General features: G+C 40.0%; 1 protein-coding gene and 2 long non-coding RNA genes across 3 annotated transcripts in view; 2 read left to right on the top strand and 1 right to left on the bottom strand.

Annotated features, from left to right (window-relative positions):
* Positions 1-6,263: 6,263 nt before the first annotated feature.
* Positions 6,264-20,349, bottom strand: CCDC196 (coiled-coil domain containing 196). Its single transcript, XM_043472957.1, has 11 exons — positions 20,328-20,349; positions 18,227-18,288; positions 17,968-18,120; positions 16,586-16,682; positions 15,871-15,921; positions 14,073-14,150; positions 13,787-13,870; positions 13,205-13,264; positions 12,697-12,838; positions 6,648-6,706; positions 6,264-6,464 (listed from the first exon to the last, which is right to left on the bottom strand). The coding sequence occupies exons 2-11, from the start codon at positions 18,274-18,276 to the stop codon at positions 6,345-6,347; spliced, it is 894 nt and encodes a 297-aa protein (XP_043328892.1). The 5' UTR covers positions 18,277-18,288; positions 20,328-20,349; the 3' UTR covers positions 6,264-6,344.
* Positions 20,350-79,157: 58,808 nt separating this feature from the next.
* Positions 79,158-124,329, top strand: LOC122443979. The gene is made up of 4 exons (XR_006270167.1): positions 79,158-79,368; positions 122,340-122,468; positions 123,779-123,831; positions 124,234-124,329. It is a non-coding gene; the product is annotated as an uncharacterized LOC122443979 (long non-coding RNA).
* A 13,595-nt stretch (positions 124,330-137,924) lies between these two features.
* LOC122444154 overlaps positions 137,925-144,179 on the top strand; it is a 61,586-nt gene continuing 55,331 nt past the window's right edge. The window contains exons 1-3 of the long non-coding RNA XR_006270181.1: positions 137,925-138,027; positions 138,198-138,398; positions 141,682-141,820. This is a non-coding gene — a long non-coding RNA (uncharacterized LOC122444154). The remainder of the gene's footprint in view (positions 138,028-138,197; positions 138,399-141,681; positions 141,821-144,179) is intronic.

Raw genomic sequence — 144,179 nt, 5'->3', positions numbered from 1 at the left:
ACAGTATTTGCTAGAAAAGGAAGGAATTATTAGATAAGGGAGCAGAGAATGGGATTTGTTAAATGGAAATGGAAAAGTAACATTAAGTGTCCAGAAACTACTTGATTTCATAGAAGGGCACTATCTACAAGGCTTTCAGTTTTTAGGATCCAGTATACACAAGTACACATTTTACATGCTAGCAAGGTAATGTTCAAAATCCTTTAAGATAGGCTTCAGTAGTACGTGAACCAAGAAACCCCTGATGTACAAGGTGGATTTAGAAAATGCAGAGGAACCAGAGATCAAATTGCCAACATCCCTTGGATCATAGAGAAAGCAAGGGAATCCCAGAAAAATATCTACTTCAGTTTCATTGACTACACTAAAGGCTTTGACTGTGTGGATCACAACAAACTGTGGAAAATTCTTAAAAAGATAGGAATACCAAACCACCTTATCTGTCTCCTGAGAAACCTGCAGGCAGGTCAAGAAGCAACAGTTAGAACTGGACATGTAGCCACGGACTGGTTCCTCTGGGAAGGGAGTATGTCAAGGCTGTATGTTGTCACCCTGCTTATTTAACTATTATGCAGAGTACATCATGCAAAATGCCAGGCTGGATGAAGCACAAGCTGGAATCAAGATTGCCAGGGAAAATAACAACAACCTCCGATATGCAGATGATACCACTGAAATGGCAGAAAATGAAGAGGAATTAAAGAACCTCTTGATGAAGGTGAAAGAGGAGAGTGAAAAAGCTGGCCTAAAACTCAGCATTCCAAAAAGTGAAGATCATGGCAAATAGGTGGGAAAAAAGTGGAAACACTGACAGATTTTCTTTTCTTGGGCTTCAAAATCACTGTGGATGATGACTGCAGCCATGAAATTAAAAGACACTTGCTCCTTGAAAGAAAAGTTGTAACAAACCTAAACAGCATATTAAAAAGCAGACACAACTTTGCCAACAAAGATCTGTATAGTCAAAGCTATGGTTTTTCCAGCAGTCATGTATGGATGTGAGAGTTGGACCATAAAGAAGGCTGAGTGCCAAAGAATTGATGCTTTCAAACTGTAGTGCTGGAGAAGACTCTTGAGAGTCCCTTGAAAAGCAAGGAGATCAAACCAATCAATCCTAAAAGATAAATCAGTCCTGAATATTCATTCGAAGGACTGGTGCTGAAGCTGAAGCTCCAATTCTTTGGTCACCTGATGTGAAGAGTCAACTCATTGGAAAATACCCTGATGCTGGGAAAGATTGAGGGCAGGAAGAGAAGGAGGTGACAGAGAATAAGATGGTTGGATGGCATCGCTCATTCAATGGACGTGAGTTTGAGCAAACTCGGAGACAGTGAAGGACAGGGAAGACTGGCATGCTACAGTCCATGGGGTAGCAAAGAGTCAGACATTACTTAGTGACTGAACAACAATAATACATAAGTAAAGAAATAGTCCCAAAGCTAACCACCGACATGGATGGAGTTTAAGTGAGCTTTAAAAAAAAAAAAATCAAGTGCATCATGAATTTCTTAAATTATTATTAATTGGTTTCAATGTAATCAGAGCCCAACTGCCCTAGGAAAATAGTTTTGTCTCTATGAAGCAACAAAAAATAATTTTGTTAACCTAAGAAGCCTCATTTTCTCCCAAGCTGCATAATAATTGGAGGAAATATGGTTGATAGGAATGTTTGTACAGTATTTTAGCTTAAAATGAACCTTAAGTAGAATTTGAAATGTTAGCAAGCATAAATGAATTGGTGAAGGAAGCAGAAATGATGGATTTTTCAGTTGTCCTGAAAAATCTCATTTTACCATGTAATAATTACATTTCATATTTATCTGCCTGTGTATCTCCTGCTGTGGGATTGATTGGGTGCAGAGCAAGTATTGCTTTTCAACACAGAATCTTGTTTTCTTCCCATTTCCTAATATTTGATGACTAAATACAGAATACATGAAGCAGTAGGGACTTGGAATTGCTAGCAATGCAGGCTCCTCCCGAGGTACCAGTGGGGCTGTTAGAAATTTGCCTTGGCTTGTAACAGCTTGCAGAAGCCTCTGTCTGTAAAAGGAGACACCACCCACATGGCCAGAGTTCACACAAACAATGCTAAAACTGAATTTTTCTGCCTGGATCTAATAGTATATGGTGAAATGTTGCATACTATCACTTACCCTCTTTGGTGACTGCAATTCTGGACTAAAGATGAAAATTGCAGACTGTTGTTGACCTTATTTCATTTAGGAAAGAAGTGTGACAAACATTACTAATCACTTTGTGGTCATTGCAAAAAGGCAACTTTTGAGGGTGAAATGTTAGCAAATATTCTTTGAATAGCTAGATTGTCAAGGTAAAAGAAATGAGATAAGCCACAAAAGTAGTACTACCCAAGGTTATGGTTATTAAACATTTTGCTGGTGCAGATAGAGTTTTCCTCAGTTGAACTTAAAATGGAAACATATCTCCTAAGTACAGTCAAGAGCATCGGGGGTTTTATTCTCTGAGAAGCATAACTGGAATATTATGAATATAAATAAAAGTATTAATGTTTCAGTGCCATCAATATTTTCTGATTACTAAATCAGTTTCCCTAACAATTTGATTCTGAGATGGGAATGCCCTAAATACAGACATATTTCAACCATATTGGAAGGTATAGCCCTCTTTGTAATTTAAACTAGTGAAAGTCGCTCAGTTTTGTCAGACCCTTTGGGACGCCATGGACTATAGCCTACTATAGTACTCCAGGCTCCTCTGTCCATGGAATTCTCCAGGCAAGAATACTGGAGTGGGTAGCCATTCCCTTCTCCAGGGGATCTTCCCAACTCAGGGATCAAACCTGGGTCTCCTGCATTGCAAGCAGATTCTTTATCATCTGAGCCACCATGGATGTCCAATATTGGATTTATCAATGTTTCTTTTGGGATGTTGGGCATCTTGAATGAGTCTTTGATCTGTTGGGTAAGTTAACCAAATAAATTTGTACCCACAAAGCTGAGATCCATATTTTGAACTTATCAAAATGCAGATACACAGGCATAGCCAGCCAATCTAATTGATAATGCTGCACTGCCATACAGGTGAAAGTCGAAATCCAATGTGAAGTCTTGAAGACAATAGAAAAAAGGCTATAACATTTCAGTTCTGAGTTTTGAAGAAACTGAAAGGTTTGGAGCATTTGAGGTGAAAGTGATAAGCCTAATAATAAGGAACATACAATTTCAATAGTTTAGAGATGGCAAATGGTTCATTTTTTAAGAAGTTATACATCTCTGTTAGCAAGTGAATTGTTTATTTCATGCTTTGGTTAACAGGGAAAAAAGGCAGGGGGAAAGGTCATATACTCATCCAAACTCATTTCATGGTAAAAAAAGACAAAAAACATGATTTTAAAACATTTGAATGGTGTTCTTTTAATTCAACCTTTAAAATGGGAATCTAAGACTTTGAGATTAAATAGACTTATTAAAGGTAGTCAGTGGTTCAATCAGATTTTATATTCCTGATTTTTGTTCTTATTGCTCTGTGTAACCCAGTTGGCTTGGAAAATCTTTCAGGACTGCTAAAGTACAGAGGGTCCAAATGAGGAGAGAGGTGGCTTTCTTGAAACAGAGTGTAGATTATATACTCAGCTTACTCAGTTGATAGAAAAAGTGAAAATGAAAGTCACTCAGTCCTGTCCAACCCTTTGCAACCCCATGGACTGTGTAGACCCCATGGACTGCAAAGGTGATTTCTTTACCAGCTGCGCCACAGGGGAAGCCAAAGAGTACTGGAGTGGGTAGCCTATCCGTTTCTCCAGAGGATCTTTCGGACCCAGGAGTTGAACCGGGGTTTCCTGCATTGCAGGAGGATTTTTACCAATTGAGCTATCTGGGCTTCCTTTGTCACTTAACTGGTAAAGAGTCTGCCTGCAATGCACAAAGAGTTGAATAGAACTGAGCGACTCACTTTCAGTTGATAGAACATGAAATTAATTGTCTCACAACTGAAGAGCTTCTTATTTTGTGGTCAAGAGAGGAAAGATATGAGTTAAGTTGGAATGTGAATTGGCAGTAATAATACCAGGCTCTGGTAATTAGCTTAACTGTTAATAGCCTCAATTAACCGTGGGCCTTTGGACACTCTTTCAACATATCTGAACTTCAGTATCTTCTTCTGAAAAGTGATGGAGATTTATACTTATTTTATTCTTTGTGACCCCATGCAGTCCATGGAATTCTCCAGGCCGGAATACTGGAATGGGTAGCCTTTCTCTTCTCCAGGGAATCTTCCCAACCCAGGTCTCCTGCCTTGCAGGTGGATTCTGTACCAGCTGAGCCACAAGGGAAGCCCAACAATACTGGAGTGGGTAGCCTATCCCTTCTCCAGCAGATCTTCCTGACCCAGGAATGGAACCAGGGTCTCCTGCATTGCAGGTGGATTCTTTACCAACTGAGTGATCAGGTTGATAACTGAGTTATCAGTTGATATCAGTTGAGTTATTACTGAGTTATCAGTAATAAGTTAATAAGCTAACTTATTTTAGGTTCCATCTAATGTCCAAATTCTCTGATTTTGTGAAAAGTTTTCCAGTCTGAAAACACATTTTTAAAAAATCCACCTTTTCAAGTGACCTTTAAAAATTTAAATTGACCTTGGGAGAGGGAAGATTTTTAGTTGGTTGGCCTACTTTACTCATTATACCATATGAGAATTCCTAGAGGTCATGAAGTGTTTTGTAACAAGTCAACTTTCTTTGTACTGACATGAGATAGGAAATTAATGACAATTTAATTAAAGAAAAGATCTGAAGATCTCAGGGACTACAATATGATCCAGTGGTATTATACTGACACACACAGAGTATTAAGAGACCTGGGACTTTACAATTAACTTTCTGTGGTCTTTTGCAATATCTGAGGCTCTATCAAATCCAAGGTACTGTTATGTGATCAAAATGAAAAGATGAAGAAGACAGTCCTGGGCCTCAAAGAGCTCACAATTTAGTTAGGGAAATCAGTGGCTAGGTAAACAAATAAGTGCAACATAGTTTGGTAAGTGCTATGATAGAGGTAAGACAGCCTGAACCATGATTCTCAAACCTGACTGCACCTTAGAATTTCCTAGGGCGCTTTTAAAAAATGCAGATGCTTTTTGCCCTTCCTCTCAGAGATCATAATTTAAATGACCAGGAGAAGGGCTTGGTAAATTGGTGTTTTTAAAAGCTCCCAAGGATCTTCTGAAACACAGTTAGGACTGAGAATTACTAGGATAGAACAAGGGTACCAAACTTGGCCCTTAGGAACAGTAGGCAATGGTCAAGCAGATAAGAAGAGAAGAATCTTTCAGGCAGAGGAAGAACTTTGTGCAGAGGCATAGAGATAATAGAACTCATGGAGCATCAGAGGAACTGCAGCCTGTTCTGCATAGCTCAGTGTCCATCTATCGGGGCAGAGGGCTACAGTAGAAGACAAGGCTGGGGATGTAGGTAGAAGGTAGGTCATTATGTGGTTTGCGAGGGAGTTTTCAACTTTACACTAATGTCAATGGGAAATCAGTAGGAAAGTGACATGATCTTGTTTCTCTTTTAGAAAAGATAGTTTTGGCGGTGCTGTGGAAGATTAATTAGAAGGGTTGGAAACCAAGCAAGGAAACCAATTAAGAGGCTCTGGTAATCCAAGCAGGAAAAGGAACCTGAACAAAAACAGTGGTACCAGGAAGGTAGAAGGTATTCAAGGACTAGGTAACTAGGAAGCAGTGTCAGCCGGGCAGATGGATGTAATGGGTGAGAGAGTGAAAGGAGTCTACGGAATATTATTTCTTTAGTTTGTAACTACTTTTGCTCTTTTGTCAGTGGAGGATCTGCCCAGAATTAAACACTTCAGAGGTGGAGTTGTTCTTGTTTAGTCACTAAATCTTGTCCGATTCTTTTGTGCCCACCAGCTCCTCTGTCCATGGGACTTCTCAGGCAAGAAAACTGGAGTGGACTGTTACTTCCTTCTCCAGAGGATCTTGCCAACCCAGGAATCAAACCTGTGTCTTCAGCATTGGCAAGCAGATTCTTTACCCCTGAGGCACCAGAGGAAGCCCTTAGAGGTGGAGAGCAGCAGCTTTTTTATGGACTTGTTAACAACATACAGTGTGGTTTGAATCTAGTCATTTCAAAAATCCAAAGCTGTCAAAATAATCAGAGACTGTTTATTCTAAATGACTAAATTTCTGACATGCGTAAGGCCAAGCATCTAACTAGCATTTCCACCCATTTCGGAGGAGAAAGAGAGTGGAAACAGCACTAAAACAAAGGTTGGAAAGATTTTAATTAACACAAATGGCTGTGCCTAGTCTTTAAATCTATCCAAAGCAAATGGAGTGAAAGCCTTCTAATCCTTCAGCACTTCATCTGGCCTTGACCTCAGAAAAAAGAGCCTCCCTCTTGTATCATCAAACTGACTTCCTTTAGCTCTTTGTTGTTCTGTGTAGGTCTTTGATCCCAGAATTCTCTAAGACAGGAAAAAACAGAAGAAAAAAAAAAACAGCTAAAACCCCAAGTTTCCTGGTACTCACTTTGCAAATTCCCTGCAAATATGAAATTAAAATGTACATTAACAAATGCATTTCAAAATTCTATACCTACTATCTATTCAAGCCTTTAAAATGACTTCAAAAACCAAAGTAATTCTCACCACATTAGATTCATTTTTGCAGGTAGTCTCTCTTCTCATAGTTGTAGTGTCCACGGTACCTGATGGGGAAAATTAGGAAAATGAGAGCTTTCTTTGAGTAAAAAAAGAAACCCTAGTTTTATTTTTAGTTGCAAGTCTGTTAGCATTCAGCACAGTATCATATCATTGTAGGACTGACTCTGGTATTAGCGTTGATACAGATTTTTTAATTGCTGTTTTAGAAAATAACTTCATCAAGCAATATTTTTAAAGTAGAAATGGCAAATCTTTTTTTTCTCTTGAAAGCTCATGTCCCACAGGGAAATAAAATCGTTTGACGATTACATCAAATAAAAACAATTTTATTTTGAGAACCTAAAAATGGTGCTTCCAATACAACTTTTTTTTAAACTTTTTATTTTGTATTGGTGTATAGTTGATTAACAATGCTGCGGTAATTTCAGGTGAACAGTGAAGGGACTCACTCTTACATACACATGTATCCATCTCCTCCAAACCCCCTTTAAATAAAGAAATGAGACGATAACTCGGGTACATATCTGTGTACCCTCTGATAACCCAGATACATATTCCTCAAAAATGGCCAACTGTGGACAGCAGAGAACAAACAAAAGATAAAGGTGGGGATGGGGATGAGACAGAGGAGGCAGAAAAAAAGACAGGCCCAGACAGAGAGAAAGGGACACAGTAGACAATGAAAAGGGGGAAAGGGGGCCATTGTAGGGTGCTAAACAGGCTCTGTGGTGAGTCTGTCCTAGGTGAGGGTTGCCAGACTAAAATACAGGATACGCAGTTAAATGTGAATTTCAATAAACACCAAATAATTTTTAGTATAAGTATGTCCCATGAAACACTTGGAACATATTTAAACTAAAAGGTATTGTTTATCTGCAGTTTACACTTAACTGGGCATCTTCTTTCTATTAGCTAAATATGACAACCCTATTCTAGACAACCTGTTGTTCTCCTGAGTGTGTGATGCAAAAAAAAGTTTACAATCTATTGTCACTCATTGAAGAAATATAATAAAGGTACAGCTTACAGTTTTTTTCAACCTTCAAAATTTATGTTTAGGAAAGATGACTTCTGTTCTCCCCTGGACTTCTATGGAGTTTTATAAGAAGTGAAAGAATGACCTAGTTTAGAAATTAACTTCATGACCTACTAATACCATGAACCTAACGCTGACATTGAAAAAGGTCAAATTGCAGCAAAGCTTTAAAAAAACCTGTATTTGAGAGCAGTGCTATTTATCAAGGACCCAGGTTTGAGCTAGCTGTGGGTTTCCACCCCTGCCTTTTAGAATTTTAGCTTAACACTACTATTTTCCTTTCAGCAGCACCTGCGGGAGTGTATTTCGGCCATCAGGAAGTGTAATGTTAAAGTGAAGTAAAGGCTAAAGCTGGGGAGAATGACTTGCTTTCAGAACAGAGGGAGTTATAGAATAAATAAAGTCTCAAGAGTATTCATTTCTCACCACACTGGGCTTTCATCTGAATTTATAAGTGGAGCAAAATATTCACATGCAAACTTCAGCTTCTTAAAAGAGCTCAAGGAAATGCAAAGAGTTGGGGAGGGAGCTAGGGGGCGGGGTAGGGGAGGAGAGAAAAGCAAGGGTGTCAGAATCAAGGGTTTTATCGCCAGTTCTATTATGACGGAAGATAAACATCTTTTTTGAACACCAGCAGGTGTGGTGGGAAACTCAGCTGAATTTAAAGATAGCTACATGCCTGAGCTCTCTTAAGATAGGTGACTGCCAAAGGCCAAGAAATGCTCTCTTGGCTCTACAGAAACAGGGCAGGGCTGCCATGTACTCTAGGTCAAATTGTCTTTTTACAACTGGTCTGGAAGTAAATCCCTTCCAATGTGACTCGTCTCTAGTGAGACCAAAAGGTAAAACTTCACCCAGGCTATAAAATGCTTTTCTGTTCTGTAAGACTAGGAGATGCAGTATGCTAAGCAGATGAGACTGACAATGCTAATGCTGCAACCTGGGCCTCAAGGGAATTTGCAAAGAGGGGTTGCTTAAAGTGTAACAAAGTCAATATTAACAGAGGATTGTATTTTGCCAACCAAGTAGATCACACCACTGTGACGCAGCCAACCAGCACACAGGACAATTGATGTGGGAGGAGGAATTCTTGGCCAGGAGCAGTGGGGGAAAATAAAACCCTCCCTCTGCTTGGAAATCCCTGTAACAGAAGGGCCTGTACCCTGATTTGCTGGAAGGTGTGTCCAAAATTACATTCCATCCATTCTTTAACACAGGTTTGTGAAATTCAATTCTTTTGAAACTAGAGGAAAAGGAACATTATCCAGGAACACTTTTAAGTACTTCAACTTCAAGAAAATCACCACCTTGTGCAATTGCCTGATTTTTTAATTCCTTGTCCTAATTGCCTGATTTATCTGTGGTAGAAAAGAAAAACAGAATTAGACAGCGATTGTGGAGGAAGTGGAGAGTGGCCGTTTTTGGAATGGAGGACCCTGTAGTTTATGGAGTGGAATGATAGTTATGGATGTTGCAGCAGAATACTGAATTTAATATGGTATAATCAAGGCTGCCAGTAATACACCCAGTGTCGTGAAGCATGGTGGGAAGCACCAACAGATTTTTAAAAGTTTTCGTTTGATATATAGGGGAAGTACATTTTGTCCTAAGGGCCATAGAAGACCAATGGCTCCCTAAAGTTTCCTGAATTACCACTGTATGCATACCAAGGCTAGGGACCTGGACGTGATTGGTGCCACCTACTGGGGTAAATGTAGAATTACAAATCTGTCAACCTCTTTTGAAACTAGCATTTCTGTTGTTACTGAAAAAAGTCATGTTGTGGGTATGATTCTTTACTGGGAGGATTATACGTCAAACAGGTGATTGGCCTGCTTCCAAATCATAGACTTGAGAGCTGGAAGAGTCATCAGAAATCATAGACTGGAACACTGTCAATTACAGAATATTTTAAGAGGTGAGCTTTGGATATGGAGTCAGAAACCTGGCTTCTCTGAACCGGCTTCTTGTTCTATAATGCCTACCTCAAAGAGTCATTGTGAGGATTACACAAAACTATATGTTTTCAACTTGCTCTATACTGTGTTATGGTTGTTTTAGATAAAAACACTGAAACAAAATGACTGGTTCAGGTCATCTCACTGGTTAGCCTCAGAGTAAGGCCTGTAAGTCACATATCTGAATTCAGATCCAGTGCTTTTACCCATTAAATGACTATTTCCCAAAATCTGATGGTCAGGTGATTTTACGAGGGATCTGCAATAAATTTAGGAGATGCTGGAACACAGCATTAAATATTGTAAATCATAGTGAGATAACTACCCCCTTTTCAGTTCTTTCAAAGTTGATACCCTCATGGCATCAAGGAGAAAAGTTTCAATTTGGTGGTTTTCTTTAAAACTGTTTACATCTTGCTAATCTTACTTCCTAATAAAGATAAAAGAGGCCTTAGACTTCAGCATCTTGTTAGAATACTAAAATTTTATTTTCTGTATACTTAGGATGTTTACTTTTTATCATAGAAAACTGTAGGCTTTTTTCAAGTAAGACAGCAATACAATTTTATTTTCAAGGAAGGTATTTAAGAGGTTGAAGTCAAGGTAAACAGAAAAATACTGAATAAACAATAAAAAATAGTTCAAGTGACACAGAAGTTGGGAAACACTGAGCACCCCCCCCAAACCACCTCCCTATCACGTCACTGCTGGTAATCATGGTGGTGGTGGCTGAGTTCCTAAGTCATGTCTGACCCTTTTGCAACCCCATGGGCTCTAGTCCGCCAGGATCCTCTGACCATGGGCTTTCCCAGGTAAGAATACTGGAGTGGGTTGCCATTTCCTTCTCCAGGTTGGTAATCATCTCTTAATATAAGTACTTTAAAAATCCCTCAATGAAGAAAACTAGTATTTCTTTTGTTTTCTTTTCAATAATTAAACACTAGGCTATAAATAGATCAATATAACCAAAATTTAGGACTTAGATTTCAGATCCACTTGGTCTCAAACAAATTCAAAGCTTTTGTATGTGTGTGTTTTAGAAAATAAAACTGGCCTGCAATCAGTATCCAATGCATGTGCAATCCATAAATCAGTAACACACAAGAAATGGGTAACACATACCTGGGGCTACATGCACTTGTGGTAATTGAACAGTTAGTGCCCTATCACTTAGTACTCCAGAAGCTTAAGAGGAGAGAAGAGAAAAGGAGATGTTGATCTCTGGGCTGTTCTAGTTCAGAGTTCAAAGATTCAGGGTTCTGAAAGCAAGGGGAAAAAAAATCTTCTGAGGTGATCATGTTGAATGAAACCCTTCACTATTTATTGACTATTGACTTGATTTGAATCCAGAATGAAAGGATTTTTGGCTTCTTATTCTATGGATCCCTTGAGATGACTTTCAGCTAATTTTAAATGAAATAAGACATGGCTCTCTCGCCCTCGTCACCCTCCCCTCTATCTTTTTAATTCACATTTTAATGACTTTATACTGCTTCTGGTTGTATTCCAGATTCTTATTGGAGAGAAAAACTTCAAGCTCTCTGCTTTCCAATTCTTATCAAAACAAAAGTTAAAAGAAAAATATGGATGGGACATGGGCTGAAGGACAGGTAGATTCCTCCAGTCTTCTAGATTTTCTAACTTTTAAATATGAATCAGTTCAGCTCAACAGAGTGCTATGGACATGGACCAAATGCTCATGAGCTGATCCATCACTTACAAAAAAGTTCAAATCAATAATCTCTTATCACACAGAGCCAAGGAGTAGATAAGAACCAGTCTTAGAAATTGAGATTCTGAATTTATCTTAGAAATATTATTGAGGACATCAGCTAACATGACACAGAGTGTCCTCTCTCCATGATGAGGATTGGAGGAGAAGTTTCTCTCATTTCAGTAAAAGTAAAAGCTATATTTTTTCTGAGGGGTTGGTTTATTTTTATTTTGTGGACACCATAAATCCATGTTTCCTATTCTGGGAAATTCAGAATCAAGTTTGAGACCTGCCTGTACCAACTGTGCGGTACTTTCATTACACATTTTCATGTGTTTACCTGCTTCAACTTATTTTTACTTTGCCTTGATTTAGCCATTTATTTAATCTTTGTGGTATAAATGATTTTATAACCTATTCAAGTCGTTAGGGAATAAGATTGAGAAGAAATTAGAGACATACACATTAATACTGTTAAAACATTGGCATCCCTTAGCCATGATTTTTTCATTGCATGTCTCTTTTTTTAAAAATTACACAGATTCATAGATCCATGAAAATTTAAGCACTCTTTCTTCCTGCCTCTCAGAGACCACTCCTTCATTTTTTTTGAAAGATTTTTTTTTTTAAATGTGGACCATTTTTAAAGTCTTTATTGAATTTGTTACAATACTGCTTCTGGGATTGTTTTGGGATTTGGGTCACAAGGACCAAAACCCTTGTGGCCAAATCCTTGGCTTCCCCACCAGGGATTGAATCTGCACAGCCTGCATCAGGACAGCGAAGTCTAAACCTGTGGGCTCCCTGGGAAGTCCCATTTCTTCATTTTCTTATGGTAAGCTATATGATTTCCTCTAACAATGTTATAAATCCTTTGGGGTGGGGAAATACTGAAACTCCGAGAGGAATATCTGGAGTGGTGAAACTCACAACCATTGTCTGATGTCTCTTTGGTCTTCCATTCTGAAGTAGCAGAGTCTATTCCAATAAGGTTTGTGAGATTAAACTACTCTAATTCCTAGGAAAGGAGAGGTGGTGAGGAGAAAACTAATATTTTATCAAGTGTCAACTGTGTATCTTCCATATATGCTGAGTACACAATGTATGACTTAGTCTTTACAAAGGAAAATTTTATTTCCTCCAGAAGAATCTTTATGTTGATATAAAAGCTTCAGTGTAATAATAATGATGATGATAGTGATAACTTTATTAAAACACTGCTGACTAACTTACTGTGTGCCAGGCATTGTGCTATCACTTTATAAGCAATGGACTCTCCAGTGGAAAACAAAACCTGTAATTATGTACCTATGATATTGTACTTACCTTGGGATCTGGGAAGATTCAAAAATTCTTGCTTTGGCTCAAAATTCTGCTGTATGTACAGTGATAACTTCAGATCATTGGCCTTCTGGTAGTTCTTCAAGGCTTCGATTCTCAGCTCAATCACTTTGCCATTAAAGTCATTCTACAAGAGAACATTTCTTAAGACTACTCATATAGCATTGTTCTCTAAATCCACTACTACCCAAATCCTTTTTACTCATAAGTCTTAAAATGATCCTATCACGCTCAGTCTGTAAAAGTGGGGAGAAAGTATTTGTGATTCTTTTCTCATTTCAAATAGAACAAAATCAAGATCATAGGGGAAAAGTGCTATACCCAAGGTGGAGCTGGAGGTTGATCTCTCCAACCATCTTCCCACAAAACATTTCTTTTAGCATGACAGTTGGTAATCCAGATGAGGGGATGAGGTTTAACATCAAGTAACTAAAAGCTTCTATATTGCATAGACAGAACTGTACCCTATGTCCAGCCTTGGAAGACTTTGTACCTGAATGATGTTGGCTTGTTCCTGATACCTGACCCATTCCATTTTCCTCTGTTTCTTTTCCTGGTGGGAGAAAGAGCCTCTGGTGACAAAGTAAATTGAGATCAGAAATCCGTTCTCTCAGTATGCTGCAAAGACTTTATAGCAAAATTATGGTGTCATAGATTCACTAATATATTGGTTTTGACTGCATTAGTCCTCTTAATTGGCCCCACCTGTACAACCTACTCTCCAAAAGCTGAAAGCTAAATGAATAGGATCATTTTCTATCAATGAATGGTCGCAAGAAGCATGATATCTCTAAATATACATTCAAAAGCAAATTAATAAGTATTTTGACATGTCATAGCTATTTCAAAGTTGTCATTATTGGCACAGCTTTTCCTACTTTGCCCTAGCTATCATACTTTACAAGAAACTTGCAATGTCACTCTGCCTCAAATGTAGCATCCCAAGGGAACCAATTCTCCCGTAAAATTTTGTATCTGTTCAGGAGCACACCATAGTTTAGACAGACTATTGCTACATTAAAGATTTCTGATCTCTCAGCTCTAAAAGTCACTACTTCCAGAAAGATCATACTACCTTCCTTATTTCCTTCACTTTCTCTGCATACAATGTCTCCAGTTCATTCTTGGTCTTCCTAGATGATGAGGGGGTTTTGGGAGCCTGGGAAGAAAGAAGAGAGCTAAAGGAATAGGAGGTCCCAGGAAAGAAATATACTGTCTCAGCCAACAGTAAATCCAATACACCCTTAAGGCCCAGCTCCTACCTGTCTGTCTACCCAAATTAGCCAGGATTGTCAACAGGCTATTTCCATCTGTGTGGCATCAACAACTCAGAAATTCTAAGTACTATGCTGTCCACTTGCCTTTCCATCCTGTAAGTCTGATTTGTTCTTTATCTGCAGTACTCTTTCTTCATCACTGAATTCTTCTGTGTTGAATGTCTGTAGAGGGGCATTTTGGCAAACATTTAAATTAGTGGGACTTTGTGAGGGAAGTGGAAAGCCAATATGGGTCAATTGGAAAGCCAGCAAAACTGGCTTCTTACTGCCACTTAGCAACCTCTCAGGGTCTGACATGAAAAGTGTACTACCAAAGGAGGTTCAGAATGAAGTGAGCCTTTCTATCTGGTCTCTTGAGTGTACTTTATAATAATGAAAACCATTAACTGAACTTTATCATATGCCAATCATTATAGTAAGCTAATTATTCCTTTACTTATTTATGCTACTGCATTACAAACATTCTCATTTAATCCTAACATGGCTGTTTTTATTTCTACTTTATAGGTAAGAAAACCAAGACTAGGAGAGGTTGAGTCATTTGTTTAGGGTCATTCAAGTTGGGAAGTACAGAGCTGGAACTCGAAACAAATCTCTTGGACTCCTTAAGTCTGTGTTCTTAACCATTAGGCACATGATCTTGTCTCCCCATTTCTCATTGTCTAAACATATCAGTAGGGAAAGTCAGTCAAAGCTTGGGTATATGGACATCCCTTAGACAAAGTCTTTCGGGAGCTCTGGAGAAACTGGATTTTGACAGAGGAAGGGTGCTGGCATATTTCTTGTCACTAGGATTCAAGAACTCAGGAACTAAAATTTCTCATAATTCATAGAACTGACGTGTAGCTCCCACTAAGAACTAAGAGCAGATCTCACTACAAGATACAGGGCTTGATAGTATTCCAGTTATTTGTGGAAAAGTGAGATAGAAAACATTGTCAGAGATCACAGTCACACCTGTGTATAGCACGAGACAATCTGCTATTCCAGTCTCATATGTGAAAAAGCTCTTGAATCCCAAAGGCTAAGTACATGAAGGAATTTCTACCCCTGCTTGGTTTCCCATCAAAAGGCCATAACATTTTTATATTAAACTGTGCCTTGATTGTTGCAAAGTTGTAGTGGAATTAAAACTGGGTATTGACAAGAGACTAACAATAGCCAGCATTCCTGAAAAAGAAAGTTAAAGTAAAGAATCAAAGTAGCAAAAAAAAAACCTGGGTATTTATTCATTCAACTTCCATATATTGATCATCTACTGTGTACCAAGCATTGTGCTACAATGCTAGGGATTCCAAGATGAACAAAGCAATCAAGATAGTGGAGAAGCATGTTTCAGAGCAGGGCAGGGAGAGAAGCAAATAAAATAATAATAACACAAAAAAATAATAATGGACTTATAAAAAAGTGCTATGGAAGACATGAACAAAATTGTATAATAGAAAGTAAGGGGTGGGGTGATGCCCTTTTTTCAGTGGAGTAAGTAAGGAGGGCTTCCCTGAGGAGGTGACATTTAAGCAGAGACCTGGAGGACAAGAATGAACCAGCTCTAAGAAAACAGCATTACAGCCCAGGGATAAAGCAAAGGCAAAAGTTTTGAGCAAGGAAAGGTCTTGACATGTGGAGGCCAGTGTGGGAGGGGGGGACTTCTCTGAGAGGAGACTGGAAAGGTGGCAAGAGGCAGCTTATGCCATAATAAGGAATAACTGTAAAGGGTTTTCACAAGAAGAGTGACATGACGTAATAGTTTTAAAAATAAAGATTAAAGAATGAATTGGAATAAGGCATGTGTGGAAACGGAGACAGAAAAAGTGAGGATGTGGACCAGAAAAAAGGGAAGTTGCTCTTTTTCCAAGAGACCCTTAGAGGCACATACACACACCTTGTTCCACAGCATCTCCATTTCCTTGCGAAGCATCTTATTTTTCCTTTCCTGTGGGAGGGGAAAATCCAAACAAACAGAAATTTGTTTGTCTTATTAAAGTTAGAAGAAATTACTAATAGGGTGAACAGGGGGCAGCGGCATAATAAACCACAGAGGAAGGCAATAAATGAGCCTCGCCTCAAGCCCAGGAACATGAGAGATGAGATTGATGATGATGATAAAAAAATAATAACAATTTGGAATAATAACTTTAATTATGGTAATTGTGGTATAATAATATAGTAATGAGTTCCTCACTCTCTCACTACTTCACATTTCCTGATCATATGACAGCTTCTCTGGGACTCAGACCCCTAATTTCTCATTTTTAAGATCCTTCCTTGTTGATTTTTAAAAATCTAAAAGAATCTCTCACACTCTTCCCTTTTACTTTGGTATGTTCTATTTATTATGAAATGTGAGGAGTTAATGTGCTTCTACTCATTAATCTTTAGATGGAAAGTTTTTCTAAAAGTCAAAGAAATAGAATTTTTACTAACTAGTCCTTATTCTTCCCAATGTTTCATCTGACTCCCTTCAGTTCAACCAGGACTTCCTAGATCAAGGACCTATGAGTGTTGGAACACCAATGCTCTAGATGAGCACTCTGAAGCTGTGGAACTGAGAGCCCTGTTCAGAAGGCCATTCCCTAGAGTGCCCACCAACCTCTTACCAGATTCTGCTTCATCTCTTCTGCTTCCTTAATGAGCTCGATGACTGAGGAGTCATCATTCTCCTTCCCTGCCATGATCTCCCTCATGATCTGTAGACTAGAAAGAAGAAAGAGATAGCATAAACATAATACTTCCTAAAGAGAAATACTAATATTCCATGACCAGCCAGAAACTATTCTACCATGAGAGGGAGGTGGGGGCTGAAATCATAGGAGTTGTGGAAGTCTTTCTGGACATAAAAGGTCTCCAGTTTCATTCCTAATTGACATTTACCTTCGGTATGTGCCCTGGAGTGAATTCTGTGCCCTAAAATGCTCAAAAGTTAGGTCTCCAACAGCTAGTGAAATTCCTCTCCACCCCTTTAGATGAAGGTTTTGCTGTATGATGCTTGGAGTAGAAAGGGGGCATTTTTCACCTCTGTGAAGAAGGAGGTTGAGAAACTTGTTGTCTTAAGGATAAATCTCAGAATCATTCCCTGTCCTCTCCCCTGCTTTGCTTCTCTATATAAAAACATTGGAGTTAACTGGGGAACCCACTTATATCCTTATGGTAGCCTCTAGAGAATCAAGCCATCAAAGAGTTTTTGACAAAATCTGAATAAATATCAAGTCTATGACTGTAAGAGAGGATATTCTTCAAAAGCATTAATTAACTTGTGCTTATATTCTTTGTACTTTTCCCTCTTTGTACTTTCCCCTCTCTAATTATAAGTGGAGAAGCAAGCCTTTGTGTTTCCTTGCCCTGAGACGGCTGAGTTTCTGGGTTGTAAGCAGCTGTTGATTGACCACAATTTTCTGCCTGGCTTTTGTTCTCACAGCTTTCTGCCTGACTTTTGCTCTCCAAAAGTCTAAGCTCCATGAGGTGCTTTTGCTAAGGTAGGCACATTAAGGTGAGATTCTCTAGGACTAGGAAGGAAAAAGAAAGTTGGTAAATTCCAAGAACAGTGAGTGCCTTAGCAAAGAGTTAAGACCTCAATTGCCTAGTACATTTATTAAGAGTAAGGTCAGACCCTAATCCAGAGGAGTTTGATGCTCAGAAATGATTGCCATTCCACAGCTTGGCCTTTGAAGAGCAGTCATGCCTCCTAAGGTGATTCCACAAACATGGATGGGCAGCTGTCTGTGTGACCCTGGTACACGGAGGATACTGAAGGCTCTTATCTTTTCCTTGGGAAGAAACGTAACTGTAGTGCTGTGAGATGAGCTGAGTCATATTTAATTCTACTAAAAGAAAAAAGGATTCCTTGCCACTCTGATTTTGTGGTTACTTTCTTGTTAATCTACTATAGCTACTAAACCTTTTAAAAAATGTAAATAATCATTGCTAAATCCAGTTCTCCTGCCTTTCCCCTTTTAGGAAATCCTGAAAAGGGAACACATACCTTCTTTGTTTTTCCTCCAAGTTAGACATCAACTTCTGGAACAACAGGTTGTTCTTGTCTTCTAGAGGTTTTAGTATCTCTAGCAGTTCCTGCTTCCTCAGTTTTAAGTCCTCATTTAACTCCTTCAAGTAGTTGTCATCTAATTTAGAACTTCTGTGGGAAAAGACACTATATTTTCCTTTATCCTGGACTAATAAAATAGAGACCCTCTTCTCTCTCCTGGATAGTTACCACTCAGCATCTTCCATCATAGACTTACCTTGTTTTGGAAGATAAGTAAGATTCTGGAGAGTTTGAAGCACTTGTCATCTTGAAGGAAAACTTCCACTCTAAGAATAAAAAAGGTCTTCTTGAAAATATGTGCCTTCTTGTTCCGTTCAGTTAAGTCATCGTTTTTGTGCTGCTGTTCTTGAAACTCCTGTTGCACTGGACTGATTTTAGCTACAGGTTGAGGTCACAATGGCGCTAAGACCACAGATTAAACAGGTCTTTTAAGTAACTTCAACATCAGTGACAGCTTGTTGACTGAAAATACAACTAATGATATCTGATCAGTTCTTGCCTTAGCTTTAGCCAATGCCAAAAGTTTTATTCTGAAGTCTTTGATTGAATAGGATAGTATCATAAAACATGTATATTATGGAATTCCTACTGTGTTAGAGAATGATGGCTTGTCAAAAAAAACTCATCAACACCATCTTCCATGGCAATTGACCTCCAGGGAATAGAGTGCCTGCTATCTGTAGGGCACAGTACTGACTGGATTCTGTGAGTGAGGAAAAGATAAAGACAGAGCATCTACCTTCGGGAGTCTTCAGAGGAGGAAAGGATATCTCTAGCATACACCTAAAATAATAGAGGCCAAACTGGCAAATGCAAGGTATGAGTATAATATTGAGCAATGTAATACATGAGCCAATTGTCATTACTTTTTTATCTTTAAAATGTGATATATCACAATGGTAAGGTAGAATTACACTAGACATGTAACAAGAGGATATAGTTTGTAAAAGCTCATGTGAAAGATCACCCCATGGCCAAATTCCTTCCTGAGAGCCTGTAATTCTAGACTTCCCTTCAGATTCTGAATTTGCTTCCACTTTCCTTGCCCTACTGGAATCACATTTTTCTTAGCCCCTAAGATCTTCCATTTTCTTCTGTTCACGTCGTGATCAGAGGATAACTCTTAAGAGTTATACATTTGTTTCTTTATGTTCTTGTGTGTGTGTGTGTGTGTGTGTGTGTGTGTGTGTGTGTGTGGCCTTGCTGTATGGCTTGTGGGATCTTAGTACCCTAACCAGGGATTCAATTTGGGCCCATGTAGTGAAAGCATGGAGTCCTAACCACTGGACCACTCAGGGAACCCCTTTTATGCTCTTTAAACACAGTTTTAGGACCATATTTTCAATGACATTCTCAAGTGTGAACTGTCTTGTTAATTTCAAGTAAGCCTTTTCGGGGATGTCCTAGGAGCATTCTCCAAAGTAACTTAGACTTTCTGTCTTTTGGGAAACCTTAAAGGCAGTGAAAATGCAGTAGCAATGATACAAGATGTAGTTTGTCAGATCTTGGTTTGAACCTCAGCTTCGCTGTGAGCAGTGCTCTGACTGTGAGCGAGTCACTATATTCTCTGTCTCAGTTTCCACTCTCATAAAAATGAGGTTAGTAAACTACAAGGTTTGTTGTGAGAATGAGATGTAGTTATGTGAAGCTTCTGGCTCATGTCAGGTATTTACATGTTAGTGAATGTTTGGATGGTTTGGATTTAGGGATTGTTTTATGTCCTAAGAGGTCAGATACAAAATAGATGATTTATATTATGCTAATGAAACTTAAGCTTCAGAGTCCTTCATTTTCATAGGCCTCTTCCAAAGACGCTGTATCTCATTTTGTATTCTTTTTTGGAAGGAGGGAACTCCCCAAACTATATACACTGTAAGGGTATATAAAGTATTTTCTATACCAAAACCTCTCTTTAGGTAGTCTCTACAGATATTTTTTCTAAAACATGTATGTGTCACTTGTAAGTTTTATATGATAGCTAGTGTAATATGACACCAAATTAGAATAGCCGTATCAGGTGCAGCATAATGTAATTCACATTGGTTGCCCTAGGAGTGCCCATGAAAAGTTTGGGTTGAATGAGTCTGAGCAAAATCCTGTTAGAAGAAGGAACAAAGTGGAGTAATTATTAGTAGTAGCTTTTTAGATTGTAGATGTGGGAGGTATTACAAATAGAGGACAAAGATGGCATTGATCACTAAAGCATGACCTCTTTAAATTACATGTTGTAACATTTGGTTGGCAGAATTATGTTAGAATTTTAAAACATTTAATGTGCAGACAGCATCCCAACTCACCTTCCTTTCTGTCCTTGGTTGGGAATGACTGAGGTAGAACACTTGCTATTCTGATGTGCTCTTTTCTATAGCCAATCAGCACCTTTAATTTCCTAACATTCTGACGCCCTTTCTTCAACTTGGAATATGACTTCCAAGAGGAATTCCTTGTAATAGCATACACAGACTTTAAGAGCTTAAAGCAAACAAACAAACAAATCAACCCAAGCCTCAAAACAACAGTATGGAATGGAAGAAAATCGACATATTAATTATCTCTGGGACAGATGTAGGGAGGGTGAAGCTATAGATGACCATTAGAAGTGGAAAGAAAAGAAGGTGAATTCTAGTTTTTCCTAAAGTAGACATTTAGGTCATCTGTTGATTGAGGAAGCATAGTAGGAAACTTCGAAAGAGTAATGACTTGAGACTGGGAATAGCACCTGAGCAGTGGAAAAGGAAGTCAACCAGGCAAGAGTGAAAGGACTGCCAAGTAGTGCTAAGGGTCAAGGTCAGTTTGGGAACGGCAGATCTGTTATGAATTGGTAGTAATACAATTTCTCCAGCAGGACTTGGCACACTAGAAGCAGTAGGAGAGAGAGCAGATGGTTGTTTGATTCTGAGCTGTGACTTGGCAGAACTGATATGTAGAAGTTCAAGGGTGTAAGGAGGCTGAGAGGGCTGGTGAGCGTAATCAGCAAAAGGTTGATCATCATTCAGGTGATGCAGGGAAAAATCATGGAAAAAGGGGGTAGCTAAGAGGGGGAATCAAGGAGTTGAGTTTAAGGAGTTTGGGGTGGAAGAACAGGAGATTATGGTCAGTGAACACACTTCTTAGGAAATAATTTGTAGAACCTCATCACTTTTTAGATAAATTCTAGTAGAAATTCATATTTTTTTTTCCTGCAGTAAGCTTTCTGTTGCTTCCTGTCACTGCACAATATTCACTGAAATTCATGTGACACCTCAAAATAGGCCTTATAACAAGCTATTCACAATGACCTCATCCAACATTATAGCATTTGATTTTAGTATCTGTTAAGAAAAAGTGTGATTGCTCTATAATTAGAGAACTCAGAGCAGTAGCATTTTCATGTTAGTTTTACCAGTAGAAAATCAGATTAGTTTAATTAAGCCATGTCTCCAAGAGGAGAGGCAATTATTTTCATATTACAGCAAAAAAAAAAAATTTTTTTTCCCCCTGTTCTCCCTCCCTCAGCTTTGGTTGTAGCAGCAAAATTACAGAATGCCTCAGGGAAGAAACATGAGGACCTTCTGGTCCTTTCTGACCCAGAGCCACTTCAACCCCTGAGGAGATGATAAGAATTCCATTAACTAAAGTAAGGACAGAAGTGCTGGCAAAATCATAATAGCAAAAGCTTGTAGGCTCTTAAAGATCACCCACATCTCCCTGTGTTGCTTGTTGCAACCATTTTGTGGTCTGCTTCACTTTAATCTGTGCTAGAGCTGTCCCAGGCTAGGGTACACCTACATTTGGAGTGAATCCAGGTAGCTAAGAAGAGGAAGATTAAATTTTGGAACTCTTAAATTCTCTGTGTTATTGTTGAGGTCTTTATGAAAGCATCATAGTCTCTCAGTGTATCCAGATACTTAGTACATGGTCTTCAAATTGAGGTATGTGAATGTTCACAAAGATTTTTCAAGAAATGCGAAAACAAGGGTTGTTTTCAGGCGATCTTGCTTGATTCTAGTTTCCACAAGTACTTGCTTATTAAAATGGATCTGCCTGAAAATGCCCCTTGATGACTTCTATCACCTTTTTCCTAATTACACTTTTACACTTGTTAAAATGGAATCCTTTCAACCATCTGAAATCTTTCGTGACTTATCCTACTTCAGTGGTATGCTTTGGTGGATGTCTGTCTATAAACATCTGGGACATTAAACTAACCACAGTGTTGGTGTTGGAGTTAGAGTGAATGATTATTAGTGACTAGATTACAAATTCTTTTGCAGGTCATGTGGTTTTCAATTCTTCCAACAAAATTGAAGAATGACATAATCAAATTGTCAGCTTAACTTTATTAAATATAAATTTTGATGATAAATTACTATATGGGTTTTGTCTTATAATTCAGAAAGAGTTCAAAGATCTGAGTGACCCTGCTATAACAAAACATCTGCCATTCTTATTTGCTTATTTGTCTAAACAAGTTCTCTCAGGGAACATTGTATGTAAAGCAAAAAATGTGAATAAAATTGGTGCTGGTCTGTTTTATTCTAGCCATAAATAATATTCACCTATGAATACAAAAGTTAATAAGGGGAAAACAGTCTACCAACCAAATTAATAGAAGCATTTCCAACATAATTCATTGTAATTAAAAATTAACATGAAAATGTCTTTTTTGTCAATGTGTACTACTAATAACTATAATGCTAATGCAATTCTGAAGAAATTTTAACATTTAGCAACATAAGGTGACAGGAAATAAAAAAATAAAATTTCAATGTACATACATATTTTGCAGGGAAGAATGATAGGCTGATAAAAAAGAGACTTCAAGCATAAAATATGTTACATTTGAATAAAATTCTGTGGGGGAAATGGGATGGAAATTTGCGTTCAAGGAGGAAAAGGAGAAAATGTAAAAATTTTGACTGCTAAAGAAGAGCTTGTTCATGTATTTAGATTTTATTGCATATGAGTTTTTAAAATTAATTGGATACATTTTAAAGAAATAAAAAAGATTTATTTGAAATGTCAGTATTACATCAGAAATTGTATTTTTTAACCTCTTAAACTTACAATAAAAAGATGAGATGTCAACCTAAAAACATGTGAAATGATACCTAGTTTCCTAGTGTTTCAAAATTCTTTTAGAATAGACAAGTAAAAAATAACAAGTCTAAAGACCATTGCTCCAGGGCCGTGGTTCTTGGCTCTGATATATTTAAGAATCCCCTGGGAAACCTGTAAAGGCTGCAGATTTCCAGGCTCATCCCCCAGAGATCCTACTCGGCGCATCTGGAGAAAGTACAGTTTTAACAAGCACTCCCTGGTGATTTTGATATGTGATCTGTGGCCTGACCTTTGAGAAATACCACTTCAAGGTTTCTTCTCAGATCACAATGCATCAGCAGAAGGCTGCTTACTTACACGGTTTTTTTCCTGGGTCATCTATAGAACTTCCTGCCTCCTCTGAGTCATATTTTGTGTCACGCCTTCACCATTCACTTGGGATGCCTTGAGGAATTTTTACGAAGCCTTCCTGAATTTGTAAAGAAGATTATCCAATACATCAGTCTCTTACCTACTCTCCTGGCCGCCAGTGCTGCCCACATATCACAAATTTCACTCAGAATTAGGTACTAAAGAAAGTGTTGCTTCTTCAGGAAACTATCGGTATGCAGTTTTCCTTAGGGATAAATCAATAAACTAATTTTGTTTTTCTTTTCGTCTGGTTTACTGAGAATCTTAGAGATAATTTTGTGCCTTTGAACCTTTGGGTCCTAGCTCTTTCTTGCTTATGATCTTCCAATTAATATTTTTCTTGCTCCTGATTTTTTAAATGATCTTCCTCTTTTTTATTGTTAAATCATCTCAGATCCTCTCTAGAGAAGTATAAATATGTAAACAATATCAAAAATTACTCTTTTCTATCTAATTTAAATATATATGGATACAATAGATTGGAGCCAAAATATTTTCTAGTTTTATTCACCTGTGTGTATACATCTGTAAAGGAACCTTGCTTTACTTATGGAAGTACAGAATGGATTGATGAAATTTACTGTTACATTTTGGGTGTTCTCAGTGGTAAGTCATACTGGGATTTCAGGTGCACAACTGGAAAAATGGGGAGTAGGATAAACTAGATGGACTTGGGGGACTAGCTTATTGCATGGTGGGGACTGAGTGGGGATAGAGGGCAGCAGAAGCTTAGTCTGCAGTAAGTATGGGGATGGGAGTCACCACTTGGCTCCAACTGACATGCAGATCCAACTCTGCCAGTTCTTGTGACTTTCAAGAGAAAACGGTTGACTTTATGTCACTTCTTGACTTTTAAGTGTTGTATGAATCAAACAACATATTTATGGGATTCATTTGCCCTATAGACTGCCATTTTGAAACCTAAACTCAGGGCAAATCAATTTTTTCTGTACTTTCCAAGTTTTTCTTTTTCTTGCATTGAAATGATCACCTTCAAATAGCCTTTTAGATCCAGGTAATTTACAAAATGTTTTGCTTAAATTATATGAAATGCCAATTTGATCTCATTTCCTAATTTGAAAGGTTTAGATTGAGTGTATCAGCGAGTGAATGACAGAGGCAACACTCTCCAAAATAAAATGAAAACCAAACCCCCAAAACCACAGGTATTTTTTGACATTTATTGTTAGGCATTATGGGAGACATAAAAAAGTATTATATAAATAAAACGTAATATTAGTAGACAATCTAGTCATACTGTATAGTCAGAATCACAAGTAGTCTCAGTATTCTAGACTGAGCAGAGAATTCTCTGATTCTGGTTTAGCTATTCATACAGGCTTATATGCTACATCAGCTGAAAAAACCAAACAGCATAAAGTATCTCTCTACTGAAGTTTTAAAAATTTAGTAATAATCATGTATAATTTTAGACACTACAAAATAAAAATAAATACAAAATTATGTACCCTTGTAACCTATACTGCTTCAATAATCAAATACTAAAAATAAGATGATTTATCATGTTATTAAGCCTTTCTTCTGCATTGCAGCATTTTTTCTTTTTTTTTATTTGCACTTGCAAACAAATAATTAGAGGATTATAAATGATAATTAGAAAATGTAAAAAAAACAAAGTCTGAGCAGGGATTGTATTTCTAAAAGGCTGTATAGTGCTAGGTGACAAAAATCTTCTGACTTTATAAGCTGCTATTTTCCAAGCACAGAAAAATTTTATTCAGAGACTTGTTTACTATACCAAATCAGACTCCTTTTCCAATTTCAGTTTGGGTGCACTGTAGCAAACTTTCTGAATGTTACAAAATGAGGCATCAAATTAAACATTATTTCTGAACTACAGAATCATTTTAAATAAGGTACTATTACTTGGGTACATGTATTATAAACTTATCTGTAAGCCAAACAGCATTTACTAAAAAGAAAATGAAGTGCATTATGTAGTAATGCATCATGACAGTAAAAGTCCTGAAATTTTCTCATTCATTAAATTTTCTCATTCACTAAAGACTGTTTACGATGGTCACAAAGCTTAATTTAAGAGATTCACATTCATTAAGTAAAAGTTCTTTGGAACTGAAGTTATGATATGGCTTACTGTTTAAAAATAATACTGCCCTAGGAACATAAAAAAGCTTAAAAGGGGTGAGTATATTAATGGCTCTTCTGGGAAGCCTTCTGTCATCTCTATAAAGCCACTCATGAGCATATGATCATGGTAAAAGAGAGACAGATATATTCTTTGGTCTTGCTCATTGAACAGATGCAATAATAATCAAACTGAATTGAAATTGATAGTTGAAATCATCAACATTTTTCAGCTTGAAACCTTTTTGTGTGTAGCAGGCACAGATGTTTTCCTATGTCAAGGCTGCTTCCTCTTCGGCCATGTGTCCAGTTCCCAGGTTGGATCACAGCTGGTCAGAGCCTCTTTGCCAATGACAAGTTTAAGTTTAGACATGTGATTCAGTCCTGGCTGACAAAACTTAAGGGGAAGGCTGCTGGGGTTTCTGGGTAAAATTTGTCCTTTTTAATAAAAGAAGAGAGAGAAAAAAAAGCATATTTACTCTCTACCTCTTTCTTACTTTGGACACTGTCCTCAAGGGAGAGAAAGCTTGAGGGGACTGTAGCCATTTTACAAGGTAGAAGACCAAGAGAATTATAAAGAAACTAAGTCAGCACCCTGACAAGCTGAAAGTGCTAAAGCATCCTTTGACCCACTTACCTCCAGACTTCTCCAGACCTGAAAAAAAAAAATGCCTTTGTTGTTTAAGTCACTGGTAGCTAGATTCCCTGTTGCTTGCTGTTTAATAGAGTCTACTGGAATACTATATAAATGCAGGGTAAGTGGTGTGCCAGAGCCAGCTCACTGGCTGGTGAGACAACTGTGCCCATCTCTTTCCAATTCTGCTGTCAGTGACTTCAAGTTGATAGTTTTAAATTACCTATGATGGGACTATTTACACTATGGGACTAGGCCAATGATACCTATCAGGACTCCCCCAACGCCTCCCAGAAAGCCAGTTAAGCATTTATCAGCAGCATACTACTGGGTTACTTACATTACCCTCACAAATAATAATATCTACTATGCTACCTTTGTAAAGAATCTTCCCACAATGCTGGAGGCCTGGGAAGATCCCCTGCAGGAGGGCATGGCAACCCACTCCAGTATTCTTGCCTGGAGAATCTCAATGGACAGATGAGCCTGGCGGGCTGCGGTGCATGGGGTTGCAAAGAGTCGGACACTACTGAGCAACTCAGCACAGCCTGTAACATGCTATCTATCATCTTAAAAATATATTTTTTCAATTTATTTGTTTGGATTTTTGATTGTGCTTGGTCTTCATTGTTGTGCATGGGCTTTCTCTAATTGGGGCGAGTGGGGGCTACTCTAGTTGCAGTGCACAAGCTTCTCATTGTGGTGGCTTCTTTTGTTGTGGAGCTAGGCTTTAGGTGCACGAACTCAATAGTTGTGGTGCTGGCTTATTTGCCCCATGATGTGGAATTTTCACAGACCAGAGATTGAGCCCATGTTCCCTGCATTAGCAGGCAGGCAGATTCTTAACCACTGGACCACCAGGAAATTCCACTACCTACCATCTTTTAAATTGTATTTCTTAACAGCAAATGTATAAGGAATTATACTGAGACATTTTCAAGCTGTAGAATTTTAGAACTGTAAAGGATTTTTTTTAACTGGAGGATAATTGCTTTACTATGCTGTGTTGGTTTCTGCTGTACAATGTAACTTGGCTATGAGTGCACATATATGCTCTCCCTCTGGAGCCTCCCTCCCGCCCTGCACCCCATATCCCAGCCCTTTAGGTCATATAGAGCCCTGGGCTCAGCTCCCTCTACTGCATAGTTGCTTCTGCTAGCTATCTGTTTTACACAAGATAGTATATATATGTCAATGCTTCTCTCTCAATTCATTCTCCCTCCTCCTTCCCACACTGTGTCCACAAGTCTGTTCTCTAAGTCTATGTCTCTATTGAAAAAAAGTGAAAGTTAGTCGCTCAGTCGTGTCTGGCTGTTGGTGACCCCAAGGACTGTAGCCCTCGAGGCTCCTCTGTCTGTGGGGATTCTCCAGGCAAGAATACTGGAGTGGGTTGCCATGCCCTTCTCCAGGAGATCTTCCCAACCCAGGGATTGAACCCAGGTCTTCCACAGTGCGGGTAGATTCTTCACTATTTGAGCTAGCATCTCTATTACTGGCCTACAAATGGGTTCATCAGTACCATTTTTCTGGAGTCCATATATATTCATTAATAGACAATATTTGTTTTTCTCTGACTTACTTCACTCTGTATGACAGGCTGTAGGTAGAACTGCACAGGATTTTAGTAAGTCAGAGAAAAATTAAATCTTAAGTGATTTTAAAACAAACCTAACATGACATAACTAATTAATAGCAGAGTCAAGTTTACACTTTGCCTCTATTCCCATCTTAGTGATCTTTCTAGTACAACACAGAACCATTATACTATTTGCATAATAATTATAGCAACAATAATAATCCTTTGCCTATGAACATCTAGCTGCAAATAAAAGTATTAAGCCTGTGAGATATTCAATTTCTCTATAAATAGACCAACCTAGTTCTGTTAATGCATATAATGTCACGTTTAATTATATATTCTACATTTTAGTCTATTCAGCAAAGATGCAGAACTTGAAGAAGACTGACACATGGAAACTGTTAGTATGAGATTAAAGGCTGCCAACAACCTTCAATCATCATTACTCACAGTGATTCCTGATGAATAACAGGATGATCAATTGCACTGCCCAAGTACACTGAAGACAGTCTCATTGAGAAGGGGCTGCTGCTCTGCCCATTCTCTCTAGAGGTGGAGGGACTGTCAGATGAAGTCTGAATTCCGCTGCTCAACTGAAGACAGGCAGGCAGTCTTAAAAAATAGAAATTGCATTGTGGGATGAAATGAATTCCCAAAGGATCTGAACTGGACTCTGGGACAATGTAATGTCAGATTCTGACAAGTTAGATTTGAAATAACTGACCAAATTAGCCAGCAGAGATTAGATATTGAAAATACTCAATACTGATTAGAGTATTTGTGGGAACTTCACAGTTCTGGTGAAAGTGACAATTGGCACATTTCTGGAAAGCGATTAGACAATATACTGCATATCCATAACCTTAAAAATAAAGATGTTGCAAAATTTTTGATAAATGTTTGACTGTGTGGTGATATTCTTAATATATGGGGAAGTTTATTATACTGGCTTCTCTACTTTGGGGTACAGTTGAAATTTTCATAAACTTTTAAGAAATGTTTATCATTTTTGGTTCAGGAATTCTAATTTTTAGTGATCTATTTTAAGGAAATATCATAGATTCAAAGATTAATGAACATTCATTATAAGGCCATGAAAAATTGAAAATAATCTAAGTTTCTAACAACAGGGGAATAGGTGAATAAATTATGATATATCCATGCAATAGAATGCATTGAGCCATACAAATCTTACTCTGAAAGATTATTATTAAAAAGAGAAAACACTCAAAACACGATATGAAATAGAAACAAGCACAAAACTGCAGAGTCTATGTGTATGTGTATATATATGTGTGTGTTTGTTTAGAAGACTGAAGAAGATACACTAAAATCAAGGTGCTCTCAGTGATCATATTTTCCTCTATTTTTCTGGACTTTCCAAAACTTTTAAAATTAAAAACGTTTTTCTTATTGTAGAATCAAAATATTCTAATTTAAAAACTAGGAAAATAAGAAGGAAGAAAATATGGAAACATCTGTATTTAGAAATAATGATAGAAGATTTAAAACTGAAACAAAAACCTTTCAAGTCACTTGAAGATAATTCTGACAACAAAGGGTATCTGTTTCAATCAGCACTGAAGAAGGGAAAGCTATATACCCAAAGCTTACACCGTGTGAGAGGCAGGTTTCTGTAAGGAGATGAGGAAGAAGAGAGAGAAACTCATGGGCTAGGTATCAGGTAGAATCTTGGAGATGCTGGGGATTGTCAGTGAATGTTTTGGGCAGCAGCTGCCATCTGTATGAGGTTATAGAAAGGGACAGCCATGGAGAAAGGACTTAAAAGATTCTTGCTCTGCCTTCAGAGTGCACTCTCCATTTTGGGGTGCATGTTTCTCCACTCTACTAGAAGTAAAGAGTGAAGAGAGTACAGTATTATACTAATACTTCCCAGGTGTTTGTGTCTGAACATGAAAACAAGTTGAGAATGAGCCAAGTGAGACTTGACACAATTTATTGAGTTGTAACATTATTCCCAAACTTAAGACTTTGCTTGTCCCAGATATGCAATTACAAGGCTTCTCCATCCATGGGATTTTCCAGGCAAGAATACTGGAATGGGTTGCCATTTTCTTCTCCAGGGGATCTTCCCAACCCAGGGATCAAACCCGGGTCTCCTGCATTGTGGGCAGACTGTTTACCTTCTGAGCCACCAGGGAAGTCCCAGAAATCTGACCAACTTTTTCTCACATGACTTAAAAAGCCCTATTCTAGATCAGTGGTTATCTTTTTTTTTTTTTTTTTTTGGCAACACATGGAACAAGCGTTGTTCCTATAGGAGACATATTCGCATGGTGTACCCAGAGTTGAGACATTTCTCCAAATTAAGAAAGCAATTCTAGTGAGCATAATGTTCATATAAAGAAATCTGTGACTGGACTTTGATCTATATTCGAAAACAGTGATCAATTCACAAATGCTGGCTGTCTTTAACAGGCTGATACCTTGGGTAGGGCAACAAGAGTTGTCACCCTGGGCCTCCTATGTGGAGGCAGGGCCGTGTAGGTGTTGCACCTATTCTTTTTTTCTGAACGTAATTGAAGTCACTTTCAAAATTTCTGCGTATAATGATATCCCAAGAGGCTTATGAAAATTGCTGACGGTGTAACTGGCTTCCAAGTGAGAGATTAGCGTGGGCAGGCAGGATAGTTTAAGTTGCCAGGGTCTTACACTCCTCTGGGAGTGGCCTTGATCTTTAACTTTTCTCAGAATCAAATTACAAATAATCTCACTTGAAAGAAGGCTGTGCTGTTTTTCATCTTAAATAGGCTCTTTTATGGAGAAGGAAATGGCAACTCACTCCAGTATTCTTGCTTGGGAAATCCCATGGACAGAGGAGCCTGGCAGGCTCCATGGGGTTGCAAGAGTCAGACGTGACTTAGTGACTAAACCACCACCACTACAGGCCTTTATATCTTGAAATTAAAACTGAGTCATAGGAAAGTAAGATTGACGGCTAATGATATTCATTAACCAATTTGAACATTTACTATAAACAAGGCACTTATTTTAAGCTGTAAGGATTCAGCAGTGACCAAAGACAAGCAAGGTTGATTTCAACTTTCATAGTTTTTATTCTAGTGGATGGAGACTTGACACTGGACAGGAACAGAACAGGAAGTATTGTCGGTTCATTTGCTCCCTCATTCAATTCATTCATTTAGCTCACACATACCAAAAATGCCTAACATGTGTTAGGCATTCTAGATGCTTTGACATAAATTATCTCATGTAATTTTTACATTAACTCTGCACAGAAGTACATTATTATCTCCTTTTTATAGATGCATAAATAACATAGTTCTCTGTAATGGTAAAAGAGAGGAAGCAATCAATATGTGTAATATAGGAGACATGTTAAGTAAATTACAGTAATCTGTACAATAAAATACTATATTATGCAGCTACTTTTTAATGTAGCTTATAAAAAATCTCTATGTTGCTGTTACAGAAAGCTATCCAAGATACAGAGGATTTTATTAAGAAAGGGCAAAAATGAAGAACAAGGTTTAAAATCAGCTAGTTTAAGTTTTCTTTTAAAAGTATTCATATACCTATTTTTGTACATGAAAAGTATATGAAAGATTACTACATAAATAATTCAATAGTGATGACTTCTGGGGAAGAAAGTCTGGTGATTTAGGTTGAGAGGAATGCTTACTTTTAATTGTATATTGATCCTTTTGAGAGTCTGAAATGTAAACCATATATATTAATCACTTTTTCAGTTAAAACTGCTGTGCTTTAGAAGAAAGTTGATTGGCTTTCTGAGAGCTTCAGGGCTGTGACTGGCTTGCTCAAGGTCATGAGTATTTAGTTCCAGAATCCTCAGTTTAGGAATGAAGATAAGTAAATGTCATAAAAAGGAAAGAAAGTATTAACTTGTATGCTTGTAGGTTGATGTTGCATGTGTGTGTATGTGTGCCTGTTAAAAAACAAGGTCCTGAACAAAACTGAGGGGCCCAAGCTAAGCTGGATGAATTAGAATATGTGCTAATGTTTCAGCCTTTGTACTTGCAGTACCTAATACAGTGTTTGGCACTAGGAGATAATTAATGTTTGTTAAAAGCATGTGAGATTATCTGAGGATATTAGAAGTGAGAATGCAATGCAGGTGATTTGCATGAAGTTAGTTTCTGGGGTTGATAATATGGCTTGATCATCCTGGCTAGAAGAAGATGCAAGAGAAAATGTGCTTCAGCATATAAATTACTCAATTCTTTCTTATCCCCAGTAGAAGGCATATACCCCAAGTTTGCTGATTTGGAAAATCCTTTTTTTTGCAAGGACTGAATTCTGCTGACAAGCCTTGTTCCTTCCCCGTCCTTATCCCCCTTTTTTGTTTTTCTTGTTAAAAGAGCTATTTTTTAAGAAAGCAGTTCAGTAGCCCAACTATTTCAAAATCTCATTTCATCTCATTTGTCATTTATTAATGAATCTATTTTCTCTCCAGTGTTTCTTATCCCCCAGATATATTTGAGGAAACTCTTTTTAAATCCTTGGGGCTATTATCACGTCACTAGTTCTTTTTACTGGTTTTTTTCTTTTTTTTTTAAGTCAGGCTCAGAATTTAATCACTCTGTATATTCCTTGCCTCCCCTCTCCACCTGGCTTTTCTATTTCAGGTACTTTTCTTTTCTCTTCTAAATCTAATACTCTGAAAAATCCCTAGTGAGTCCAAGCTGGATATATTTTTGTTTTGAGAAATTTATCAGATGGTTTATAATCTATTACTCTAAGTTATTTAAGGGTAGTCTTGTCTGTTTTTTAGCTAATAGTTTGGGGTACACAAAGGTACAGCTCATTTTGTTGGTATTTAATATTTTCCCCTAATTTCGACTTGCTATTGACTTCTTAATTCGTAAAAATAGGCTTCTTTGGAACCCATTTTTAATAAACACTGCCTTCTAAACATGTCTATTTTCTGGGTCCAATACTAAGGGCCATTTTAATGTTCTTTGCTTTTCAATATTCACATGGTGCTATTGAATAGCAGACTCAAGAAAAGGAAAAATCCTTTGCTTTTAGAAGGATAGGATAGTGGAGAGAACAAACACTAGGTTCAGAGTCAGGAATATACTGTTAAGCTTTCTGTTTCACACTTTTTTCCCCCAGGCTTTACCTATCCCTCTTTCCCCATCTAAAATCAATCATCTTTGCCTGTCTTCTTATTTAATATTGAAAAAAATGCATAAAAATTTTGCAAAGCCCTATGAATGCCTGTGAAAAAGGGCATTATGTAAATGTCCAATATTATTATGCTGGAATCTTGCCATTATTCTGTTTGCAAAAGAATAAGGTTTAGAATAATATTATGTTCTTTCAATCTCCAGTCCAAGGAGGTTCAGTTACCAAAATACCGGGAGAATGGTTCCTGTATGCTGCGGTGCGGTGAGGTGCTGTGTTCAGGTGCTCAGTAGTGTGGGACTCTTTTCGACCTCATGGACTGTAGCCTGCCAGGCTCCTCTGTCCACGGGGATTCTCCAGGCAAGAATACTGGAGTGGGTTGCCATGCCCTCCTCAAATTCTTTACTGTCTGAGCCACCTGGGGAGCCCAAGAATACTGAAGTGGATAGCCTATCCCTTCTCCAGGGGATCTTCCTGACCCAGGAACTGAACTGGTGTCTTCTGCATTGCAGGCAGATTCTTTACCAGCTCAGCTACCAGGGAAGCCCTTTTATATGGTAGGCCCATAGCAAATCTCTAAGACAGTAGATTTATGCCTTTGAAAAAAATGGTGATTATTATGTTTACTCTCTTGGGAGTCATGGCCGTGGAGGGAACTGAGCACAGGCTGTGCTGTTTTTGCTTATTTTGCTTAGATGAGGGGGAAGGTAACAAAGGAGAGGCTCCTGGCTGTAGCCCAAGTGGTTCAAATAGTTCATCTCACACATGAGAGGGGGAAAATGATGTTACATAATGCAAGTGAAATTTGTATAAATCTTGACACAGTGTATATGGGAATACCAGACCATCTTACCTGTCTCCTGAGAAACCTGTATGCAGGTCAAGAAGCAACAGTTAGAACCCTGTATGGAACAATTGATTGGTTCAAGATCGAGAAAGGAATACCACAGGACTGTCTGCTGTCACCCTGTTTGTTTAACCTGTACACTGAGGACATTATGAGAAATATTGGGCTGGATGAGTTACAAACTGGAATCAAGATAGGTGGGAGAAAAATCAACAACCTCAGATATGGGGATGATACCACTATAATGGCAGAAAACAAAGAGGATCTAAAGAGCCTCTTGATGGGGGTGAAGCAGGAGAGTGAAAGAGCCAGCTAAAACTAAATATTAAAAAAACTAAGATCATGGCATCTGACCCCATTACTGCACGGCAAATAGAAGGGGAAAGGTGGAAGTAGTGACAGATTGCCTCTTCTTGGACTCCAAAATCACTGCGGACGGTGACTGCAGCCATGAAATCAGAAGACGATTGCTTCTTGGCAGGAAAGTGATGACAAACCTAGACAGTGTGTTGAAAAGCAGAGACGTTATTCTGCTGACAAAGGTCCATATAGTCAAGACTATGGTCTTCCCAGCTATCCTGTATGGTTGTGAGTGCTGGACAGTAAAGAAGGCAGAGCGCCAAAGAATTGATGCCTTTGAACTGTGGTGCTGGAGAAGACTCCTGAAAGTCCCTTGGACAGCAAGGAGATCAAACCAGTCAATCTTAAGAGAGATCAACCCTGAATACTCACTGCTGAAGGATTGATGCTGAAGCTGAAGCTCCAGGATTTTGGTCATCTGATGTGAACAGATGACTCATTGGAAAAGTCCCTGATGCTGGGAAAGATTGAGGGCAGAAGGAGAAGAGGGCATCAGAGGATAAGATGGGTTGGACAGCATCACTGATGCAATGAGCATGAATTTGGGCAAATTCCAGGAGATGGTGAGGGACAGGGAGGCCTGGCATGCCGCAGTCCATGCAGTTGTAAAGAGTCAGACATAATTGGGTGACTGAAAAACACCAACAACATATAAGATATAAGGGTAAGTACTGCCTCCAGGGCCACTGGAAGGTACAGGCTTTACTAGACATTCCTAAATGTAAAGTAGCTAACATCATACATTGGGCAATTTAAGGGCACAAAAAAGCTCAGTCAGCCTCAAAATACCTCTTTCTCCCTGGATACCTGAAATCTCCACAATGATACCTATTCCATTGTGTTCAATTTGCAGTGAACTATTCCGTTAGACCCAACTTCCTAGGTCTCCCATATTGGGTTTCCCAGGTGTTGCAGTTGTAAAGAACCTGTCCACCAATGCAGGAGACATACGAGACCCAAGTTCAATCCCTGGGTTGGAGAGATCCCCTGGAGAAGGGAATGGCAACCCACTTCAGTGTCCTTGCCTGCAGAATCCCATGGACAGAGGAGCCTGGCAGGCAAAAGTTCATAGGGTTGCAAAGAGTCAGACATGACTAAAGTGACTGAGTGTGCGTGCATGCATTCCATTAGAGACCCTGTGTAAGGCTAGGTACTTTCAATTAATGAAACTAGCACCTAACTTGCTGTAAATATACAAAAGATTGATTCTTCAATCTTCATGGAATAGATGATTTTCTAATGAGAAATCTTGAAGGTTGAGTAAAGTTTGACAAGCTGAAAGGCCTTGTGCGTAATTAGGTGAAGTAGACTAGATACAATACAATAGGTGCTAAGCTGTTTATGTTGCTGGGTTAGAATAATACGTGATTCATTACCTATTATAGGCCCAATATAATAGTCAAATAAAACATATTCAGGGCCCTCTACAGATCCTAGGTCACCAGTTCAATATCCCTGATTTTATAGTTTCATATAGATGGGGGAAGGATAGTGAGGTATTACAGATTGAAGGGTAATATGAAAAAGGAGTCACTGAGACTTGTATATTCTCTAAGAATTCTATTGGCATTGGTTAATTTATCACAGGGATTTGGTGTTTTGATGCAGGGCCCAGTGGTAAGGCCAGGTAAGAATCACGGGATAGGAGATGGAGGAAACAGCTATTACTCAATTTCTGAATCACTCAGTCTATTGCACAGAATTAGCACACAATACAAGTTAGTCAAACTAGTGAAAACAGAAAAGGAGGTAATGACCCATTCCAAAGAAAAGCTTCTGACAGCCTTCACTTGCATCACTTCTCAGCAGCATAGAGTCAGGTCCTGCAGCAAAGAGTCGCTGGGCTCAGGGGTCTCATTTTTGAGGAGTCTGCCGGTAGGGTGTAGCGGTCGTGCCCCAGGGAGTCTTGTCTCCATCATTTACTCCTTCTGTTCTAGTAACATCTTTCCTTGGATGCTACCAAACAAATTCCTTATCTAAAGTAGCACTCTTCATTTATAAGACTGAGAAACTTGGAGTCCTAAACCAGATGTCTGAAAGTAACAAATACAGAAGTTTGTTTTGATCACTGTGACTCCATCTTGAATTACTTAATATAGCTTAAATCTTATGAGTTTCACATAACACAAAAGAAAGAATTTCAAAATAATTGGAAGTATCTCATAATACTTCCATAATAATGGGAAGTATTTCATGTCCTCTCTTCTTTTGAAGAGATAAAAGTCATAGAGCAACATCTGGTAGCCCAGAATGTACAAAGAGCATATTAATGGTTCAAGGGTTCAGAAACATTTCCCATAAACATTTCACTATTTATACCAACACATTCTTCTTTAAAATGCAGGTGTCAATCAGAAAAGTTTAAATCAGATTACCTTGTATAACCTAGCTGAGATGAACTCCAAAGAGAGAATAAAGATTATAAAGGGGAATAGAGGGGGAATATGTTTAGAGCTTGAGGCGCAGGTAGAAGTCAAACTCGTAGGTGGGTGTGAGTGCTCTGAGGCTGAAGGCAGCTGAGGAATCCTGCAGGAATGGGGGTGGGTACAGCAGCAGAGGGAGGAGGCAAACTGCCTACTGTGCAATTTTGCCTAGGGCAGCTAATTGCTTGTACCCAGAAAATTGCCTCTGGAAGCCTTGGGCAATATGCAGTAGGTTTTCCCTGATGCCTAGTTTATCAGGTTAAGTTGAAATTTGGTAGAGAGGAGAGGAGGAGAATGATGAGCTGAAAGAATTCCTGTGCTGGAAGAAAACTTAAAGGTCATCAATTTTTTCAACAAATCAACTGTACTAACAAAAGAAGGAATTTGAACATACAGGAACTGTACCTTAGCCCAAATCAACCTACCACGAGTAAAAATATCTTTGGGTACTAAACGGGAAAGTGCAAGGGGGCTTCATTTTATAATTTTTTCTAGGATTGATTCTGGTAAGAAGGATATGTTAAGTAAGGGAAAAGACCTTAACATTCACTGAGTCTCTATTGTGTCCAGCTTTTGTACTGGACACATTGTATTTATCTTACTTTTCATAGCAATTGTGGAACAAGTTGTCACCATCATATAATACAGGATTAACAAATCCTCAGATTAATAAATTTGGCTATGGTTACTTAGCTATTAAGAGGCTGAGTTAGAACTTGAATTCAGGGGTGTTTGACTAGGCACCCTGCCTTTTTTCTCACAGACACTTAGTAAGTGTCTACTATATAAAAGGTACAATGCTAGGTGCTTTAAATAAGGAGATGATTAGGGATATAAACCAGGAGCAGATTCTTTCCTTGTCTCTCAGAGTTTATAATCTTAAGAAGAAATCCTTGAATTGGTTAACCAATTGTCTTATAAAGTCCCAACCTGAGAAACAAGTGGGGGAGATCATGTCTAGCCATGTAAGTTGGCAGATACTCTCAGTGTTAATAAAACCTTTTGAAAAAATAAGGTAAGGTTTCACACATGACCAAAACCTTTTTTATTAATCCTTTATAGCATTGTGTGGCATATAGAACAACGTTCCCAATCTGTCCTAAGATATTAATAGGTTCAGCAAAACCAAAAACAAACCCCAAAACCTGGTGCTAGCAATATTTTCTTCAAAAGTACATTTCAAAAATATATGTGAGAAAAATACTAAGCACATTTCTGTTGCTCTTATTATGCAAAAGTCTGTTACCAAGAAATGGTGGGCAATTCTACGAACAAAGGGAGTTGCATATGTAACCTGAAGATTAATTGACTGGTGCTCAACTTGTTAATTAATGCAGAGCCAGATTTGACCATTTACCCGCTTAGTCTAAACAGTAGTGTATGTTGATTTTCTCATGATCTTCAGCCTATACTGTGCATATTTGAGATATGGATAAAATTTTGATTATGTATAACAGTTACATTTTCTTAGAGACCATCTTTTACTGTCTACTTTAGACCAGATGCTTATATTTTATGAGGTCCTGTTGATTCTTCATCACCACATTATATGAGATCAAATATGAATGGGAAACACTGATCTAGAACTTGCTGCCAAGTTCCTACTGTACCCTGATTGCCAGTTTCCCAAAGGGTAGACTCTAGTCTTGATTTAGTTTCCGACTTTTTGAACTTTTGGGACTTTATCAGACAGATCCACAGTGTCCAATGCACATAGATCTATAGTTTTAAATGCACATAGTCTGAACACTTTCCTTACCCACTTGATGACAAAAACTGGAACTGTTGGGTGTTGTTTCAGGGATTCCAAAGATCTGCAGTCACTTATGTCTGAGGGCAGAAAGAATTCAGCAAGAGGCCGAGTGATAGATAAGAAGTGACTTATTAAAATAGTATACTTGTGAGACTTACAAGCGGATGGGTGAGAGGGTGCCGTGCCCTGAGAACTTACTCGTCTACCATTTTATAATCAGAGGTAGAGTGGGGAGGGGGAGAAGACCTTCATTGTCTTTCTTGAGTAGACATCATGCTTTCTGTCATCAGTTCCTCCTCCAGGTTGACTAGGGGAGTTTTCTTGTCCTTATATGGTGAAGCTAGGTCCACAGATTACTGCTTTTTATGTGTGCAGAGAGTGTGCCCTAACTTACTGAACTCACTGGGCAGGATGTGGGTCTCTTTCCACCATTGTTTTATTGTTTTTGGTCTTGTCTCGTGCTTCTGTTCCATGGTTTTATTGTTAAGCAAGCCTGCTTGGTTTGGTAGATCAGCAAACCTTTCTTGAGTAATCATCAATTTACAGGAGTCCCCCATATTTTTTCTACTTACAGTTCCCTAGTGGGGTTAATTACTTAATCACCTACTTTGTTCCTTTATGCTGTCCCTATCAAAATTACTTTACCAGAGTGGTTAAAACAGTAAATTCTATACATATTTTACTACATTTAAAAAAAGGCACCAAGGATGACCGTGGCACATGAAAATGTTCCTTAGGATCTAAATGAGAAATAAACTCATGAGAATATTTTCATAAAATTAAGTAAAAAGTTGGACACAATTTCCATGAAGAAGTTATTCTTTGGTGTGTTCTCAGCATTTGGCTTAGTGCCTGACACATAGCATACATTCAACAAATATTTGTTGAATGGATAAAAAGGTTGTTTTAGCTTTGAGGCTCTTTCCTTGGATACCCATTTAACCTGTTTACTTCCTAGAGCAAGTTACACAATTTATATTTAATGTTTCCCTGTTCCTGTTTCCCTTAGAACATAGTGTGATTATAAAACTTCTGGTAAATCTCAGATTAAAAACAAACAAGTTAAGAAAAAACTCTGTTGTATATAACAAATGTTAAAACAATTGTTTAAGATTTTTTTAGGAGGCTTTTATTTTAGAAGTCATTTATATACCTTTGATTACCATATTAGGATGAACCAAATGCAATTGTCATTTTTTAGAGGTCAAAAAATGGCAATTTCATTTGGTGTGATCTTAGTTTACAAACTACCAGCTAATTTATGCCTATAGTTCCAAGTGATGAAAACATTGAAGCTTGGAGATAATGTACTTTAATGTTCATTAAGAGGGCTCTTTGCTTCCAAATGCCAGGGACTGAAAGTGATCTAAAAAATTAGAACAAATATTATAGCATCTTCATTAAAATATGTGAAACTGACATTTTTACTATGAACTTTTATGGCTAATCATAAATCTGCCACTAGAGACTGTGGAATGACCATCTGAATGTATTGTAAAAAGATTTAATGTCCTTAAATATTGATTACTTTACACATAGCAGTCCCTTCCTTTTCTGAAGTTGAAACAAGCACTCTCAATTATTAAAAAAGATTTCATGTATTTCATAATTAAGAACATAATAACAAATTGAATCTATAGCTTGTTTTTAAGAATATTGCCATTAATGATAAAAGGCAGGGAGATTAATTTTGATCTTTCACTATTTGAACAACTTCAAATTTCTGAATACTCATAAAATCATTTGAAAGGCCTAGGTCTTGGGCTAGGACAACGGCCCTAGGACCACAGAGTGATCATGGACAAAGTCCTATGGAGGAAATATAATAACTTTTGCTTCTGTTGTCATCCCTGACTCCTTTAGCTACTTGTGGGCATTGATTCAAGGAAACCGAAGCAGTGAAACCTTCAAAGCAAAGAGGCATAAAGGGAAGAATTATAAAGGTACAGACTGCAGCTCCTTCTTTCTGGTTGTAACCAGTGTGTCCCCTTTTGTCTCCCACTCTCTGCTTAGCAAGAAAAGGATTAGGCTGTCCACACAAGAATAGCTGGTTTTCTAGGCTAGCTAGTAGACCTTGGTGATGTTAGGGAAATGTGAGTTGTTGATATGCTATATTTTGGTGAAAACCTTTAAGACATCTTCAGTGCTTATATTTACTTATATACTAAAAAAATAGTACCATGGATGCTATGGTGCACTGTAGCTTGCTTTGTAAAAATTAAAACATATTTATATTATTAACATCACTCCCCATCACTCATTATTCTTATACAACATTCTTTTTAGAATTAAGATTCTATTGCGTGAGTGGTGCTCCACAATTTATCCAAACAAGCCTCTGTTGTTATTACTAACTTTGAATTCACTTCTTCACTATTATTGACAACATCACAGCTAAATCTGAGCATAAATTCTTAAGTATTTTTTTCAGGATAAATTTAGCAAATTCTGGGAGTGGAATTTCATAGTTGATGATGGAGACTTTGAATGATTTCCTGAAGAAAACATTTAGCTCCCAAGAGCAGAAATAAGGAGGAGATATGAGATAATCAGGTGGCCCTTTCACACTGGGGAAACTTCTTCTTTTTTAAAATTTATTTTTTTTAATTAAAGGATAATTGCTTTATAATATTATGTTGGTTTCTGCCATACATCAACAGGAATCAGCCATAGGTATACATGTGTCCCTTCCGTCTTGAATCCCTCTTCCACCTCTCACCCCATCCTATCCCTCTATATTGTCACAGAGCAGCAGGTTTGAGCTTATACTGGGGGAACTTCTGATGAGGGTCTCAGTTAGCCAGTTTAGAAACATGGAACATATATTTGGCACCTCATACTTAGGCAATTATTATACATTAAGGCCAGAAAGACAGACAGAGTGAGGAAATCTGAAAATGGTTAAATTTTTTGGTGTATTTATTACATGTCAGGCAGTGCTTTAAGCATTTTCTGTGTATTACGTTACTTTATTCCTATGATAATTCTAAGAGGTAGATCAATAAGGGAGGCAGGAGAAGTTAAATAACTTTCCCATTGCCCGTTTTGAAGACATGGCAGAATACAGAGCCATCTGTGCTTTGAATCACTGTGCATTGTTGCCTCTGGTCCTAGACACTGGGCTGCTTAAGCAGACACGCTAGGACATTTCCCAAAGGAAAGAGTCTAGAGTGCATACTACATCTTTTTAAAATCTCCTACTTTTCTTTTCAGAAGTTTGAATTTTTTTTTTCAATGCCACATTCTCTCTTGACAGTAAGTACAATGCCTTTAAACTTAAGTATTTTACTATTTGTCACTAATCATGGATGCCATTTAAAAATCTGATCTATGTTAATTACAAGGTGATCACACCATCGTGATTATTTCGGTCATAAAGATCTTTTTTGTATAGTTCTTCTGTGTATTCTTGCCACCTCTTCTTAATATCTTCTGCTTCAGTTAGGTTCATACCATTTCTGTCCTTTATTGAGCCCATCTTTGCAAGAAATGTTCCCTTGGTATCTCTAATTTTCTTTAAGAGATCTCTAGTCTTTCCCACTTTATTGTTTTCCTCTATTTCTTTGCACTGATCACTGAGGAAGGCTTTCTTATCTCTCCGTGCTATTCTTTGGAACTCTGCTTTCAAATGGGTATATCTTTCCTTTTCTCCTTTGCCTTTAGCTTCTCTTCTTTTCTCAGCTATTTGTAAGGCCTCCTCAGACAGCCATTTTGCTTTTTTGCATTTCTTTTTCTTGGGGATGGTCTTGAACCCTGTCTCCTGTACAGTGTCACGAACTTCTGTCCATAGTTCACCAGGCATTCTGTCTATCAGATCTAGTCCCTTAAATCTATTTCTCACTTCCACTGTATAGTTGTAAGGGATTTGATTTAGGTCACACCTAAATGGTGTAGTGGTTTTTCCTACTTTCTTCAAGTTAAGTCTGAATTTGGCAATAGGGAGTTCATAATCTGAGCCACAGTCAGCTTTCAGTCTTGTTTTTGGTGATTGTATAGAGCTTCTCCATCTTTGGCTGCAAAGAATATAATCAATCTGATTTTGGTGTTGGCCATCTGGCGAGGTCCATGTGTAGAGTCTTCTCTTGTGTTGTTGGAAGAGGGTGTTTTCTATGATCAGTGCATTCTTTTGGCAAAATCCTATTAGCCTTTGTCCTGCTTCATTCTGTACTCCAATAACCTTGGATAGGCAGATGACACCACCCTTATGGCAGAAAGTGAAGAACTAAAGAGCCTCTTGATGAAAGTGAAAGGGGAGAGTCAAAAAGTTGGCTTAAAGCTCAACATTCAGAAAGCTAAGATCATGGCATCTGGTCCCATCAATTCATGGCAGATAGATGGGTAAACAGTGGAAATGGCAGCAGACTCTATTTTTTTGGGCTCCAAAATCACTGCAGATGGTGACTGAAACCATGAAATTAAAAGACGCTTACTCCTTGGAAGGAAAGTTATGACCTACTTCGACAACATATTAAAAAGCAGAGACATTGTTTTGCCAACAAAGGTCCATCTAGTCAAAGCTATTGTTTTTCTAGTAGTCATGTATGGATGTGAGAGTTGGACTATAATGATATCTGAGCACCGAAGAATTGATGCTTTTGAACTGTGGACTCTTTTGGAGAGGACTCTTGAGAGTCCCTTGGACTGCAAGGAGATCCAACCAGTCCATCCTAAGGGTTATCAGTCCTGAGTGTTCATTGGAAGGACTGATGTTGAAGCTGAAACTCCAATACTTTGGCCACCTGATGTGAAGAGCTCAGTTTGAAAAGAAGACTCATTTAAAAAGACCCTGACACTGGGAAAGATTGAAGGCAGGAGGAGAAGAGGATGACAGAGGATGAGATGGTTGGATGGCATTACCGACTCAATGGGCATGACTTTGGGTAAACTCCAGGAGTTGGTGATGAACAGGGAGGCCTGGCATGCTGCAGTCCATGGGGCTGCAAAAGAGTCAGACATGACTGAGTGACTGAACTGAACTGAACTGAATTACAAGGTATGGCATCACCTGTTGCTATGGCTTAATTACTAAATTCTGATAGTTGGTGTAAATAATTATCTTTGTGTGACCATACTTGATCAAGACATCGTTTAATTCTTATTGGATATATTCTCACTGGATATATTCTTTACGTTCCAGATAGCTCAGTTCCTTTCATGCTTTAATGAGTAGTACAGCAAAGCAGTTAAATGAACGGATGCTGGAACGTTCAGGTTCTAATTCCATCTCTGCCATTTATTTACTAGCTGTGTGAAATAGGGAAACTTTTCTAGCTTCTCTATGCCTTATTTCTTCTTCTAAATCTTCAAATCTGCATTTTTAGATTTGACTACTCAGAGTTATAGATTTGCATTTGAAATTGCCTAGCAGTATCTCAACTTGACTATCTAAAAGGCATCTCAAACTTAACATCATCAATAGAAACTGCCTTAGTCCTTACTCTGCCCTAACCTACAAGTGGCAACATGACTTGATGTTTGCTCAAAGCCCAAATCTTGGAATTTTCTTTGATTCTTCTTTCCCCCTCATTTTCAAACCCAATCCATCAGTGAATCCCAACCTCTTTAACCTCCAAAACATACTTCAAATCTGCCCACTTCTTCCATTTCCACCAACACCGCCTTATCCGTGCCCCCACTGTCATCTCATGTCTGGGCTCCTGTAATAGTTTCCTTTTTAGTTTCCATTCTTCTACTCTTACTTCTCTAACATCCAATCTACCTATGACCAAAATGACTTTTTTAAAAGCATGAATCATATTACTCACTCTCTGAATTTCCCAATAGTTTCTTACCCATTTAAGATAAAGGTTGAATTCCTTCATCTGACTTTCAAAGTCTTACAAAATTGGTGGTGGTGGTGATGCTGCTGCTGCTAAGCTGCTTCTGTCTTGTCCGACCCTGTGCGACCCCATAGACGGCAGCCCACCAGGCTCCTGCGTCCCTGGGATTCTCCAGGCAAGAACACAGGAGTGGGTTGCCATTTCCTCCTCCAATGCATGTATGCAAGCTAAGTCACTTCAGTCATGTCCGACTCTGTGCAACCCCATAGACGGCAGCCCACGAGGCTCCTCCATCCACAGGATTCTCCAGGCAAAAACACTGGAGTGGGTTGCCATTTCCTTCTTCAAAATTGGTGCTATAGGGGGGGATTAAATAGCATCCTACCCCAAATTCATGTCTACTTGGAACTTTAGAATGTGATCTTACTTGGAAATAGGGCTTTGAAGATGTAGTTAAGTTAAAATAAGTCATACTGAAGTAGCATGGGCCCTAAATCCAATGACTGGTGTCCTTACAAGAAGAGGAAAGGGGGCTTCCCTGGTGGTCAGTGGTAAAGAATCTGCCTGCCAATGCAGGAGACATGGGATCGATCCCCCAGGAAGATCCCACATGCTGTGGAGCAACTAAGTCTGTGTGCCACAACTACTGAGCCTGAGCTCTGGAGCCTAAGAACACAACTACTGAAGCCCATGTGCCTCAGAGCCCGTTCCCTGCAACAAGGGAAGCCACCACAATGAGAGACCCGTGCACTGCAACCAGAGAGTAGCCTTTGCTCACCACAACTACAGAAAAGTCTGTGCAGCAATGAAGACCCAGCGCAGCCAAAAATAGATAAAAATAATTTTTAAAAGTTTTTTAATCTTTTTAAAAAATTTATTTATTTTTGAGTTGAAGGGTAATTACTTTGCAGAATTTTGTTGGTGCCTGCCACACATCAACATGAATCAGCCACAGGTATACACATTTCCCCTCCCTCTTGAACCTCCTCCCATCTCCCTCCCCAACCCCCCCAGGTTGTTACAGAGCCCCTGTTTGAGTTCCCTGAATAATACAGCAAATTCCCGGAGGCTATCTATTTTACATATGGTAATATGTTTTCATGTTACTCTCTCTGCACATCTCACCCTCTCCTTCCTACCCCCACCCCACATCCATAAGTCTGTTCTCTATTGCTGCCCTGCAGAAAACTGCATCAGTACCGTCTTTCTAGATTCCATATGTATGTGTTAGTATATGATATTTCTCTTTCTGACTTTTCTTCACTCTATAATGGGCTCTAGGTTATTAAAAAGAAAAGGAAAGGACACAGAGGCTGGAGATAACAGAGAAGAGGGTCGTGCGAAGACAAGGGCAGAGATTGGAATGATCCAGTTACAAGACAAGGAGCACCTATGATTGCTGAGAGCCAGTGGAAGCTGGGAAGAGGCAAGGAAAGATTCTCCCGTAGAGCCTAGATCCTTTAGCGGATGCAGGTTCTGCTGACACCCTGATTTCAGACTTCTGGCCTCCAGAGCTGTGAGAGAATATAATTTATGCTGTTTAGGTCACCAAGTTTGTTATCTTGTTAGAGCAGCCTTAGGAAACAAATATAGGTGTATTTATAACTCACTAGCTTCAACTCTATTGCCCTTCCCTTGCCCTCTACCATCTAGCCACACTGGTCTCCCTGCTGTCCTTGGTGTTGGAACACCAAACTGGTTCCCACCTCAGGGCTTGTCACTAGTTACTTCTTCTCCTTGGGATGCTCTGATATTTGCCAAGTGGTGCTAGTGTTAAAGAACCCACCTGCCAATGCAGGAGACATAGAGGACATGAGTTCGATACCTGGGTCGGGAAGATCCCCTGGAGAGGAAAATGGCAACCCACTCCAGTATTCTTGCCTGGAGAATCCCATGGACAGAGGAGCCTGGCGGTCTACGGTCCATGGGGTCACAAAAGAGTCGGACACAGCTGAAGAAACTTAGCATGCATGCACATTCTTGTCATTAGTTGGCACCTTAAATGTCACTGTTAGATTCCTTCCTCAACCACTCATTCTAAAGTAACCTTCCAAACACTATCACATTACCCTACTCTAACTGTCTGCTTTGGGCTTAGTATAATTTGATGTTTCTTATTCAGTTAAATATTTATAGAGTCTGTTTCTACCTTCTCAATACACACACACTCACACACACACCACACCCATGTGTGCACAAAACCACATTGTCTAATACATAGCCACTAGCCACATATGGCTACTTAAATATACATTTAAAGTTAAATTAAAAAATACTGTTTTCAAATTGCATTAGTCATATTTCAAATTCTCAATAGCTACATGTAGCTAGTGGCTAACATATTGGATAGTAGGAATATAGAATATTTTTACCATTGCAGAAAGTTCTATTATGCTACTCCAGGAAAAGAGGAATCTTGTATCCCTACTCCTTTTTTTTTTAAAAAAGCTGGTTTTCCTTTTTCTTAAGTTACAAAAGTTTTATTTAGGTGTAGTATCAATATATTAGTTTCATATATACAACATAATGATTCTAAATTTTTATAAATTATATTCAATTTTAAGTTATTATAAAATATTGGCTAGTTTCCCTGTATTGTACAATGTATTCTTTTATCTTATTATTTTACACATAGCAGTTTGTGCTTCTTAATCCCCATCCCTATCTTACCTCTTCCTTCTTTCTTCTCCCTCTTGGTAACCACTAGTTTGTTCTCTGAGTCTGTAAGTCTGTTTCTGTCTTGTTCATTTTATTTTTTAGATTCCACACATAAGTGATAACGTACAATATTTGTCTTTTTCTGTGCCATTATTTCACTAAGAATAATACCCTCCAGGTGCATTCATGTTGTTGCAAATGGCAAAATTTCATCCTTTTTATAGTTTGAGTAGTATTCCATTGTGTATATATATTTGTGTGTGTATATATATATCTCACATTCATCTGTTGATGGACACTCAGGTTGCTTTCACATCTTTGACGCTGTAAACAACGCTGCTATAAACATTGGTGTGCATATAGGTTTTTGAAATAGTGTTTTTGTTTTCTTTGGATATATCCAGGAATGGAATTTCTGGATTATATGGTAATTCAATTTTCTTTTTTTTGAGGAAACTTCATACTGTTTTCCGTAGTGGCTGCACCAATTTATATGCCCATCAACAGTGTATGTGAGTTCTTTTTTTGTCACATCCTTGCCAATACTTGTTATTTGTGGCCTTTTTTTTTAAATGATAGCATAGACATTCTGAGGTGTGAGGTGATATCTCATTGTTGTTTGAATTTACATTTCTCTGATAATTAGCAATGTTGAGCATCTTTTTATGTGTCTGTTGGCCATCTGTGTATCTTCTTTGGAAAAATATTGATTAAGGTCTTCTGTCCATTTACTTTTTTCTGCCCATTTTATAATCAAGTTGTTTGGCTTTTTTATATTGAGTTGTATGAGTTGTTTATATATTTTGGATTTTAATCCCTTACCATCATAACATCTGCAAATATTTTCTCCCATTCAGCAGGTTGTCTTTTCATTTTGTTGATGGTTTCCTTTGCTGTGTGAAAGATTTTAAGTTTAATTAAGTCCCATTTGTTTATTTTTTACTTTCGTTTCTTTTTCCTTAGGCTGAGACAGTTCCAAAAAACATCCTGGCGTGGTTTATGTCAAAGAGCGTGCTGCCTGTGTTTTCTTCTAGGAGTTTTGTGGTACTATGTCTTATACTTAGGTATTTAACACATTCTGAGTTTATTTTTACATATGGTATGAGAAAATGTTCTGATTTCATTCTTTTACAAGTAGCTGTCCAGTTTTCCTAGCACCACTTATTGATAAGTCAGTCTTTTCCCACTGTATATTCTTGTCTCCTCTGTTGTAAATTAACTGACTATAGGTGCATAGGTTTATTTCTGGGCTCTTTTCTGTTCCATTGATCTATGTGTCTATTTTTGTGCTAGTACCATATTGTTTGGATTAATGTAGCTTTGTAGTATAGCCTGAAATCAGAATGTGATAGATTCAGCTCTGCTCTTCCTTCTCGAGTTTGCTTTGATGTATCCCCAGTTTGTTGAATTTGTGTGCATAATAAATGCCAAAAATTTTTTGAATGAAGAATGAATTACTTTCAAGAAAAATATTGCTGACCTTTGTCAATGAGTTTTGTAAAAGTAAATGACAGCATCACTGCTGTTGGAGAGCAATATGACTTTCTGGAGAAAAATAACTTGCATTCTCTTAGACTTTTCCAATTGGCATGCAGCATTTCTATAACCACATCTGCCATTGATTATTGTTTTTGTTTGTTTGTTTACTCAATAAACAATAAATAAAGTAAAAAATAGATCTGGTTGTAAAGGTTTCAACAATTTCTCTTATCTTGAGTTGTGGCTTCTTTGACTTGTAAAAAAAAACTTTTAGTAGAGATTCGTTGAGAAGTAGAAGGAGGGCAGATGGAGGTTTGGGTTGAATACTATCTTCTATGCAGTATAGTGTCTGCTGGAGATATCTCAAAAAACAGTGTTGTCAGTCTCACATCTTTAGTAATAACGTCTCTGAGCTTTGATTAATGTGGGTGTGAAATGTGTCTAATGTAGCAGCATGTGTCTGAAACATTCTGAGACAAAAAGAGTCAAAAAGTATTTTTAATTTTAAAAATGAATTTTAAATAGGTTAAGATGGAATTTTATTTAATGTAACCAGTATGATACTAGATTACTGCTTTAGAAGAAAAAGTTTCTCCGGTGTTTCAGTGGTAAATAATCTGCCTGCAATGAGGAGATGCAGGAGAAGCAGGTTCCATCCCTGGGTTGGGAGGATCCCCTGGAAGAGGGCATGGCAACCCATTCCAGGATTCTTGCCTGGAGAATCCCATGGACAGAGGAGCCTGGTGGGCTACAGTCCATAGGGTCACAAAGAGTCAGTTACAATGGAAGCAACTGAGCATGCACGCATGATACTATGCCTAACATTAAAAAAAAAAAAAAAAAAAAGGTTGATTTTTCTACTCCATCTCATTCCTCTATTTTAATACTCAGATATCTATCAAAATTCTTACAAGGAAGCTCATTGATTAGCTAATGGAAATTATTGTTGTTTGTGTATTCAGTTACTTAGTCATATCCAACTCTTTTGTGACCCCATGGACTGTAGCCTGCCAGGCTCCTCTGTCCATGGGATTTCCCAGGCAAGAATAGTAGAGTTGGTTGCCATTTTCTTCTCCAGGCGATATTCCTGACACAGGGATACAACCCACATCTCCTGCATCTAGTGCACTGAAGGCAGATTCTTTACCCACTGAGCCAATGGAGAATTATTACTTTAGGAACATATGTGATTGAAAAGCTAGAGGCTAATAAGAAATCTGAAGGCCAGTTCAAAGCAGGTGAACTTGAATAATATTTATTAAAACAGACGAGATCGGGTGCGTTCAGGGTGGTATGGCCGTAGACTTGAATAATATTTATTAAAACAGACCCATTTCCTATTACAAAGTTGAGCACAGAGTGGGCTTACAGCACTATGGAAATGAAGTAGTCATAACTTGGTCTGAAGCAGTATGCATATGTTCCATGCACAATTACCTGATTAGAATATAGTATTTCCAAAACATAAACTTTATAGTTTTAGAATCATTGCTTATGATTTTACATGCAACTGAAATGAGGGAGAATACAGGGAACTAGATAGGAGTTCTTTGCTGTAAAATAGAATAAAGAAATGTGTATAAAAGAGAGGCAGTGGGGAGAGAGATGGAGGAGAAAAAAATTAAAATTGATGGGAAATTTCAGAAATAAAAAAACTGAATATTAAAAGGGTTCAGAAAGTTCCATCCAGACTCTAGACCAGATGATCTTCTCTTTTAACTCTCCGACACAGAGGGACACTCCAGCTTTTCTGTGTTGTGTTCAGTGGCCAGGAGTCCATGCCCTAGTGATAAAGCTTTTCTGTTAGAAGTGAGAAGAGCTTATTCCCACTGGCATTCTGTGAAAGGCAACAAAGGAGCATGAGGGCTACAGCACAATGATTCCTGAAACCTTGATGAGTAGTGCTGTGGTTAAAGTGACCCGATTTCAGATCCACTGATGTATGAAAGAGGGAAGTCCTATGGCCATTGACAAAAACGATGAAAAAATAAGAGTGTGCTGTTTGTCCCTCTACATGGTCCACCTTTTCCAGAAAACAAGCCTCCTCTATTAGAGTCAATATTTATTATTGGAAATCCCCATATTTTCTTTTTCTTTGTGTGTTTTCTGTCTTGAATGGAGAAGAGGAGAAGACAGTGAGGAGAGAAGAGCCAGGAAGGAAAGGATGGGGAAAATAAGGGACACAATAGGGCAGTAAGGAACATTTTTGAGGATTCCAGATAGGCCTGGAAACTGATTCCTCATGGGCCTTCTTATAAAAGAGTATAGGGTTACTATATATTTAGACAACTGTATTAGATAGATAGGTAGATAGGCACACAGGTTGAAGCATAACTTATAAAAAAGGTACTCTGCATAATAACTGAATGCCAGCCTTGGCTGTGTGCAACCCAAGAACTCTTTTTCTTTCCCCTTTGAACAGTGGGTCTGGGTGAAAAAAAAAAGGCCTGGTTTCTGGCAGAGGAAGAAGTTTGTGGGTTGGAAAGACATAGAGAGGGGAAACAGCAGAAGAAAGACAGAAGGCAAATGCTTCTGCTAGGGGTGTTGCCTGGGAGTTTCCTAAGATGCTCCAGGCAATTGCAGAACTGAGCTTGTGTCTTGAATTGGCCCTACAGCTCCTCTTCTAGACTTGAAAAGAACACCCATTTTATCTCCACTTTTCCTCTTTTTCACTGCTTCTCCCTTCTTCTTTCCAAGCTCTCTTCAATCATCTTGAAGAGAGGGCAGTTGCTGTGGCCACTTTCATTTTGATTCTTAGACTTCCAACTTTTCATCCCATGAAAAGGTTTGAGGACCCCACGGGAGTCATCATCTTGGCCAGGCACTCACCAGTGCCTGGATACTGAAGGAAGAAAAGGATTAATGGCATTATTATGCTAACTTTGTTTTAGCTCAACCCTGGACCAAAAGATAGTTAAAAACAGCATGAAGAAATATAAATTGGACATATAAACAACTGTTCTCTTTTTGAGAAAATTTTTGCATGACAAATCTCAAATTGGACAAAGTAGAATGAACACTTGACATTGCATGGGCCATCTGTCATGGCAGGTTCAGTAAATCAAATAGCAGATCTAAAATCTCTCAGTGATATGTTATTCTACAAATGATAAGAACAAAATCTGTGATTTGGGTGTTGCAGAAATCAGAAATAAGGGATCAGAAAAAGCCAATCTCCTGATGATCTAGTTGCTGAGCCCTAAAATCTAGTCAGTATGCCAGGACCAGACCAATCTCCCTTAAACCTCTTTTATCACATGAGTTCCTTACTCTAGAAATTTCCCTATTTCAAGTATTTTCTTTCTTTCTACACACTTTCTCCTAGATTGACATTCTTGCAAAATTTAACTTAGGCTTTCAAAGTCCACCTCTGGTTTCCCATCATCTGTCTATAATACCTCTGCTTCTGTAAAAGCAGATGCCCGCAAATCCACCATAATCAGCTACTGTTCCTTGCCTCTGTGGGTTTTATCCCTTTCCTCTGAAATGTGCTGCTTTCTATCCAACTTCACCTGCTCCAAACAGTTCAATATCTTGGTGCAGTTCAGTCCTTTAACTTCAATGCTGCCATCCTTGAATGTAGCAAAACTGATTTCTCGCTCCTCAAACTTTCTACAGCTCTTAACAGAGTACAGTCTAGTATTTGATTTTATTCACTTGCTCAGTCTTAAATAACATAACATGTGAAAGAGGCTTACAGTTTAAATAGCATAACAGTGTCTGCATATAGTTGTTGTAATTCAGTGTGCATTCAGTTGTGTCTGACTTTTTGTGACCCCGCAGATTGTAGCCCACCAGGCTCCTCTGTCCATGGAATTTCCCAGGCAAGTATATTGGAGTGTGTTGCCATTTCCTTCTCCGGGGGATCTTCCAGGCCCAGGGACTGAACCTAGGTCTCCTGGGTTTCTTGTTGTTTAGTAGTCACCCAATATATATTCATTTATTTCCTTTTTCATTATTGTTGCATATTAATTATTTTCTTCCTAACAAGGCTGGCAGCTAATTAAGAAAATGATTATTTTATTTCCTCTTCCCTCACAGGGCCTGGCATCTTGAAGAGTGCTCAGTAGATAATCAATAGATACTGACTGACTGAATGATTGATCGACTAATGCACTTTGCATTTGAATTCTCACTACAGAAGCCCTTGAGGATGTGCTGGTTTTCCTCCAAGTGATCTAAAATTGACCTCTACTGCATGGTGGAAAGTTCTCTCTCTCTCTATATATATATATATATTTTTTTTTTTGCAGATGAGAAAGTTGAAATACAGAGAGAATTTAAATATTCCCAAAGTAAAAAAGGACGGCAGTGACAGCTACAAGGTAGAATTAGAGGCCAGGCATTCTGACTGCCAGTCAATTGAATTTGGAGTCATTGAACTATATATTTTTTCTGACCTGAGTAGCTTTTATCCGCCTGTTAATCTCTGATGTATAAGCTTTAGCACATTGCAGTGTGACTCTGCTTTTCTTTTTTTTTTTTTGCTATGTTTATTTTTGAGTGACTCATAGGTAAAAATGTACTTAATTATCTATCATTTTGGTTGCTTACATTTTTTAAATTAAGGTATAATTGACATATAACATTATATTAGTTTCAGGTATACAACAGAATGACTCAATATTTGCATATATTATGAAAAGATCACCACAGTAAGTCTAGTTAACATTTGCCACTATACATAGATCGAATTTTTTTCTTATGATGAGGACTCATAATGTCTACATGGTAGTTGCTTTTTGTTTCTTTTTGGCCTTTTAAGATCAGGTACTGTGCCTCACATGCCCTTACTTACATTTTTGGTGTCTGGCACAGTACCTGATCTTTAATAAATGCTTAATAAAATTTGCCAAATGGATGATATTATCAATAAAATTATCTTCTTAGAGTACTGAACAATTAACCTACCTTGTCCCTGTTTATAGCATTGAGCGGAGTTAAACTTATAGTCTTATTTATAGCAATCTCTTCTTAATACTGAATTATATTTGCTGTTCTTAGTTATTGTCATCTAGAGATTACACAAGAAATTGAACTATCATTTCATTATCCTTAGTTTGATTCCTAAACTATAGGCTAGCCTGGGCTTTAACTTCCAATCCACAAGTAATAATATAACACTTACATATTTAAGAAAAGAATAACTTCTTCCAATTGAAATAAGAGGTAATTAAAGGAGACAGAATTACTGGCCCCAAGTTAGCATAAAACATTTTATCACTGACTCATCTGAGTCGTATGGATTTCATAACTGATGATTAGCTTCTCTTAATCAGTTGAACATCCATTTAAGGGACAAATTGATTAGCTCCTTGCATAATTAACAGAACATTAAGTACCATCCCTTTGAGTTGAGAAAATTGTTTTGATTAACAGCAAATATGAACAATTTAACATTAAGATATTAAACGCTATCTCAAATTATCATTAATCTGTTTTTTCAAAATGCTGAGGAGGTGTTTGCAGCTAGCTCAGTGACCAATGTTTGCAGTTTCTAAAGCGCTTTCATTTCTCCAGCTGGGATTGAATTTAATATACCTTTTCCATAAAATGCATAGATTGCCAGTACTTTCCTTGGTCTTCCCTTCGTCCCCCTTGACGTGGCTGTCCCTAGCCCCTCCTGTCCATTTCACTATTGTGGACAAGGAGCGGAGGGCCCCATCCAGTCCTGAGGCAATCCTCTGTGACTCTGTAGTCAGGCTTTTGTTTCCTGTTTTCCTAACTGTCCTTCCAAACCAGTGAGAGTTTGGAAATTAGGGAAAAAATTATATTCTCACCAAAGGTTGCTGCTACAGTTCAATCAAAAGGACCTTTAGTATAAATATATATATACCTTTTCCACAGAGGATAAGAGTATAATATACTAGTATATAAATAATAACCAACATTACTATGTGATCAACTCTTAGCTTGTACTTTCTACTTAGTGGAATGGTGAAAACACAGTTCTGGGGCATAGACCTAGGAAAATAGTTAATATTAAATTTATACAAATCATTTAGAAAATAATTGGTGAGGAGCTGGAGAAAGATTGGCGTGAATATTAAAATGCGGGGCTGCTGTGCCCTTTTCAGTATGTCCAGCTCTTTGCGACCCCAGAGACTGTAGCTCACGTGGGATTTTCCCAGCAAGAATACTGGCGTGGGTTGCCACTTCCTCCTCCAGGGGATCTTCCTGACTCAAAGGTTGAACCTGCATCTCCTGCATTGGCAGGCAGATTCCTTACCACTGAGCCACTTAGAAAGCCCTAAAATGGGGAAAGTGGTTATTAAAGATGTCAGAATCTATAAAGGAAATAATTGATGAGCCAGGAGAAATCACAGAATTGAGCAATGTGGAAATATGCAAGAGTAGACGTGACAAGACGTTAGACAATTAAAGGTGTGAAAGGCTCTGCCTGCTAAAGCCATGTTGAAGAGAATATTCCAGTAGGGAAGAACAACTGGGAAACAGATCTTACAATCCACAGGAGGTCAGCAAAGTTGTTTAAAGATGTGCTATGTCAGTAGTCATAAAAATTGCACTAAATTACACAACCTATAATTAAAGCTAAACATTCAGAATATTAAGGCTCTGTCACCCTTAGACAGATGGTAGTTGATTCTGATTATACCTGGGGCACTGAGGACCTAATTAGTTTTTTCAAGAAGGTGTGCAGGTGTCAGTCAATTCTGGAGTCAGTGCTGAGCAGGACAGGTTAATGGAGACACTCTAATACTTGAAACTGATGAGGCCTGAGGCAAGTTTCAAACACAATTTGCAGAAGTTTAGAAACTTAGTGAACATGCAGGAAATTCAGTTTAGGCCTGTTGAAAGTCTACAAGTGCTACATGCTTGCCTTTTTAACACAACTCAGATTGCAGTCCCAGTAAAGATTAGTTTTACAGAGGACCATTTTGTAGGCTCCAATGAATAGGGTTGTTGTTTAGTTGCTCAGTCATGTCTGACTCTTTCGCAACCCCATGGCCTGTAGCCCACCAGGCTCCTCTGCCCGTAGGATTTCCCAGGCAAGAATACTGGAGTGGGTTGCCATTTCCTTCTCTAGAGGATCTTCCCAACTCAGGGTCTGAACTCACATCTCTTGCTTGGCAGGCAGATTCCCTACCACTGAGCCACCAGGGAAGCCCAATCAATAAGATACTGAACAACTAATCTAAAGTGGTCATTTCATTTTAATGTTATTACATTCTGTTGATTCACTAAGAGATGTTTGGCTGTGATGATGTTATATTACCTAAATGGTAATTGCTGAGAAACAGGCAAATAACACAAGTTCCACTAGTGCGTGTGTGTATGTGCTAAGTCACTTCAGTCATGTTTGACTCTTTGTGACCCTATGGACTGTAGCCTGCCAGGCTCCTCTGTCGATGGGGTTCTCCAGGTAAGAGTACTGGAGTGGGTTGTCGTGCCTACCTCCAGGGGATCTTCCTGATCCAGGGATCAAACCTGTGTCTCTTATGTCTCCTGAGTTGACAGGTGGGTTCTTCACCACTAGTGCCACCTGGGAAGCCTCAAGTTCCACTAGACCAGCTTCTCAAATAGTGCTTGTAAGTGCCTGGCTAACACGTTGAAAATACAGATTCCTAGGATCATCCTCATTGATTCTGATGCAGTTAGTTTGGGGTAGGACCTGGGACTCTGCACTTTTAACACGTACAGATAGGAGATCCATGAGCCATCCTTTGAGAATCACACACAAGCCAAGAGTTCCCTGAGGGGAAGGACCATTATTTATTTTTTATAGAAGTTTCAGTACTTAGTTTCATCATGCTTAACAACAGTTAAATAATTCACTGGGTCAACTAATAAATAAGTGGGTGATTATTTCTTACTCTGCCTTACTCTCACTTAATATCTAAGTATTTTCAAGTTCCACAATGTTTGCCTAGAAGTTCTAGTCTTAAATTCTTCATCCTAAATAGCAGGATCGTGCCTCACAATTGAGGTTTCTATACATTCATTCATTCAACACTCAAAATATATTCACTGAACTCACACTTTATACCAGGGACTCTTCTAACACTTGGGATATGTCAGTGAGATAAACAGAGATCACTCCCTCATGGAACTTACATTCTGGAAGTTTTCATGTATCCTGCTTCTAACTCCAAGGTTTTAAAATTATTTTCTGGGAATATAATTATGTGCTATAAGTTCTTCACACCAAATAATTTCTTATAGAATCTTGAATTAAGTAAAACATCCATTTTGGCAACTTTCAAAGCTCACCGAGGAGAAGAGAGATTGGCTTAAAGCACCAGAGAGTTTTATTTTTGCATATAAATATTTATGTGTGTAAAGGGGTGTGTGGTTAATTACAAGCGACGGGAGGAGAATGACAGATGCTTAGATCCTCTGTCCCCGCGGAGAGACAGACCTTGCTTGTTGGAGTGTAGTGGCACATTGTGTGGTCTGTGTACCGAATCACTGATTTAAATATTACAACAGCTGGAGTGCAAAGTACATCAGCAAATACTACAGGAGGAGGGGCGTGTGTGTCTTGAATACGAAGTAAGAATGGAATAGGTTTGCACAGTCACACTGAGCAAGGCTGTGGATGGCCCTTTTTTTTCTCTTCAATATTTCAGTTTCAAAGGAGAGTTGGAGAAGGGCAAGAGGACTGTCCAGGGACACAGACAGATAAATAAGTAGAGAGCCTGGTGTTTTTTCCTGCATCCTAAGTGTCTGTTTTCTGAAAAGAGACCAAAGTTTTCACCCTACCAGGAAAAATCTATTCAGAGAATTCATCTCCATGATGAAAGCAACTAGACCAGACAAGTAGAGTCCCTACTTCAGTGCTCATGGGGAAAATAAGAAGGTTAACTAGTTTTCTTTGGTAACTTCCATTTTATTGCCTCTATTCATGATCTAATATGAAGTTCAAAATCCTTTCCTCAATTTTTCTTTAATAAATAATGTCAATAAAGTCTTGCACAGACCACACCTGACCTCATTTACTATTTCCTAATTTATAGATTAGGGAACTGAGGTGAAGAGAATTCAAATGATGTTACAAAAAGATACCACCATTTAGTAAGTAGTAGAATGAAGACTAAATCCAGGTTCTCCCACTACAAAATCTGTTTCCACCATCAGGCTGCCTTTTCTTACCCTTACTCCTTTTTTGTAGTTGTTGTCTCTCTTTTCTCTTTACAATTCCCCACATTATAAATGATAGGAATGCTGGGGGAGTGAGTTATTGTGGGTGGGAGGTGAAGAAAATGGTTAACACTGATGGGTAGAACTTTGCTACTTACAGATAAGGTGTTGAAAAAGAGTAGGGAAAAATAAAGAACAGCTTTAGAAGGAATATGAATTCAAACAATAAATGAACAGCTACATTTTAAACTTAAAAATTGTTGTTGTTCAGTCGTTAAGTGGTATCTGACTCTTTGCAACCCCATGGACTGGAGCATGCCAGGCTCCTCTGTCTTTTACTATCTCCTAGAGTTTGCTCAAATTCATGTCCATTGAACCGGTGATGCTGTCTAACTGGAAATAGCTAAAAATGTTAACTCTTTTTCTCAGTTTTCTAGATCTTTATCCTATCATCTACATTAAAGATTTCCCATCATCTGGTGAACTTCTTGGGGAGATCACCTAACTAAAAACATCCTCCAAAAGTTCCATGATATGACAAGAAGAGATGCCTTATTCTCAACCTGAAAATGTCAATGATGGTCATCAGAAATTATGACCCAGGGTCATTTAATGCATTCCCTCTTTGTTAGTCTGAGTAACAGCTCACCATCCATGTTGATGCCAGTTGATTTGGTAGTGTTCATGTGGAAACAGCAGGGACCAGTGAGTTGGAATCCATTCTGCCTCATGCCTCATCAACCAGATGGTTGGCTGAATCAAAGCCAGTAATGCTGATGTCAGAGGCGAGAGAACACAGCTGGATTTTCAAGTTCAAGGGGAAAGAGAGAATCTGTAATGCTAAAGGTTTGGAAGGAAATTGTGTTTGGACTAGTAGACAGAGCCAATTACAACTGATGGAGTGTTTTAATGTTAAGTCCTGCAGCAAAATTTCTATGTAATTTCTTTTGTGGGCATGGTAGCATCAGAATCTTTTTTATTTCACACCTGCTAACAGGCCTATTGGTGCCAGTTAGCTGTCACTGGATCTAGAGGAAATGTTAGCACTGACACACTTGACTCCTACCAACTCCTGGATCATATTGTCCCAGGGATTTCTGGTGACTAGCTTGAAACCGAAAAGTGCAAGAATGGAAAACACCTTAGAGCACCAGCTCCTAGGAACTTGTTGATTAGGATTTTATTTTCATGAGTATATGTCTGTGTAATTTCACATTTTGACTAAGATGTTAGAAAGGTAATTCATGCTTTATTTCCTGCCTTGGTCACGTTAGGGCTAGCATGTGTGCATGCCAGGTTGCCTCAGTCATGTCTGACTCTTTGCAGCCCTATGAACTGTAGCCCACTGGGCTCCTCTGTCCATGGGGATTCTCCAGGCAAGAACACTGGAGTGGGTTGCCATGCCCTCCCCCAGGGGGTCTGCCAGCAGAAAATCTAATTGCAGTCACATAGGGCAAGGGAGGGGGGAAAGGGCTGTTCCCCTACCAGGATTTATACAATGGAAGAAACTTGGGAAAAGGCCTCAGTTTTTACTCTGTCATAGTTGCTGCTAAGATGTTCACAGCCCAAGCCTATCTGGTCCATTTGAATCTGAACACTCCCTTGTACCAAACTTGGTCACAGCTCCAAAGACCATGATACCTGGTACCCATGTGTTGCCACATCAGAGGCCTGACCATTGCCGGGCCACTGCATAGGAGTAAAGGCCAAGTCTTCCATCTACACCTGAAACACACAACAGCTCTCTCTGCCCTCCAAAAGCCTCCCACTCTACAGGAATCCTTCTCTTTCTCCAGAATTCAGGACATTAATTCCTATTTTCCAAGCAACAGCTTCTTCTCAGAGATTTCGGTATGAGAGGGGTGTTGCTTTCAAGGTCTCTTCTGAATCACAAAGAAATGACTAAACTAATGCCCACAAAGCAAGGGAGGCTTGGAAGGGAGGTTGGAAGAGGAAAATTTCCCTTTCATTCTTTGTATTCTCCTATTGAACAAGAACAAGGTAAAATTCGTATCTCAGTAAATCATCCTGCAGCAGAGATGAAGGTGACTTGTATATTATTGAGGTCAGTGAAGCCTTGTGGGATATACACACAGTGACTGAACCAAGTTCGGGAATGTAGGACCAGAGAATGACTGAGCAATGATCTGTAGATGAGTGCTTAATCCTGGAAAACTCAAGCAATGCTTTACTGGGACAGCAACTGTGGCATTTGGTATCAGAAGAGTAACATATCCAGGGAAGGAAAGCTATTCAATCCTAAATATTCAGGAGCAATACATAATATTGAATGTTTCTATTGCCAGGAGGTCCCACATATGTTTGCTTAAGAAGATAAATCCTATGTGTTACGGCAAAAGAAGTTTCTCCCACACTTGCTATAGCAAAAGGGTGCTATGGATTTCAACTCCTAGGAATCAACCTATGTAAATGACCTCTGGGTAAGCAGGGACTTTTTTTTCCTTTTTTTCCAAAAAGCACTCAGTTCAGAAGTTTCTCTTTTCTTGCAAATATTCTTGGTGATTTATACAACTGTTCCCAATGAAGAGTGCAGAGAGAAGGAATTTTGTAGCAGAACATGATTGTGGAATTGGAGGCAAGAGATGTCCCCTGAAGTTGTAATGATTGCACAGAAGCAGAGTGAAAAGATCAGCTGAGCCAAGACAAGCACATTTATTTTAGCTTTAACCATACAATGATGAGATAGAGTTAACAGTATCGCAGCTACCTGGTTCTTATTATTGTCTGTCATTTGTAAGTAACAAGTACTACATGCTTGTTGTATTTGAAATAGATTACAATAAAATTTTTTTAAATGTGTTAAACAGTTATAATTTTGCTAAGAGGCTACAATAGATAACAAATTGGCCACAAATTTGTTTCTTCTCTGTAATCACACCTCTGATGGCATCTTCCTTCTTTGACTCTGAGCTCACCATATAACTTGTACTGGTAAAGGGGAAAATAGACACTCTGACTGAGGTGGAGGCTTGAATAGTACTTGAGCAATGGAATTGGCACTGTTGCTGCTCTTAGAACCTTGTCCAGTCATATGAACAAGCTCAGGCTACCATGTGGGAGGGTAAGGGATATGTGTTTCATTCAGCCCAGTATTAGAGCCAAGAAGGAGCTGAACTCCGGATGCAGAGTTAACTAGTTCATTGGCGACTGACTGTAGATGCGTGAGTAAATCCCACTGAGACTGCATCACTCAGGAAAGTGCAGTTACAATTGTGACCTGCCCAATACAAACAAAAGCAAAAACAAACAAATGGGACCTAATCAAACTTATAAGCTTTCGTATAGCAAATAAAATAGAAGAATACATGCCTGCCCAGTCATGTCTGACTCTTTGTGACGCTATGGACTGTAGCCTGCCAGGCTCCTCTGTCCATGGAACTTTCCAAGCAAGAATAATGGAGTGGGTTGCCATTTCCTGCTTCAGGGGATCTTCATGACATGGGGATTGAACCTGTGTCTCTTGCATTCCACTCACTGACAGATAGATTGTTTACCACTGTGCCACCTGGGAAGCCTCTTTGTATAGCAAAGAAAATCATAAGCAAAACGAAAAATCAGTCTATGGGATGGGAGAAAATATTTGCAAATAATGTGACCAAAAAGGGCTTAACCTCCAAAATATACAAACATTTCCTACAACTCAATAATAACAATAAAACAACCCAACTGAAAAATAGGCAGACCTAAATAGACATTTCCCCAAAGAAGACATGCATATGACCAACAGGCACATGAAAAGATGCTCAACATCATAATTATTACAGAATTGAAAATAAAAACTAAAATGAATTACCAGTGCACATCAAGATGGCCATCATAAAAAAGTCTACAAATAACAAGTGCTGGAAAGGATGTAGAGAAAAGAAACCTTTCTACACTGTCGGTGGGAATGTAAATTGGTACAGCCACTATAGAAAACAGCATGGAGGTTCATCAAAAAATGAAAATAGAATTGTCATATGATCCAGCAATCCTACTCCTGGGCATATATCTAGATAAAGCTATAATTAAAAAAAGATACAGGCACCCTTGCATTCATAGCAGAACTATTCACAATAGCCAAGATGTGGAAACAACTTAAATGTCCATCCACAGGAGAGTGGATCAAGAAGATGTGGAATACTACTCAGCCATAAAAAAGAAATAATGCCATTTACAGCAATGTGCTTGGATTTAGAGTTGTTATACTAAGAAATAAGAAGTCAGAAACATAAGACAAATACCATATGATATCACTTATATGTGGAATCTTAAAAAATAATACAAATGGGCTTATTTACAAACCAGAAACAGACTTACAGACATAGAGAACAGACGTGTGGTTGCCAAGGGGGAACCGGTGGTGAGGGCTAGCCTGGGAGTTTGGGATGAGCTGATGCAAGTTATCATATACAGAATGGATGAACAAGGTCCTACTGCATAGTACAGGGAAATAAAGTAAATATTCTGTGATAAACCATAATGGAAAAAAATATGAAAAGGGGTATATATATATGTATGTAACTACATATATATATAACCAAATTACTTTCCTGTACAGCAGAAATTAACACAGCATTGTAAATCAATTACACTTCAATAAAATAAGATTTTTAAAAACTGTGACCTTCCAAACTGTGAGCTAAATAGGTTCTAAATAGTGCTTTTGGCCACTAAGTTTTATAGTATTCTGTTACCCAGGTTTGTTATGCATCAATAGATAATGACTATAGCACCTCTGGAAAAGACTGAGGGCAGAAGGAGAGGAGGGCAACAGAGGATGAGATGGCTGCATGGCAGCACCAATGCAATGGACATGAACTTGGGCAAACTCCAGGAGATGGTGAGGGACAGGGAAGCCTGGCGTGCTGCAGTTCATGGGGTTGCAAAGAATCAGACACAACTTGGTGACTGAACAACAATAATAACGTAACACCTTATGCACATATGGCTCATTTAAGGTTCACAACAACATTATAAAGTAGGTAGCATTATCACTCTCATTTACAGATGCGGAAGCAGAGGCAATGAGGGAATGGGAACACGGACCAGTCTCATTCAATTAAAAATAGCAGCACTGACATTGAGACAATCTGATTCCAAAGTCTATGCACTGAACTGTTATGCATGATTAAACATTAACTTATATTTTAGCTAATTGTTTATTAAACCAACACAACAAATATCTCTCTTCAAAAGGCAGTTCAATTATTTTCAATTAGTATTTTTTATTTATCTCTAAAGTGTTGCACATTAAAAAGAATTCAGGAAATTTCTGGTCATGATGGAGTAACAAAGACCATATTCACTCACCTTCTTTAAACAACTATAAAACTGGACAAAATGAATCAATGGGTTTTAGACATTGGACAACAAGTAGCATTGGGCAGTGATCCCTGAAACCAGGGAAACAAATGCGATGAGTTCTACTATTATGACAGCTTATTACCGGAGAGAGTTTCCAGACTGCAGCACAGGGAAGGGGAACCCAAACTGGAACTAGCAGTCCTGCTGAGATGAGAATACAGTTTGAAGTTTAGGCAGACCAAGGTGGCCAGAATATTCAGGGGAAAATGCAGGCGAGGTGAGAATTTAATAGAAAGAGATCTTTACATATCTGTAGAAGGAATTCTTTGAGTCTTTGGCTGAGTAATTACCTACTCTTGCTTTTGAGAAAATTATATGAGATCACAGAAAGAACCTTGGAAGAGAGCAGGTAGATTTCCTAGGGCTGGGAATAGTTGGTGTTCTCACTGGCCAGCATGGTAAGAATTCCTAATACAAAGGGCCTACATCCAAAAATAATTCCCAGACATCCAAAGAAGCAGTAAATAATATCCATAATTGGGAGAAAAACCAATAGAAATGACAGAGATGATGGCTTTATCTGACAAAGTCATTAAAATGCCCATCTCTGTATGTTTGAGAAGGGAGAGGAAAACATGAAAATGATGAGAAAAAAGATGAAACACATCCCAGTTGAACTTCTAGAAATGAAAAATACAATACCAGAAATTTTAAAAAGATATAAAGGAATTGATAATTAGAACTCTGCAGCAAAAAAGATCAGTGAATGTGAAGATATCATAAGTATAACCCATTCAAAATTAATCATACAGAGGAAAAACTCAGTAACAAGAGTGATTTCAGGGATTCTTTCAAGTGGTCTAATGTACATGTAATTGGAACAAGAAAGGATGGGAGTAAAATATTTGAATAATAGTTACAAAATTTCCAAATTTAATGAACATGAAAATCCCACAGATCCAAGAAGTTCAATGTATCTGAAGTAATAGAAACTGAAGAAAACCCCCAAGACATATCACAATCACACTACTGAAATCTAGTGATAAAGACAAAATCTTAGAGATAAACATTAAAAATGAATTAGATAAATAAATTGTTATAAAAATGGGAAAAATAAATGATAACAGACTTCTTGTTAAAAACAGTGCAAGCCAAAGAACAATGGAATATCTTTATAGTATGGAAGCAGAAAAACTAACCTAGGATTTTATGCCTTGCAAAAAATATTTTTCAAAAAATAAAGCCCCTAAAAGGCATATTCATAAAAAGAAAAACAGAACAAATTCATCACCAGCGGACTACACTGCAAGAAATATAAAAGGAATTTCATAAAATAAAAGGAAAATGGAAATTCGGATCTACACAAAGGAATGAAAAGAACTGGAAATGGCAAATATATGAATAAATATAGAAAAAATTTTTCCTCTTTAAATATACTACATGATGATTATTTTAAAATAATAACAATGTATTTTGAGATTAATAATTTTGTAGAAATAAGATATAGCACCACATTAGCAATAAAATATTGAACCACATTTCCTGTAGTCATATGGATGCGAGAGTTGGACCATAAAGAAAGCTGAGCACCTAAGAATTGATGCTTTTGAACTGTGGTCTTGGAGAAGACTCTTGAGAATCCTTTGGACAGCAAGGAGATCAAACCAGTCCATCCTAAAGAAAGTCAGTCCTGAATATTCACTGGAAGGACTGATGCTGAGGCTGAAGCACCAATACTTTGGCTGCCTGATGCAAAGAACTGACTCATTGGAAAAGACCATGATGCTGGGAAAAATTGAAGGCAGAAGGAGAAGGGGACAACAGAGGATGAGACGGTTGAATGGCATCACTGACTCAGTGGACATGAGTTTGAGTAAGCTCAAACTTATTTTGAGGACAGGGAAGTCTGGCATGTTGCAGTCCATGGGGTCCCAAAGGGTCAGACACGACTTAGTAACTGGACTAAACTGAGCACAATAGATGAAAGGGGAGAAATGGAAATATGATGTGGTAAGATTCTTACAATATATATGAAGCGGTATAATATTATTTGAAATTACAGTATTGTAAGTTACAAATACATGTTTAAATCTGAGAATAAAGAAATTCCTACCAACTTAGAAAAAGGCTTTGGCCATGGTGAAAAGCAGACATCAGAATTAGCTTTAAACCTATTTAATCAATCAACAGCTCACTTTGAAACAGAAGGCAGATGTCCCCACCCCCAGGCTAAAGCAATTGGAGATTCATCCTCTATTGACTAAAACTCCAAGACAAGAATAGCAGGACAATTAAGAGAGAAGGTCCTGTCCAGACCACATATTTCTTATTTTCAAAGTCAGGAGACCTTCCCAACCACATATATGCAGATAAGGCTCCTTGCAGGCCAAAGAGGGAGCAATGTCAAGGGATGTTCTACCCAGACACCTTTCTGGTGAAATCTGTCTTGGCTAAGAGATGTGTGCACACACATGGAAGGATCTTGAGGTACACCAAATATGGACTGTGAACCAGGCAAATCAAATTGACTAACCAAAGGAAACCTGGAAGAAATACCCCATAAGAGTAATTCAAACTGCCACGAGGGAGCGACCACGGATTCTCCCTCTGAGTCTCCACACATACTGTACTCTTTTCCTCTGAATAAATACTTTACTTGCTTCACTACTTTTTGTCTTTGTGGAAATTCTTTTCTGCAAAGCTGAGGGACCAGGGCCCTTGTCACTGACCTCCGGTCCAGTGGCTAGAATCTGGTGCTTTCATCGCTGTGACCCAGCCCAATCTCTGGCTGGGAACCCAAACCCCACTCCAAGCCGTTGCAGTCTGAGGCCACCTGAGATCAACCTCAGTGATCATGCTTTCACAAGTCAACCAATCAGTGTCAGCCTCTCAGTACTGAAGTGGGTTAATCCAGGATGACCTCACTTTCATAAACATGACACTGAATGCCTACCAAGCAACAATAATTTCACCTAAGTAATCACATTTCTACTTCCGCCTCTCAAAGTCCGCCAATACTCCACACTTCCCCAAACCAAATATAAAATCAGTAGTCTGTTTTGCACTGACATACTGTGCCTGATCAACACAGCTCTTCCTTTCTATTATCCTTTTATTTCAGGTATTGAATGGTGGTCTTATCTTTCCTTGACAAATCTAGAGCAACACACCAAACAAAGAAGTATAGCTAATAAGACAAAATGAAGATAAAATGGGATCATAGAATATATTTGATTATTCTAAAATATTTTGATTATTCTAAAAGAAGACAGGCAAGAGAAAAAAAACAAAAACAAAGAAAAGATGGGACAAATAGAAAATAAATAGCAAGATAGTAGATGTAAAGGTCTCCCTGGTAACTCAGCTGGTAAAGAATCCGTCTGCAATGCAGGAGACCTGGGTTTCTATCCCTGAGTTGGGAATATCTCCTGGAGGAGGACATGGCAGCCAACTCCAGTATTCTTTGCCTGGAGAATCTCCATGGACAAAGAAACTTGGCAGGCTACAGTCCATGGGGACACAAAGAGTCAGATATGACTGAACCACTAAGCAAAGCATGTGAATAATATCTCAATAAAATTGGAAGAAAAAATATTTTGGAGAAGAAAATGGCAATCCACTCCAGTATTCTGGCCTGGAAAATTCCATGGACAGAGGATACTGATGGGCTACATTCCATGGGGTTGCAAAGAGTCGGACACGACTGAGCAACTGACACACATACACAGATGTAAAGCCAATGACTTCAATAATCATTAATGGTACTTAATGTGAATACTAGTTTATACAATCCAACTAAAAGGCAGAGGTTATCAGATTGGGTTAAAAATAAAGTCCCAATGATGTGCTCTCTAAAAGAGTCTAAACTCTAAAGATACAGATAAATTAAAAATAAAAGGATAGATAACAATAAATCTTGCAAATACTAATTTAAAGAAAACTGAAGTGATTATTATTAATATCAGATAAAGTAACTTTCAGAATAAGGAATATTATCATGGATAATGACAAATGATTGATCATCCAGAGAGTGTAACAGTCCTAAGCATGCCAATGTATAATAAGAAATTCAAAATACATGATACCAAAACTTACAGAAATGATAAGAGAAATAGAAATCAATAATCATAGTCAGAGATTTCAATATTCCTCTCTCAGAGTTGATAGAAGTAGATGGCAGATTATCAGGGTATAGAAGACTTTGTACACTACATGATACTCAATATGGAAAGTTCTAAAGAATCTCTGAAAAACTGCTAGACCTTATAAATAACTTTAGTAAAGTCACAGGATTGAAGGTAAAGATCTATTCTGCATACAGCTTGAAAAACCAATTGCATTTCTAGATACATTGACCCTCTTTTTGCACAGCAAAGGAAACCATAAATGAAACGAAAAGACAACACACAGAATGGGAGAAACTATTTGCAAGTGAAGCAACTGACAATAGATTTATCTCCAAAACATACAAAAGCTCATGCAGCTCAATAACCAAGAAACAATCTAGTCAAAAAATGGTTGGAAGATTTAAACAGACATTTCTCCAAAGAAGACATACAGATGGTCCAAAAGCATATGAAAAGGTGCTCAACATCATTAGTTCTTAGAGAAATTCATACCAAAACTACAGTCAGATATCACCTCACACTGGTCAGAATGACCATCATCAAAAAAAATCTACAAACAATAAATTCCGGAGAGAGTGTTGAGAATAGGGAACTCTTCTACACTGTTGGTGGGAATGTAAATTGGTACAGCCACTATGGAGAACAGTATGGAGATTCCTTAAGAAACTTAAAACAGAGCTACCATATGATCCAGCAATCCCACTCCAGGCACATACTTGGAGAAAACTATAATTTGAAAATATACATGCACCTCTGTTTACTGCAACACTATTTACAGTAGCAAAGACATGTAAACAAATGTCCATTTCCAGATAAATGGATAAAAAAGATGTGGTACATATATATAATACAATGGAATGCTATTCAGCCATTACAAAGAATGAAATAATGTCATTTGCAGCATCATAGATGGACTTATAGATTGTAATACGGTGTGAAGGAAGGCAGACAGAAAAGGAAAAATATTGTAAGACATCCCTTAGATGCAGAATCTAAAAAGAAATGATACAAATGAACTTATTTACAAAAGAGATACCGATGAACAGACCCTAGAGAATGAACTTATGGTTGCCAGTGGGGAAGAACTGGAGTGGAGTAAGGGATAGTTAGGGAGTTTGAGATCGACATGTACACACTGCTGTATTTAAAATGGGTTACAAGGACTTACTGTGTAGCACAGAGAATTCTGCTCAATGTTATGTGGCAGCTGGAATAGGAGGGGAGTTTGGGGGAGAACTGTTGTTGTTCAGTCGCTAAGCCTTGTTTGACTCTTGGCGACTCCATGAACTGCAGAATGCCAGGCTTCTCTGTCCTTCACTACCTCCTGGAGTTTGCTCAAACTCAAGTCCATTGAGTCAGTGATGCCATCCAACCATTTCATCCTCTGTCATCCCCTTCTCCTCCTGCCCTTAATGCTTCCCAGCATCAGGGTCTTTTCCAGTGAGTTGGTTCTACGCATCAGGTGGCCAAAGTATTGGCGCATTAGCCTCAGCACCAGTCCTTTCAATGACTATTCAAGGTTGATTCCCTTTAGAAGGAATGGACGGATTAGAAAGAATAAGGGAGAATGGATACATATATATGTACGCCTGAGTCCCTTTGCTGTCCACCTGGAACTATCAGAACATTGTTAATTGGTTATACTCCAATGCAAAGCAAAAAGTTAAAAAGCACAGAATAGTGGATCTAAAATATATCTCAATGTATTTTATCAACTGATTCTTGACCAAAGTACCAATTTCAATTAGAAAATATAATCTTTACAGCAGATGCCTTAGGAAAAAATATCTATATGCAAAAAAGAATCCCTCAGGTGTGATTTAGAAGAGACTCACTGTGTGAATGGACAATTGGAAGCAAGATTCAGGGAGCTGGGAGCTTCAGAGGATGGTGTCTGGACAAGGTGTATTCCTGGCATATTACATCTCTAAGGTACATTTTTGGTCTCTCAAGTTCTGGGATGACATATTTCTGAAGACTATTGTTCTTAAGTACATAGTATGTTACTTAGTTTGAGTTGAAAAGCTGCCTCTCCTCTTAACAGTTAACTTTTAAACAGTTAACTTCACCCACAATGCTTAAGCACTTATTTTTAATAAAGAATATAGAAGAAATCTCTGACTGTATTTAAAAATATTTAACCTTTGGCTAGAGACCTGCATATAGAAAGGAGAGATGGGTTGACGACACAGAGAAAGGTATATTTAGTATATTATCAGGTATAATTCTGGGTTTAGACATCCAACTTGTTTAATGGTCTAATACTGCATTAGCCATAGACTTAAAATTTCAATACTTTGCATAAATTTTCCTAATTCACTTTTCTCAGGGAATTTTTAGGGGTATTTTGGGGATAAATATTGAGTTGGTCAAAAAGTTCATTCCATAACATCTTATGGAAAATAACTCAAATGAACTTTTTGGCCAGCCCAATACATGTAATATAAAACCTATCATTTTAAACTGTGCAATTCTGTGGCATTAATTACACTCACAATATTTTGCAACTATCACCACTATTTATTTTCAAAACTTTATCACCCCATCAGAAACTCCCTAACCATTCTCTCTCCCTGCAACTCCTCATAACTTCAGTCTACTTTCTGTCTCTATGAATTTGCCTTTTCCAAATATTTTATACAAGTGGAATCATACAATATTTATCTTTTTATCTCTGGCTTATTTCATTTATTATATCATTCATTTCAGTCGTAAACCATAATGACCTTAAGGTTTATCTATGGTATAGCATGTATCAGAACTTTTATTTCTTTTTATGGCTAAATAATATTCCATTGTACTATGTTTTGTTGATTCATTTGTCTCTTAATTGTGAATAATGCTATAATGAGCACTGGTGTTCAAATATCTGTTTGAGTCCCTCCTTTCAGTTCCTTTGAGTGTACACCTAGGAGTGGAATTGCTGGATCATATGGTGACAGGATGATTTTGTGAAAGCATAAATAAGGCACCACTGTTACAAAAGAATGAACATACAGAGATAAGCTTGAAGAAAATGACAAGAGCAAAGTCTGCCTATTAGTGCCCAATTGATTCTCCAATCTTCTTCTGTGCTTCTTACTTGGCAGAGCATACTGTTTAAACATGAAGTTTGCAGACATGTGGTATCTGAAAGCAGTTTTTGTAATGGCCCTTCCTTGTGAGTAGTTTATAAGTTAGCTACTTGCTCAAAAGTGATATGCCTATCTTTTCAAGCAGGAAAAGAGTAGAAGAAAATCATGACCAAAGTAGCTTCAGAGTAGTATGAATAACTCCTTCCAGTTTTCTCACACCTTTGCTCTTTTAGCACTGAAATTCCCACTGTTTTGGGAAATTCCTCATGCCTGGCAAACTGAGACAGTAAAACGTGTAAAACACACACAGTCGTGTGTGACTCTTTGTGACCCCATGGACTATAGCCCACCAGACTTCTCTGTCCATAGGATTTTCCAGGTAAGAATACTGAATAGGTTGCCATTTCCTACTCAAATAAATACTGTTTACATCTTGGGAAAAATAGTGTGTAGAAGTTCTTTGAAAAAAACTTAGCAAAATGTCTGGTGACTGTAGTGCTAGTGTCTTAGAAGGGTGTTTGTGTGAAGTCTTCATATAATGCCTAAATCTCATATTTGTAATCAATAATTTCACATTAAAAAATTTTTTTTCAAATAATTAGACAAACTTACTGATTTAATTTTGGTTTCTTTCTCTTCCCCGTCTTTACTTTGTTGAGTCAAGTGGCTAAAACCTGTGTTGCCAGGACAATTGCAAGGCAGGAACCCACTTCACAAGAATCTAATCAGTTAAATGGGGAAGACTGCCTTAGGCAAGGTGCCGTGCTGAGCTCTGTAGGAAAAGAGCTGGTAACAGGTGAATCTCGGGATTTCCAGGTCAGATCCTGGATTATGGTGTTTACAGGCCACTAAAAAGGAATGACACAATCTGTGTGTGTTGTATAACACAGCCAGCAGAGTCTGGGGCAAATATCCTGCAAACACATGAGTATTTCTGCAGCAAAATATGTAAGGACTATAAATAGCATCCTAGCCATTCAGGTCAAGTTTGCAGACAGATGAATTATGAAAAACTTTCAGTTTTAAGAGCACGGTGTGTTTTGTAATTGTAGATAAAAGACTGCATAGTTTTCAGCAAGTCATGCTAGTGTCTTTTGGGTTGAAATCATGAAATATTTAAAAAAATAGAAGAGAATTCAGGGATCATATTATCCAACTATTTTTACCTGCTAGGAAAGAATAATATTAAGTAAGCACTTAAGATGCCAGCTTTGCATTATCTCATTTAATTCTGCTTAGCCATCAGGGAGCCATCTCCTTCCCCGGTGGCTCAGACGGTAAAGAATCTGCCTGCAATGCTGGAAATCTGGGTTCGATCCATGAGTCAGGAAGATACCCTGGAGAAGGGAATGGCAACCCACTCCAGTATTCTTGTCGGGAGAATCCCATGGACAGACGACCCTGGTGGGCTACAGTCCACAGGGTCGCAAAGTTAGAAATGACTGAGTGACCAACCCACATACAGCCATCACGTTAACAAATGTCAGCACTAGTTTGCAATCTGGAATCAGATCAAGATAATACTTAGGTAAATCAAATAAGGTAGGTTACTAAATGACACAGAGGGAAATAAGCATGATGGCAAAGCTCTCCAAAGAGACAGAAGTCTAAGCTTCAGGCTTTCCCCCAAAGGGCCCCACCAGTGGATGCACAGTGGTTGGTTGCTTAGTCTAAGATGACCTATTGATTCATGGAAGTAGTTCTTCTAAATATTCCATTTAAAAACAATTTTCCTGCTTGACTATATCTTCAGCTCCTCAGTCTCTTATTATTATAACCAGACTTTCTAATAGAAAATAGCTAGCCTTTATTAAGTGGCTACTATGGGCCAGGTACATCATCACATTTTTAAAAAACTGAAGTATAATTTGTTTACAATGTTGTGTTAGTTATTGTTTTAATCCTTAACAGCAGTCAAGGTACACATTACCACTGCGATTAACAGATATGGAAACTGAGGTTTTGATAAGCTAAGTACCTTACCCAAGACTACACATAAGAGACATTAACTGGGATTTTTTTTCTACCTTTTTTTTTTCATATTCTTTTTTTTTTTTGGCCATACTGTATGGCATGTGGGATTTTAGTTCCATGACCAGGCATCAAACCCATGCCCCCTGCATAGGAAACTCAGAGTCTTAACCACTGGATCACCAGGAAATCCCCTTTACTGGGATTTTAATATGGGCTTGCTTTACTTCTATGGTGTACCTTTGAGATTTCACTTTAAGAAAAGTGCTCTTGGGCTCATGCTCAGTCGCTTTAGTCGTGTCCGACTCTTTGTGACCCTATGGACTGTAGCCCCCCGGGCTCCTCTGTCCATGGGATTCTCCAGGCAAGAATACTGGAGTGGGTTGCCGTGCCCTCCTCCAGGGGATCTTCCTGACCCAGGGACAGAATAGTGTTCTACAGAAGTCTAAACACAAGTTCTAGATAAATTAGAAGTTTATCTACATTATAAGGCAATACTTATTTTACAAACAAATTTTCTTAAATAGCAGGATTTTTTTGAAATTAGTTTCCTTGGCATATTTTGCTTATTCATCATTAGTTAGTTACTTGATGGATAGTCTGGGGAACCATGACCAAATGTTGACCAATGAGAAATGAGGATAAAGAATTTCTGGAATACTAAAATAAAGCATGGGAAAAGTAGACTAAATATATTTCATTTTCCATAAATACATGTATTCCACAAGTGGATTGATTTGGGATGGAAAGGTATTCTTGCCTAGGTGGGTAAGAGACATATTTTAGAAACCCTGCATTGAAAAGAACCCTGTCAGATGTCATTAGTTGAGTCACTGAACTGAACTGAAAACTGGAGACATGATTTTTATTTACAAAAGGGGAAGACCAAGTAAACAGGTTATACTAAATGCTAAAAGTAAAGAAGTGCTGTTAAAACCCAACCAAAATGTTGTCATAATTATTTCTACTCTATCAAAGTCTTCAAACTTGAAGATCCTCTGCCCCACCCTGCTTTAATTACTTCTTATTTCAGATATACACACAGGACACCCAAGTACTACTGAAGAGGGACACTGATTAGAACCACAGAAAATTTAACAACACAGAATAATAAAGGATTAGTGGAAAAGATGTGATAGGGTCCATCACAAGCGTGTTTTGAGTACATGAAAATTAGCTTTCTAGTGGAGGACTCTTCAGAAAGAATGTGGCAAAAAGAGATGAAAATGATGTGAAGGGAAATTCAAAAATAAACTTCTGCTTTAATAAACCCTTATGATCAGGTAACAAGATATATACACAATTAAATAAGGCCCAACCCCCAAGACATTAATTAGGCTGATTCAGGGAAGCAATTCTTCCTAAATACGCCATTCAAAATAATTTTCCAGCTTTACTTTTTCAGCTTCAATCTCTTGTATTACATCATTGCTTTTCAAATTGAAGCATTTGGTCTTATCATATTCATCATAAGCATGTCTTCACTCTCTTTTTACAGATCTCTCTACATTTTGATTGCTCTTTACCTATTGTCGTTGTTGTTCAGTCGCCAAGTCGTGTCTGACTCTTTCCAACCCCGTGGATAGCAGCACGCCAGGCTTCCTTGTCCTTCACCATCTCCCAGAGTTTGTCCAAGCTCATGTCCATTGAATTGGTGATGCCATCCAACCATCTCATGCTCTGTCACCTTCTTCTCCTTCTGCCTTCAATCTTTCCCAGCATCAGGGTCTTTTCCAATGAATCAACTGTTCATATTCAAGTTTCTTCCTTTCATAACAGTAACCAGAACAAAAATAACATTAGCATTTGCTATTCGAGGGTTTCCTTTTTGCTAGAGTGTTATGTGCTCTATATAATTTATTCTCATTTAATCCTACAACAAGGAGGAAATGGGTTTCGAGAGATTATGTGATTATTTTCAAGGTCATGCAGATCTTAATGGTAAGGTCAGAATTTGAACAGAGGGCTCTGCTTGACTTCCAGTGTCATCACTCTTAACCATTGCAGATCACCAGCCTCCCCTCCGGGTGTGGCATCTGCGGTGGTGGTAGGGTGGTCGTCCTGAGCACACAGTCCCGAGACACCCATCTTGGGGAGGAAGAGAGGGAGATCTCTCCAAGGGGCTTCAGGCTCTGTCATCTGATAACTGGGCATAACTTCTCGGTCTCTCTATCTATTAACACTACACTCTTTTATTCCTGATTGTTCTTAGAAGATCTTTTGGGGAATAGACAGCTATTAATTTAAATCTTAGGGTTAGGTCAAGAAAGAGAACTAGCCAAAGATTAAACGACTTGCCAGGGGATTGGAATTGGAGGTATTGAATTCCTCTGAGCTAGGCTCTGTGAGAGAGAGTAAAGCAAGTGAGATGGGATAATTTCCCCCTCTCCGGCGTTCCCAGTCTGATGGGGCTCAGAGCTGGAGCTCTGGTCTACCCTAGCGCCTCCAGTGGTTTGTTTCTCCACTACTCATCTTCGCCCCAGCAGAACTGTGTCATCCGATTTGTCTTAGTGTACCTTGGGACTGCCCCTGGAAGGCTACTGCTTATTCTTACAAGCAATAAACTGAGGTCTGTGTTTCTATAATGGATGGAATGAAAAGCAACAAAACAAACAACTCTTTACGTTAAATCTGATTTGAATTCTCCTTGAAAAAAATAAAGCAACTGGCATGATATTTTGACAGCTTTTTGACAGTGCCCACATTTGATTTGATGAGATGTATGCTCCTATTTGAGTTATGTCCAAAAGAGGGCAGACAGATGGAAGGTTTTTACAAAAGGAAAAAAAAAATCCTGGTTAGTGCAAGCCTGGAATTCCTAATTTGCTTTTAATTTTTTTCTTTTAAAAAGCAATAAATAGGTCGTAACAGATGGGCTAACTCTTGAGTTAGACACATCCTTTGAAAAATTACAAGCAGTAAATGCCTTTTACAGATGTAGAGTTCAAATACATGAAAATCATAGCAAACCACACAGCCTAGAGAAACAAACTTTCTGGAAAAGGAGGTTTAGAGAAATAAATACATACTCAGCTATAGAACAATCTGCTTCAGCCCTCCGGCATAACTTTTCAAACTGTGAGTCATGACCCATCAATAGGTTATGAAATCAATTTAATGGGTTGTGACCAGACGTTGAAACAAAAGTCGTGGTGGGAAAAGGAAATATTCAGAGTGCATCACGTGTAGTAAGAATAAAGGCTGTTTCATGATGGTTTGTCCCATCACACACAGTTTCCTGAATCACGATATATTTCTTACTATAGGTCATGGCTAAGGTGTTTTTCAAAGATGCTGACACAGCAGATGACTAGTGCAACTATATCACAACATGACTCCATCCACGAATAACCAAGTTTTATTACGTATTCTATAGCATAATCATTTGAGTGGTGTTTCTGAGTGTGTCAGGTATAGTCAAGGAAATCCTAGTTGACTTAAGCAGTCTAGGCTAGGGGTGGCCTATGAAAATGTCTTACCTGCCAGATATCCCTGGCAAGGATGCCTGGGGCAAACCCAGAAACCTTGTGCCTATTGCTATAAGGTGAATACCCAGAGAGTGGTGATCTTTCTCCTGTGGACAGAGCTCAAGGAGATGCTGCTTTCAGATCCAAGAGGATGATGGGATTAGGTATGTGATAAAGAGGATGATGGGATTAGGTATGTGATAAGAAGCTAAGCAGGAAAAGTGACAGTTTACTTTCCTATCAGTAATTCTTAATGAAATGAATAATAGTAACCTAGCATTATTTGTCACTACTGTGTTAAGTGGGCTTCCCTGGCGGCTCAGTGGTAAAGAATCTGCCTGCCAGTGCAGGAGATGCAGGTTCCATCCCTGGGTGGGGAAGATTCCCTAGAGGAGGAAATGGCAATGCACTCCGGTATTCTTGTCTGGAAAATCCCACGGACAGAGGAGCATGATGGGCTACCGTCCATGGGGTCACAAAGAGTTGGACGTGATTTAGAGACTAAAACAAAGCTATGTTAAGTATTTTTCATCAATTATCTAGCAACAATCCTACAAGACAATGCATGATCATTATCATTTTATACATGAGGGAAGTATATGCTCAGGGACATAGGAAATTTTGTCCAAAGTTAATTATTTGTGATGAAACCAGAACTTGAGTTTAAATTTCCGGACAAAGCCTGCGTCCTTCCTAATCCTCTATACTGCCTTGGTTGCATCAATTTACTACATCCATTGCCTAGGCTTAAAAGTGTTCTCTTTTACCAGAATAGACAGCAAGGACTTAGCTCTGTGAATTATTTTTGCTCGCGTCCCTTTTTTCTTCTACTGTCCACATCTAGTCCATTAACTCTGCTCAAAAGAGGGATATGCCATATCCATCCACTTCTTTCCATTTTTACCGCTTTCACCCTAATCCAAGCCACTTCAGTCTTATTTTAGGCTATAGAAAACCCTAACTGGTCTCCCATCTGTCATTTATGCTGCCCTACAATCCATTCTCCGCATGGCAACTAGAGGAATCCTTTCTTAACAAATCAGATAACATCATTCTTTCACTTGGAATTCTCCACTAGTTCTCTTTTTAATCTGGAATAAAATCTAAACTTCTGAGCATGCCAGATGAAGTCTACCTATGTAGACTGGCCCCTGCCCACCACTCCAGCTTCATCTGCTACAGTCCTTCCTTAGCTCTGACTTGGCTGAGCCTCAGTTTCTATCTGTCCTTCTCTTTGCCTGGAAAGTGCTTTACCCAGATCTCAGCCAGACTGATTTCTTTCCTGCACAAAATTTTCTGGTGCTATGTAGATGAGGGTGTGTTCACTGACCTACTCACCTCATGTTCCTAAACACCCTCTCAAAGCCCCTGTAACAATTGCCTCAGATTTACTTTCTTTGTAACACTGTCTGAAGATCTTATTTACTTGTTTATTATTTGTTTCTCCATCTAGGAACCAAAGCACTGGGGCCTTGTCTGTGTTGTCCTTGGCTGTTATCTTTAGCATTTAGAATAGGACCAGCCTGGCAATAGCAGGCACTCAAGAGGTATCTCTGAATGTACAAATGAATGAATGAATTTGCATCAGGATTTTCCAGAGGAAATCCCACCTTCTGAGTGTAAAGCTAGAATGTTCTCTTGGCCCTGACAGCTAGATGTGGCATTTCAAAGCTGAAGTTTTCAAGCATAGCTTCCTCAGTTACTGCCACATTTGGTTCTCCTTCCCCACAAAACTCATTGCATCACCTGGACAGACTTGAGAGTCAGGAAATGTGGTATCAGAAAACCAGGGTCCTAGGACTTCCCTGGTGGTTCAGTGGTTAAGGCTCCATGCTTCCACTGCAAGTGGCGTGGGTTTGATCCCTGATTAGGGAACTGGGATCCTATATGCCATGCGGCGTGGCAAAAAAAAAAAAAAAATCAAATAAACAATTCTGTGACCTCATTGATCTTGATTCTTTCATCTGCAAAATAAAGAATAAGTCTATTTAAGTAGAGATCTTTTGAGAATTAAAGAAAGTAGGTATGAGAAACAAAGTTTGCTATTGTGATTATGTCTTTAAAGGTACTTTGGGGAGATGAGAAGTAGATGTGGAAGTACTTTATTTATTCCAAACTCAGGGAGGTGTCCTCCATCTGGGCATCATCCTCAAGGCCTCATTGCCCTTTATCCCCACATCCAACAGTTTACAATGTTCTATCAACATTTCTTCCTCTCTGTAAAGTGGGAACACCCTTCCTCAACCCCTTTATCATTTGAGGTCTCATGCAGGGCCCAAGAGTGTGATGAGATGAATTGACTTGCCTGGAACTCAGAGAAAATTTTAAATTGTTAGTTTTCTTTCTTTTCCTGAGAAAAATTCATTTGTACCATACAAGGCTCTCCTGTGCTAAGGTCAGGGTGTTTTCTTGGGCTTGTCAACTCTCAATTGTTTAGATGCAGAGTGAAGGAACAAATCCTCCTACAGTCTCTTCCTGCTCATTCCTCATATGATTTAAATAGTTGCTGAAATCTGAGAAGATTCCACCTGGGTACCTCAGCAGTTCAGTTTCTACATGTAACTTCTAACAAGCTAAAGTGATCACATATTGTTACCAAACCAATCTTATCTGCCTAGAGTCCTTCATCATGGTCTTGTCCAGGAAGATATTTACACTTTCACTTGCTTGCCTTATACTTTTGGTAGTAATGAGCCACCTTAGTTTATTACGATTTTTTAAAATACACTATTTCCCCATTCTTTCTCCCCTTCCCATCTAATTATTTATACCAGCTGGCCTACTGTAATGGCCACCAAGTGGTTCCCTAGCCTTTAATCTCACACCCTTCCTATCTAACTTCCTGTTTTTATTATTATTTCATCCCCCAGGGCCTATCTCCTGACTTTCACAATCAGGTAACCTGGGAAACAAATTAAAGACAGAGCAGTAGAGCTGGTGAGGCGTGGCTTCTACCTTTATCCATCTCAAAGGAGCTACTTGAAGTGTGCTAACTGTGGGCCAAATGAGAGGGTATTGCCCCAGCAGACCAATTCCAACTGTGACTGTGCGCTAGAGTGCTGGTTAACCTGGGAAGCTCACATCATGTCTCTGGGCTTGAGTGTGCTCATCTGAGATGATGAAAATAGTAATGGTTAAATTTTCTTTTGTATTTACTATGTGCCAGGCACTACTTTAAGTACTTTGTGGTTTAGTTGCTCGGTTGTGTCCAGCTCTTTTGCGACCCAACGAACTATAGCCCTCCAGGCTCTTCTCTCCATGGAGTTCTCCAGGCAAGAATACTGGAGTGGGTTGCCATTTCCTTCTCCAGGGTATCGTTCTGACCCAGGGATCTAACCCGTGTCTCCTACAGCTCCTGCATTGGTGGGCAGATTCTTTACCACTGAGCCACCTGGGAAGCCATGGACCTATTTACTCATCTAAAAATGTTTTCAGATAAATACTATTACTACTGTCTTCATTTTTACAGATGAGAAAAATTAAGGCTCAGAGAAGTTAAGGAATAGAGGCAAAGGCTCACAGCTAGGGATTGTTGGGACTCTGATTCAAACCCAGGTAGGAGATCCAAAGTCTGCATGTGGAAGCTGTTCAGATAAAGAGTGGAATTAAATGAGTTTCTGGGGGTCTCTCTAGCTCCAAAAGTACCTTCAGTCCACATGCCAGGGCAGGCTGCCGGTTCCGCCAGCGAGCGTAGAGGACAGGAGCAGAGCTGTGTTAAGGTGTGACCCTGCAGCCAGTACACTTCATCCTCAGGCAGGGAACACGGTCTAAATATAGAAGCTTCCTTTTTTTTTTTTAGAAGCTTCCTTAACATTGGAAGGTCTGACTAAACTGGGTTAGTTGCCGGCCGAGGTGCTAGAGGCAGAGCGAGCTGAAAGGTGCGCCAGCTTCGCAGTGGCGCCGCATGACAATGTGGGGCGGGAGTCCTCCTTGAGCGCTGCCCGGGGTGCATCATTGCTTTCACGGCACGTCCTTTTGCGGGATTATATAATGCTGATTAAGGTAGATTACTTTATGAATCAATCTGCCTCTCAGAGAAACGAGGGCATTTTGCCAAAGCCTTCTCTGCTGCGGTGACGATTTCATGCCGGTAGGTTTTGTGTTTGTCAGTTGCAAGAGAAACTCTGCCCGGTGTCTGGTCCATGCACAGCTGGACTGTCTTTGGGCATGCACACTTTCCAACGATGTTAACTACCTCCCTGGCATGCTCTTTGAAAGATGTTTCTAGGCCCTTTAAATACTACTGTGGGTTGAACTGTATCCCCTAAAAGATGTTCAAGTCTTAACCCTCGGTACCTGCAAAAGTTGTCTAAATTGGATATACGGTCTTTGCAGAGGTAATCAAGTTATGATGAGGTCATTGAAGGATAGAGTGAGCCCTACTCCAATGACTTGTGTCCTTATTAGAAGAGAGAATTTAAACACAAACACACAGACATGTAGGGAGAATGCCGTGTGATGATGGAGGCAGAGATTGGAGTGATGTTTCTACAAGCCACGGAATGCTAAGGATTGCAGCAAAACACCAGAAGCTAGTAGGAGGCAAGGAAAGAGTCTTAGGGCCTTCAGAGGGAGCATGGCCCTGCTAGCACCTTGGTTTCAGACTTCTAGTCTTCAGAAGTGTTGTAGAACACATTTCTGTTGTTTGAAGACACCTAGTTTGCAATACTTATGGCAGCCTGTGGGTTACACCCTACAGGCCTGTATGCATTGCAGTTGCCCAACCTCAAGACAGAAAAAACAGCTCAGGGTCAGTGGCAGAGACACTTTTGGTTCACTGGATGCAGGGAATCTCACATACCTGAAGCAAGTTCCTGGAGCAACACCCCACTGTGTGTGCGGGAGATGGCAAGCAGGAAACAGCAACCGCCATTACTATCTGAATGATGGAGAACCTACGTCTCTCATGTCTCCTGCACCGGCAGTCAGATTCTTTACCACTCATGCTTCCCTGATAACTCAGCGGCTAAAGAATCTGCCTGCCAATGCAAGAGACCCCGATTTGATTTCTGGGTCAGGAAGTTCCCCTGGAGAAGGGATAGGTTACCCACTGCAGTATTCTTGGGCTTCCCTGGTGGCTCAGATGGTAAAGAATCTGCCTGCAATGAGAAAGACTTGGGTTTGATCCCTGGGTTGAGAAGGTCCTCTGGAGGAGGGCACGGCAACCCACTCCAGTATTCTTGCCTGGAGAATCCCCATGGACAGAGGAGCCTGGCAGACTAGAGTCCATGGGGTCGTAAAGAGTTGGACATGACTGAGCGACAAAGAACAGCGCAGTGCCACCTGAGAAGACCAGCTCAGATGTGGGTGAGACCAAATCCTGATTACAGTGGCTTTAGGAGAAAATAGTAGGAGGGGAACTGGAGACAGAAAATACAGGCCCTTTGGAGGAATTTTGCTCTACAGCGGGCAAAAACTAGTGTGGCAGCTGGAGAGTAATTTGATGTCAAGGGATGCAGAGGTTGGTTTGTCTGTTTACTTATTACACTAAGAAGTGAAATCCTAGTGCAAGTTAATGGTAACAGTCATACAGAAAGGAGAACATTGACTGTGTTAAGGAGAGAAGAGAAAATTGCTACAGTGATGTCCTTGAGTTGGGGAGGAGGGAGGTGAGATCCACTGAAAAAGGGAGAGGTTTGTTTGGGAAAGGAGCACAGAACAGAGTCATTGTCACAGGGGGAAGGCAGAATGTGTGGGGACAGACACTGGTAGGTTGCTTGTCGCACAAATGAGAGCCTGTGCAAGTATTCTCTGAAGGTTTCTATTATCCCAGCGAGGTAGGAAGAAAGGCCATCAGCTCAGAGCGAGGAAGGGGAGGGGAGCTGGGATTATGAAGAGGTGCAACACCCAAGGGGAGTGAAAGGACTGAGGGAATATAATGGCAGGATTTCCAGGCAGCATTGTATAGAAAGGAAAGGGGTTATTTATTTTATTTTTTAATTTTCCTGGCTGCATTGATCAGCATGTGGGATCTTAGTTTCCTGACCAGCTATTGAAGCTGCACTCTTTGCATTGGAAGTGTGGCATCCTAACCATTGGACCATTAGGGAAGTCCCAGTAAGGGGTTAGTTTGATGAGGAGAGGCCAAAGGCTGGGAATTTTATACATTTGTTGACAAGTCTACCCATGGAAGCTATGCTGCAGGCCTTGGTATACAAAGAAGAATTCTGACCTCTAGGAATCTAAAATCATATAAGCAATAAATAATGAACACATGAAAGATTCAAATAATAGTTTAAGACAACAGAAGAGATGTATGTGACAGGGAAGCATATCAAATTGCCAAATGTGTTTAAGGAGTTCAGAGGAAAGAGAGAGGTAATCTAGAAGTGATATGATGGTTGAGCCTGGTAGAATAGATACCTTCCTTGAGGGGCAAGTGAACATAAAAGAAATGATAGGAACAAAGACTAAATCCTGGATGGAAAAAAGCAAAGAAATATCACCATGTAGTGTTGTCAGATAAAATACAGGACCCACAGTAAAGTTCAAATTTCAGTCAACCACCAAATAGCAGTTCAGTATAAATACATCCCATGCATATTTACCTGAAACCAAAGTTAACTGGATATCCTGTAGTTTTATTTGCTAAATCTGGCAGCCCCATCACCAAAATTAATGGAAATCAAAAGAATGTTACTTGAACCAAGGGAGGAGAGAATTATAAGAATGCAAAAGGTGCTCACTGGTAGCAGGTGCTTCCATAAAGCCATGGAAGTGAGATTTTGTCATTAGGACACCACTGGGGGCATTTGACACAGCAGTGAAGGCAGGGGCCCAATGCCCCACACGTGTATCGCTCAGTAAAGAGGTCTGATAATAAGAAAGGAGAGAATGATAGTCTAAGGTCAAAGGTGAAGATGGACCCCAGGCCCTGGGCTCACAGACACTGGGGTGATATATGCATTTGGTTATTTTGTGAAAAACCAAGACTCTAGTTTTAAAACATTCTACAAAGGCCAGGGATTGACTTAATTGTGAAGCCGCAGCTTATTGGCTTGGTACCTAGGGCTCAGGCATCCTTTGTTGGGAAGCAAGACGGGGAAAAGGAGGCACATTACTGCAAATGAAACATGAAAGAAAAAAAAAAAGGATGGGAATCCTACTCTTGGCAAAATTTTAATCATTTTAATCACGTAGTAGGCCAAATTCAGATACTCTCAGATGGAAATCAGATTGTGAACTTTAGATTATAAATCACTTAATAGAAACACTCTTTAAAAAGTTATTTATTTTTCTGTGGCTGTGTCAGATCTTTGTTGCAGCACACAGGATCTTTTATTGTGTTCTGGGGACTCTTCCTTGTGGTAAGAAGGCTCTGGAGCACGTGGGCTCTATGATTGCAGCATAGGGGTTCTCTCTAGTTATGTGGCTCCGCCTCCCTAGTTGGCGCATGGGCTCAGTAGCCCCAAGGTATGTGGGAATCTTAGTTTCTCTACCAGGGGTCCAATTTGTGTCCCCTGCATTGAAAGGCTGAGTCTTAACCACTGGACCACCAGGGGAAGGCTCTAGAACACACTCTTTTTCCAGGAGGTTTGTCCTATGCTGGATTTTACTTCATTACAACTGGGTAGAAGAAAGAAACTCCATGAGAGGCAAGCACTGATATGAAAAAAGCAATGGCAGAATTGTTCCTGCCTGGCCACCAGAGGTTGGGCCCTGAAGCGCCAATATTTTGGCCACCTGATGCAAAGAGTCGACTCATTGGAAAAGATCCTGATGCCAGGGAAGAATGACGGCAGGAGGAGAAGGGGGCGCCAGAAGATGAGATGTTGGATGGCATCACCGACTCAATGGACATGAGTTTGAACAAACTCTGGGAGATAGAGAAGGCCAGGGAAGCCTAGCGTGTTGCAGTCCATGAGGCTGCAAAGAGCTGGACATGACTGAGCTACTGAACAACAACGATGAGAACACCAAGTCCAAGGGCTATGAACTATCAGTGTCTAGAAGTGTTAGAATGACAGTGACATATGCTTCTCCAGTCACATTTTATCCTTAGGCACCTCAAGGTTCTATCGGATCATTACGGAATATTTATTGCTGAAATGCCTGCCCTCAGGAAGAAAAGGTGACAGCTTTTGGAAGGAGGTTTTAAAAATGAGGGCTAACAGAGTGACCTTTGACAATAACTGCTAATGGATTAGGGTCAGGGACAGCTCAGTGCTCACAGACCTTAAAAATACTGTCATCTATCTTTCTCCCTGAATGGACTTTTCATCTTGCCAGTTCCTATAGTTAATTAGATTGTTAACTCTGTCTATATATAGCAGCAAACACTTCACTGGCATGTAGCAAATGCTGATTATTAATCAGGGGCCTCTACTGACTCAAGATGGAATGAAATGTAATTATTCAAATTAGATTTAGGCCAAGGTCCAATGACCTCACAGGCAACATTCTGATTTTGCAAGTCTAGTTTCCGTAAACCGCATCTCTGGAAGATGTTGAGATTCCAATCTTCAGGAGCCTTGAGGTGAATAGTGATGCTGAGTTTAGGCATCTCTGGCATCCTTAAAAGGATTGAATTCTCTGTTATAAATGTACCTATGCACCTGCCAGCTCATGACTCAAAATCAGCCTTACCGAGTAAATCATTATACAAAGTAGTTATGGATGTAGAATTTTAATAGCAAATCAATGAAAGTTAATTTTCATGGATGCTATTAGAAAGGGTGTTCAACAAGCCTGTCTCCTCTCATATATCACATTACTTTATACTTTAGGAGAAAAGCTAAAATAGGTAGATTTTTAAAAAAGACAGACATGGGAATGGCCCAATCCTCTCTACTAGACTTGACCAACGTCCTTCCCAACATTTACCATTTAGGCCTTCAGTGGGAAACAAGGATACCCTCATGAAAGTTGGGTAGAGGGAGAAAACTTGAGAAGGGTTCTCTGGGCAGTTTGTAGTTGCCCTGAAGTGGGACTTTCTTCAAGCCCTGACTGAGGAGTCAGGTGAGACTAATATTTGCTGTGTCTTTCATACCCCCTACCCCTTGGGTTAGACGTATGTTCCTCTAAGCTCCTGCTATGTTTGGGCCTCAGAGCTTTTTAAATGAAAGTGTGCTGACCAAGTGAAAGTGAGCTTCCCTTTCTTCAAGTAGAGTCGGGTACTTTGTACTTCATGGTATTTCTATTTTCACATGGGTGTCTGAGAAACTGGAAGTGATTTTAACATCTTGGTGGGGTAGGGAGAGGGATGAATGCTTTCACCCCCAAACTCCGGAATCTAGTGCCTGATGATCTGAGATAGAGCTGATATAATAATAGAAATAAAAGGCACAATAAATGTAATGCACTTTAATCATTTCAACAACATCTTCCCCACCCTGGTGCATGGAAAAATTGTCTTCCACAAAGTTGGGCCTTGGTGCCAAAAACTTTGGGAATACTGTACTGTGTTGTCATTTACTTGGGCTTCTCAGGTGGCGCTAGTGTTAAAGAACCTGCCTGATAATGCGGGAGACATAAGAGACATGGGTTCAGTCCCTGGGTAGGGAGGATCCCCTGGAGGAGGAAATGGCAACCCACTCCAGTATTCTCGCCTGGAGAATCCCATCGACAGAGGATTCTACCATGTTACACTCCATGGGGTCGCAAAGAGTCAGAAAGACTTAAGCAACTTAGCATGCATGCCATTTGCTTTGTCTTGGATGGTATTGTTCAGTTCTAAGTAACAGAAGTCCTCTCAAACAAGCTCGATGTAAAGTTTTGTTGTTTAGTCGTTTGACCATGTCCAACTCTTTGCTACTTCATGTACTGCAGCACTCCAGGCTTCCCTGTCCTTCACTAACTCCCGAGCTTGCTCAAACTCATGTCCATTGAGGCAGTAATGCCATCCAATCATCTTGTCCTCTGATGTCCCCTTCTCCTCCCGCCTTCAATCTTTCTCAGCATCAGGGTCTTTTCTAATGAGTCAGCTCTTTGCATCAGGTGGCGAAAGTATTGGAGCTTCAGCTTCAGCATCAGTCCTTCCAGTGAATATTCAGGATTGATTTCCTTTAGAATTGACTGGTTTGATCTCCTTGCAGTCCAACGGACTCCCAAGAATCTTCTCCAACACCACAGTTCAAAAGCATCAATTCTTTAGCACTCAGCCTTCTTTATGGTCCAACTCTCACATCCATACATCCATACATCCATGAATGTTGAGTTTTAAGCCAGCTTTTTCACTCTCCCATTTCACTTTCATCAAGAGGCACTTTAGTTCCTCTTTGCTTTCTGCCATAAGTTTGATGTCATCTCCATATCTGAGGTTATTGATATTTCTCCTGACAATCTTGATTCCAGCTTGTGCTTCATCCAGCCCAGCATTTTGTGTGTGATGTACTCTGCATATAAGTTAAATAAGCAGGGTGACAATATACAGCCTTGATGTACTCCTTTCCCAATGTGGAACCAGTCTGTTGTTCCATGTCTGGTTCTAACTGTTGCTTCTTGCCTGCATACAGATTTATTAGGAGTCAGGTCAGATGGTCTGATATTCCCATCTCTTGAAGAATTTTTAATAGTTTATTGTGATCTACACAGTCAAAGGTTTTAGCATAGTCAATGAAGCAGAAGTAGATGTTTTTCTGGAATTCTCTTGCTTTTTCTATGATCCAATGGATGTTGGCAATTTGATCTCTGGCTCCTCTGCCTTGTCTAAATCCAATTTGAACATCTGGAAATTCTCAGTTCACATACTGTTGAAGCCTAGCTTGGAGAATGTTGAGCATTACTTTACTAGAATGTGAAATGAGTACAATTGTGTGGTAATTTGAACATTCTTTGGCATTGCCCTTCTTTGGGACTGTAATGAAAACTGAACTTTTCCAGTCCTGTGGCCATTGCTAGTTTTCCAAATTTGCTGGCGTATTGAGTACAGCACTTTAACAGCATCATCTTTTAGGATTTGAAATAGCTCAGCTGGAATTGCAACAGCTCCACTAGCTTTGTTTGTAGTGATGCTTCCTAAGGCCCACTTGAATTCACACTCTAAGATGTCTGGCTCTAGGTGAGTGATCACACCATCGTGGTTATTTGGGTCATTAAGATATCTTTTGCATGGTTCTTCTGTGTATTCTTGCCACCTCTTATTAGTATCTTCTGCTTCTGTTAGGTCCATACCATTTCTGTCCTTTATTGTGCCCATCTTTGCATGAAATGTTCCCTTGTATCTCTAATTTTCTTGAAGAGATCTCTAGTCTTTCCCATTCTGTTATTTTCCTCTATTTCTTTGCATTGATCACTGAGGAAGGGTTTCTTCTCTCTCCTAGTATTCTTTGGAACTCTACATTCGGATGGGTATATCTTTCCTTTTCTCCTTTGCCTTTCGCTTTTCCTCTTTTCTCAACTATTTGTAAGCCCTCATCAGACAACCATTTTGTCTTTTTGTAATTCTTTTTCTTGAGGATGGTTTTGATCACCGCCTTCTGTACAATGTCACAAACTTCTGTCCATAGTTCTTCAGGCACTTGTGTCTATCAGATCTAATCCCTTGAATCTATTTTGTCACTTCCACTGTATAATCATAAGGGATTTGGTTTAGGTCATACCTGAATGGTGTAGTGGTTTTTCCTACTTTCTTCAATTTAAAGAAGAAAAAGTGGGGGCCTATGAAATAGGTGCAGGGATATCTCCCAAGGTCAGGCTATTCATCTGGGTCTTGCACAGATCCACACTAGGACTTGGAGAGCCTCTCACTCCAGGGGCTTCCAGTCACCTCATTTCTACTGTTGGAGTATCTGCTCCTTCTGTTTCCCTTGCAGATTAGCTTTCTCTGTTGAGCTTGTGTTTGGCTCACTATAAATCCCCATGAATGGTACCCTCAGTCTCCGAGTTATAGAAAGTTTCCAGACCACAGCCCATACCTATCTGACTTAATCCCAATGCTTATTTTTAATATAGTATTTTTAAAAATTAAAATGCACATCACATAATGTAACAGTCACCATTTAAAGTGTTCACGTCTGTGGTTTTCAGTATATTCATTATGTTGTCTAGTCATTACCACTACCTAATTCCTGAACATTTCCTTCACCCCAAAGGAAACCCTGTTTCTCTTAGCATCTTGTCCCAAATATCCCATCCCCCCATTCTCTGGTAACCACTAATTTACTTCCTGTCTCTTTGCCTATTCTGAACATTTTATATAAATGCAATAACATATGACCTTTGTGTCTGACTTCTTTCACTTAGCATAATGTTTTTAATGTTGATCCTTGTTGTAGCATTTAAGAGTACTGCCACTTACTTTAATGGCTAAATAGTATTCTAATATATGGAAATATCACATTTGTTTATCCACCCATCAATTGATGGGCATTTGAGTTGTTACCACTTTTTAGCTATTACCAATAATGCTGCTATGAACATTAGTGTACAAGGTTTTGCAAGTACGTATATTCAATTCTCCACATAGGAGCAGAATTGCTAGGTCATATGATAATTCTATGTTTAACTTTCTGAGGAACTGCCATACTATTTTCCACAGTGGCTTCATCATTTTGCATCCCAACTAACAATGTATGATGAGGCCAATTGTCTTTTTTTTTTTTCCTGTGCCACATGTGGGATCTTATTTCCCCAACCAGTGATTGAACCCACCCCTGCTGCATTGAAAGCTCAGAGCCTTAACCACTGGACCACCAGGGAAGTCCCAGGGTCCACTGACTTTTAATTCTAAATTTCTAGGAGATAGAATCCAGTTACCCCATTTCAGTCTCAGGAGAGGTTCCCTTTGGTCAGATACCAAGTCTGTATGACATGGGGTGTAGGGGCAGAATGGTTAGCTGGTACAGTCATGTAGAGGCCCATCATGGGCCTCAGTAGTTCTCAGAAAAGACAGAGTGGTCTGGGTATTTTTGGAATTTTTCCTCTCCTGTCTAATCCACAATTCACTCCCAGTGTACCACCTTTATGATAATCCTGAGTCATGGAAGTAGTCCGTTGATGACAATTTGTTATTTTTAAATTAAACTGAGCCTCAAACTTTTCTTTGACACAAGGCACAAAATTCTCTAGTGGCTAGTAAAAAGTATCATGTTCACTTTGAATAGATGTTTGTAATATCAAACCTGTGTCGCAGATGAAAACTCCAACCCAGTGTGGAGATTTCACTGATGTGTTGAAGACCATGAAGTGAGTTAGTGCCCATCTGGGATTAGTGTTTGGAACCTCAGCGCTCCTGATTGAATTCTCAGACCACTTGTGGGTTGGTACCATAATTATTGTCCCTTCTTGTTATTTTGGGACCCAAATTCCCATTCTTTATTCATGCCTTTGGGGGATTTGTAGACAAAAGCTTACTTACACTTTCCAAAATGAGTTGCTTTATAAAAATCCCAGAATGCAGTCAAGCCCATCTGTTTCCTCTCCTATATTAACTTATTTGTTGCAGTAAAACTCCAGACAGTCCTCAGAGAGATGCAGTTATAGGAAAGAAAACTGATTATGAGGGAGAGATTTTAGGGTCATTGAGATTTATTCCCCCGATAGGCAAAGTCTGTGTAATGTGGCAGTAGCCTGAGATCACCTTGGCATAAAGCGTGGCTCATGTTGGAGCAGCTAATTGTGCAGCCTGCACATGCGGGGAATAGTAAGGAAAGGATTCCCATCACAGAAGGTTTAACAATCAGGAGCTTAAGACATTGCGAGGGAAATGAGGCTGGTTGTGCAGCATTTTAACTGAGCGTTACTCTGGAGCTTGTCTCCGAGTATTAAGGCTCTCAAAAAATATTGATTTGGATCCAAATGAGAAGAAGGATTTAACATTTGCCTTGTTTTCTGTGAAAGCCAAGATAAATGTACACCAGCAAACTTGAACCTGAGGTAGACTCTGTGTGTGTGTGTGTGTGTGTGTGTGAGAGAGAGAGAGATTTAGTTGATGAAGAAATCTGACAGTAGAAGGAAAATAATGATAGATAATTATTGATTTATTCCACATTAGTTATATTAATTTACATTCATTCTTTGTTTTACTTACAGGATTAAGGGGATAGGGGTTTCATTTCTATTTCCTTCTATCTGAGAGGTGGTGTTAGGTGGCTGAGTCCCCGTGGAGTGGCAATTCAAATGTTACAATAGCCTGCTTCCCAGAACATAAGTTTGTGGGCAGAGTTGCTCCCCCGCCACTCCTGTCTCCTAGAGAGCCTCCAGACAGGGCAGGTGACACTGATGGATGGCCCCCACCTAGGTCTTTATTGAAGTCTCACATCGTACACAGAGCAGGTGAGATAGCTGATGCCTCAGTCAGGGTGGACAGCTAACAGGTCAATAGAAACTCAACCCAAAGTTGCTGTCACAGCAGCTTGTTACAGCTTTTGGCTTTGATGTACAGCTACAGTACTTTGTAATTCAGCAAGTGCGATGCTTCAGGACTGCTCTCTTAGTTGTAGCTATAACCAGAAGTCAGGTGATCTGGAGCCCAGTTCCAGCAAGAGCTTGTGACCTTGGGGTGATTTCTCAATGCTTCCGAGACTATTTCTTCATCTGCCAGGAACAGTGGAGTGGGTGTTAGACTTTCCTAACCAGAACTGACTAGGATAATGCATACGAAAGTACTTTGAGTATGAAAGGAAAAAGTATTATTCATGCAACAAAGCTTGGTAGGTCAGGATTCCCTGGGGGACTTTTTCCCTCCTAGGTTGGGAAACGTGGGTAAAGAGAACTAATGTTCTGAAACAGGTATCACAGATCTCATCTCACTTAACCCCATCAATGTGGGTGTTATTCCCATTTTGCAGATGACTTGACTAAGGCTCAGAGAAGGTAACTACAGAGTTGTTCATTGGTTGATACTTGCAGAGCAAGACCAGAGGAAGCATGTCTGATTTCAAAGATGTGTCTAAGGTATGGGACCCCTGTCTCACTCTTCAGCCCAGCATTTCCTTCTGCCTTAGCAAGTCACCCTTTTCCCCTTGCTTCTGCCACTTAACTGTTATATAAATGTGAGAGGAATTAATCTGTTTGAACCTGGTCCCTCATCTGTTAAAAAAAAAAAAGAAGAACTAATATCACTCGTCTTGCAGGCTCATGTGAGGACTAAGTGAATTAGTCCATGGACAGTGCCTGGTCAGGTGTGGCCACAGAGACGTGCTGCCCGCTCTGTCCTCACCTCTGGCAGCCTACTTCATCCATGCTGTCCCCTCTCCAGTGCTCCTAAAGTTCAACCTGTGCTTGAGGCCTCCCTCCTCCCTTTGGCAGGAGAATGAGAAAATGTCACTGCACAGTATCTTTCCATTCTTATTGACATTAGAAAAATTTTGAGAAACACCCTTAGATACTTTCTAAGCTAGGCACCTAAGCAAGTTCTGAAGAAAACTATCCTTCAGTGGAGGGAAGCTGTGTGCCTTGAGCTGTTGCTTAGGAAAATCTCAGGGCAGAGATTTTGGACATCATCAATCATTTTACCTATGTTTCCTTAATGACTGGATGGCACCATTTTTCTTTCCTAGTGCCCACTGTTAATCCCACTTTAATATTTGTCATTAAGTGAATCTTCATAAAGTTTGTATACATTATTTCACTAAGATTTGGATCCACACATTTAACTCTCTGTCTTTTCACCCCATTTCCATTTGAAATGGTCCAATAAATATTAGAGAACATGTGCAGCAGAGTTAGAAAAATGGTGCAACTGGAGGCCAGAAATTTTAATGACATTTCTGTAAGATATAGTTTCACATAAAACTGTTGCGGGAAGGGAGATCCCTTCCAGAGCTGGAGAGAGGGCTCCTGTCTAATACTTGGAAATGAATTGTCTGAGGAGACACATGAGCTGAAAAAAAACAGAGACTTTATTGGGAGGGGTGCCCTGGTGGAGAAGAGCAGTGTAAGGGAAACCAGGGGGACTGCTCTCCTACGTGGCTCGCAGTCTTGGGTTCTGTGGTGCTGGGTTTAGTTTCCAGGGTGTCTCTGGCCAATCACTCTGACTCAGGGTCCTTCCTGGGGGTATGCGCATTGCTCTGTCAAGATGGATTCCAGGTAGAAGGATCTTGGGAGGCTGGTGGGGCACATGGGCTGGAGTCTCTTCTCCCCTTTTGATCTTTCCTGAATTCTTCCAGTTGGTGGTAGCTTGTTTGATCCTTATTTCTTACCAGGACTTCCTGTTGTAAGATAACTCATGCAAGTGGCCACTGTCATGTCTGGCCAGGGCAGGTGGTTTTGGGCTATGTTTCCCCTAATGAAACTAGATTTAGGGTCTTACTATTTAGTAATGAAAAATTGTTATTTTATGAATTGTCTTAAAACCTTTGTAGTGACTTGAGTTGTGTCTCCCCCAAATAATATGTTCAAGTTCTAACTCCCAGTGTCTATGACATGACTGTATTTGAAAATAGGGTCTTTGAAAATATAATCAAGCTAAGATGAGGTCATACTGGATTAGGGTGGACTCTAATACAACAGTTGGTATACTTATAAGAAGAGAGATATTTGGAAGAGATACACGGAAACGAAGGCCGTGTAACAAGGGAGGCAGAGATTAGAGTGGTGCAGGAGTGCCAAGAACTGCTGGCAACCACTGGAAGCTAGAGAGACGCAAGGAAAGATTCTCCCATAGAACCTTGTGACGGAGCATGGCCCTGTCAAAATCTTAATTTTGGACTTCCAGCCTCCAGAGCTGTAAGAGAATAAATTTCTACTGTTTTATGTCATCCAGGTTGCGGCAATTTGCTATGACAGCCTTAGGAAACTAATGCAAGCTTGATTGAAGATTTTATTTAAAAAATGGATTTAGGGGAGTACTGACTCCTGTGCATATGAAGAAAAGACTCATTTAAAACTATGTGGGTAAAAAAAAAAAAATGTGGGTAGATTCCCTTAGAAGAGCCTCAGATGATCTCCAAGCTCAGACAACAGGTGCTCAAGCAAATGTGGGACACATGAGAGCCCTACCAATGACCTTGGGAAGTTGACCTTGACTCCATCCTTGCCATGAGCGGCCATGCCAAATAAAATGGAGGCATTATCCCAGCAGGTTTGCGCTAAGGAGAGCTGTGCCAATCTGAGAAGGGGCTGGCTTGGGGGGCCACAACAAACATAGAAGGGCATCCCATAAGTACAATGGGCTAAGCAGGCAAAGTTTCTTGCATGTACTCTTTGCTAACTTCTGGGTACAATCTAGGTTGCCAATCTTAGGGGAAAAAGCCATAAAAATATGAAGTTTTCCCTTTCTCCTTTGTCTGAAATGAAACAGTTAAAATACAGACCTGTCCAGTTTCTGATAAGCCACTTTTCAAATTCCCAAACAGGAAAAATGTAGACACTTATTTGTTAACAAATTTTTGTTGAGCACTGTTATGTGCCAGGCATTATTCTGGAATGAGAGTTTCATTCAGAGGCTTTGCATCCTATGCAAAGATCTGAAGGCAAACTGAAAGAAAACATGGGGCAATCAAGGAGCTGCAAGGATGGGTAAATAGGGAAAAAGGATTGGGCTGGGCTTGAGAAATTATTCAATACTATTTAAATTGTTCAAAGAAGAGAGGCCAGTCAGAGCAATCCAAGGAGATGACCTCTCTGAAATGAATTTATCCCAAGAAATCAGAAGAAGAAAAAACTTTTTTGTAGATATCTTTGAATCACCAATTCTTTTTAATATTTCAGTACAGGATTAGAGAAGACACTGCATTTAGGAAAACAGAACAATCTGAGGCTAGGAAGTATTGCCATAATATCAGCAATATAATTCTTAAATTAAAATTCTAAATAAAAGCAGCATAGAGAAAATTGAATCCTGCAGTAAATTGAATTGGTGAATTAGACAATTATGTTGAGAAATTCTCCTATATTGCAGAGGAAAATAAACTTAACCATAATGCATGTAAAGGAAACATGGTCAGGGTATAAATCCAACAGATCCAACTTAGGTGTAATGAAAATACCAAAAAGAGAGAACAACTGCAGAAATGGTACATGTTCAATCATGTCCAACTCTTTGCGACCTCAAGGACCATAGCCCACCAGGCTCCTCTGTCCATGGTGTTTTCTAGGCAAGACTACTGGAGTGGGTTGCCATTTCGTACTCCAAGAACCATAATGCGTGTAAAGGAAACATGGGCAGGGAATAAATCCAACAGATCCAATTAAGTATAGTGAAAATACCCAAAAGAGAGAGCAGCTACAGAAGTGGTAACAACAAAGAAATAATAGAAAAAAAAATCCATACCTCAAGAAACATTTGAGTCTGAAGACTGAAAGGACCTACTAGGAATCAGGTAAACTTAGTGTATAGACTCCTACTAAGACAGATCCAATACAACTTCCTTCTTGCACTCAGGGAAAAACAACAAACCAAAACATATTATTTAGAAAAGGGAAAAAAGAGCATCAGCTATACTAATTGCTGGAAGTCAGGGAATAACATATATAAAACTTTGAAGGAAATGTTACTACCTAAGAATTTCTTATACGGTTTATGTGAGAGGGCAACAGAAAAATCTATTCTCATGTGTTGAAGAACTCATAAAATATTCCTTTTTCTGAGCAAAATTCCTTGAAAAAGTCATATAGCAATTCAAGGAAGAAATCAAAATAAATAATTCAAACTGGAGGAAGCCAGTGCATCACAGAACTTATCATAAGAAATGAAACCAATAAAATTTCATATTAGTATATAAATGATTACTGTTAATGTTATAAAATTTAGCAAAAATATTAAAAATGATAATAACCTGGATCTAAAAAGGGAGCTTATTCAGATAAAAACTTTAGAGTGTGAAGGAAGAGGGAGCAAATAGAGGCTCTGTGAACATTTAAGTTTGGTCTATTTTGTTTACTGTTTTATCCCCAGGCTTAGAATAGTGCCTGGCATATTGTAGGTGCTTAATGAATGAATTAAGCCTACCAAATCTCTATAATCAATTAGAATTTAAAACTCCCATGAAATAATAATAGAAAGACTATCTGATAGAAAGATAAAGGAAAATTTCAATTTACATCAATTTTAAGAAAATAAAAGTCGAACGTCCCATCCCTCCCCCAATATAACTAGTAATCAGGAAAACAAAAATTAAAATAACAAAGACCTGTTAATTCTTATCCATCAATCTGATTACCAAAGATTAATATGTCTGATGATACCACATGTTGGTGAGCATATAAGGAAACAGAAACTCTCTTAGTCTTTTGGTGAACTTTAAATTAGTTCTAATACTTTGGAGAATTTTGTAATATGAAGCAAAGTTGAAGATGTGAGTACTCAGCAATTTGACTTTTAAGTATATACCTTAAAGAAACTCTTCTAAATGTGCTTCCCCATGAACTCCTCCAATGACATCATTGTTTGTAATAGTGAAAAAGCGGAAACAATCTAAATGTCTATCACAAGGGAAATATTAACAGAGAAATGAACTTGATTAATTCACACAATTGAATACTATACATTAGTTAAAATTAACAAACTACATTTGTGTTTTAATTAAATATGAAAAAACATAAAGTTAATTTGAACAAGAGCAAATTCCAGAATGGTATGAATAGCCTGCTAGGATTCATACACACTTAACAAGCACTCAAAATCACACCCACTTTACTAGGAACTGTCTACAAAGACAGTGATTAACAGTAGGAAACAAGAACTAAATGGAAATGTGCCAAACTCATGATAGTCATTACCCCTGGGGAAGAAGACTAGGAGAGCTTTGAAATTGTAGTTTGAAATAAAGGACTTCAGCTTTATAATATTTTGCTCCTTTTATTAAAAAAAAAAAATCTGAAGCAAAGCAGCAGGATGTTAACATCTGTTAATTCTGAACAGTAGATACATGGTTGTTTGTTACATTATTCTTGTACCTTATTTTTAAAACCTTTCATACTCCCCCGAAAGTGTAACAGATATCTAACCTTATGTCCTTACAACAATGATTTTGTTAGTAGATTGATGAATTCCTAGGGAGAGAGTGGGTCTATGCAGTTCTGACATGATATTTAAAAAAATAAAACTTACTGTGTTTGCTGTGTATACACATTATTTCTTTTTGGAAGGGCACAACCTACCCCTTCCAAAGACATTGGAAATGTTTGGAAGGAGATTTTGACTGGCACAGTACTTGAATGGTGTTACTGGCATTTAGTAGCTGGGGCCAAGGACACTAACTGACCAGGCCCTGGTTCCAACTATGTCCTTTTGGGAAATACTGAGTTAGAAATTGCATTCTGCTGAGGCTAACAGAAAATTCTGTTAGTAGTTTAAGCAAATAATCATTTTCTTTTCCTTATGCAATAGGAAGTCAGGAGGTAGCTGGTATAGGTTTAAGAGTGACTCAAGGGTTTTAGGGCTCAGTTCACAGTGTTTCTAATTGTCTTTTCCTCATAGTCTCATAATGGCTGCTGAAGCTGTAGCCATCAAACCCAGGGTCCAGGCAGGAAAAAGAAAGGGTAAGGAAAGAGACGGCAATATCCTTACTTGGAAAGCAAAAATCCCTGGTAGACTTCTATATGTGTCCTATTGGATCACATGATTTTGCTTGCTGAAAGGGTTTAGTTTCTGGTTTTGTGGCTTTTATACTAGAAGAAGGCAAGGAAAAGGGGGGTCTGAGACTGATATTGAGTCAATCAACCCACAGACTTTGCTGCAAAAATGAATGGGTTAAATATCCACATAAAACGGGTGAACATATCTGGGTTAACTCAGGAAAACAAAAACCCCTCTGAATATTTACTATGAAGGGAATTTAATATAGGAAGTCAGTTACACAGGAGATTGAAGAGTATGGAAGCTAAACAGGGGACAGCAAGGCAGCCCAGAGATAGCAACCTCAGGAAACTATTATCCACTCAATATTAGAAAGACAAGGGAGAGGGTAGAACAAGCTTTTTCAGAAGGAGCTGGAGTCAAACCCAGTGGAAAGTCAGCTGACAGTCTGTAGGGACCACGTTATGATATAGAGCTGAGTAAGAAAAGAACAGGAAATAAATTGGAGGGAAAATAGGTCCAGAACCAAGCTCTACTAGGTCAAAATACAAGCCATACTTCTAAATTAATATGTTAAAGTAAAGGATAGTACAGACAGTAAAAGTAAATCACGAGTGACAAAATTAATATCAGATGATGTAGCATTCAGACCTGGGCCATTAAATGAGATGAAAAAGGGTTTTTCTTTTTCCATTGCTAATAGGTACAATCCATAACAAAGATGAAGGAATCATTGAAACTTTAAGTGCTAAATAGCATGCATCAAATATATATATCAAAACTTCTTAGAAATATGAGAAATCCACAAGAACCATAATCATAGAGGTAGACTTTAATCCCTGTGATAGATCAAGCAGACAAAAGTAAATAAGGACATTCAACAAGAGCTCATATTAAGACATATGGCAGCAGCCAAATCTGAAATCAGAGATAGTCACGGATTTAAGTGCTTTTATTAATACACGAGAAAATGAAGATAAATGGATTCAATTATGGCTTCAACTCAAGAGGACATAAAGAACAAATATAACTTTAGAATAGAATCAATAGAAAAGAATCAATAAAAACAAAAACAGAAATCAATACATTTGAAAGAAATGTGAAATTGATAAATTTACCAAGAACCTATTCCAAAAAGAAGAGACAAACTCTTGGAAAACCTTACAAAAAAGTTAGAAAGGACCACATACATAGCATTAAGAATAAGGGGATATAACCAAAGACAGAGAGGTTAAATCCATTGTAAGAGCAATACTGTATATGACTTAATCCTCAGACATCTAAAAATCTTAATGGTAAAGATGATTTTATAGGGAAATAAAAATGTTGCAAAATTAAAAGAGGCCTTATTATGTCTCATGAAGCCCTATAGTTGTACTCTGTCATGGAAACTGGAATATGACATCCATTAGGAAGGAATGCAAATTAAGTTTACGGAACTGTCTTCCCTATTAGACTACAAGTTTCCTGCGGTCAAAGACTACGTTTTATTTGATTTTGCACCTCCAGTATATAACTAAAGTATACAGTATACATTGCAGAGAATGCAGACATTCAGGGATGTTTGTTGGAAACATTTCTTCTCCCCGCCCCCCTTTCCTTCTGCCTTTGCCCTCATCTCTCTCCTTCTTCCTTTTCCCTCTTCTATATGCATGGAGCAGTCAGAAAGCAAGAGCCATTTAGTTTAAAGAGCCCTCTATTTATGGCATTCTTTAGGTCCTATCTGTGGTCTATTCTTTATAGATCCCATCACCCTGTGAGGCAGGCTCCCATGTGGGGTCCACAGAGGGTTCCTCTGCAACCCGCACTGCTTATCAGGAGCTGCCTGGAGCTGGTGACTCAGAGAATGGCCCAGCAGGCCCTGGCTGTTGCTAGGAAACCACAGTTCCCCGGTGGAACCCAGAACAACACTTGCAAGTTGTCCCTGATAACTTAGAGGAAGCCAAGAGCTGTCAGAAAAGGTAGGGGGAAAAACAAAAAGCTAAAATAAAGAAGTAATTTTCCTTGCCCAGCACTAAATGACATGTATCTATGGGGACTAGAGACAAAAATAGTCAGAAGAGAGGTTGGCATCATTAACAAAACCGCTTTTGCTCTTGCTTCTTCTGACATTGTAAAAATGTGCTGCGTTCAGAACATGGCCCAAAAGATACCTGTTCTGTAGACAAGCCTTGGGGTTTTCTGAAACTTTGGCCATGGGAGGGGCTGGGGAAGTGAGGCAGGGCTTTCCTCCAGGTTCCCTGCCACTCTGATTTGGGCCTCTCCAGCTGTGGGCTCAGCCATCTTTTGCAAGTGAGTGCCTCCTTGGGCCACCAGTCAGCAACTTTTGACCAACAGCAAATCAGTGTTGCCCAGGCACACTGGCAACAGCAGAAGAACAAGGAGCCCTATAGCAGTGGTTCTCCAATTTGGCTGTGTGTCAGAATCCCCGGGATGGTTTCTTAAACAGAGATTGCTGGGCCCTCCTCCCAGGGTTTTTGATTCAGGAGGCCTGGGTGGGGGCTGAGAATGTGCCTTCTGCTAGGTTCCGATGTGGTACTGATGCTGCACCTTCAGAGACCACGCTTTGGGGACTTTTTCTCTAGACTATTAAATCTTGCAAGAAATTGACAAATCACTGAACTGATGAAGAGACAGAGGTTCAAGGAAGTGCAGTGGATTGCCCAAGGTCACTTAGCTACTCATCGCGGGGGCAGACCAGGCTTCCTGGATTGGATACTAGAGCTTTCTCCACTACCAAATGCTCTTTAAGCAGTGTCTCTTTAAAAATTCTCCAAAAGACTCCAGATGGCCGCCAACAGGGGTGGTCCTGTGAAGTGAATGCCAAGTTGCTAAATCCAACCCTGATAGCAACAGTTCTGAATGTGAAGCCAGAGACGGAATTGCAAAAGCCTTTGTGTTCTTCGCAGCGTTGTCTCTCATCTTTCTAAATACTATAGATGGAAAAGGAAGCATGTTGAGGAGGAGCAGACACAGCTAGGCAGGGCTCCGATACGTTTCCAAAGAGGCATGCCTCCAGTGCCACGCTGCCAAGCTAGGACTGCTGGTGGGAAGCCCCGTCGGCTTTGAGCTCAAACCACAAGGCAGGTCCCCCTCTTGCCAGTAACCCCCACTCTCCTCTCTGGCCTCTGTGTGTGCTGAGATAGCTCCAGAGATAACATTTAAAACTTTAAAAAAATCACATGTTCTTTTCACTTTTGCTTCATCAGCCCTCAAGGCTAATTGTAAGCTGCTGGATACAAAAGGAATGAAAGTCAGGCAAGCAACACATATTAACAAGGTCTGGTTAAAGCAAAACTAGGGTGAGTGCAGGCTTTGTTTTCAGTCCTCCCGGTCCCTTCTTTGACCCTCTCATGACCCTCCAAGGCCCTCCGCTCTTCCCTCCCCCTCTTGTTTTCTATTCCTGAAAGATTCTGCTCCTCTTCACCTTCAGCTCAACTCTACTAAGGTGTGATATAGAAGAGATTTAAGGACTCACAGGTGTTTTAATTTTAATAAGGGGCATTTGAAGACCAAAAACCCTCCAAAGCTTGACTAAACGAAGCTCTAATGATGAAATGTGGAGGCTACTAGAGAATGGAGGGAGAATCACTAAGAAACAGGAACTTATCCGGAATTTTTTATGTTGTACTTCATAGGTGGCCACTGATTTATCTTCTGCCAAGGTTGAAACTTATGTTGTATACTAATAATACTGGCAGAGGCTCACAACTTAGGAATCATCACTTATATTTGTAGTACTTTCATTCTCACAAGAACCTTGTGCCCATTAGTTGGCATTCAGATAGAGCCAGTGGACAAATTCTTGTGTCTATAGTATAATGGTGCTAAGAATAAATGACTAGAGGGTTTCTCTTTCCTGCCAGGGTCTTAACTTTGTTCATATCTTCATGGGGTGAACTGTATGGTTGTGACTGCTACCAACTAAGCACAGAAATACTTGACATTGTACTTCTTTATGGTGCTTTACAGTTTTCAGTGAGCTTCATGTGCATTATCCCCTTTGAGCTCATTTCTTGAATTTATGGAAATTATAACTTCCATTTTACCTCTGAGGAAATAGAAGTTCAAATATATCGCTAGAAAGTAGCAGAGCTAGAACTTCAATCTAAGCCTTTTGATTTCTGATTCTGAATAGACTATATTTTATCTAGATACAATAAATCAAGGAGGCATCATAGAAGAGAGAGTAGTTGGCTGACTAGGTAGGCAGAGAGGCTCTTGGAGGGCTCACTAGAGCCGGGAAGTGACTCTGGTCAGCATATGAATATATTGAAAAGGGGAACATGATGGAGCCAGCCCTCTTTCTGGGGATCACAGTGAATGCTGTTATTTGTGTGTCTGCAGTCAGAGTAGTGGGATAGGTAACAGGGTGTGGCCTGTGACTCTCAGGGGGTCAGAAGAGTAAGAAAATGTGGGTTGGGCTGGTAGAGAGGAAAGGTGGAACTTAAATGGAGCAGAGGGCTCTTACTGCGACCTTTAAGAGTCTACTAATGCAGAACTAAGGAAGTTCTGAGAATGTGGGGAGGCTCCATTAAAATCATGTTTCACCTGGGAATGCAACAATGGACAAGCAGAAGGGCTTGTGCTGACTGAGGTCCTCAGGAATTACCTGTGTGTTGTCTGCTCACTCGACGCTCTGTATAAGTGCTATACAGTGTTGTATTTCATTAATATTGTTTTGTCAGGCAGTACTTGTCCTACATTTCAGATGTTCCCAGGGATGCTGGGAGAAGGAATTATGTTAACCAGTAATATTCCATGCATTTAATTACTCCTGGGAAATTACTCTAGCAATAGCATTGACTAAGGAGTTAAGAGAAGAAGGCAGGCATTTCAGGTGCGTAGATTATGAGCACAAATGTCCTAAGACAACAATGAGCTTAATCTGTGGTGAAGAATAAAATCCCCTGCCTTGTAAAAGTGGAGAATCTGGGAATAATAGAAAGTAAAGTTGGACAGGTAACCTGAAACTGGATTAGAAGGGCCTGGAGTGTCCCATTGAAGAGGGCTGTCTTAGTTGTGGGTATTGCTGAAGGTTTTTAAGCAAGCATCACTTTAGGAATATTATTATACAAATGCACAGGATGGTTTGGAGTGGGAAGAGCATAGGGGCAGGGAACAAAGACATAGACTACTGGAGTCATTTTTATAGGAGGTAATAAAGGGCTGACCTTGTATGCAAATGGAGAGGAAGGACAGATATGAAAGATGAGTCTTTTTTACTTGCCAAGGAGAAAGTCAATTGTTAGTTGAACATATTGTCCCCACTGGGATCTTCTGGGCAAGAAGCAGGTTTTCCTGCTATTCTCTTAACCTCACATTCTTGCTGCTTGTTTTCTCAATGTGGTCTCCTGTTGTCTTAATGGAGCAGTGGAACTCTGCTCATTAAAACTGTGCAGCACATTACGAGCTGACTCATTTTAAGTAACTGATTTTATAGCATTTCAAACCTGCCAAGTTGATAAATTAGGCACTGTACTATTTTACACAATCTGGAGTCTCAGATTTAGGGAATGTTGAAAATTAGCAAATCCTATGGCAAATGGCAGCCCCTGCTGGCAAGTATGATATTACAGGCTAACTCTAGTAGGCAATGGAATGGCCCAGAAACAGATGAGCAAAGAGAACAAAGCTGCTAGGAGCTGGAGGGGTTGAGGAGGGGAATCCATGGGCCAGGAAGAAATTAATATATTTCAGGGAAAGACAGGAAAAGCAGTCAGTGATAGAAGAAAACCTCAAAGTTGGAGAAATCATTTCAGAGGATTTTTAAGGAATGAATATGTATCTTTCACTAGCCAGGCGCTTGGACAGTATAAACGTGATATCAGACAAGGTTCTTGACCTCATAGATGATTATATATTTTGAATAATAAATTCTAAAGATCCAAATGCTGCAAAAACTTCTTTTAGGATAACATTGCAAGAGACTGACTACCCTCCCTAAATCTTCTTCAACTATAATTTTGTATTTAATACATCTGAGAATTATTTTCTTGGAAACTGTTTTCCCTGTGGAAATACTTCTTAATGTCATATTGGAAATTGGGGTGTATGGGAGGTGAGAAGGGTTTCACTTTGCAGCCCTTGTTACTAAAATTCATATATTCTAGAAAGTCAGATTTTTCAGACTATGATTCTCATTCGTGATTCAAAGAAGATGATAAAAGTGTTTATAAGGTCTGATCCTAGATTTCCAGGGCGACTGGTGTGTAAGAAGACTTCATAACTTATTTGCTTATAACCACCTTTTTCTTTTTTTCTCAGAAAGAATTTAAGGTTACTTTAAGGCAGATAATATCTGCAAACTGTAAAGAACTAATTAAGTGCAAAACTCTGTACTAGCTATGGGAAGGGATAAGATGAGGCATGAAACATGGTGACTACTATGTGGAAAAACAGGAGCAGGAGTAAAAAGTTAATGGATAATGAAAGATTAACTATTAGAGCATAGTTTTGGAGCTTGACTGCCTGGGTCAAAAATCTTGGCTCTGTGGTTGTTTAGCTGGGTGACCTTGGGCAGGCTGTGAGAGCTTTCAGTGTCTGATCTATAAAAGGGAGATAATAATAGTACCTGCCTCCTAGGTTTATTGTGAGTTTTAAATAGGTTAATATATGTAAAGCACTATTCTGAGCCAGGCATTAGTAAGCACTATATGTGTTAGCTACTATTATTATGGAAAGTGGTAAACGAGTGGCATAGTCAGCAATCTCTGCAGGAGTTAGCTGTAAATCCTTTTGGGAAACAGTGTTATAAATAAAGAAATTGTGTTAGAAGAAAAGAACATAGAAATATGAACTGGGGAGGCTTACTGGTGGTACTCGTGTAAGCTCAGTCTTTGAAGAGAAGTAGGAGTTGTAGGAGGAAAGAGGCAGGCAGAATGGCTTGAATAATAGTGGATGGAAATGATGGAGCCTGTTACAGGGGCGGGAAGAGAGGCTGGTCTGCCTGGATCCTGGTGAGCATAGAAGTAGCGGGAATGGGTTGGGGGCGCGGGGGGGCGGGGCATGACTACCAGGTTGAGTAGTTGGAACTTGACTTTGAAGACGTGGGAGCCACAGAGGGGGTTTGAATGGGGGAATATGGCACATTAAAGAACTTAATCTTTCACTTTTAATCTGTGATGGAAGGGTGAAGGATTCTGAGAGACTTGTTAGGAGTTACAGGGGAGGAAAATAATTTTACCCCTACCCTGCTAAGTTCTTAGTTGAGATCTCTGTACTAAAAGACAGATTAACAAGAGAAAACAAACAGAAAGTTGTTAACATGCAGCCCTCATGTACATGGGAGACACCCAGGGGAAAATAAGTAATTCTCTGAGGTAGCTTAGAATTCAGGGTTAGATGCCATCTTTATAGAGAAAGAGGAGGGGTACATAAGCCTCTTAAGGAGAGAGTAAATGATTTTTAGGAAAGATGAATGGGCCAGATGGGAGAAGAACAGATGGGAGGTGTGATAGTTTGTGACAAAGTGTGTGTGGGTGTGGTGTCGAGTTCTTCACTCCTCTCCTGTGAAAAGAGTCCATCTTTCCTGATTGATGAATATCCTGGGGAAGGGTTTATGACAAATGAGATCCTTTTGGAGGATCTGACTTTTGGCAGATGAACAGGGAGTTCAGAGACAGCCTCTCCCAGCATTTGTTGTTTTTCAGGTGTCTTTAGCTCAAAATAATTACTATACCAAAGTGGCCTGTTTTGAGGGGGCATGTTCTGCTATCCTCTGGGTCAATTCAGTGTAGAATCAGAACTGCAATGATGAGAACCTGGACAAGGGGAAAGGCAGATGGAAGGATGCTGAAATGAACCTCACTAAGGAATACTTGATGATATTGAATGCTGGGGCCAAGGCAGAGGGTGGGGAAGAGCCCACTGTTGAGGCTGGAGACACTGGGATAGTAGAGGTATCAAGTGAACTTAGGAGCAGGTAGGGATGTTGCAGCTGATATTCTAGACATGTTGAGGTTGAGGTGATAGGAAAGAATGAACACTCCTAATGTCTGAGGCAGTTTTCATAAAGGGGCTTAGATAAATGTCCCTGGAAGTTCTAGGGTAGGGGGTCCCCTTGAACATGGAGTACATCTCTAGACAGATACCCAAATGATTTCTTCACCTTTTCATCTTTATATATGTAATGTCAAGACAGGACTAGTGATTTCACTGTTTTTAGGCTGAATCAAGGTAGCATTTGTCTATGCTCCTCAAAAAGCACTCAAGCAATACAAAGTTTGCATCATTATTAGCATTAAGTGTGGCCGATCCATCCGGCTAATTCATATTCAGCCTTTTGTGCTGACTTTCTGCCTGAGGACCCCGATGTCTCTCCTTCCAATTTAGCATTAATATTAATGTTGGCTGCCAGAGCAGAAAGTCAGATCAGCAGGCAGAGTCAGATCTGTTCCTTACAGAGTTTCTAGCTTGCCCAAATGTGAAGGTCTGGCACGGGGGTAGCAGGGTGGAGAGGTAGGGCTTGTCCTTCAGGTGAAGTCTAGTAAGTGATGAGAAGGTCTCCTTTCCTTGAGTGAAAGGCCGATGCCATTAGAAATGGTTAGCTCTTGCAGCCTCATTTAGCAGCACACTAAGCAGTGATTCATTAAGCTGTAAGCAGCTGTGTATGGCACTGAGGCTTCTTGGAGCACTGGGCTGAGATGGTGGCTTCACTGTCTAACTTCTGCATCTGTCCCATCTAGAGTTCTGCAGGAAGAACAGTGAGTACGGTAAAATTGAACATGGCCCAATTTGCCCTTACACTGAATTCAGGAAGTAGGGATTGAGATCCAGAAATAGTAACAGGATCACCCATAAAACAAAATGGGGGTATATTTTGCAAGGGAGTATCTGTTTTCCCATTTCAAGGTTTGAGTGGTCAGATGAAATAGGGATAGGAAGTAAAGCAGAAATAAAAATTGTTATCTATACTTTGGTCCAGATGCCACTTGGTGGTGAGGTGCATTTCAGTATGTCTTAGATTTTTATCTAAACATTTTCTTTCCATGTGGCATTGTGGATAGGTTCAAAATTATCTAAAGGGTGTGGGATTTCTCTGGTGTGTAATCTCTTCACTTGCTCTCCTTCCACTTGTAAGTCAGCAACGCCCCCAGTGGCAGTGAGCACAAATAGCTCAATATGCTTTGAGTCATAGTTTCCATTTTTATCACTTTTGCTTGTTTTAGAGTCTAATTTTAGGCCCCAATTATTCTTTCCCTCTCTAACTGCTATATTAATAAAATTTACAATGTCTTGCATGTAGCAAAGAGTCAACTGTTCATTGAATGACTTGTTTCATAATCATAGTAGGCAGGAAAGAGCTCAGAATGCTCCTGGCTTTGGCAATGCTGTTGTGTAAGCAGAGTAGATATAAGAGTAAAGCGCACTCAGATTTTAATCCTAAATCACCAGAGGCAAGTTACTTAAACTGTCTGTATCCCATTTGCTCATCTGCTACATGGGAGTGTATGATCTTCAGAGAGTCATTGTCAAGAGGGAACAGAAAACATATAAAAAGCACGTAGCCGAATACCTAGCATATTAATAGGCCCTTAGAAAGTATTCGCCAAATAAATGAATAGCTCCCAGACAAAATTTCAGAAGACATGGACAGTCTTCCAAACACAGCAAAGTTTCAGAAGTGTTATGCTGGTGACATATCCAACATGGTACTAGCTATGGACTGTAATCCTTTTTTTCAGCATACATTATTTTTTAACTGCCAGATTTATGGTGAAAGGGAACTTAGATATCCAAAACATTGTGAGATTTTTCTAAAGGTGAATTGAAACTACTCTCTGCTTTTAATAACATAAACCAGGAGAAAAAAAAATGGACTCTATAAGGTACATTCCAAGTTCCTGTGAGAACTTATGTTTGCTTAAAATGATGAATAAACAAACAAAAAACCAGTGTAAAGTGAGTTCTATGAAAACTTCGGTGTCTCTAAAGAGCATTTACAGAGAATATTGTGGTATCATGACCTGAAGATTGGACCACTGCCCCCAGTGAGAGCCACTAGGGATATTCATGTTCTCACGGACTTCCTGTGCCAATTGTGGACACCTCTAACCATCATGAGGAAAGATAATGTAACGGATTTTTTTTCTTTTCGCTTTAGGGCTTAGTTAATTTTTATTTACAATGCAGTGAAGTAAAATAATTTCTGGGAAGGAAGAAGTGGAGATTCGTTCTGAGAGTGCTGTTAGACAAGTTGGCCTTTCCTATCCATTAGCCATAACTCAAGAAGTCAGAGAAGAGAGACAGGCTTCAAATTAATGAATAAACCACTCAAGAAATCAGGTAAAAATGAAAAGCCACAGAATCCTTTTTTAAACAAATATTCCCTAAACTTCATGTTGGCTGTGGAAATTGAGCAGGTGGTCCTCCCAGAGACTGACCTGACTGGCTTCAGAGCTGCAGCTGCTGCTAAGTCACATCAGTCGTGTCCGACTCTGTGTGACCCCACAGACGGCAGCCCACCAGGCTCCCGTCCCTGGGATTCTCTAGGCAAGAACACTGGAGTGGGCTGCCATTTCCTTCTCCAGTGCGTGAAAGTGAAGAGTGAAAGTGAAGTCGCTCAGTCGTGCATCCAAACTTAACCCACTTCCCATTTTTAAAGCCTTGTCTTACTTTTCAGTCAGAGCTTCCCAGGTGGCTCAGCGGTACACGATCTGCCTGCCGATGAAGGAGACACAGGTTCCATTCCTGGGTCGTCAGGAAGATCCCCTGAAGGAAGAAATGGCAACCCAAAGGGCTGAGGATGAGGTGATTAGAGAGGAACGCTGACTCTGGGCACGTGAATCTGATCAAACGCCGGGAGACAGGAAGGACAGGGAGCCTGGCGTGCTACAGTCCGTGGGGTCGTGAAGAGTTGGACACGACTTAGCGACTGAACAACAACCAGTATTCTTGCCTGGAAAATCCCACGGACAGAGGAGCCTGGCAGGCTACAGTTCATAGGGTTGCAGTCAAACACAACTTAGCATGAGCCACAAGCCTAGGTTACTTCTCACTCACATCGTATAATTTTTTTTAGACCCTAAATTTTAATTTGATCCATATTGCCTCTCAAAGGGAGAAACTTCCCACTTCTTAACTTTAAATATATACACCAAAACTGCCTCCCTAGGTAATCATCTTAAGTTTTTAGGAGAAATTACCTTTATTTTAGCAGTAACCTGGGGTGTCTGCATTGTAGCTGTAATTCAGAACTCCTGGAGAGGGTTACAGCTTACTTGTAACTTTACTCGAATATGACAGTGGCGAACTCCTGAAGATGGCAGCAGCACTTTAAATTTCACCAACCCAGGAAAGGCCTATGGTTACCACAACCAGAAATCAAGTGATGGTAGCAGTCTCCTCTCTGTTTTCCCCACACCTCCACCATTTCCAGCCACTATTTCAGATTTCCACTTTACCTCTGTGAGCCCTGCACAGCTCAGAGCATAGAAAGAGGGGTGAGAAGCCCAACAAAGGTCTGTCTAATCCTCTCTATCAAAAAAGAAAGGAATTTTTAAATCTTTCAATACCATCAACCCCTCCATTTCCCTCCTAAGTGTGGGGTTTTTTTCTCTACTTGAGGGTAAAACTGAAGGATTAGAAATGAAGATTGTAGATCATACACTGATTTTAAAATATTACCCTTCACTAGTAAGTTATACTGTTCAGCAAAGAATGAGCAAACTATCCCTTCTGTTCTCTGTTGCCAGGAATGCCCAATAAAGAAAATGAATGTTTATTCTGTAATTGCTGAAAACTGTAAATTACAGTGCCTGTATATGTAAGAGGTCTCTAGAAATATAAATCTGAGTCTTTCCCATTTGATCTGAAAAGCTGTATTATTTATATAATTTTTTGCGTGGAGCTGAAGATCTAAAATGCATTTTCTAGGCTGATTATGACATTTGAGTTTATACTTATTTTTAACTTGCTTTAAATCGTGGAGGCAATACAAACTTATACAAAAAGTCAAGCAATTCAGAAATAAATATGGGAAAAATTAACAGTCTGCTCTGTCCTATCCTACTTCCTAAGGTAACTGTTAAATATGCTCAGAAAAATACCTCCCAAAGTGGAATTGTACTGTACACATTATTGAAACTTTCTCTGGATCAATAGACATAGATTGAAAAATACTCCCCAAAGTGAGATTTTACTGTACACATTATGAAACTATCTCTGGATCAATAGATATAAACAATAGACATATTCTTTAATAGCTGCATATTTCGTGGTACGCATGTAACATAATTTATTCAACCACAGCTCCTGTGATGGACTTCTGTGCTCTTTCCAGTCTTGCCAGCACCACAAATAGTGCTGCAATTTCATGGACAGCTTATAGACGATGCTTTTATTTCTGTAGGCCACAATCCTCAAAGTAGAATGCTATGTAGAGGGTTTTGTGTACTGAACATTTTCAAGAATACCAAATTTAGAAGGCCAGGTTGCCTTCTGAAAGGGCATAACAATACTTGATTATTCATTTGCCTATGTCCTTCCAGCAGGCTTCCCACGTGGTGCTAGTGGTAAAGAACCTGCCTGCCAATGCAGGAAACCTAAGAGATGTGGGTTCGATCCCTGGGTCAGGAAGATCCCCTGGAGAAGGAAATGGCAGCCCACTAATGCACTCCAGTATTCTTGCCTGGAGAATCCCATGGACAGAGGAGCCTGGTGGGCTACAGTCCATGGGGGTGCAAAGAGTTGAACATGACTGAAGCGACTTATCATTACAGCATTTGATGTTACCAATATTTAAATTTTTTTGCCAGTCTGTTAGATAGAAAATGGTATCTTTTTGGAACTTACATTTCCTTGGCAAGGCTGCTTAGTACAGTGTCTAAAATCATGGGCTCACAGCCCACCTGCTTGGCTGTGCTGCTTATGAGATATGTGACCTTAGCAAATTACAAAGATTCTCTGTGACTCAGTCTCATTGTTCCCATTGAAAATGGGAAAAATCATAGTATCTGAAAAATAGTATTATTAAGATTAATTATTTTTGAATGGTGTCTAGTACTTAGAGCAGTGCCTGACACATAATACACACTATATGAGTTAAATAAATGTATTCCAGTTATATTGAACATCTTTTTATATATTGGTTTACCATCTGGCCTTCCCTGGTGGCTCAGACAGTGAAGAATCTGCCTGCAGTGCAGGAGACCCAGGTTTGATCTCTGGGTTAGGAGATCCCTTGGGGAAAGCAATGGTTACCCATTCCCGTATTCTTGCCTGGAGACTTCCATGGACAGAGAAGCCTGGCAGGCCACAGTCCATGGGGTCACAAAGAGTTGGACATGACTGAGCGAATAACACTTTCATTTTACCATTTGCATTTCTTCTGCTAAATATGAATGTACAACTGTTTAATTCTTAGTGTAAAAAAGTGGATGGATTGTTTTTTCACTTTTGAAATCAGATGACTCCCAAGGAAAAGCGTAATAATGCCAGCCCCACCCCCCATCTCACTGCTTGGAAATGCCAGATGAAGAGAAGAATTTTGCTAAGATGTTCGAATGAGAAGCAAAATAGAAAGGTTTAAAAAAATAAAGAATTTTCTAAATAAAAGAACATTCCAGGATTAATTGCTACTAATATAGACGGCACCTCGTTTTAGGGAGTGAAAGTGAAGTCACTCAGTCGTGTCCGACTCTTTGCGACCTCATGGACTGTAGCGTACCAGGCTCCCCGTCCATGGAATTTTCCAGGCAAGAGTACTGGAGTGGGTCAGTTGACTTGAAGAAAAATGTAAATCCACTAGGGCTTGAGAGAGACAGAAACAGAGAGCGCGAGAGAAAGGCAGTTGGATAGTTGCCAAGGGTATAATTTTACAAATGAAAATACATCATTTGATATCTTGGATTTCAGAATAGCTCATCCTTTCTTGTTGAGATTACTAACCACATACCTCTCTTCTCAACTGGTTGTTTTTCACTTGGATTTGTCCTCTACAGGGAATCTTGTATTATTTATCAGTCACATAAATCTAAAAACATGCAGCATCCGGCTTGCTTAGATGCCAGAGACAACTATTTCTTGTGTTTATCCTCTCAGCTTCTATCAGCAACATGCTCTTTTTATGTTTTCTCTACATCTTCAGAGCAATGGAAAGATGCTCTTTCATCATGGATTGGTTTTAGTATGTTGCAGTTAAATTTAAATTTGAGCAGTTTTATTCCATTTCAGATTTACGAAGAGGGTGGGTGAAGGGAGGGAGGAAAAGAGAGGGGAAGATGGAACAAGAAGGAGGATGGGAAGGGGAGATTTTTCTGAACCATGTTCCTTGACATTTGCATAGTCTTCTTAGGCAATATCAAACTGACTTTTACTGAACCTTAGAAATAATGCCAGACAATGAGAATGTTGATAGAAATGCATTCCCTTCATATCTCAGCTTCAAACATTTTTTATATCCTACCACCCTCTCCAATTTGTCAGGCTCTTTCCCTCCAGTATTTGGACTCCAATAGCTCTTCCACCTCACCTCAAATCCTTTGACCTTATCCCCTTTGCATTGATCATTGCTGTGCTCAGATGCTCAGTCATGTCCGACTCTTTGAGATCCCATGGACAGTGGCCCACCAGGCTCCTCTGTCAATGGGATTCTCCTGGCAAGAATACTAGAATGGGGTGCCATTTCCTCCTCAGGGGATCTTTGCAACCCAGGGATCGAACCCATCACTTACAGTCTGTTGCATTGGCAGGTGGATTCTTTACCACTAGTGCCGACTGGGAAACCCTTGCACTGATCATTACCGCCCTCAAGTCTTTACTTCCCTCCTAATTCCCTGGGATGTATCTTCTGTTCCCTTGTCCCCTTATTTCTCCATCATCCTACTCTGAACTTATTACTGCAACCTCGAGTGGATTGTGTAGCCAACCAATCCTGAAGCATTGTCCTAGTTAATTCCCTCCACCCCTGCCAGAAGATCATCTCAAACCTTTTCCCTGCCAGCCTCCAATGTCCCTCTCTACTCCTCACTCTCTGCTCAAGACCTGATTTCTCATTTCACTGAGGGATTGCAAGCACTCCGAAGAGAAATTTCACATGCGCTCACCACCCACACTCATCACTTAGCTGCATGTGTATCCACACACCCACTCTGGCTGTTGCTGCAGTGAGTCAGCTGTCCCTTCCCCTCTGTAGGGCGGTCCTTGCACTACAAGGACTAGATTCTGCACATTCCCCACCCTCACTTATTCACTTCTCACTTACTCACAGACAACACTTCTGCCATTTAAATTCTTTCTCTTAAGATTAGTTTCTTCCTCCTTACTTGATCATTACCATGAACATACATGCATGTAGCAGTAACCCATCTTTTAAAAATTTACAGTATCAGTGCTCATTATAAGCTATATAAACAAATTGCTGTTCATTCTTTTTTTCCCCCCAGAATATCCCTCTTTCTTAAGGCTAACATTCCATAGTATATATAGAGCACATTTTGTCTATCCGTTTATTTCTTGATGGACATCTGTATTGTTCCCACCTTTGGCTGTTATGGAAAAGGCTGCTGTGAACATTGGTGTACAAAGTACCTATTTGAGGCTCTGCTTTTAATTCTTTTTTTAAATTGAAATATAGATGATTTACAACATTGTACCAGTTTCAGATGTACAGCAGAATGATTGAACTACATATATATATTCACACATATATATATATTTTCAGATTCTTTTCCCTTATAGGTTATTCAGTATTACAAAATATTGAGTATAGTCCCCTGTATCACATGGTAGGTCCTCATTGGCTACCCATTATATATATATAAAATATATAATAATGTGTATATGTCAATCCCAAATTCATAATTTATACCTCCCTTCCCTTTCCCCTTTGGTAACCATAAATTTGTTCTCTATATCTGTGGGTCTATTTCTGTTTACTTTCAACTCTTTTGGATGTTTACCTAGGAGTGAAATTGCTAGATCATAAGGAAATGGCAACCCACTCCAGTGTTCTTGCCTGGAGAATCCCGGGGACAGGGGAGCCTGGTGGACTGCCATCTATGGGGTTGCACAGAGTCGGACACGACTGAAGTGACTTGGCAGCAGCAGCATGGTAATACTATGTTTAACTTTTTGAAAACAACCAGACTGTTAACACATTCTCTTTTAAAAAGTCCTCATCTGCAGAACCTTCCCAGGAACATAAATAACACCCTGTTTCCAGGAATTCTAAATTGGGCCTGGGGTAGACTGCCTTAATGTCCTCCATCCTTCACTCTCCTAGATCCATGCCTGCTGATGGTAGCCAGGGGCCCCTCCCACAGGAAGGCGGGAGCTCTTTGTCTTGGCTCAGCCATGTGACTTGCTCTGGCCAATGGGATGTCATGGATCTGACACATCTGGGCTGTCTCTCTGACCCTCTGCCATGTGAGGAGAACCAGTGCTCCCAGGAGAAATAGGAGGGACTCTTGACACAGAGCTAGCCTGGCCACTGCAACTGGAAGCAAAGCTGCCCCAGCTGACCTACTGCTCCTTGAGAAGAAATGATTATTGTTGTAAAATTATACAGTCATTTTAATAAGGGAAATATTATGTGAAAAAGTGTAAAACATGAAGCTGGCTCCTTTCCCTTAGGGAAACCTAAGACATTTTTTTCAAAGCTCAAAATTAGTGATACAATAAATAGACAATCTGTAAAATATGCTAAAGAAAACCTTAATTGCTATTTCTAAAACTGGATAGACTCAAATATTAAGCAGACACGGGTGTTATTACCAGATTTCTGTGGAGAAACTGAAAGCAACAATGATGGACCGTAAACTTCTAGTAAACTTAGGAAATTATATAACTTTGATAGAGTTAATATGAAAATGGTCTTCCCTGGTGTCTCAGCTGTTAAAGAATCTGCCTGCAATGCTGGAGACCTGGGTTCAGTCCCTGGGTTGGGACGATCCCTTGAAGAAGGGAATGGCTACCCACTACAGTATTCTGACCTGGGGAATCCATGGACTGTATATCCGTGGGGTCGCAAACAGTCAGACATGACTGAGTGACTTTCACAATGTGAAAATAAGTTTAGAAGTGGTAGCTTAGACGCTCCCACTCCCAAGAAAGTACCATAAGGATAATATGCACATTCTTAAAGGCAAAGAAATGTGAGAACTTTGTTTCTCTAAACCCTTGAATTGTATTTCTCAGCACTGATAAGATTCATCACTTGTGAGGATATGGGGGAAGCTGTGTGGTGCCTGGTCGCTCTGTCAGCCAGGTCACTGGACTCGTTGGTGCCTCTCATGTCTTGTCCTGTGAGTCGTGGAGGCACCCCGCTGCTCTGCAATGGCTGCCAGCCCCGCCGTTGTCTCCTGGTCCTCGAGTCTTCCCCAGCTTCCCCCTTCCTCTGGGTCACATCCTCTGTTCCAGAACCTGATACTGCAAGGACAAGCCTGAGATCTTGTGTTGTCTCTTCAAAGACCTAAGCACCTGAGCAGTAGAAATCTATGTAATTTCAGCTCCATCATGCCTGTTTCTATTCAGAAACAAGACCTCTGATTGCTGAAAAGATGATAAACTATTGTTTCAGATCTCTCTGGTTTTCCAGCAGCCAGATATAGTAGCACCCTAGGTGCTCAGCCACACAGTGTCCACCCAAACCCCAAACACCCAGGACAAGGGATTTACATGCAGAAGTACTTCCCGCCCCAGAGACAATGGTACTTTAAATTAAATTTGGTGTTACACTGTGCACATTCAGACATCCCTGGTCTGGGACCCACAGTGGTTCTTCCACACCAACCTGGCTGCCAAAGCTCTGCATTCATGTACAGGAGAGTATCAACTTCTCTATGTCAAGTGCATGACCTCTCTGGGGACAGGATGCCAATTCAGTCACCTGTCCTGGCTGCTGGTCACGATTTCATCTTATATAAACACTTCCTTTGACCCCAAATCACCATTTAACTACTGCCTACTTATATGTTCCCCATTACATTGGGGGGGGGGGGAACTATTGCCTATGTTCTTGCTCTTTTTCTCCATTTTTTTTCTTGAATCCACTCCAATTAGACATTCTTCCCCTTGTGCAATTAGTTGCAGCTGACACAGTTGATCAACTCTTTCCTTCTTAGAACTTTTTCTTTGGGGATTCCTGGTGGCTCAGATGGTAAAGAATCTGACTGCAATCCTGGAGACCTGGGTTCTGATCCCTGGGTCAGGAAGGCCTCCTGGAGAAGGGAATGGCTACCCATGTCTGGTTTCTAAAACAATTTTTTTTTTTTAAACTGGGTTTCCTTCTAGACCTTTTGCTGGCTCACCCTCCCCTTTCTGATCTCTTTACATTGCAGTGCTTCAGGGCTTACTCCTTGGGCCACTTCTCTCTCCTCTGTCCACACTAGCTTCCTATATGATCTCAGCCAGCCTGACCCACAGAGCTGACATAAAATACAGCATTCCCAGTTAAATTTGAATTTTGGACAACCACTACTTTTTTTAGCCCTATAATTTTATTTTTTAAATCTGGCAACCTTGCCCATCCAGTCTTTGCCCTGATGACTCCTAAATTCCTATCTCCAGCCTAAATCTCTCTCCTGAACATTTTACAGATGGGAAAACAACCCTGCATATTTCATAGCCTCAACACCTCCACTTGAATTTCTAACAGGAGCTCAGACTTGCCATGTCTGAACAAATCTTGATTCTGTTTCCTCCTACCACATTTATTCCGCCTGTAGGCTTCCCTCTGCTTGGGCAACCATGTCACCATTCTCTCAGTTGACCCCTCATTCTCACTTCTGTATACCTATTAGCAACCCCCAGAGATGGAATCTTCACAATAAAATCAGAAGTCTCATTTCCTCCACCCCCACGGCTAACATGCTCATCTCAACCATGATCATCTCTCATTTAGACTGTTGCAGCAGCCTCCCAACTGTTCTCTCTACTTCTACCTGTGTTCCTCTCCCCTGCCTCCATCTATATTCCACAGAGGACTCTCTTACAAATACAAATCAGATCATTTCATTCCACTGCACTAAAACCTATAAATCTTCTCTTATCACTCTGAATAGAGTGCGAAATCCTTACCATAGATTGCAAGATTCCACACCATCTGTCCCTCTGCCATCTCCCTGACCTCAAGGACCATCCCTGTCCCCTTGCCCCCACTGCTCTGGGCATACTGACCTCTTTACTCTTCCTTGAACATGCCAACCACCCTCTAGCTTTCAGGATTTCATACTGTTTCCTCTGTTTGGGATATGCTGCCCCTACATATCTGGTGATTTGCTGCCTTGCTTTCTTCAAGCCTCAGCTACAATTTTACCTAACAAGAAAGGCATAACAACCAACATCCCCTTCCTCCATCCTACTGTGCTCCCCAAGCCTGCTTGATTTTTCTTCCTAGGATTTAGTACCACCTGGCATGTTTATTTCCTGTCTGTTTCTACCTGCTTCCACAACTAGAATGCTCTTCATGAGAGCAGAGCCTTGGTTTTGTCACTGCTGGATATCTGGGGCCAAGAATAAGTGACTGTCATCATGATTGCCATCAATATTTGTGAAATAAATGGGTGAGTCAACTAATGATTGGAAGAGAAGAGATTTATTATGGAGGTTGTGATGAAAGAAATTACTCTCTTTCTTTCTGTTCTGTATCTTGATTCAGTTAATAACCTAGCAATCTCTCTGTTTTAGTTGGCCTAACTTTGCAGTTCTGTAAAATCTTTGTGTGGGAATAGCTGTTCTCCCCCAATGATCAGTAAAAATCTTTCATTATTCATAAGGATTCAAGCAGAAGAGAGGGGTGCATCTTTCACTAAAATAATTTAGAGGATCAAGGACTGAGAACTCCCCAGGTGGTGCTAGTGGAAAAGAACCCACCTGGCAATACAGGAGACATGAGAGACACAGGTTCGATCCCTGAGTCAGGAAGATCCCCTGGAGGAGGGCGTAGCAACCCACTCTGCTATTCTTGCTTGGAGAATCCCATGGACAGAGCCTGGCAGGCTACGGTCGATAGGGTCGCACAGAGTCGGACATGACTAAAGTGAATTGGCACGCACGCAGGGACTGAGAAACCTCAAATCAAAATTAAGTACAAAAAGTTAGTTGAGTATTTGCCCTTGCAGCCTTTTCAGAAAGTATAGTGCTCCTTGCAATGATACATTGTCTTAGAATACAAACATTACTTAGAATTTACAAAAAGTTTCCATTTCCAATCACCACCTCCATTTCACAAGTGGAAACAATCTCAGAGAGGTTACAGGGTAAAGCAGAGGTGGAAATACTCTGAGAACCTGATTATCAGCTTCAGTTCAACCCAATTAGGCAAAGAGATAGGGGCCTGGAAACTGTTACTAGAATCACCTGAGTTGATTGTGAGTCAGGAAGAATGTCCTTCCCATAAAAACTATGGATAGAGTGAGTGTGCAAAAGTGACACTATCTGAAATAAAATGGAAATGTCATAAAAAGATTGAGAGAACCAATTCAAAAATACTTTTATTTTGGTTGCCATTTTTCTTATCTGCATTAACTCTTATATTAGAGTTTATTTTACACATTCTTTCCACATTTTCAAGAGTGAGCTGTTTAATGGATTTCTCAATCTTTAGTGGCTTTTGAGACTTTAGAAACCTGAGATCCAGAACATATTTGTCTTAGTCTGATTGGGCTGTTATAACAAAAATAGACTAACTGGCTGAAAAACAACAGACATTTATTTCTGACACTTCGGGGAGACTGGGGAGTCCAAGATCAAGGCACTGATAGATTTGATGTCTGGAGAGGGCCTGGTTTCTCGGTGCTATGTCCTCACATGGCAGAAGGGGCAAAGACACACTCTGGGGCCTCTTTTTAAGGGCACCAATTCCATTTGTGAGGGTTTCAACTCATGGCTTCATCATCTCCCAAAGATCCCAACTACACACATGTTCACACTGGTGATTAGATTTCAATGTATGAATTTGTGGGGGGAGGTGGGGGTGGGGCGGTGGGCACAGACATTTAGTCTTTATCAATGCTTACATTATTTTTTAAAGACATAACTGCCATAAAGTCACAACATTAAAAAATTATACTGAAGTGCTTTGTGGACCCTGGAGGACACTAAGATCTTATTTTCAAAAATACTTATTTACTATTTCCTTCGCATGGTAGAATGTAGTATATTTTATAGGATAGGTAGCTTTACAGCTTGTTAATCAATTTTTTAGGGCTTCCCCAGTGGCTCAGTGGTAAGGAATCCACCTGCCAAACAGGAGACATGGGTTTGATCCCTGGAGAAGGGAATGGCCACCCACTCCAGTATTTTTCCCTGGAGAATCCCATGTGCAGAGGAGCCTAGTGGGCTACAGTCCCTAGGGTCACAAAGAGTCAGACATTACTAAAGCAACTGAACCCTCAAGCACATTCAATTTTTTGTAAGTGGAGAGTGACTAACATACAGCATGTTGGTATCTACAATCTTTGCCATTAGGAAGAAAAAGTCATTCTAAAGTCAGTTTTCAAACTGGACTTGCCATGTTTACCATTCTTGGTAATTTTTTTCCTTCTGGCTCTGTCTAAGGAAAGAGCCCAAGGAGCAAATGTGATGTTTGCATCCTCAGAAACAGGCTGGTCAAAAATGTAAGGAGAAATGAGAATCCAGCTCCCCTGAGGTCACCTCTCCACTGGCCTCTGCTGCTCCTTCCTTCTGCATGCCTTTAAATTTCTACCTGCAGGAAATGTTGGGGAGAAGTGGGCCTATTTAGGACTTTTCAGAAAGTGTAAAAAAGCTTTAAGAGGGAGAGTTGAGATCCAGCCTCTGAGTAAGCAGCAGGGGTTTGGAAAGGGAAGAACTGAATGGATATTTCTGCCAAGAAGGAGACAGTAAAATGTTTATGCAGAGCCATATGATGAATGATGCTGAAAGGAATGATCTTCTTCACAAAGACCTGTTGGAATTCTAGCGTTTTTACTCCCTGGAGAATTCAGACAGAACGCAGAGAAGTAGCCTTGCTTTAGTTCTCTTACTAACATGAGAAATCTTATTCCTTCATTGCCCAACACAATTTTACTTGAATCTCTAACCATTCTAGAGAACTTTGTGAGGAGTGGTGCTAGAGGGATTGGTTAGGAGATGTGTGAATAACAGCTGGATGATCAAAGTCCAGGGAATGCTTGCACTAGAGAGCTTGGCAACTGTGGTCCCATCTGTCGTGTGTAAGGAGGGCCAGGGAGTGTCAGGGGCCAAAAGGTGTTCAGAGAGCTGCTTGATTGTCCAGAGAGAGGCAGAGTATTTTTCAGAAACAGGATATTGACAAGGTTGTTCAACATTTGCCCCCACTTTTTTTTTTTAAAGACTATGTGAGATTAGCCTTTTTAAAAAATATTTTTTAATTTGACTGCGTGGCATCTTAGTTGTGGCATGCTGGCTTCTCTCTAGTTGCAGCATGCAGACTCAGTAGTTGTTCCACTTGGGCTTAGTTGTCTTCAGGGATGTGAGATCTTAATTCCCTGACCAGGGGTCAAACCCACGTCCCCTGCACTGGAAGGTGGTTTATTACCCACTGGATCACCAGGGAAGTCTCCATATTTGCCCTTAATGGAAAAAAGTATCTTAGACTTGTATATATAATACTTACAGTATTCTAGGTACTATTCCACACACTTTACATGTATCCATTCAATCTTCATGACAGCAATTTTCTCATGCCCATTTTACAGAGGAGGAAGTTGAGGCACATCAAGTAGCAAGAAACTGGCAAAGCTGAGCTTTGGACCCAGGCAGTCTGACTCCACAGTCTGTGGCCCTTTCACCACATGGCAGAGCCTTACTACTCAGGTCTCAGCAGTGGCTGGTTGATAAGACGGGGGTCTAGTTACTCAGGTCATTGACTTGAGATAGATTACTAGGATTAAGGATAAAGTGGGGGAGGTGTGTAGGTGGGGAGACAGTAATATATGTTAAGAAAATAAATACTTGGAGGTAATGATGGGAATGGGTATCGTTTCAGAAGAGAGGGCATTTGAATGGAATGGAGATGCTTTTGGCATGATATTTATAGGCTGTCTGTAGAGATAGTCATGGGAATAGCACAAAGAAAATAACCAGAGTTAGCTATTTGCAGCTGATTGTCTGATTTTCTATAGGCCCAAAGTACATGAGTTAGTGCTTGTTTTCATTGTTGCTGCAGAATTTCAGATAGGAAATCTTTAATGGATTACAATCTGAGTTCAAAATGTTCACATTTTGTACCTGGCTAAAATCATTGCGGGTTATTGGATGTTCTGATTCTGAAAAGAAAGCAGCTGTTTTCAGTGTCCTCTGCTTCAGAAAAGAACAAGTTAGTCCCAGGCTATTTCCAGCTAGATTTTGTGACTTTCTGAGTCTTTCTGCCATTCGGGAAGTTCCAAGATCACAGACGAGATAAATGAGTGAGATTCTGTCACTCCAACAAGATACCTACGTTATGTGGTCGACTTATCTTCAGTCAGAAGCTTAGACTCTCAGATCAGGCCACCAACCAAGTTGTACCTCTAATATTTTCAAAACCAGTTTGAGATGAGTCAAGGCTGATTGTCTATGTCATTGAAACCAAGGACCAGAATGCTGCTTAATACTTTCCCGTGGAAATGACAACTGTGTCTTCCTCTCTCTCCTCTTTACTCCCTTCACCATCATCAACAACAAACACTTGTACTGAGCTTTACAGATGACAAATCATGACATCATTTCGAGCTTGCTTCTCTTTTTCTTTACCACTTCTACCTTCCATTAAAGGCTAATTTTAAATTATTGAACATTGAAATTGTGCCTCTGATCTTTTAAAACTGTGACAGGGACATATGCAGTTACCAACTCTTACTTATCTAATTAAGTACTGGTTAAAAATATGTCAACAATAACTAGGTCAGTTGAGTTGGACAATTAAGATACAAATATGGCCTTTGAATAATGAAAGAAATAAAACCAGTCTTTGTAAGACTGATGGAAGGATAATTCCAAGTATGTAGGCTTTTTATATTAATGTTATTTCATAACAGGAAATTCATCTTAGAAGCACCTACAGCTGTTAGTAATAGTGAATAAAGACAAAGATGTAAGGAATTGAGTAATAAAATTGCTATGGATTTGGCCTGAAGGTTTTTCTAAAAGAAACGACCTGACTGATTAACAGTGGGTTTGGGAGTATGATGGTTATCTACCTTATTTTCAGTTCTCGTTTCAAAGAAATAAATTCAAATATTGTTTCTTGATTTGAGATTCTACTCAAAACTTGGCTGCTCTGTGTCTCATGTGCAAACTGGTTTTCTCGGACCTGACATCTAAAAGAAGGTTACTGCCCAGGACCAGCTGATAGGAATGCTTATAAGGAACAGTTAAAAAAGTGCAGCGCTGTGTAAATGCTAAACACCAATGATAATGATACAGCGTGGGAGGAAAGGTGTGCTTTTTCCTTTGCCAAACTAGGCTGTGTACAGTTCGACCTCCAAGAAAGTCATTTTGTTTTGTGGGTGTATGAGTAAGTGTGCAATACATTTGAACTATCAGAAAGTATAGATTTTTTATCACTTTCAGCTTGAATTTTAATTTTTATCTCAGCGACTTGAAGAGTTTTTTTAGATATCAAGTCAGTGACATATTTAAATTTGTCAAATGAAGGGCATTTTTGTGCACCAAATTTTTCCTCCTATATCTGAGCTTGGATACATAGATAGATGGAAACACAGACTTTTTTTCTCATCATTAACCAACTTTAAAGGCAACCCAGTTTAATAGGCTGTAGCTGAGTGCTCCCAGCTCTCTCTGCTTGAAGACAGGCAAGACTAATTCACTCTCAGTGGGAAACAGAAAGGTCATGTACTATTTTCCTAAGAAACCAAAGTAAAAGCTATGTCTGACAGGCAGTGACATTCCCCCCCCGCCCCCCGCCACCCCCAGTGGCTTCTGGGTAGCAGGTCTGCTGAGAACATTTTCCACTGTTGTCACTGAAGTGTGTGGATTTATCTCCTGGGGGGACTACTCCTTGAACAGTCTTCCTGTTGTGACTGCCCTCCCTGCAAGATCTCATCCTAATTTTGCATTCAGTTGTTACTTCCTGGAAGAGAGTCAGAGACCATAAGAAAGAGAGAGCGACTTGTAGCCATACCCCAAATACTGAAGGACGTAAGGATCCAATCCTCTTGGAAAGACCTCGTTTGAAGGAACAGTTTTCACTTGAAAATGTAAACTATATGGTTTCTGGTTCCTACAAATTCTGCAATATTTGGTTTTGTTCTGTGAAAAACATGAAGGCATACTGTAGGGAAGCATCTCATTTCAAATGCCTTTGAGGTTAAGACAAGATTTGTCTGGCAAAGGCATCAGTGTTTGGCAACATCCAAACATTAGACATTGGACAACACAAACTCCTATTTTTCTGTCCTTACTGGAAAACACATCTGCCTTCATAACCTTGAATCATCAATTATTGTCTCACCAAGATCTTTTAGGGGGAAACAGTTCATCCACTGTTCTTTAACACTTGATCTTGGGCTTGGAGATCATGTGGAGAAAGTCATGAACTTTGATTGCAATATCAAGTCTGTTATGAGTCTGTATCCAACCTGATCTGTCATAGCACACATTCTGCTCTCAAGAAAATTCGATGGGACGTTTGTCTGCTGAACATGGGTTTGTCCTTCATCATAGATAGATGTAGCCTCTGGCATTGCCTGTCTATCATCTGTGACCAGGGAAACCCCCTCCATTTTCATCTAGCACTCAGAAGTAGCTAAAACAAAAGGTAACTTCTCTTCTTCCAATTCTTGGAGGACCTCCTAGAGGCCAGGGTCTCTTTAGCATGCAGAACTCACCACTCTCCTGCCTTGGTGGAGAAAGTGAGAAAATGTGTAAATAAGTATGCACATTCTTGCTCCGGAGAGCCTTTTTTCCTTTTATCCCACTTATATCTCAGTGGGAATGTGAGCCCACAGGACAGAGATCGAATCTAACTGTGCCTGGTGCAATGTCGTGCTGGCATTCAATGTGCTACCTTTTGCAAACCTATAAGAATTATAAACCTATTTTTGGTGCTAGCGAGAGCCTTCCTAGGAAAGGAAGGAAGGAGGCAGAGATTTTTTAAGAGTTTCAAAAGGCCATAAAAGTCTCAAGAGACCATGATTTTCCTGGGCATTTATCTTTCTTCACATCTCTCATTTTGGGTATCATTGATTTACACCAATAAGCAGGATTGAAGACTGCCTCCACCTGTACAGGTTTTCCTGGGCCTGGAGAAAGGACACAGTTTCTAACACAGACTGTGTGGAGTTCCGCTTTGATGACTAGTTCTTTGATGCGTCCTTTGATCTTGTTCAGTTTTTAGGGATCTGTTTCCAGACCCCTGACAATAAGCACATTCAGCAGAAACAGCCTTCAGACTTCATTTCCCTCCCACCCAGGGAAGCCATCAACCCTGCCCTTTCATCTCATCTCAAGTCTAAGACACAATCCGAAAGCCAGATTGTGTCTCAGACTTGAATTTGCTGAATCTGTATTAGGGCTCTCAACTTCCTCACTTGTTGCCTTTTTACTCAAATGAAGCAGCTGTTTCTGGACTTCTGATGAAACTGATGAAATGAGACTCAAATTCAGTAACTCTTTAGAGGGCTAGGGTGCCTGGGGAGATGTAAAAGGGAAGGAGTAGTCAGGGTTTTGAACAAAGCCTGGCTCTTATTTCCACTCACTTCTGCATTTTTTCCTAGGTTAACAAATCCCAGTGCTGAGCACAACTGAAGCACAGAGGCTGAAGTATGCAAGTAGGACACAGGTCTGCCTGGCTGCGGATGCTGTCGATAGGATTAACAGCAGGAGAAGAGAAGCGACTAACTCTGGTAGTAAGGAAATACATGCTTATCCAAGGTTCATAAAGGACCTTTCTGGGTTAAATTAAAAAGGAAAAGGAACACACATTTAGGTATTTTAGCAGAGCATATAGTTTTAAACCTCTTATTCAAAATGGTCTTTTATGAACATCTTACTCGTGCTGCTAAGTCAAAGGACTTCATGCTGATGGGAGAGTTTAATTAAAAGGACATTTCCTATAAAAAGAACATACCAGATCCCACATAGTCAAATAGGTTTTAAAAACAATACATTGGGGAGATTTTTGACACAGGTATTATAAGAAAGGTAATATTTTAGCAATCCAGAGCACTTGATGACTATCTAAATGATACAGAGAATTCATTCAAAGGTGGAGAGAAAGGCGAGACTGGTAGAAAGGTGAGTCAGGGAAGGCTTTGTGCGAGAAGCAATGGCAATCCCCATCGGGTGCTATGGCAGGCATTTCTTTTTCTAGACACTATTTCATGGACTTCTTGAAAGAAAGGATTTCACAGATTGTGACCCAGAGCCTTAGTGAGGTAGTCTGTCTAAAGCTTTCCAGTTCATCATTTGTGGGGCTAGAGCTTGAACGAGGCAAATAGGTACTTTCCTCTATGCCACACTGTCTTCACTTGGACTGGGTGTGATAAATGTGATTTAGTTATAAGGTAGAGCTGCTTATGATGAAGGTTAGAGCATGAGGAGGGGAGTGGCCAAAGAGACAGAAAGATAAGTGAACGTGGTTCCTCAGCTCGCTCTTCATGCTGTGGTGATGGAGCCTAGGCTGATGATGAGTATCCAGCCTAGATTTACCAACCCAAGTCCTCTGACACCAAATAAAACACTCTTTCCACTACGTCTTAGCAAAAAAGTATTTTATTCCATAGTTGAAATAAAAGATAATGTCTTAAAATTCAAAAGCGTGACACATTGTGAATGAGTGTGCTAATGTAAACAGACATGGGGGAGAAGAGTTTGAAAGTCAAGGACTCTAAGTTTTCGAAGAATGACAGGGAGATAATGAAGACAATAGCATCTACCTCCTGGTTTTACCCGAGGCTGCTGATGGTGGTGGTGGTGGTGTGTGTGTCTGTGTATGTTAGTGTGCGCTAGGGGCACAACCAGAGACTCTCAGAGATAATTCCTGCCCTCTTTGATTTGGGTCCACTTGCTCTCCAGGGGTAGAATTAATTGTTTCAGCTTTCTCCATCTTGTCATTGGCAAGGCTTATGATTATTTTTCGTTTCCATCTCCTAAACAGCTCACTTCTCTCTCTCTCTTTCTGTCTCTCTGTCTGTCTCTTTCTCTGCTAACCCAGATTCTGTATGGGACCTACCATAGCAGGAAATGTTTAAGACGATGCTGGCTGGGGTGAGATTTTGTCATACTGTCCAGGCCTGTTGCCCACCAGTTCTGCTCTGAATATCTGATTCCTGAGTCCCTCCTATTCCCCAGCACTTACCTGAATGTGTGGATTTCCTTTCAGCTCTGCATTGCCTCTAGTCCTGGAATTCTCCAGGTCTAGCTCCTGGGAAGGTACACAATCTGCCCTCTTAGTTCTGTTGTAGAACTGCTGATAGGGACCTTACAGTCCATGGACACTCTTTCTGCCTTTTCTAATTCCTTCCCTCCTATGGTAAAACTACCACGCTCCACCCCCCGGCCCCGCCACAACCAACACCACTGCAAGCAGCTCTGGGTGAAACTTCTACCTGAAGCATGCCCTTTCTTAGCGTGTCTTCGTGTGCTCATCAGAATCTCATGCTTCTGCAGATGTATGGGTGAAAATATCTATGACTGAGAAACATATTCTACTTCTCCAAGTGCAAGAAATGTGAGAAATCCTGGCATTCTGTCATGGTCCAGAGAAGACAGAATGGAGTGAAGCCATCTATGCCTAGAGCAACAGAAAGAGATGATGTCTTGGAAGCAATGAGAAAGACTCCCTGTTGAATGTTTGTGTTAAAATTGTTCCTATAACCTGGAAACTGAGGAATATTTTACATAAATTATTGTTGTTGTACTTGTGCTCAGTTCCTCAGTTGTGTCTGACCCTTTGAGACACCGCGGACTGTGGCCTGCCAGGCTCCTCTGTCCCTGGAATTCTCCAGGCAGGAATACTGGAGTGGGTAGCCTTTCCCTTCTCCAGGTGATCTTCCCAACCAACCCAGGGATTGAACCCAGGTCTCCCACATTGCAGGCAGATTCTTTACTGTCTGAGCCACCAGACAGTGGGATACTGTAATCTAACACACACACACCCACACACGAAAAGCCAGGCTAATCAGATAGATACTTTCTATAGGAATTTAAATCTTAAACAGATTGACTCAAGGATGGGTTGTGTTTGGAAGAGTGACCTGAAGTGACTGTTCAGTAGTCCTGCTATTGAGATCATCTAAGTGAAGTCGCTCAGTCGTGTCCAACTCTTTGTGACCCCATGGACTGTAGCCTACCAGGCTCCTCCGTCCATGGGATTTTCCAGGCAAGAGTACTGGAGTGGGTTGCCATTTCCTTCTCCAGGGGATCTGCCCAACCCAGGGATCGAACCTGGGTCTCCTGCATTGTAGACAGATGCTTTTACCATCTGAGCCACCAGGGAAGTGAGATTGTCTAAGCTGCCCTTATTTTGGACTGCTCTAAAATCTAAGGTTTATCTTTTCTTTAACATTTGTGAACTGCTCCGTGTCCTTCCCAAGGTTTCTTTGTAATTTGTTGTTTAAATTAGCTAGAGTCAGTTCCTGTTGTTTGTAACCAAAGAACCTTAATCAATATAGATCATTACAACCACCAAGCACAGAGTGGCCATCAGTAAGAGGACAAAACTCTTCCTGCTTGGGTCCTAAGATTACTTACGGAGTGTGGGGGTGACACTGTTCTCTGTCCTCACTTGAACCTGACCTGGCAGCATTTACTGTGCTCTGCCATGCTGGTTACTTTGACCTGAGCTTGGACTTTGTACATTTCCATTCCCAGGAAGCTGCCTGTGTTTTACCACCTACTTGGTACTGTAAAATTTATGCTTTCTGTCTTTGGTAGTTTCTCCATAAACTCCATGGCATGCCCGAGCAGGGTTTGCATGCTCCTTTCCTGGAAATTCATTATTTCAAGAGCTCCTCCCTCCCAGGGCCATGCCTGCTGGCAGTGATATACTAACCATCACGGATATGGACAGACATGGATTAGCACCTCACTCTCATTAGTTAGGGGTGACTTTATCTAATCTCTCTGAGCCTGTTTTTACTGAAATAAATGCTATTCATGGCTGTAGAACTTTGGAATGCTCTTCGTGAACTGTTATTGGTGTTTATTGAAGACAAGAGTTTCTGGGCAAAAGAGTATGAATAACTCAGTGTAAACCCACTAGTCTCTTGGGAGAAATGACCCTGCATAGGCTCTAGAGATGATAAATTTACAGGTATCATCTTTCATATGAAATGTCACAAATAAGACACAGACCCAGGGAAGTTCAGTCAATTGACCAAGGACGTTCAGCTAATTAGTTATGAAACCATATGTGAAATTGACCCCTCCTAATTCTCTTTGAAAATCACTATTGATGCTAAAAGTTGCCATGAATGCTTCATCTGCGTAGTTTTTTGATATATTAATTCTAGTGCTGAGTTTTGTCACTGGAGAGTTCTTCTACCTGTGATGGGAGTGATGGTAGAGACCGGCACATAGAGAAGGTGTGAGCTTTTCCCAACATAGGAAATAGGATGAGCCTCTTTTGGTTTAGTTTATTGAATCAGGAAAGTGCAGACTCTGTAGCTTAGAGTCTGTGCACTCTCCATGACTTTCAAGGCAGTTCTGGTGTTAGGGCTTCCACATCCAGTCACCACGGATAGCTCACAGGACTGGCTTGTGTCTAAGCAGGGTGATCTGGTCACCATGGCCCTGAAAACTGAATTTAGCAGTGAGTTAGACATAGCCCCAGTGAGCCAGTCTTCATATCACTTACCAGTCCAGGCAGGCTTGCCACGGCAGGGGAAGGACTGAGTTACATCAGATGTACATGAATCAATACAAAACAATTCTGTCACAAAAGAAAACCTAATTAACACCCTGCTGCCCAAATCAACTATATTCTCTTTCTGAACTGCTGACACATTCCAATTCCTGCAGACAACTACATTCTAACTCTCATTAATGAAAAATACATATTTTGCTATTGCCAAGTTGGTCTTGCTAAGTTTGTTTTCTAAAACACAACCAATATTGGAAACTTAACTATGGTCTTAGAAGGGTTTTCATAGTTTAGAAAAAAATAAGGTTTTATGTTAGGAAGTAAACTAGAATTCATAGAGGATGGTGATCTAACCGGAGCTGGATCCTTATCTGGCTAGCTTTGCAAGAGGGAGAAGCAGGGATGGGGAATGAAAGCCAGGAGTGTGACCCTAGGGCATGCACTGGAAGGTGTTGCAACCCAACTTTAACCTCTGGGAAGAACATGTACTTTCCACAGTTCTTTCCTACTAATAGATTTTTTGTATCACTCACTGCAGGGACCCACAAGAAGTCAAAGGCCATCTGCTAAGGAAAACTCAATTTTTCATTCATTCATCAAACTCAATTTTTCGTTCATTCATCAATCATCACTCTTCCCAATAAACCTGGCAACCAGAGATGACTGTCTTCTAGGGCCAATGTAGAGCATTCTTTACTACTCTGTAGTAGTAATGATGAACACTCAGATGCCATGAGTGTGAATTACCTATCAAAGGTGGTACCATAGGTGGTTGAGCATGTGGGCTTAGAGTCAAATTCCTAGGTTCAAATCCTGACTCTACCACTGTAAAAATTGGACTGATACTGTATTTTCTTAGGTTTAGTGTGCTAACATTACTTTTTTATACAACTAACAAAGGAAAGTGACTGCCAATCAGACTATGACACAACATTGATTGTAAAATTCATCTATTTTATAGATGTTAGAAGGTTTTTAAATAAAAGGATATTACAATTGAGGAAGTAGGCTAGCACCTACCTCATGGTATTTGGGTGAGGACTAAGATCATACAAATTCTTAGCACTTTGTCAGTCACACATGCTTGCTTGCTAAGTCACTTCCACTGTGTCTGACTCTTTGCAACCCTATGCAACCCTCTTTGAACCCCTCCAGGCTCTTTTGTCCATGTGATTCTCCAGGCAAGAATATTGGAGTGGGTTGCCATGCCTTCCTCCAGGCGATCTTCCTGATCCAGGGATTGAACCCATGATTCTTACATCTCCTGCATTGGCAGGCAAATTCTTTACCACTAGCACCTCCTGGAAAGCCCCGTCAGTCACACAGTAAGCCCTAATAAGTTACTACTACTATTTTACTACCAGAAGGTGGTAGTTTGGGTAATTTCAGCAAATCATTTAACTCTCTGTGCTTTATTCTCTTCATCTTTAAAATGAATGGGTAGCCATATGGTCTTGCCACCCAGAATTGGAAAGAAAAACTAATTAAAACAACATTTTTAGGTCTTAGCCATTCTAACTGTGAAACACTATCAACTTCTTCTGCTGTTCATCTTCTGTATCTAAAAACTGATAAGGAAATCTACTCTGCATATTTTTATGTATGTATTAATTTAGTTGGAATTCCAAGGCCAATTTAAACTTTCAACTTGGTGTATTTATATTTCTATTGTAGTTGTTGAAAGAGAACTTTCAATTTTTAAAATTTATTCTCCTCAATATAACTCTGAGTTTTCATGAGTGGTTTTGTTTTTTACTGAGAGGGGAAAGTTATCCTAATATAGTATCTCCATTGTTGGCCAAGCCTAAAGAAATACTAGTAGCCTGCTATGCTCTTCATCTTTCATGCTAGTTAGGTAAGAAAAGAAAATACATTTCAGAATGTGTAAAATACAAAGGAGATTCAAATACTAGTCCCACAGGTCCTTAATATTAGATCCCACTTAGAGTGGCAAGGAACTAGACCAGTTAATGCAGCTGCTGTGTAAGAGAAGTTCAACTTAACTGAACTCTCAGTTATTGAACCTTAAGCAGGCGTTGTGTTAGGTGATAGAGAGGCAAATGAATTTAAAACAAAATTATTGCCCTCCTAGAATTTACAGTCTGATAAGAAATGACAACACAGTGTGATAAATACTATAAAAGTGACATGGAAGCAGAGACTGGATCTGCCTGGGTAAGCAAAAGAAGGCTTTAAGGATTGTATAGGAGTTTACAAAATGAAGAGGTTGGGAAAGAATATTGCCTGCAAACAGAACAGTGTTTGCAAAAGCATGAGTGTAAAGAAACATGGCTTTCATGTAGCTTTGCATGACTACTGTGCAATGTACATTGTGTGTGTGTGTGTGTGTGTGTGTGTGTGTGTGTGCATGTTTGTGTGTATGGGGTGGGGCCCACTGTGGTGATGAGACTTGCAAGGAAAGTTGAGATAAGATTGTTAAAGACCTTAAGTGACTACAGTAAGGAGTTTGAAATTTTTATCCCAGAGGCAAAATGTATAGATCCAGTAAGTATTTGGTGGTAGATTCAATGGAACACAAAAACAAGTTGGTTATAGGGCGCTGAGCATTACAGAAGAACTAGGAGAGATTTCAGGTGTCTCGCATGGACTCCTAGATGATGGGAGGGGGCAGCATCCACTGAGAAGGGACAACGGAAGGGCAGCTACAATGAAAAACACATATAATGGAGACTCAGAAGACCTCGGTTTAGGTCTGAGTTTTTGAAAAACTACCTTGAAAATAATTGGATCAGGTTATTATACAAATACTAAGCCCTTGTGTGCCTCATTTTTCTCATGTCTATAGCAGTAAGGTGGAGAAGAATTATACAAGAGGACTTAGGAGTCAGGGTGCATGAATTCAGTTGACAGCTAGTAGTGTGTGATTTTTGGCTAGCTACTTAACCTAAGTCTTCTCAGTTGGAAAATGAGGGTAATAATAACACCAGAAGGTTGCTATGTTATGTATCTGACACATAGTAAGCCCTCAATAAATATTTGTTCTTACTATTCTTATTATTATCTCTATTATAAAATGATATATCTGTCCTTTGAGGCAGCACAGTATAGAGGTAAAGAGAATGAACTGGGAACATTTAGGCTGCATCTGCCATTCACTGCTGTGTGATCTTGGGCAAGTTAATAATCTTTCTGAGCCTCACTTCCCTTATCTGTAATATAAGGATGATAAGGGCATCTACCTCGTAGAGTTGTTGTGAGGATTAAATGAGATGATAAATGTGAAGTGCTTTGATGAGAGTCTGGCACAAAATGCTTATACATTTGTTGTTATTATTGTTATAATTATTATTGCACTAATTTTAATTTTTAGGTTGTACACTGTTTGAGAGTGAGGGTATTCTACAGAAAAGTTGTTACTTTTCCACGTTAGTGACTTTGTTCAGATAACAGAACAGGCTCTGTAGAGACAGTCCTGTATTTAGTCGGGTGACATGTGGGGTGGCCTGCAAGCCAGTGAAGCCAAGGACCGTGGAGAGCCTCTGAAATGGCTCATCTGAACTAAATGGGATGACTTTCTCTTCCAGATTCTGTGTGGGAGGCTTATACATTTGCTTTGGTAATGAGTTTGCTTTTTCAGCCAAAGAAGAGGAGAGAATAAAAGGAGAGAGAAGGCGTGAGAGGCAATCATAGAAACCTGGAGGCTCAGATCCTCCAAAATGGAAAAGGAGCCTGCATTTCTGCAGAAACAAGAGAGAAACAACTAACAACCTCAAAGCTCATTATGCTTTAACTTTGAGATAGCAAATGATAGCCGTGTGACTACTGAAGCCTGTCTGAACTGTAAGCAGGACAAAGGGGAAATGGAGGGTAATAGCAAGAGTGTAAAAGATAACCTCCTCGCTTACAGGCTGTGCAGACGTTAGTGCACAGATATGCTGTTAAAAGCTATGAAATCTCTCTAAAGTGATCCTTTCCCTTTCTATGGCAAATGATCAAAAAATCTTTGTTGTGTATTTACTTGAACACAATTCTTAGAACCTTTTAAGATGCTCACTCTCTGTTGTGAAAAGAATGCAAACTTGAGAGTGACGGGGTTAACAGGCCAGAAGCCATGATGAATTGGAGGGCACATTGCCTCGCATTGCTCAAAAGAGTAAAGTAGGAATTCATTTAATTTTTTTTTTTTTCCTGAAAAGAAGCATTTCTCTTTGTGTTGTAGAAGATTGAGGAATCTGATTGCTCAACAGTGTCAGTTCCTTTGCTTCTCCCATGTCTGTTATTATCAGACATGATTATCATTAGGATCATCTCTCTGACTTTTCCCATCTGAGAAGAGTAAATTATCTTCAGCATCATATTGTGAGATGGAAGTCAGAATAGAATAGTTAGACATTAGTGTTTGTCTAGATTAATGGCATAAATTGGGAATATAATTTGATCTTGGGTATTAGAAAGGGAAATAGTGGGATCTGTGACAGATTTTATATTCTTGGGCTCCAAAATCACTGAGGACAGTGACTGCAGCCATGAAATTAAAAGACGCTCCTTGGAAGGAAAGTTATGACAAACCTAGACAGCATATTAAAAATAAAAGACATCACTTTGCTGTCAAAGGTCTGTATAGTCAAAGTTATGGCTTTTCCAATAGTTATGTATGGATGTGAGAGTTGGACCATAAAGAAGGCTGAGTGCCAAAGAATTGATGCTTTCGAACTACGGTCCTGGTGAAGACTCTTGAGAGTCCCTTGGACAGCAAGGAGACTAGTCAGTCCTAAAGGAAATCAACCCTGAATATTCATTAGAAGGACTGATGCTGAAGCTACAATACTTTGGTCACCTGATGAGATGGCCAACTCATTGGAAAAGACCCTGATGCTGGGAAAGACTGAAGGCAAAAAGAAAAGAGGGCAGGAGAGGATGAGATGGTTAGAGAGCATCACTGACTTAATGGACATGAATTTGAACAAACTCTGGGAGATAGTGAAGGACAGGGAAGCCCAGTGTACTGCAGTCCATGGGGTAACATAGAGCTGGACATGACTTAGCGACTAAACAACAACAAATTTGAAGAATAGCATAATTCAATGTCCATAATCGTTTACCGTAAACTTTTTTTTTTGCCAGTGCTTTGACCATTTAATTTCTGTTTAATTTTACATAAAATAAGTAGTTAAAGATGAGCATCAAATCTAAGCAATACAGAATTAAAATTAAGCTTGACGTCTGTAATGTAGAGGTGCGGTTTATGTGGCAAGCAAATACCTTTCAAGCATTAACAGGATACTTGAAGGAATTGTCTGCAAATATAAAGTTTTGAAGCTGTAAACAGTAAAGTATAAAGTAGGGCCAAAGGAAATTTATGGGAAAATTAAGGTTCATATACTGCTTGCTTTACCATTCTTTAAAAAAAAAAATTAGATATAGTTGACATATAACATTATACAGTTTCAGCTGTACAACCTAATGATTCAATATTTGTATATACTGGGAAATGATCACCACAATAAGTCTAGTTAACATCTATCGGCATATGTAGTTACAAAATTTTTTTCTAGTGATGAAAACTTTTGTGAAAGTGAAAGTCGCTCAGTCGTGTCCGACTCTTTGGGACCCCATGAACTATACAGAAAACTTTGAGATTTACTCAATTAGCAACATAACACAGTATTATTTACTATAGCCCCTATGCTGTACCTTACATCCCTATGACATTTTTTTTAATAACTGGAAGTTTGTACTTTGAAACCCCCTTCGCTTATTTTGTACCCCCCACCCCCACCTCTGGTAACCACCAATCTATTCTCTGTATCCATGAGCTTGGTTTCTTGTTTGTTTTGTTTTTAGATTCCACCTGTGAGATCATGTGGTATTTGTCTTTCTCTGCCTGATTTATTTCACTTGGCATAATACTCTCAAGGTCCATTCATGTTGCTGCAAATGGCAGGATTTCCTTCCTTCTATGGCTGGATAATATTCCATTGTGTATACATATCTTCTTCATCCATTCGTCTTCTTTATCTATTCATCTATCTATGGACACTTAGGTTGTTTCCATATCTTGGCTATTTTAAATAATGTTGCGATAAACATGAGGGCACATATATCTTTTCCAGTTAGTATTTTCTTTTTTTTTTTCAGATACATATCCATGAGTGGAACTGCTGAATCAAATGGTAGTTAGAGTTTTGATTTTTTGAGGTACCTGTATGTGTTCTTCATAATGGCTGTACCAGTTTACATTTCCACCAACAGTGCACAGGGCTTCCTTTTTCTCCACATCCTTACCAACACTTTAACTTAGATATTTTCATATGCAACATCCTAAGAGGAGTTTTGCAGAATTTTAATATATTTGAAGAATTTTAAAAAATATTTAAGTCAACTTAATTGGCTCATTAAAATATAAAATGATATCAAGGGGCAATTGCACAGTTGCAAAGCAGAGATGCAGGTCTATAAATGTCCTTAATTCAGTCATATTTGTTGAATTCAAATGAAGGTCTGTAGTCCCCTGTATAGAGAAATGCAAAAGAAAGAAGAAGCTACTCAATTTTTTTCCTTGTGGGGCTTTCTCTGTCTTTTGGCACCATAACTTAATATATACAATAAAGAAGGTGGCATGAGTCAGGTGACCAGGGCCAATGCCTCTGATGCCTGTTTATGATCTCGGGCAAGTCCCTTAAAACCCTGTAGGCTAGAGTTTCTTCATGTGAAAAATGAGCAAGTTAGAAAAAACATTTTATAGTATCTTTTTTAGTTCTAAAAGTGTATGGTTTCAAGTGAATGAAAACTTACATGGTGTGAACAAACTGCTTCATTCACTTATTCACTGAGCGCATCCTTGGAGCTAAGTGCTCTATCGGGGCTGTGGATGTAAGGGACATTCCAGCCTGCTTTCAAGAGGGTCACAAAGCAACAGCAAGACTGACCAGCTAGTAATTAAAGTGCCCTGTGCTCAGGGTGCCCTGTTACCAACCCCCAGGGCTAAATTGCTGGGGGTTCAGAGGAGGGCAGGTTTATCTCTGGGACTACACGGGGGCAGCCATGCAGGCTGTGGTGGTAGTATGTGTGATAGATCCCAAAACATAAGCAGAAGTTTAGCAGGTAGAAAAGAAGGAAGGATGCCTCTGGCAAACAGAGCAGTATTGACAAGGCGTACGCCCTGGGCTTGAAGGTTAACTCAAACGTGCATATATCAGTAGTGAAAAGTATTAGAGACAAGAAGAATTGTTTGTGACTTGATTGTGAAGCGCTTTAAAAGTCACACTAAAAACTTTTGACTTTATCCCCAAGGCACTGGAGAACCATGACAAATAGTAGACATGACCAGATTTCTCTCAGAAAGTTCACTTAGGGGCACTGGGGAGTCTGCATTGAGGGAAGATGGAAGGGAGGGGAAGCTCTTTGGAGATTATTTGGATGGTCCATGGGAGCAGTGATGAGAGCCTTACCTGGGGCTATGACAGTGGGGAACAGGGACATAGGGACACATTTGAGAGATGGCTCAGAGACAGAATCAACAGAATCTACTTATTCATACACTCAACACATGTATTCAGTCTGTGCTAGGTGTCAGCCAGTATGAACCATGAAGAGAATACAAGCACTGCTGATGCTGACAGGGGAGTGTTCAGAGCAGAGCAGAGAGAGGTGGTACTCTCAGAGGGGGCTTCCTGAAAGAATGCAGCCTGACCTAGCTTCCCCCAAAAGGAAAAGATAAATGAATTCATAGAAAGAGGCAGGGGAACATTTTATTGCCCAGTGAAGGGACTTGTAAGGATGTATGAGGAGATGGCCAGCAGGTATGCTTGACTAGCAAAGAGAGTCTCTTTTTACTTCCTGCTGTGCCTTGCAGTATGTGAGATCTTAGTTCCCTGACTAGGGATCAAACACACATCCCCTGCATTGGAAGTGCAAAGTCTTAACCACTGGACAACCAGGGAAGTCCCGAGAGAGTCTTTTTTAATGCAGAAAAAAGTGGAGAGATAGGCAGCGTTTAGGGGAGAAGACAGAGCAGAAACACCTAAATTTGATGTGGTAACCACAGGGTACCCTTCTAGGTTTTTAGAACCCACAGGGAACTACTGTGGGTTTTTAGGAGGAGAGGAGTGTGGGAAAGTAGAAAAAAATAATGGAATTAATGCTTATAGATTTGGATTTTGCCACTACCTAGCTGGGTCATCATTCAGATCACTTAATGTCTCCAAAGCTCATGTTTGTTTAGTTAGGGTGGGAGCAAAAAGGCATTTAGATGGAATTCCAGCTAAGAGACAATTACTGTAGTCAAATCAAAATGCATGTGAAATACAGCCATGGACCAGACACTATATAGGCATTGAGGACCAGGAAGAATAAATAGCAGGGAAATGGCCCTTCCAGACTGCTGGGCACCTGGAGGCAAAGATCTTGTCCAGGAAAAGCTTGGATAGTTGCCTTTGTTTTCTTCCCTCCCGTCTCACCCCACTTCTCCCTCTGGAATACAGCCTTGCTAATGCTGGTTTCGACTCAAGAACCAAAAGGACGAATGGTATCTGGAAGAATTTCCTATCAAAGCCGTGAATTATTTGCATACACTCCCGAATAGTGATGCAAGTCCCAGGTATAAAAGGATTAGACTTGGGCTGCATAGTGACCCCCAGCCCCTCAGGTGCTTGGGACGCCAAGGGAAGCTGCTAAAAACAGCTTCACCTGCTTCTGCTGTGGGTGGCTGCCCCACTGCTCTGGCATTCTTGGCCAGAGAAATCAGGCATGTAACCTTGAAGATGAAGCAAATGTGGTTTCTGTCAACTTAAACCTCCCTGTATGCTTCATCAGCCTTTGGCTTTCAGTGAGATTATAGTCTGACAGGAAGACAGACATATGAACAAACATATCACAATATGAGAAGTGGTTTTTTTTTTAATGTAACTTTCAATTAATTTATTTTTGGCCCCACCATGCAGCATGTGGGATCTTAGTTTCCCAATCATGGACTGAACCCAGGCCCTCTTCAGGGGAAGCACCAAGTCTTAACCACGGAACTACCTGGTAAGTACTTGACAAATGGTCCTTATTTCTATAGACTGGCAGGGTGGTTTAGGGAGCTGAAATAAAATAATTTTCTTTGCTGAGTTTGGCTTTGCCCTAATTTTAGGGTCCCAACTGATGAACTTCTGTTTTCTCTTAAAACATCACGCTGGGGAGGGAGGTGGGAGGGGGGATCGGGATGGGAAATACATGTAAATCCATGGCTGATTCATGTCAATGTTTGGCAAAAACCACTACAATATTGTAATTAGCTTCCAACTAATAAAAATAAGTGGGAAAAAAAAATCACGCTGAGTCCTGACAAGTGGAGGTGCCCTGGTTGCCAAGGAGGGAAAGTTCTTCCAGAGGCTGGGCAGGCACCGGAAACAAGGGAAATGTGGTTCTTCTTGTCCCCTGACAAAGTAACCCTGGATTTTCCAGCCTAGAGGAACATTGTCTAATCTGCGTGGGTGCTTCTCATCTTTCTCTGTCCTGACCCTTCTTTGGCTGCTTGTCTGAGGGAAACTAATTGATGAAAATAAACTTTCTTTGTCTTCTGTGGATGCTCATCCAAATGTGAAGCACCCAAAGAGAGGCTGCAAGCCTGGGCTCTGCCATCATTTAGAAATGAAAATTATGGCAAGCAATTTATCCTTTTGGGTGTCATTTGCTCATCAGTTAAAAAGAGACCCTCTGCTCTTCTTATTCAAAAGGCTAATATGAGGATGAAATACAATTTGGGAAGATATTTTTGCAACATAGAGGGTCACTAAATACAATGCACCATTTAATTATCAATCCTTTCTATAGCTTTTTCTAGCCTCCAGTATCTACTAGCCATTTTTAGTTTCATCAGCTGCCTTAAAACATTCTCCTTAAATTCTTTCCATTTTTGGCCAAACCCCTGATTGGCAACCATAATTCACATTCTTGCTGAGGGACACTTGAAGTCGGCTTTCACTCCTAACCAGGTTTCCAAAGCCGGATTTATATTTCTTTTTTAAAAAGGGAAATGAAAACGTCTATAGAAAGGTTGTCTGGCAACCAGATAAAAGAAGAAATTTCTTTCAGGCTTTCCAAGAAGACAGAATGGGTGTCTTGAAATATAAATTACTTTTTAATGGTGTCTTGAAAAGGTGTTATTCTCAACCATCTGCCTCTCTTACCCCGCTCCTGACTATGGCCTGTGCAAGCAATTAAACCATTGTGTGTCCTTAAATTGAATAAAAGTAGAGATATTTTAGGAGATAGAAGAAATCTTAGAGGTTTCCTGGTTTATCCATTTATTTCTTGAAGTAGGGAAGTGGAATTTAGAACAGGTAAAAGATTTCCACTTGATCTCTAGCTTTTCAGTGCTGAGCCAAGGTCAGATGCAGGGCTCCTGACTCCCAGTTCAGGGTCTCACCACTAGGCTGAAGATAAGATACAAGCATGAATAACTGCAATGGAGTCAGAGAATGGTATTCTAAGTATAATACTAGGTCTCAAAGTCCAAACTGACGATAAGGGTGACAAATAGTCCAAGGCCCTAGGCCAAGGGGACATCATTTTGCATTTGGGTTGGAGGGCATAGATGGCACTTCAGATGTCTACCTTGGAGGTAAAACATCTGTTCTGTTGAATTCCAACTGTGTCTATTTCACAGAGAAAGGACAGTTGGTTGGCATCCTTTCTTCTAGCTCAGAATGTTCCAGTTACTATGGCATTTCTGCTCTGATTTAAGTCCTCATGGTCTGCTCTAGAGGAAAGCTTTGTGACTTTCCTGGAGTGCCATGTTATGGAGAATAAGAGTAGGGGGAGTAGGGGGAACACATGTCTGATCAAATCCCATGATAGTGAACTCCCCATGCCTGGCCAAACTCCCTTGTCCTTAATACAAGTCAACTCTGCTTGAGTTACATAGGCCAATGCCTGGGGCTTGGAAATACTTGTTTTACAAGACCTCACTGTGATAGAACATTCCTCCCTCCCTGTATCTTTCTCATAGAAACAAGTTTCTTTTTTTTTTTTTTTTTAATTTTAAAGATTTTTTTTTTTTTAATGTGGACCATTTTTAAAGTCTTTATTGAATTTGTTATAATATCGTTTCTGTTTTATGTTCTGGTTTTTTGGCCCTGGAGGCATGTGGGATCTTAGCTGCCTGACCAGAATTTGAACCCACGTTGTCTGCTTTGGAAGGTGAAGTCGTAACCACTGGACTGCCAGGGAAGTCCCCTAGAAATGAGTTTCTTATAGTCCAGAGGGAGTGGAGTCTACCTGAGGTCATGGCTTGCCCCTCTCTACTTCTGTCTCTGTTCCAGGCCTGGGTAATATAGTACAGGGCTCTTGGTCCTCCGCAGTGCACAGTGCACCGCATACCAACTTATCCTGCTGGCCCCCGGGTCTTCCCTGGAGCCCTGAGGGTCATGCCCTGTGGTAGAGTTTCAGGGAGTTATGTATAGTTAATTATCTGCCAGGTGGGGGTTGGGCAGTGACTCCCAGGCTAGGGGAATTGAAGTGCTAAGAAGTTCTATGTATGAGGGATTCTAGGCACGCAGAATCACAGAGTCCTAAAGCTGGAAGGGTGTTAGGATTACCTGTGCCGCTAGAGATGGCTTTGCTGTGGGAACGTCAGGATCTGGCTGCAGCACACGGTCACTGAGCATGCAGAGACTTGGCAGAGGAAAACACATGTGTTCGTGGAGACCTTTCAACTAGGAACTGAGCGAGAAGGCAGAGGAAGAGATGGGAGGGTTCCCCGCAGCCCTGAGAGATGAAGTGTCCTAAGGACACACTGCAGTTCTCTTTTCTGTGCTCCCATCAGGTAGACCTGCTTTCTCGAGGAGCCGATTTGAGGGGGTGAGGAGAAGTCCTCTTCATTAGATGAGAGGAGAGAAGCCAGATGTTTGCAGCTGGAGTTGGCTATGCGACGCCTGCCACCTGCTGCTGCTAATTTGTTCCTGGGTCGACCATCTGACCTTCTGCCCACGAAATGAAACAGTGAAACACTCCTTCTGCCAACACAGTAAGTGAAACGGTTTTCTTCCCACTGTTTGATCATAAAAGTGGCGTGTCTGTGCCTGTTGGTACTTGAAGGTGCCAGCTATTCATGTCATCTGCTGCCTGGATCCTGGACCAGTTGAGGACTAGGCATAGGAGTCCAAAAGGGCTCAGAGCACCCGCCTTATTCCCATCCAAAGAGAATAGTCTTCCCTATCTTAATGGAGCCGATGACAGCTATTCAGATGCTAGGACATCTCCCTGTATCGGCAGATGGGACATAAAGGGAACAGAGAAGATGGGGAAGAGAGAAGGCATAAATCCTTATTCTAAGATCTGGTTCAGAACGAGGAGGAGAAAATGGCTCCTCTACATCCATTTTATTCTTCCTCAGTGAAATGACTTCTCTCTGTACCTCCAACTGTGGTTCTTACCTGTTGTCCTGGAGGCTGTCTTCTGCTTAGGTTGTTTACCTAGCCCACCCAGCGCCGAACACAGGGTAAGTTTCTCAGCAAATCCATGTTGAGATCTGGGATTACATCTTGGTGAATCAGGAACAATCCACTTCTGCCGGTGGTTGTCCTAGGTTGGGTCTTCACTGAGACAAGGATTTGGGGGCCACAGGTTTATTCAGGAAGTGAATCTAGGAAACATCAGTGGAGGAAGAGGAAAGTGAGACAGGGAAGGGAGGCAGTCAGCGAAGAGGTGTTATCAAGCACCCACTTGGGCACCAGAGATTACACCCCTGAGGAACTCTACCACCAGTGAACAAAAGTTCTGGAGTCCTCCCAGTTGGAGTGAGGGAGCTGGGTGTTTGTTTCCCACACTCCGTTGGCCATCCTTTGGCTGCTTTTCTAGCCCTCCCAGGCTGTGTGAGGCACATGATACACAATTTGTGCTTTTTGAAGAAAACCCCATCTCGCAGGTAGGTGTGAGCCCCTCCCCAAGTCCCGGTGGTTTGTCTGGGTTTTTTGTTGCCTTTCTCACCAGAGGCTGTCTAAGCTCCACTCTTGGGTAGAATGTACTGCGGCAGCCTCCAACAGCTCAACCACTTGTGCTGACAACACTCCCTCTAAGAACTGTCAACCTCTGAGACATACAGGAAAATGGCAGCTTTGCACAAAGCTCCAAAACCGATTCCTTAACTGGACAAGGTCATATAGAAACTGTCAGGATAGAGTGGCAGGTACTACAGTCCTTCAGAAACTCCATGACATGCCAGCTGCTGCCAAGCTGCTGACTTCATTTCAGATATTGACTACTGGAAAGTGAACTGGCTTCTGACAAGTTTCTTCTTTCTCTGAGTTTGGGGTGGATCCTGCCTGCTTTCTACTTGCCCATTCGAAATGCTGGCATGGGCACCATGCCCCTTGGAGTGGCTGCCTGGACCCACCTCCTGAGGCCATTCTATGGCTTTCCCTGGGATGAATGGAACATGAATAGGGAAGAAGAGTCCTAGGAAGGCTGCATGTCAAATGGATCCTTCACCCAAACTTTCTGGCTGCAGTCCTGTTCCCTGCTCTCAGGCATCTCTGTTCTGCCCAGACCACTTGAGAGGCCCCCTTGGCTGGTCTTCGGGTCTCCTCTGGTCCTTTTTCAGGGTGAGATCCAAAACATGGTAACTTAATGTGTTGCCCCCTAGGGCTGAATTTTCTGGTGGACTTGCTGACCAGTGGGGTCTTTCTTGACGAACTTCCTTTTGGAGCCTCTGGGGTCACATCCCTGTAGAGGTGAGGCAGTGGATTTTCAGGGGACTGTTTGTGAATTCTGCTAAACTTAGAGATGGTCTAGTGTGAAATGTATTCTAGGCTACAGGTCAAACATCTTCAAGGACAGACATCTTCATTAGTTTTCTTGATGCAAGTAGAATAGTTTGGGAGGTTCCTGACATGAAGCCAGGGAAAACACCACGTGACAATGAAGGCAGAGATCAAAGTGATGCTTCTAAAGCTAAGGGATGCTAAAGATTGCCAGAAACCAACAGAAGCTAGGGCAGCAGCGTGGAACAATTTCTTTCTTGGACCTCAGAAGGAAGGAATCATTTTGATCCTGGACTTCTTGCCTCTAGAACTGAGAGAATTGTGAATGAGGATATTTCTGCCATTTAAGCTACCCTGTTTATGGTGCTTTGTTACGGCAGCCCTAGCAAACCAATACAACACTCAAATCTTCTTTTTCAGAGATGGTGATAAACTTGATCTTGCCAATTCAAAGCAAACTTGGGAGTCTGCAGGTGAATTAGGCTCTTTTGAATAAATAGTAATTCCTATTTTCCTCTCCTTCTTTTCCCTCCTGTCTTTCTCACCAGGCCATGGCCCTACATGGAGGCGTCTGTCCTCTCAGGATTCTGCCATGTCTGTTTTTCCCTTCGTTACATTGGCTGTAAAATGTTCTGTGTCTGTTGCTGAAGTGTCTATTCCCCACGCCTCCCCTGTATTGGGTCACTGGATCCAACCCATTTACTCAACTTTAATACCCTCATCTTAAATGTGAGGTTTGGCTAGGGTCAGCCTCACCTGCACCTGTCTTTAGTGATGTAGGGGCAGGATGGGTTCAAGTAACGGAACACTTTGGATGTTGTCCTGAACCTATATCTGAGGTCACAATCTATCAGGGCTGGAGATGGTGATCCCAGGACACTCCTCTGCCATCCCAGACCTGTCATACCTCCACTTTGCCTCTCCTTTGACCACCCATGTGTCAGGGGACCTTCTGTGAGGCCAAGGTGTCTGAGCTCTGTGGTATCATTGCAGTAAAAACTGGAAACATTCTGAAATGCTATCAACAATGGGAAGAAGGTTAAATAAGTGAAGATTTTTCGCATTATGGAATACTATGCAGCCATTAAAAAGTGCCAGGGATCTCTCTTTACCCTGAAACAAAAAGAATTTCAAGACATGCTGTGTCTTGAACAACATGCTGTGTCTAGAACAACATGTGTGGTATGGCTCCATTTTTGTGAAAACAAAAAACTATATACATGTATAGGGATACAAATGCATAGAAAACCCTGGATGGACACAGTGTTAAGAGCAATACCCAAAAGAGACATGAATTGGGAGAGAAGAGCAGGTATGTGAGAGAGGAGGTTACTTTTTCCTCCATGTCTTTTTGTATGATATGACATATTAACAGAATAAAATTTTGACAAGTAAAAAATAAACAAACCACCCCTTCCAAAATAGCATGAACTGTTCTGCGAATAGCCTACCTGTCCCTTTTCTCAATAATTAACCCGTTCACTCTTTTTTCAGTCTGAAAAGTCTCAGGCATACTTGTTGGCTTAATTGTACCTCTCTTTCACTCAGGTATTGCCAGCACAAAACTTGAGCGAATAAATAAAGGACCAGAGAATACAGATCCCAACTGCCCTCCAGACCATAGCTGGTGCTGTCACAGAGGGCTTCGGCAATCCAAAAGGAATAAAGTTGAACCAAGTAACAAGGGGTAATCAATATCTTATTCATGTTAAACCTGCCCGAACGCCCTCCATTCTGCGATTCGCCACACAGACAATCGATCTGCTTCTCTTCTGGTGGAACATGGGCACTCTAAAAATTTTCATTTATATCTATATTCATTTTTAAGAAGAGAACTTCACTTTCTGGTGCAATTTCTTATCTCTGTAAAACCCATGGATTAATAGCAGAGTTTCAGAGTGCTTGGTGTTTGACTCAGCTCTGCATACTAAGTAAACATTCTCTGAGGAATAGTTCTTGGGTCAGGACAAGGATAATAATGTTCATTAATAACCATCACTCATTACATGGTTCATCTTCCCCTGAGCTCTTCTAACCTACGGTTTATAAACGCTCTTTAATGCGCCAAGTGCCCTGGGCCCCCTTGAGGCGGACACATACTGGGAGGGAGGGTAATTGCTGCTGTCGTGATGAACCATGGCCTGTGTACACTGCATTCCCAGATCACTTCTCCTGTGTCTGGAGCAGAGGGTTAATGGTCACAGTCCAGAACCGCTCGGGACAGGGAGTGGCAGAATCTAATTACTGGCTCTTGTGCGTGGACCCACGTGTGTGTCTTTATGAACAGGATGAGCTGAAGCAATCTCCAAGAGTCTATGCTAATGACCTTCTGGAAGTTATTGTTATTTGGAAGGCCCTAAGGAAATTATATCTTTATTGTGAGTCTAAATTGTCCTCTATTAACTCTCTCCATTGCCTTACCTGATTCTTATTGCTCTGAAATCTTCTTGATCCAGCTGCAACTAAATTACCTCCTCATTTTGTTCAGGAGAACCTAGATTATTTGTTTGTGTAACCACTGTCCCCAGTGTAGATCCTTGTCCTCATATATTCCTGCCTCCCCTCCACAGCAGCCCCCTCCCCATCTGGTAGATTTCTCATGGGAACAAGTACACAATTCCCTCTTTCTGAACAAGTTGGATGAGATTTTTGTTTCCTGCTTTTTGAAGATGTGACTTGGACACCTTCAACTAAAGGTTCTTGAACCTTTATTTTCTCATCTTTGAGTAGGTGACAGTTGTTTGAAGTCAGAAAGAAAAAGCAGGGTTGATGGTGAACATTATTATAATCATGGTTGAAACTTGAAACAGTATTGTTAACATGATTTTTTTTTTTTTTTTTCTGGTTAGTGTTTGTGTTCCTGTAATATATAACCACATTTATTTTGCCAGTGGGTAAACTCTATATTCTCTGGAACCCCTGGAAAACAACATTTCTCTGTTAACATGCAGGTGATTATCCTGCCTGTATATACATCCCCTTGTCATGAATCTTCTGGGTAGACATCTTTTTTTCCTATAAAGGCAAAAGCTAAAATGTAAAAAACATGTCACCGGACAAGAGATTAGGGAATTATTCTTCTTAAACCAAATGAATACCCAAACAGATCAGCTTCCCAAAGTGAAGTGAGAGCTGCTCAAACTGTGCCTGGGAGTATTCATAAAAGGAAGAGATGCCTCTGCCCACAGCTTGTCATTTCATTGTTCCCCAACCCTGCAGGCAGCAAAGACCTGAAGCATTGATCTTTTGAAGGGTGAAGCCTGCCATCTAGTGGCTACTCAGTAGAATTACCCATCATGTTATTGAGTTTAAGAATGGCAACTATCGGAATTTACCAGAGGCTACAAGCACATACTCACAAGCACCACCTGAATTTGGGCTGTGGTTATTCTGTAATAATAAGAATGTTAAAGCTTGACAATGACCACCAGCGCATCTTTGCCGTTAGGAAGCAGGTGAGAAGCTGGATGCTGGAGAGGGAGCTGTTCTGTGCTGTCAGTTTCCTTCCCTAGAATCCATAATGCTGAAAAGTGGGACCATCTGGGACGCCAGTGACTGCAGCCGCCTCCAGTTCTAGACAAATGGGGAATTTCTTAAAGCGCCCTTCTGATGAGCAGACAAACTTCAGGCTTTTTAGCTAAAGTGCCATTTGTGGGTGCACCTGGGAAGATGATAGCAGGTGGGGAGGGAGCACACCCAGTTCAGGAGGCTGATCTGTCTATTGGGTGCTCGACACAGGAAAAGCAATGATGCCTGCTGGCGGCTGAGGGATTTCCCTTCAACCTGGACAAATGGGGATGAAAAAAAATGAGAGCATCTTTTTTGAGCGTTCCCTGTGGCTTTTGCTTTTTAAAGGTTAGAGAACATCTGGAAGGGTTTGCTTAAAAACAAAAAACAAAACACCAAACCTATTGGTTGGATTTCAGTGATTTTTATCACAACCTGCTCCTGCTTTCTACAGGTTGTATGAGTTGGAAAATGATAGGGGAAGGTTGCTCCTATGATATACGCAGTCTATCTAAAGGTCAGAGCATGGACAAAAGGGG

This window comes from Cervus canadensis, chromosome 6 (genome assembly GCF_019320065.1).
Source record: "Cervus canadensis isolate Bull #8, Minnesota chromosome 6, ASM1932006v1, whole genome shotgun sequence".
Classification (NCBI taxonomy): domain Eukaryota; kingdom Metazoa; phylum Chordata; class Mammalia; order Artiodactyla; family Cervidae; genus Cervus; species Cervus canadensis.
The sequence above is the reverse complement of the archived record's forward strand: the minus strand, read 5'-3'. Positions and strand labels throughout refer to the sequence as shown.

Coding starts and splice junctions, on each gene's coding strand:
- CCDC196 (XM_043472957.1), bottom strand. CDS start 18,276: ATGACAAGTGCTTCAAACTCTCCAGAATCTTACTTATCTTCCAAAACA. Junction 13,871..14,072: donor CAGACTTACAGGATGGAAAG/GCAAGTGGACAG, acceptor CTTTCTTCCCAG/GCTCCCAAAACCCCCTCATC. Junction 13,265..13,786: donor AAGTGAAGGAAATAAGGAAG/GTAGTATGATCT, acceptor TTCTCCCACCAG/GAAAAGAAACAGAGGAAAAT.